The 133,567-nt window shown below is 40.4% G+C and overlaps 6 protein-coding genes and 1 long non-coding RNA gene across 18 annotated transcripts; 4 read left to right on the top strand and 3 right to left on the bottom strand.

Moving 5' to 3' along the window:
- Positions 1 to 6,245: 6,245 nt before the first annotated feature.
- mcf2lb (mcf.2 cell line derived transforming sequence-like b) lies at positions 6,246 to 37,888 on the top strand. 2 transcript variants are annotated; one of them, XM_055032095.1, is made up of 33 exons: positions 10,351 to 10,818; positions 16,913 to 16,996; positions 18,945 to 19,059; positions 21,809 to 21,899; positions 26,105 to 26,224; positions 26,945 to 27,061; positions 27,307 to 27,456; positions 27,539 to 27,663; positions 28,511 to 28,625; positions 28,710 to 28,829; positions 29,298 to 29,489; positions 29,575 to 29,766; positions 30,001 to 30,160; positions 31,012 to 31,064; positions 31,151 to 31,236; positions 31,373 to 31,439; positions 31,530 to 31,645; positions 31,743 to 31,812; positions 31,909 to 32,001; positions 32,085 to 32,177; positions 32,259 to 32,384; positions 32,628 to 32,849; positions 32,933 to 33,025; positions 33,109 to 33,187; positions 33,298 to 33,370; positions 33,826 to 33,929; positions 34,190 to 34,282; positions 35,011 to 35,070; positions 35,444 to 35,509; positions 36,011 to 36,111; positions 36,310 to 36,422; positions 36,854 to 36,957; positions 37,048 to 37,888. In XM_055032095.1, the coding sequence occupies exons 1-33, from the start codon at positions 10,368 to 10,370 to the stop codon at positions 37,092 to 37,094; spliced, it is 3,891 nt and encodes a 1,296-aa protein (XP_054888070.1). In that variant the 5' UTR covers positions 10,351 to 10,367; the 3' UTR covers positions 37,095 to 37,888. The 2 variants fall into 2 exon arrangements, with proteins under 2 accessions (XP_054888071.1, XP_054888070.1); XM_055032096.1 differs by lacking the exons at positions 10,351 to 10,818; positions 35,011 to 35,070 and adding an exon at positions 6,246 to 6,769.
- Positions 37,889 to 59,877: 21,989 nt separating this feature from the next.
- Positions 59,878 to 67,280, top strand: phf11 (PHD finger protein 11). 4 transcript variants are annotated; one of them, XM_055031640.1, is made up of 18 exons: positions 59,878 to 60,053; positions 61,117 to 61,221; positions 61,303 to 61,436; positions 61,522 to 61,550; positions 62,171 to 62,229; positions 62,379 to 62,449; positions 62,532 to 62,581; positions 62,704 to 62,768; positions 62,869 to 62,891; positions 63,334 to 63,407; positions 63,487 to 63,557; positions 63,639 to 63,661; positions 63,805 to 63,836; positions 63,914 to 63,978; positions 64,096 to 64,228; positions 65,016 to 65,588; positions 66,055 to 66,126; positions 66,775 to 67,280. In XM_055031640.1, the coding sequence occupies exons 1-18, from the start codon at positions 59,949 to 59,951 to the stop codon at positions 66,849 to 66,851; spliced, it is 1,761 nt and encodes a 586-aa protein (XP_054887615.1). In that variant the 5' UTR covers positions 59,878 to 59,948; the 3' UTR covers positions 66,852 to 67,280. The 4 variants fall into 4 exon arrangements, with proteins under 4 accessions (XP_054887615.1, XP_054887616.1, XP_054887614.1 ...); XM_055031641.1 differs by having other exon boundaries at positions 63,802 to 63,836; positions 65,064 to 65,588; XM_055031639.1 differs by having other exon boundaries at positions 63,802 to 63,836.
- Positions 67,281 to 68,284: 1,004 nt separating this feature from the next.
- LOC129361030 (RCC1 and BTB domain-containing protein 1-like) lies at positions 68,285 to 82,241 on the bottom strand. 2 transcript variants are annotated; one of them, XM_055031636.1, is made up of 12 exons: positions 82,059 to 82,241; positions 80,140 to 80,304; positions 79,492 to 79,642; positions 79,246 to 79,412; positions 78,524 to 78,682; positions 78,337 to 78,444; positions 77,129 to 77,271; positions 76,855 to 77,045; positions 76,305 to 76,431; positions 76,073 to 76,224; positions 75,831 to 75,961; positions 68,285 to 69,336 (listed from the first exon to the last, which is right to left on the bottom strand). In XM_055031636.1, the coding sequence occupies exons 2-12, from the start codon at positions 80,263 to 80,265 to the stop codon at positions 69,196 to 69,198; spliced, it is 1,596 nt and encodes a 531-aa protein (XP_054887611.1). In that variant the 5' UTR covers positions 80,266 to 80,304; positions 82,059 to 82,241; the 3' UTR covers positions 68,285 to 69,195. The 2 variants fall into 2 exon arrangements, with proteins under 2 accessions (XP_054887611.1, XP_054887610.1); XM_055031635.1 differs by lacking the exon at positions 82,059 to 82,241 and adding an exon at positions 81,237 to 81,330.
- A 2,870-nt stretch (positions 82,242 to 85,111) lies between these two features.
- Positions 85,112 to 103,636, bottom strand: kpna3 (karyopherin alpha 3 (importin alpha 4)). Of its 2 annotated transcripts, XM_055031637.1 has the most exons (17): positions 103,454 to 103,632; positions 100,000 to 100,044; positions 96,270 to 96,359; positions 94,362 to 94,391; positions 94,194 to 94,246; positions 94,013 to 94,108; positions 92,999 to 93,084; positions 91,463 to 91,549; positions 91,216 to 91,385; positions 90,594 to 90,638; positions 90,362 to 90,493; positions 90,156 to 90,284; positions 89,800 to 89,904; positions 89,501 to 89,572; positions 89,068 to 89,230; positions 88,013 to 88,107; positions 85,112 to 87,918 (listed from the first exon to the last, which is right to left on the bottom strand). In XM_055031637.1, exons 1-17 carry the CDS (start codon positions 103,520 to 103,522, stop codon positions 87,820 to 87,822), a joined length of 1,566 nt encoding a protein of 521 aa, XP_054887612.1. In that variant the 5' UTR covers positions 103,523 to 103,632; the 3' UTR covers positions 85,112 to 87,819. The 2 variants fall into 2 exon arrangements, with proteins under 2 accessions (XP_054887612.1, XP_054887613.1); XM_055031638.1 differs by lacking the exons at positions 85,112 to 87,918; positions 88,013 to 88,107 and having other exon boundaries at positions 89,097 to 89,264; positions 103,454 to 103,636.
- Positions 103,637 to 105,454: 1,818 nt separating this feature from the next.
- Positions 105,455 to 112,340, bottom strand: spryd7b (SPRY domain containing 7b). Its single transcript, XM_055031506.1, has 6 exons — positions 112,185 to 112,340; positions 111,976 to 112,096; positions 109,863 to 109,979; positions 109,387 to 109,553; positions 108,399 to 108,501; positions 105,455 to 106,521 (listed from the first exon to the last, which is right to left on the bottom strand). The coding sequence occupies exons 2-6, from the start codon at positions 112,079 to 112,081 to the stop codon at positions 106,424 to 106,426; spliced, it is 591 nt and encodes a 196-aa protein (XP_054887481.1). The 5' UTR covers positions 112,082 to 112,096; positions 112,185 to 112,340; the 3' UTR covers positions 105,455 to 106,423.
- trim13 (tripartite motif containing 13) lies at positions 112,244 to 121,723 on the top strand. Of its 6 annotated transcripts, none has more exons than XR_008606112.1 (4): positions 112,550 to 112,951; positions 113,680 to 114,814; positions 115,145 to 115,310; positions 121,242 to 121,723. XR_008606112.1 is itself a non-coding variant. In XM_055031504.1 (3 exons), the coding sequence occupies exons 1-3, from the start codon at positions 112,640 to 112,642 to the stop codon at positions 115,174 to 115,176; spliced, it is 1,479 nt and encodes a 492-aa protein (XP_054887479.1). In that variant the 5' UTR covers positions 112,550 to 112,639; the 3' UTR covers positions 115,177 to 121,723. The 6 variants fall into 6 exon arrangements, 3 of the variants coding, with proteins under 3 accessions (XP_054887480.1, XP_054887479.1, XP_054887478.1); XR_008606110.1 differs by having other exon boundaries at positions 117,678 to 121,723; XR_008606111.1 differs by having other exon boundaries at positions 115,145 to 121,130.
- Positions 121,724 to 126,035: 4,312 nt separating this feature from the next.
- Positions 126,036 to 129,818, top strand: LOC129360963 (uncharacterized). Its single transcript, XR_008606113.1, has 4 exons — positions 126,036 to 128,695; positions 128,840 to 128,911; positions 129,001 to 129,063; positions 129,295 to 129,818. It is a non-coding gene; the product is annotated as an uncharacterized LOC129360963 (long non-coding RNA).
- The last annotated feature ends 3,749 nt before the right edge of the window (positions 129,819 to 133,567 follow it).

Raw genomic sequence — 133,567 nt, 5'->3', positions numbered from 1 at the left:
ACCTGACTAGGAATGAACTGTCTGTAGGTGCCAGCCTCTGTCTCAGCGGGTTTATCACACCAGCCTTCTATTGCAGATCAGAATGTCAAACTGCTTTTTCTAAGTCCATCAGCACAACAGCGGGTGCTCATCCAGTCACTCCTGAGCTTGGCAAAAGTCTGAAACATCAACTGCTCTGCTCCGAGGAGCACACTTCATATCATTGTACCTTTAGTATGCCACTGTTTGTATTACTAAACAGGTTTTTGACAAATTACTTGTTTTTTGTTTTGTTTTTGGATAAAGATTTTAAGAGTTCACGTGTTGACTTTTTGCCAGCCTGTCTGTAGCAAATGAGGACAAAGCACTGTATTGTCATTCTGCTTGTAATAAAGAAGAGAAACGAATGGCCGCCTTGCAGATTTTTTGATTCTTTCTGTTCTTACGATGATGTGTAATTCCATCTCTGTCCAGCAGGAGTTCTACTTAACTGACATGACGCCGATTCCGCCTTCATGCGGAAGTAGAGCAAACCTACAAACAAACAGTCTGATAATGGCGGAAGTAGTGAAACTCAGTGCCTTGTATGTGCATTTAAATAGTATGAATCTTATAATCAAGAACCACACTCCATACCAGTAGGTGGTGCTAATGCTACTAAAAGTTTTTTTTTTGTGTTGTTGCCAACTTTTAGTAGAAATAAAAAGCAAGAAGAAGAACAACTCAAAGCATTGCCCAAGACATTTTTTAAGACATGTTTGTTTTATCAGCAAACACTGAGGAAAAGACGACAGGCAAAAAAAACTCTCTAAAGAGTCATACATCAGGTCTGTAAGGTTATTTGTGGGAAACCAGGGAGAAATCAGCCTTAGCTTCAGTTCCTCCTGATAAGGGGCTGGACTTCCGGACAAATGGCGGCCAGCGATTGTCAATTACAACTCAATCGTTTTTATTGCTTATCTGTTTTTAATTTCTGAAAATTTCTTAAATGGTAAAAGAGACATCGTGTATTTTTTTAAATCATTGTCAAAATGTGTCCATTATTGACAATAGAACAAATAACTGAATTTAGTTTAGCCACAAAAATGTTAGCTTGAACATTAGGTAGCTAAAATGCTAGGAAATGCTAATATGAAGGAGACTACTGGGGTCAGATGAACAAATATCCTTCTTGACACCGATTATGTATTTACTTTGAGATAGACCACTTTGTAGTGGTTTGTTTGTTTGTTTGTTTGTTTTAACCGATGGCCTAACATTTCGCTCAAGCATCCTCTGATACATGGAAGAGGTCATGATGGATTGATGGCAAACTGGTGAAGCTAAGGATTCCCAAATTACTTACTGCTCTATGCTGTAGGGGTCATGGGGTAAGATTATTATTGGGTTTTCTGATTGTAAAGGCTCTGTAGTAAGAGAGTACTGTATATTTTTTGACAACATTTATTTTCTCTTGCAAATTTCTCTTGCTGTCAAAAGAAAAACATAACCTAATTGTTAGAAAGAAAGTGAGGGATGATGCATCATATCTGAAATATTAACTCATCCACCATTGTTCTACAGCCCAGAAGCTTGGTATGACGTGCTTGCAGCCATCCCAGAGCTCGGTGTTCATGGCTATGTGTGAAACTCGTTGCTGATTTAAGCTGCAAATACTAAAGAGGCGTAACTACAAGCCAGTAAAAGACAGTGATGTTCCCATGTACTTATAAAGTGCTATGCAGGCATTGTGTAAGTCACTGAGGTTGCTTTTCTTAAGAGATACTCATGAAAGTAAACATCAGCTAACATTATTAGCAGCTCTATAACCCCAGTTTTATTCAGTGGGGATACCATTGGTCATCACCTGATGGCAATGCAGCATATCTGAAGCTGCATGGCCTGTGATATTTCTGTTCAGATCATGACGCACATGATGTCGCTGTTGCATTAGCTGTTTGTGTGAACCTGCAGTGCTGGCCATCACTTCCCCTCCCCCCGATCTGTCTGTCTGGGTCCTCACAGGTTTGCACCATCATGTGTGCTGGGGCTGAAACATGCATGTGTGAATGAGGCTGTCTCCTGCTACAAGTCCTCCCCGTCTTCACCGCAGCCCCCCTCTGCTTCGCATCCCTCCGCGGACAACTCGCCGTCATTCCTGGGGCTGTCACAGCAGCTTCAGCATCCATCCACCCTCCGTTTAAGCAGCATCTTCTCCATCCGCGAAAGCATTCATTTTTCACACTCAGCATCCATCTGACCTCTCCTTCCCTCTGTCTCTGAAATTGCGAACCAGAATCGAAAGCAGCCAGGCTTCCACATCCTCAGTGACTCTACCACGCGCATCCCCCTCTCTTCCCTTCTGCTTGCCTGGGCTCATCATCGTAGAGTCTCGACTTCCCATCATCTTCACCATCATCCACTCTCTAAAGCTGCCAAGCTGTCTCTTCTTCCCAGGAAAGTGTATTTTGGCTGGACAGCTGGGTTGCCACTGTCCCTCTGGAAAATGCTTCTGTGGATGAAGACAGAGGAAATGGCTCTTGGGGAGCTGCTGGAGAGACTAAGGAGCGTCACCCATACCATAGGTGGGTAACGACGACAGTCAGCACGAGCTTCAGAGCCTGTATGATGCCATTTTTACTGCTTAGCATTGCGCCTATTTTTGTATTTCTGGAATTGCATGTAATTATGTGCATGTGGGTAGTGAAATTTGCTTCTTTTAATGTTGCTCTCTCAAAATAGAGAGATGTTTTACCAGCTCCTTTTTCTTCTTTGCTAGCAGTTTATTCCTTTGGAAAATGAGCTCTTCGTCCTCATTTTGAGTGTGACAAAGTTATTAGACAAAAGTGTCAACTGTTCATGTTGAACATTTCATTTTTACATCATTTCATTATTATATCTGACTTTCTGTCAAACACTGCAGAGAGTGATGAGGGAACCATGCCCATCCTCTCTGACCTCTAACTCTGGAAATCAAGTGCTATTCAATTCAAAAATAGTTTATCAATCCGAGATTCATTTATTTATTCACTCTTCCAGTGGGTCATCCCTTTATCCACCTTTTTATCATCCTTTTGTCCAGCCATTTGTTTTGCAGGTCCCATATTCAAAGCCAGATCACTGTAAAGTAATCCACCAACATTAAGCTTTTGCTTTCTTTATTGCAAGCTTCTTCACAACCATTTAAGATTCTTTGGGAACTTAAACCCTTTCCACATGTACAGTATCACTGCATATGTTTATTATGTTCCTTTTTCCAAAAAGACAGCCAGGAATATGTTTTTATAACTCTGCCTGCCATCTCCTCTGATCCATTTATAGAAATCTGCCTTAATTTACCCAGAATAAGCATAGCATCCCTGTCACTTGTACAAACACTCTTACATTTTCAGCCAGATACATGAATTGTGAAATGCTATTTTGAAATCTGGGACTTTAAAGTCTAACATGAAACCTCTTGCAAACCTTCAAGGGTTTGTAAGATTTGAGTCCATCCATTCCTTTCCACCACCAAAGATGGTGAAATCATGGCAGTGAGTGGGTGGACTTGAGGAAGGAGGGGAAAAAAATGGTAATATACGTCCAAGCAACAGTGATGAAAATACAGAAATATCTGCCTTTACAGCATTTTTTGCGTTGCAAGCTGGATAATATTGACATATCTCATTTTGTTTACACTGATAGGCATTGAATTAGGGGCATCAAATCTATCAGCTCTCTATACCAGCTCCCTGAAGAAAATGTGACATGGATGTGGTGTGGCAGGAGGATGAGAGCAATAATCAGCTTAGAGAGGAGAGCCTGACACTGACTGCAGAAGACAAAGAGGAAGGGAGAGTGATGAAGAGAGATTCACAAGAAGGAGAAAAAAAAACTGATACTGGAACGATTTTGTTTTTCTCAAACATGTAATGCGGAGATGCATTTTGTTTGGAGAAAACAGAGACAGACAAATTTAATCTGTCTATTTCCCAGAGAAACTGTATCCACCGTGTAGTTATCTGTTTCTGCTTGTGGTTTCCGGCAGTTGTTCGTTTTGTTAGATGAGAATATATTCGATATTTGCAAACTCAGACAAATGGGGTGATCATATTGCCTCCCAACCTGCAACTGACTTGAGATTGAATCATTTTTAAATTAATTTAAATTACACACAGTTTATATTTGATTCATCTAATATGAAGCATTGGGGGGAAAGTCAAAGTTTTTTGTTTTATTTTAAGCTTAGGTCATAAATATGGTTGTTGGTCTACACCCCTGACCTGATTTTTAAATACCTTGCTAATACTAAATGTCTATGTTTGAGTTTTCTTCCTTCAGTAACAGCGTCTGCACTGAAAAGTGCAACAACTTTGTGTGGTGTTTTCACACAAAGTATCAGGTTTTTACATTTTCAGCCTGTGGCTCTCTGATCAGGGCAGGTAAAGCTGAAAATTGGCTGAGTCTAGTCATCAATTACTTTCTCTGCACATCTCTAGTTTCATATCACAGCTGAAATTGCTCTATTAACAAGAATAGTGACCACAGTGGGTGAGATGAATTTCATTGTAACTATTTTGCAGCCATGGACACAGGCAGCTTTTCAAGTGGACAGTAGATCCACTTCTAGCATAAATATGTACATTTACACTGGGTCACTTACAATCAGGTCGTTTTGTCCATTCAGATGTAAATAGCATATGTTATTTGGCCTTATTCAGCTGATACTCTACAATTATAATGAGCTTATGCCTCTTTGTGTGCATAGAGATATTTCACTAGCGATTGTGGAATAGGAAAGTCAGGTCGGTTGTTGAGACTTAGAAAGTGTCTGAGCTTAGTTTCACGCTGCCCAGCTGACTCTCGGGTAAAAACAAGTTGTTTTTCTGATTCTTCTCTTTGGTATTTTCTGAACAGGAAGCTCAGTGAGGAAGTTTATAGATCAGACGCGAATGTCGCTCTGTTTTTGGCACCATATTGTGAGGTTCTGTTTTCTATTTTTGTTGGAGGTCAGCTCAGCTGCACGATCATCCTCTAAAGGCGGAGCAGGTGTAGAGCCAGATGGATCCAGCAGGCTGCTTTTAGTCCCCAGCTTGTTAGTCAATACCTTAAAGACAAGAGGAGCAGTAACACTTCACATATTTTATAAAAAAGACCGAAGATATTAGCTTCTGTGGTATTGTTTAAACTGAGCGTATTGATGTGTGTTAAGGTACATTTGGTGTTGGAGTTGTTGAAATAGGATGTTATTAGAAGGCAAGTATTCAAGGGTTCTAGCTCTTTAAAGGTGACTGTGGTCTCTAACACTCACCAGGGGTCTATTGAATCCATGAAAACACTCAAATATTTTGCACAGCATGAAGAAGGATATGACTTTTAAAAGGTGGTTTGCCAGAGGTGACTGCAGAGTCACTGGGGATGTGACTGACAAATATCATTTATTAACTAGAGGGACAAGAAGCTGGGTCTAGTCTAGGACTTCAACATGCCTGGATCAGGACCATGAGGCAATACATGCAATTGTATTGGAAAAAAAATTATCTTGATTACCACCACCAGATGTGCTAATGTAATTTTGGATACTTTAAAAGTTGTACATGTTTACTTTTTACCTGATGTTAACATTAAAGTGTTGAGATGCCAGCGTTTATATTGAAGAAGAGTTGGGTGGACGTTTAAGTAGGTATGCATTGTGAAGAAAAACATGCAGAATGGGCTGTAGGTGACATGTTTGTTAAAACAGCGCTGATGTTGTGTGCAGTTGCCTCATCAACATGCAGGAGTGTTTCTCTTTACTGAGCCTGTAAACACTGAGCTGCCTTTTATTTGCCAGCTTTAACTATCAGCCTGGGCCAAACACTGACACAAAACACACATAAACTTAAAAGCTTTCCAGACAGCGTCCTCTGAGCTGAAGGAGCACCCCCTGCGTTTGCTCTTTGACTTCAGTTACTCACAACATGTTGGTTCTGAAAGATGAAAACGTACAGTACAAAGTTTTCAGACTGTTATGGTAGTTTTTTTTGTGGTGTTGTTGTTTTGGGGTTTTTTTCACGCAATGCGTTTCAGCAGTTTCCAGTCCTTTATGTGATTCTGTTGTTCATCAGGCGTTGGTTGTGTGAAAGAATTTACAATTGAAAAGCAGATTAGTTGAGGAGTGGAGGAGTATAATTAGCCTGAGAAGCAGAAGGGGATTTGCCTTCCACCGGCTGCCCTCCGCTTCTGTTGCACTCAACCTTCTTTCCCTCTTGTCTTACTTGCCGCTGCGGCAAGTAAGACAGTCAGTCGTTGCATTTGCGTGGAGGTATGAGTGTCAGTGTGTGAGTGTGCCCTCCCGTTCTCACCTCCAGAGTGAACCGTTTTGGTTTCAGAGGTTGTGCAGAGAGTGACTCAGCTCTTTCTAATTCTGCTGGCTTTGCACAGCGCCGTTTCCTCGAGTCCCCAATGTGGCACTGCTGCGGACGCTGGACTGGTGTACCCAGTGCAGAGATGTTCTCATTGAATGCATGTGAGATCCTTTGGTTGTGATCCTGTCTTACTTGGCACAAAAATAGCCAGGTTTCTGTCCATGTCTGGATTTGGGCAGTGCGTCTTGGAGTCTGGTAGAGTGTGCAGCTGAGAGGTCTCCTTGGATGCCAGTTTCTGTTTGAGCGTGAAGTTCGGCGGCCTGCTGTCATGTCCCTGCCTGAGTTTCTCCGAGAGGGTGGAGAGGCATCCTGCCGGCTCATGAACCGCCTTAGTCATCTGATCCAGAACTTGGACATCTCAGGACTGGGTTCTTCTTTCCCATTCAGCCCTGCCAGTCGCAAGAACTCCTGGAGGGACTGGGATGGTAAGAGGAGGAAAGCTTCTCTTGTTTGAGCATGTTTGTGTTAAAGCCCTATCTTCCCATGACTGCAACTCTGCAGTGCTGCAGATTTGTAGGCAAAGCGTGGACGCAGACACTCTGTGTGTCTGTGTTGTGCATAACATATTCATCTGGCCAACAGTTCTGCAGGGCAACATGCCCAGAGCCCCACAAAGTGTTTCCTGTGGGCTTCCCTTGTTTTCCACTGGGTCTGTTTTGTGTCTTTGTGTGTATCACATTTTGTGTGTGTAAGAGTGCATGACTGCGCAGCTTAAATAGCCTCCTCATTTTCTAGCTCACCGATCTCTGCAGCTGCACTGACATTTTTCCGTAGGAGAAAAGGATTTCTCAGCAAATGCGGCATTTGCAGCATGCAGCACCTTGCTGGCAGAAGGGCTGCTGCACTGGAAAAGGAACTGGGGTTTCAGATTGGCATCCTGTTAGGTCGTTCCCACTTTGAGACATTGTTTTTTGGGACTATTTTAAAAAGGAGGTCTAGTGCACAGCAATAAAAAGAATGGTAAGGAAAACGAGGAAAAGTTCTTCTGAATCAGAGAGAGGGATACCAATGGTACCACTTAAGTCAAGTGAGTTGATGATATTTGTTCTTTTACAGACATTCTTGCATTTGAGAGCTTTTTGTTTCTTATAGGTTGCAGCATTTTGAAGCTAAAGCTTATATTATTTAAATACCTTCAGCTGCTTCCTTATTTTTCACAAAGATTGCTCTTGGACATTTTGCCTTGGTCAGTGTAAGCTACAATTATAGTTTATGCATATAGATTTTACAAGCCTAACTAATTTTGGAGGATCGACTCGACGTAACAGCATGTCCTCCATAAATAGTGTGATCATGCTGGAACTGCATGGTTTCCTGTGAAGGTTTTTATTTCCTTTCAGCTCTGGAAAAGTCATTATCCTTACTGAAAGCACAAGAATTTGAAAGGCAAATCACTGGTTCTTATGTCTTCATAGACTGTGCAGCTTAAAAAAAAAAAAAAAAAAAACTTATAATCTGAACATTGTGAGATAAAAGATTACACGAGTTTGAATTTAGTATGGATTTTCTCTACTCTACACAGGCTCTATTTATACATACACAGCACAGTAATGTTTTCAACTTTTTATTTGAGGTGAATTTGAAGGAGGTCTTCCTTCTTCATTTTTCCACTCACTTTGTACACTATCACAACCGAACCGCGAACCGTGTAACAGGTTGATGCTCCCACCACAGTGTATGATGTGGCGTTCTTCTTCTGTTGGAGGAAGTTGGAAGTTCCTGGTTTGTTCTGAAACTTCTTGAACATTTAGCATTTATTTTAGGGTGAGAGTTTGGCGAAGGTGGTTCAACCTATTGGCTCTTTCGACAGGACGATGTTGCATCCGTAATGACTGCACTCACAATCTTTTTTATTATTATTTCTGTCACTCACACATGAACATAACCAGCAGACTTTTGGCAGTCGTCATGCTCTTCTGACCTCACAGCTGACAGCGTGGCCGTATGCTACAGACGTAGCATAAGGCCACGTATGCTATGTCTGCACACATCAAAAGTAGTTCTAAGTGGCTAATGTCAGACTCTCTGAATAGCATACCCAAACCTCTGACCTGCTGAAAACCAATGGCCTATACGAAAAAGCCACATCTGTAAAAGGAAACCAACCACTTTAGATGAACTCTAACAACTCTGTCATCCAGATTTAAGGTAGATTTGAAGACTTCAGAGAGAATATGGTTGAGTAATGTGCTAACGGGCTTTAAAGCCATTCTTTTGACCTGCTATATATTAGATCATCCATGGACTATAGAAAAATTCAGTTATAATTGTGCACCCCGGCCTTTCAATGCTCTTGAAGTTTTATGTTAAATAATTCTGAAAAAAATGTCACTTCAAATAAATAATTAAAAGCCCAACATTTCAATAATATTAATGCACATCACTGCACGATACTGTCTGACTAGGACTGCTTATGGTATTTACTGTATATATATATCTGATCTGTTTCAAAGCTCACCAGAATTTCAGATTGAGTAAAACAAAGTTTGTTGAGGTTAAAGAGGCATGTGTTTGATCACTTGATCCATGGATGCACCTCTGTTTGTTTTTAACAAACGCAAACCCAGTCCAGTCACATGTTCAGATACATGACATATGCCTCATTGTTCCCCTGAGCACATTGTAAATATTTGCTCCTTCGGTCTCTTCATCTTATAATGTGTGATTTTAAAAAAAGAAGGGCCCATAAACACAACGTGTATTTCCCTCAGAGACCGGCCGGCTGCTTCTTCGTTCATCCTCTTAGTTGTTTTTAAAGATTGACCCTCTGTGGTTTTAAACAACTGCTGTAGTCTGACCTCAGCTCTTTATACAGCGATCTATATGTCCACAATTTAATTAATGTGCCTCAATTGGTCTTCTATTTTTATGAGAAAAATTTGAGAAGGAATAGAAACAGAAGCAAATGAAATTGCCTTGCGTAGATTTTCACAATGTTTCAACTCAATATAAAATATGATGTGTTTGTGCCTCTTGTATGTTTTAAGTTTGTTAGACACTGCTCTCTAAGACTTTTAAAGCCATGGTTTTGACACTGATAGCCTCCTTTATGACTCTGGTCAAAGTAAACACTCATGTAAATTATCCTGCCATCCCGACACCACCTTTAAAAAAAAAAATATATATATATATATATATATATATATATATATATATATATATATATATATATATAAATGCAAATTCAAGCTTACATAACAAACTCCCGCAAGAAAAACATAACTTTCTCTCAGATTTCAGCACCACTGACTGACTGACTTAAAGTAGTTAATGACGGGGTAGAAAGACTGATATTAGTGTCCATTACCTTGCTTTGATTGAAATCTTTTTTGTGGATTTTGTTGAAATTGAATCTTAATTGCCATATTCTGCCAAGAAACAGCGTCTTTCTTCAAACGAGGTCTCCTCAGAATTGGCTCTCAGTGAGTTTGTAAGAATGGGGTCATTTGAGTGGAGTAAACTAGAATAGAAGCGTTCAGTCGACAGGCCGTGAATGGTTAAATGGGGTTGCAGGCAGTATTTGAAAGGGCTGGGCAGAATGGGAGCTTTGTACTTCTGGTGCACATTTCCAGAGATAAGCTAATCGGCTATTGCGGGTTTGGCTGCCCTAGGTAAATGAGCACAGAGAGCTACAGTATTTATAACATGTTTTAGCATATCTTTCCTGGGATAGCTAAATCATTATCCTGTGTCTCAGTAGCTGCTAGCAGTGGGTGTATTCTACAAGGTCGGATGCATTGTTCTTTTAGGCGATAGAGGAAACTAGTTGGGTTATCACTGAGGGCTGGGGAGGGCACTACACTGTAGCTTTTGTATACAGGGGAGGTAACCTGAGGTTGAAAAAGGAAGTCCTTTCAGTGAGTGATGTCTGCAGGCAGTGGAGCACCTGCACAGGCTGCATGCACTTTTTTGGGGAAAGGTGGAGTCAGCATGGGAGAGAAGCTGTGTGTGTGACACTCCTGCACAGCTTCATGGAGCAAATGTTGCAGAAGAGTTGCGAGCCTGGAGTAGACTACACAACAGATGGCAAATTCAAGCTTCCTCATGGAGGATGTGGACCTCGGGTTAGACTGTGGATTTAGCACGAAGGCCAACTCAGAGCTAACTCTGACAGAACATGTGATTGTTGATTCTGATGAAAGCCGAGAAAAGCAAGTCTTGGATTTGTTTGTGACTGCAGGATGGTCAGAGTTTCTGTCTCCTGGTAAGGAGCAAAGAGAGGGGGGTCCAGGAGGAGATGGAACAAGACAAGCAGACGGAGAGGAGACCCAGGCTGATAGAGTTTTAGTGGAGAGTGGAGAGAATGAACGAATGATGGAAGAAAAGGCGGATTATCGCACTGAGGAAGAGATGGATGAAGATCTGTATACACGTTGGGATCCTAAAGACGAGTGTGGATGTCATCATGTTCGAATTTCTCTTGAAGAGGTGGAGAGATTCTACAAATTTTCCTGTCGTTGCCACTGGCTCTGTGGTAGGTGTTGCACAGCTCTTATGAATGTGACTCAAAACCATCTTAATTTTTATTTAAATCTAGAGGTGCACCAATCAGAAATTTGGTAAGGTTTGACCCACTAATATGCTGTATTCAGTTTCTTCTTAAAACCTCTAACAAACAATAGAATATTAGTTTTAGTTTTACTTTTTTCTTGCCTTCCTGTTGTGTGTGATCAATAATCATTCACATTACGATAATGAAGATGATCATTGTAAAACAGCATTATTTTCACATTTAAAAATGAAAGCAAAATAGACACAAACACTCACAAAAATTATTATTTGTGAGTGTGGATTGTGCTGTTAGCATGACAAAAAACGTCAATCTTCAAGTGTTGTACTTAGAGAATGTAAATCCTCACTTTAACTCTGGGACTTTTTCCACAATTTCCAAATCAAAAAAGTTTCATGACACACATAAGCTGAAACCTCAAAAGGATTCAAACGCAGCACTTTTACTCTTCTGAGCCTTCCTGTTTTCTGTTGGAAGACTTGCCCTCTCTCACTCTTTCCTAAATAAAGTAAAGATTGAGGAAGAGATGGATGAAGGTCTGTATACACGGTTGGATCCTAAAGACAATCGTCATGTTTTAATTTCTTTTGAAGAGGTGGTTTCTTTTTAAATATCTTTTGACATCTGTGTGTTTAATCTGACATAAAATTTGAAAACTTCACTAAAACTAAAACTGAAAACAGCTAACGCCAAGTCTTGTTTTTCTTTACGTGAACTTTTGCATTCAGTGATCTGAAAAAGATTGGATTTCAGTCAGACCAGCTCAAGATCAAAAGTATCCAAACTCTGTTGCCAGCCAATTTTTTTTCAAAGCATCTCTTATTTATTCATCCTACAAGTTTAATAAAGATTCAGCTACAAAAGCTGAGAGTTTAATTCACTAGGTGTAGATTTTTTCTTTTTGTTCCCAGTTCTGCAAACATTTTTTCCCCATCATAACATTTCGATAAGGAAAACTACAGCCGCTTCTTGCTCCATCCCTGTTTTTGACGCAGAGGTCGTTTTATTCTTGTGACCTTTGCTATGAATGAAGAAACACCTTGGAACTGGTTTGTTTTGCACTGTTTCTAAAACTGTGTGGTCTCACATTTTAATTATTTGATTATCAGATGAGCTCTGATAATCATCACCATCACCTTAGACACCAAACGTTTTAATGTCATCTGAGCCGTCTCACCCTTTGTGTTCCTTCATATTGCATGACCTGTCATGACTTTGCAGACAGCACTTCGCTTTAACTGTGCCTCTCCTCTTCTTCACGGCCATCGCTGTAGTCTTACTTGTGACTATCTGTTGCATCTCCCCCATTTTTCTGATGATATTCACACAATTACCTTGAAAAATCGAGCCACTCATGATGTGGAAATTCACTGAAAGGCTGAATCATATTTCAAGCTAATTGTTAGCAGTATTTCTTTAAGTGTTACTGTAACCAATATTTTGTTTTGTTCGAGAAGTTTGATGGTGTTTTTATTTCAAAAACAGAGAACCAACATTTCAGTCCCGCGTTCTGGTCCTGTTTAATCTGTGTCAGTAGTGGCAGGCCGTCCAGGTGTTGTCACTGTGACCCACTAATATTTGACTCGTCAGCCATGAACGTGAGCCCGAGCGGACACTAATCCCAAACCCTGAGCCTTATTAAGAACGTTAACGCTTGAATCGGCAGCTGAGCTGTGCGTGCGTGTGTGTGTGTGTGGGTGTGGGTGTGGGTGTGTGTGTGCGTGCATGCGTGTGTGTTTGTTTGGTTGGGTTGGGGGTCGTAAAGGAATTCTCTCATCACTAAAGACCAGAAAGGTTTCCTTAGTTGCAGAAAGTTAACATTTTTAATAAGTTATTTAATAAGATATTCTTATCTCAATACTGACCTCTGAAAATACACCATGCTTCTATCTTATTTGACAGATTTGTGATATTGTTTTATATCTAAATTTCATTTAGGACATTTGGATGGTTTCAAACAGGCTTCGTTAGTTTTCTTGGAACAAAAGTGCAATAAGGGATAGGTTTTTTTTTCTTGTGTGGAATAAAGACAGACTCCATTAAAACTTCAGAATCAGCACATCCCATCTGAAGATTGTATTTGAAGTCCTCCAACAAACATAGTCGTTTCATCAAATGTTTAGAGCTGACAGAGCTGTAGGGAAAACAGAGCTCTATTTCTGTAATTTCCACAATATCTCCACAATATGCAGACAGCTCTTCTTTATCCTCAGTTGTGCTGTCCACATAATGATGTTCATTATCCACGAATGAAGAAAACATGGAACAGTGGGGAACATTTCCTGGAGGGAGCAGCCTACCAAAACTAATCCAAGAATTCAACGACAGCCAGGAGATTATGAAAGGTCACGGGATCCACATCTAAACCTCTCCAGGCCTCACTTGCCTTTAGTCTTCACGATTCAACAAAAACACAAGATTGAGCCAAAATGACGTTCATGAGAGTCCATGGAGGAAAATGACGACTTACCAATAAGAAAGACCAGCCGCACATTTACCTACAATGTCACTAACTTTCAACAGTTCAGTAAAAGAACATTTAGCAGTAAAACATGGTGGTGGTAGGGTGATGGTCTGGGTTTGCTTTGCTGACTCAGAACCTCTGGGTTTGCTTTGCTGACTCAGAACCTCATCTTGTGATCATTAAAACGGTTGTACAAAGAAAAGTGGGCCATAAATCTACCACACCTGTTATCACCATTGTTTTATGGCAGATGCTGCTGTCAGATATAGTCGTTAGGTTTTATAGGTAATTGTTCTTTTACACAGGGCTAAGTTTATTTGGACATCTTTTTGCTTAGTAAATAAATTCTTTGTTTGAAAACTTTATGTATTTACTTTGGTTAACTCAAGTAAATACTTGTTTAATTACCTAAGCAAACACTTTTTCACAGCACTTCATTTTTTTTATCTTCCACTATATCCATCAATAAATACTGTTCCAGTAGATTAGTTTGCAATCTTGGTTATTCGAAGAACGACCAAGCTTCATAGTGTTGGTTTTATTTGCTGTACAGATGTGCAGGATTTTCAGTTCTCTAAGTTTTATTGTGAGATCACCCTCCGATACCGGCTCTTGTTTCACAGAAACGCCCCTAGGGACTTTTCCAGGTGAGCAAGAAATGTTGTGAAAGAATATTTGGATACATTGATGAAGGAAATGTCCACAAAAAAATGGGCTGAAGCTAGAACTGGACATTAAGGAGGGGATTTTTTCAGAAACAGAATAGCCTCTTTCTAGCCTGATGGAGGGGCTGGTTTTGATGTGATACGTGTGGGAGTTTCTGGGGGTAAGGTGTGGCTGGTGGAGAAAGTGATATCAGGTCAGAGAGAGGAAACTGATGGGGGTCTCTTTGTGAGCTTCAGGGCATGTGGAGCAAGAGAGAGGCTGCAGCTTTGTGTCCGAACACCCAAGGCCATGCTGACCATTGTTAATCACGGTTACATCGCTTTACAAAGTCACCATCCTCACAGAGGTAGACGTATATTTGCTTTGATTCATATTCGTCTGTGACGTATGGAGAACAATCAGTGAGCAGTTCCTGATCTAGTCATGCTAACCAGAAAACGCTGAAAAGTTCAAATTAGGTCTGATACAGAAACAATGAATAACCTCTTGGAAATTTTTCTAATTAATTCTGCACATATTAATTTAAGGGGAATCTTTGCTTAAAAACACAACCAAGTCAGTCATCCATACCTATTTCTCTTGAAAATGGGTTATAAAGAAATGGATCTTGGCTCTGTTTTATTTAGTGATTGGATAATTGATGACTTAACCTATTCATCCTATTTTTCCAATTCCCTTCTTCATTTTGTGTATTTTTATAAGGGAACAGTGTGTATTTACTCCTTGCTGTGTAAGATTAGTGTGACCTGGGTGTCAACATCAGTGAACTCTGGCCGTCTTTTAAGATTTGAAACCATCTGTTTCAGAGGTTGTGCTGGATAAAGCCTCAGCGGTGCCACAACATTGGCTCCGGGTCAGTTCTGATTCCCATTTTGAACCACATGCTGCCATATTGATCCAACTTGTTTCCATTTTGTCTCGGTCCGTTTTTTACCCATGCACATGACTAGCACATCAGCAGAATTCTCTTCTTAGTTGATCAAGATTTAACCTGAAACCAAAAAAATTTATATAAACTGCAAATTATCAATTGTGTCAAAGGTCTCCAAGGTGACAAATTATTGGAAGGTTATTACAAAACAGCTCATTTTCATGACCAGGTCCAAATAAAAATAAAAGTCAAACATTAAAATGACCCATATTCCAAGTGTTGCATTCTTTAATTTTTTTCTTTTATTTATTTTTAAAAGTCTCATAAATATGGCTTTAAATGTAATTTCTGCCAGTTTTGTCTACTATTATCTATATTTTCTTTATATACATATATACATGTGCATGCCTGTTGTGTTAAATTAGTAGTTTTCTAATCTGTTAGTGGATGATGCTGTTTGTTTCTCTCATTGGTTGGTATCTCACTGTTGTCACTTCCTACGACCCTAAAGTGTTTTTACATTTCATAAATATAATCTTGTTGTTATTTAGGTTATTTTGTTACTTAGACTCAGGTAGAAAAAATATCCATCTCTCTATGTGACAAGTTTTGCATAACTAAATAGTGTGCTTGTTTTGCTATTCTACCCGGGATTAGATTATTTATTGTTTAGGTGCGAGAGAAATGTTTTAACCTGAGGAAAAAAAACTATATATATCAACAAAATGTAGTTTGTAGCATTTTCTCTCTTTCAAAAACAGTTTATTGACTCTGGTTGTATGGTTTTGATCAGATCAGAAGAGAAGATCAAATTGTCAGAACAATAATAGTTTGAAGCTTGTCCTTTATTTAAATACATAGTTCTCTGTTCAGATTTGTTTAGGAAGAGTTTACATCTCTCATATTTGTTTCAGGGTACTCCCTGGCATTCCTGTAACTGTTTTGTTGTGCTTAACTTCCTATTTTGCTTGACATTTAGCTCTTTCTATTAGAGCTTGTATACAGCTCTGGAAAAAATTTAAAGCAAACTGCACTGAATCGCATTGAAAACACTGGGATTCCTTAAACCAATTAGTCATTTTGATTCGTTTAAATCTGAATAAAAGAAGTTTTTAAAGAACTGTATCTGTTGGACGATAGTTACAGTTTCTTCAATGGTACAACTCAGTGATATTTGGATGGAGTAATTTGGTGGGGTCGACACCAAAGGAGAGATCTGTTATCTTACTCTAACTACAATTATCTCATCAATCGCACGAAGACAAGCAACGTGGTGGAGACTGTCTTGGCCTTTACTGTCAATAACAATAGACTTAGGTAAATTTCACTTCAGTCAAATGTGTTTGTATGACACCAATATATACAAGCATTGAGAAAGCATTGGCCCAATTCATGTCCAGGTGAACAAAAGGCATTTCGGCCTATAGCCAAATTCAGTTTAATCATAATATACAAAGAGATGTCACCTGCTGACATGCATCTGACAGTGTGGTGAAATGTGCATTGAGTTAACAAGCATGTAACAACAGTGGATAAGAACTTCTTCCTTTTAACCGCTAGCAGAAAAAGGCTCCGTAGGATTGGTCGTCTATTTTGACTGGCTTGAGATTTGCGTTGCAAGGAGGTAGATGCACAAAAAGACCAAAAGACCTGAAGCAGTGGTCGTTTGACCAGGGGCTTAAATTGGACGGACTGCAGAGGAGAGTGTCGTGTTAATCAATAACTTCACCTGTGAGCTCTGTCCATGGAAGGAAAGTCGCAAAAACCCCAAGGAGACTTAAATGAAACTTTATTGAGCGTCTGTACGTTTTACCCCAGTGAATCAAGATTTTTCATCAATATTCAGAATTCTGATCATTTGTAACCTGTTTAGCTGCTTAACTCTAAATTGTCATAAGTTTTGCATTTGTAGCTATAATTTAAAAAAAAAGAAAAGAAAAAGGATGCCTATTCAAAATGTATATTTATCTGTCAAGATTATTTGCAGATTTTTTTAAGGTTTGATTGATGGATGGAGGGTTGATGGATAAATATTTGAATTTGCTCCTTTTTTCCAGATGAGATCATGCAGCTGGACACCAATCCCCCCCGCGCCTCTGACATCACGCCTGATCTCAGAAAACAGTTTGCCTTCCTTTCAGGTGACGGTTTTATGTTTCTATCCACTCTCTGTGGTTACGTTTATGCTTGTTTTATTTGACAGTAACCAATGTCACTTCTGTTTGCTTTCCTTCAGTAATTATTTGTGCTTAAACTGTGTCCAATTCATATAGTTCACATTGTTTTATATCTGGAGAATTGATATTTGCCATTCAAATGTCATGCCTGTCCCTCTCCTCTTTACTTCGTCTGTGGCCACAGCAGCAAATACCTCCTGCTTAGTCGCTTCTGTCCTGGATCTATTTTTGACCAAAACTTTCACAGTATGCTTCTTTTTTTTTTTTTTTGTTTTTTTTTTTTTTTTGGATGGAGCTACTCCATTATCTCTTAGGATAAAAAAAAACCAAACTCTCCTCTGTTTTTATTTTCGCGACCTTGCGGACGCAGCAGACACTGGGAACAGTTTGAAAAACCCAAAGCAGACGCTGAAAGCATGACCATGGTATGGGAGAAGAAAAGGCGGCGGATTGATATTTCAGTCACATGTGCTGACAGAGCAGCTGTTGCTTGGAGGGAGGTGTGTGTGTGTGTGTGTGTGTGTGCGTGCGTGCGTGCGTGCGTGTGTGTGTGTGTGCGTGTGTGTGTGTAGGTGTGAGAGAGACAGACAGAGATTGATAGAGTTTGTCGAGGTCGTCAACATCAAGCGAAGTGTTGCAGCATCTCTTTCATTTTTTAACATTTTATTATTTTTATTCTTTCTTCACTTGTGTGATTCTGCTAAAAATATGATCAGGTGTTTTCTATCTTAACCTGCTGATTTCATTCATGTTCCCTTTTGGTTTCCTGTTAATTTTATTCATTTATGTATTTATTTAAAGAGTGCTTTAAAAACCAAAGTGATCTGCGGGGCAATCAAATAATACGCAGCTTGAAAAATAAGCAGTAAAATTATCAATTACTCAGGACTTACCTGGTAAAATAAGGGTTAAAAATGGCTACAGTTTTGTTGACAGGAAGTTTTTTATTTTAATCATTTTTCCTGAATCTTGAGCCTCAGGTATGATGAACATTTCTCCACTATTGGCTTTTGCTCATATACTCACCAAGCAGTCCAGCTCTACCTCCCACTGCTTAGCAGGATGTGAAATTAGGTCAAAGTCTCATCACTTTTCCCTGTTGTCTTTCCTTATTGTTAATTCATAACCACATTTCTGTTTGGCTGTTTATCATTGATTATTTTAGGTTCAGTACAATCATAGCTGTATTTTATAAATATAGGAGCACAGAAAAAAAACATTAGGGCTGCCATGTCTGATCCAGGGGAACTATAACGCACCCTAGCTACAGCGGTGTAGTCACCACTTCTAATCTTAATTTTTTATCTGAGGAATCAGTTTTAAAGTAATAAAAAAAACATTAAAAATAGTTTGACCAATCTCAAATAAAGATACCAGTTTTACAGTATCTTTTTTACACAAGGGTTTAACTCAAACATGACCATCTAATTAATTTTATTTTAAGCAATAACAGCTTAATAAGTGTTACTGTCAGAGTGAGTAACTTCCTCCCTCTGACTCTCTTTATCGATGGAAATATTTCTAGAATTCAGAATTTCTTGTAAGTAAAGTAAAAGCCTAATAACATTCTTTCAGCCAGCTGACAAGCAGTAAATATTAGTCTTCTACATTAGTGTCTTAATACAGAAGGCAAACAAACTACAGGACATCATTTGACATTTCATTAAAATAATTTAGACTGATTTAAGCTGAAAAACGTTGCTCTTTTAACTCTTTTAATCTCATGGAACCGTTTCATCAGCTCGCTGCAGCCTTTGATTCTTCTGTTTCTTTCCAAATTTGAAAAGGATTTTTCTTCTCAGACTGATAATAATGATGATTTCAGTTTCATCCCTTTTCATACAGTGTTTGTACAAAATTCCTTTAAATTCAAAAATGAAATGCTCAACGTTTCTCTTCCTCTGTCTTCCAGGCGGTAGAGGAGATAATGGCAGTCCCATCATTGTGTTTCCAGAGTTTCCTGCATTTGGGGAAATCACGGACAGAGAGTTTCACAACGTCCTAACCTATCTAACAAGTGTGCCTAGGTAAGGTCTGTTTCTGACTAACTGCAGCAGATGGAGACAGAGGATGAAAATCCTACCTGTTTTCCTTATTTCCTCTATCACAACTTGTTTTTCATGTTATCTGTTTTTACGCTCATGACTTCATCTTCTCTTTCTCTTCATCCTGCTGCACTTTTGAGGCTTTTGGAAAATTATTAATGCATGGATAGGATGCTTGAAGTGAAAGCAAAACTGAAAGTGATGATGAATCTTAGTAGACACTCATTAAATGTTATTTGTGTGAGTATAAAACCTACCACTAGGTGGCAGTGGATCACAGTACAGGTCTCTGGTTATTAATCAAGAAGCTTTAGTGGTTTCTGTAAGATTTCAAAAATGGAAATCGGGATTCCTGTTTAAGATAATGAAATGCTTTATCTTAAATGCATTTCGCAAGAAATGCATTTAAAGGGAAAAGGGATGAGAGCCTCAGATAGAAGACATTTTTACCTCCAAATATACCCACAAATATCCATTTATTTAAATATACATATAGTTATAACATATATGTACAGTTCAGAATAGTCTCTTAGTTTTTTTTTGTGTTTCTCTCTGCTGTTGTGATCCTGCCTGAAAAGGAAAAAGCGGAGCAAAAAATAGAAACTGCAGTGACTCTTAACTGGTTGAGACTGAATAATGCATACAGACAACTGAGCAGAGCTGCTTTTGACAAACATGCATGAACTCACAGGAACTTTTGCTTCTAAAGATTACATTTGGGTTTACATGGTCTCTGGAGAAAATCCAGACTTAACTGAGCTTCTTAAATAAGTTTTGTTACAAAGTAAAATATAAATTCTCCTTTTCATTTTAGGAAAGATTCACGATCTGGCTGAAGGATGCCCCAAACATTTTATTTCTATTTCATTTCCTTATTTAATACAGATGGGATTACACACAAACTTTAATCTGAGAATATGTAGTTATTTACGCAATTTTTCTGACTTGCTAAGCAATGAAGAAGGACAAGAGGGTAAAATAGAGTTTCTGTTGCTGTGTCTGCAAATGCGTTCATGCAGCAAATGTTCCAAAACTCTGCATTAGACGTTAGAGAAAAGCTTTTTACCAATCGACACACAGCTCAAGGTGCTTCTGTGATCTTTGTTCTGAGAAACTGGATCATGTTTGCAACAGAAGCATCACCTCACAGTTTTGATAAATCTGAAATAGAATCTTATATTTGAGATTATCCCAAATAACCGTGAAATTCAAATCAATGACTAGAAAACCAACATTTTTAGCAACATTTATATAATTTTGTATTTATAAACAGGCAGTTCCTGCAATTTTGAGAAAATATAAAAGTTGGTTTACATCAGTATTGCACTACACAATTTCAAAGAACAGAGAACAACAGGAGTTGTACTGCAACAATCAATCTTTTGAGGCCAATTTATGAAGCCTCTAAATCAGGCTAATTCTGATTTCTCTTTTGGAAATATTATGCAAAATATCAAAATGTTTTTGTGGCATCGAAGTGTCATTAATTTTTTTTATTTAGACAGAGTTTAAGTGTTTAAAAAAAAAAAAAGATTATGAAATTAATATTTTGCTGTGTCTTTAGCATCTCATTTCCCACCATTACCCTGAGTCATTGTTTCAAAAACTGGGTCGGGGTAATGCAACGATAGCTTCTTGAAGTCCTTTTCATAAACCAAGCAAATTAATGAAATTGTTCAAGTTAAAATGCATATTTATACTACAAATGTCAAAACATGTCAAATAGAAAAATCTTGTCCAGGATGAAAACCCAGGCATCCCTTCATACCAACAGGCACTGCATATTAGGATTAAATAATATATTTTGTGACAATAGTTTTTCTTTTGTTTCAATTAATAATTTTCTAATAATGTCAATATTTCTAATATAAAGAGTCTTAACTGAGAGTCAACTGATTGACTGAGGTCTGAGGATTATTTTGTCTCCTACATCTTTCACTCTCCTAACTGGCTACTGTATCTGTCTATTGTTCACTTGCATCACTGATTGGTTTAAGTCTTGCGTCTCCTGATCTCTCATTGGACAGTTCAATAATGCAACATGGGCGGTGCATATGCTTAAATCTTTTATGGTCCAAAGCATTATTCTCCATAAACTACAAACACAGTGGATCTCTTTTACCTGCTGCAGAGAGAAGCCTTTTTGTTTAAACTCTTTCAACCTGGTAGTTTAGACTGTAGGTTCAGATTGATGAATGTAAACAAATAATACAGGAAGCCATGCCTACATGAGGGCTGATGAACGTGCCGGGAGGCTTGTGTGCACTTTTGCTGATGGTGCATCTTGCTTTCAAACCTGCTGTGAGTTGTGCTGCTGGATCTCGCTCGCAGTCGCCTGTGCGGACGCGTTCCTCTCTCTTCGTGGGACGGCTGTGTAGGAGGGAAGGGGTGGGAGGCACGGGGGAAAAAATGCGAACGCTTACGGCTGGTGGCCAAGAGATCTGGAGAAGCTTCAGAGCACCTCTTTTTGTGGACCGCAGCGGCTGTCTGAGGAGATAAGGAGCAGCACAACAAAGCAGCACTGCTGGGAGCAAGCATTTGGATTAGTTTTTTATGCCACACGGGGAAAACAATATGTATGTTTTATTTGTTTTTGCTTCTTTGAGCTGCTGTTTAAAAGGACGTATGACTCAAGTCCAGACAGAGGGCTCCTCCACAACTAACCCTCTATCTGGACTTATCTGATCGCCGCTGCTTTGTGTTGAACATTGTTCTTTGTTTTTTGTGGCAGCTTGCCATCGACAGATGTAGGTTTCATCTTGGTCATCGATCGCAGGCAGGACCGATGGGCGGCTGTCAAGGGGACTCTGCTTCGTATTGCAGTGAGTTTGTCTTTATGCTTGAACGTCTGCAAAAACTCTAGAGATGGACATTCAACCGTCTGAGAAAGAAATCCACACAATGACACATTTCACTCCCAGGGGTGGAAGATATCTGTTATGTCATAGAGAGTTGCAGGAGACTGATCAAGTTGCCGTCACAGTTTCACCTAAGATATCACTTCCACCCTCAAGGGTCAGTGGGAGTGTGATCACTTCCTTTAATGTGCTCCTGCTGCAGCCATAAAGTGCTTCCAAAGCTGCAGGTTAAATTCATCATCATGGTTTCAACTTTATGCATTTTTAGTATTGAAGAGAATTGCAATATTCAGATGGACACTGGAAAGTGTAACTTTTAAGTATTTTCAGATCTGGATAGTTTTAAATAAAAACAAAGCCATCTGATAATATTAGTTGTTATTGATATTTGTCCATTTGTATCCATCCACTCTGAGCTTTTTCTCTAAATGAGAAAACCTTAGCAACCGTAAACTAAATATATAAATTACTCTGAATATTGTGCAACTTTTCCTTCAGCATCATAACCAATCGCTGGATGTTTCTACTGAAAAACAAAAAAATTCACACAGTTCACTATTTTGGCTTTGTTCTCACACATCAACTTCTTATAAAGCCAGCATTTGTTTTGGTATAAACAATGAACTGTTGATTAGCAGTGTGGTTTTAAACTCTTAATGACAGGGGGCAGCTTTACTTTTATGAACACAGTGAAGCTTTTATTACTCCCCCAACCTATTAAATACCCGTCCTGCTAAAAAGCAGCATAGGAAAAAGGATTAAAACCTGTGCTAATTTCATTTTAAAAAGCTGCTTTCTTCATGCTTCATGCTGAGCTGACCTTCAGATCAGTCATCCAAACTGAATGTCACATAGGTTTTAAAAAATAAAAAGGATTAAATGTGCTATGAGGAGAATCAGAATTGAACGCCACCATCCGTTGTTTATAGACCCGTAGCAGACTCGCTCAGTCATTTTCAATTTAATTAAGCTATATTAATCCCACAGGGCAGACTTATACAGGTTGGAAGACTTTAATAGAGGGCATTCAGTCAGCCCTGCAATAATGTCCTCCTTGAGATAATTCAGCTGAGCAGCTAAATACAAGATGATAAAAGCTGAAGAGGTTCTTCAGCCTCCTTGTGCATGTGAGGATCTGTCTGAGGCAATGAGCTTTGTTCCTGTTGACAAAATTGTCTTTTAAGGTCTTCAGTTTTTCCATCTGCGCATGTAAACATGTTTGTGTATACTCTTGTACTCTGGGTTGTGGCTATGTTTGCAGCATGATTTCATATAGACCTCAGTAATGTATTTATGGACTGGTTTCAATTAGGCCTTTCGTTGCGTTGCTGGTCCCCGATGTTCATCATTAAGCTAGCTCTTCTTTGAGATTTGTTTGTGTCTTGTTTTTTGTCTGCCACTGAACAAAGAACCAAGAGCTACTAAGCTGTGACTGTCAGAGCGTGCAGCAATCAGACCCAAACAGCAAAGCTCCATGCTTCAGAAGAAGACCAAGCATGTTTATAGTTTTATTGCAGATCCATGAAGAAAAAGTCCTGTATTTCTTAGATTGTTAAACATCAACATGTTTGATATGATGTACATTTTTCTGTTCATCATATTGGAGATGCACCGATTCACTGGCTGGTACTTTTTGTAAAGCTCTACACTGGTGACACCGATTGAAACTGATTTAGGTCACTTTCAACATAAGGTATAACGTAAGCAATCATTAACTATTTATTTTGGAATCAGCTATAAACAGTTTTATTCTATTAGTTTACAACAATAAGGGTTAATACTATAAACATAATGTTGTAAACTTAGGTAGATATATAAGTACATGAATTTACCTAAAGGTATTCTGATACTTGCTGCCGTTTGTAGCTTTTTAGTGTATTTCTAAACTGTATATATTTGGGGGCTTATTTAGTTAAATAATTCATCAGAAAATAATAATGTATTTTTTGTTGATGTGAAGGTTCTAGTACAAATATTTCTTTAATTAAAATTTGAAACCTAAAGTAAACATCTAATAAAGATGAACATAGTTGCATGTTAATTACATCTACTAAAGATGTGATTATTTTGCTAAATAGATTTCATTAAAAAAAAAAACAGACTTACTTGACATGCCTATTATTCAGTAAAATGTTTGACATTAATCATAAACACTCTGAGAAAGAGGTTATTCTTTGTTCTGCTGCAAAGTAATTTGAAAACATCTGCATATCCCACAGACTGTACTCTTCATCCGTGAACATCCGCTTCATCCTCCTCCTTCCAGCCCCCAGCAAGGGCAAACCCTGAGTTGATTTTCTAATTCAGCTACAAGAGGTTTTCCCATGAGATTTATATCAACAACATATTTACTATCACATCTGCTTAGGCCAGCGTTTCCAGACCAGTCAAGTACAGTGGCCAATCAGCCGAGCCGTGCATTTAGGTCATTGGCTAATTAGGTCCACTTTAACAAAAGCACAGCCTCAGGAAGGGAGATGAGCGTCTACCCGTAGCTGTCATCCAGTCGCTTCCACAGCAGTCTGTCACTGGGAGTCAGTCATGACATTTTAATTGGTGTTTTACTTGGTTCACTGGCTCAGCTGAGTGGAAACACAGCATGATGAATATGTGTTATTTGAATGTGCTGAAAACATTTAAAAAAAAAACATACAGTTACGTTTATAATTAAAATGTTAGGAAGCATTTTTGAATTTTACAAATCATAACGAAAAGTATAAAAAAAGTAGAGAAAGAAGAAAACAAAGACTGGACGAAAAACATTAAACAGCTGTAACGTCAAAGTCACATGTGTCAAACTCAAGGCGCAGGGCCCAAATCTGGCCCGCCCCAGCTTTTTATCTGGCCCTCTAGACTCCAAATTACATCAGTAAAACCTTCCAGTTTTTCACACATCTGCAAAATTTACACAAATCAGCAAGGCTCCACATTTTTTGTTCTGATTTTACTGCACATTGAGTTTAAGTGACAGCTGCCTCACCTTTACTTGATGTCAAGTTATAGTCCGTAATTGAAATGATGAGTGATTAAAAAGTCACATTTAACATCATACATTAGCGCAAATATTGTAAACATTTCTAAACTGGCACTACAAAAAAAAAACACTAAAACAATCTCACAATCCTGGAGGAAAACCTATATATTGATATTTTTAACAATTTCATTGGTTTCATCAATATATTCTGGCATAACCGGCCCTTTAAGAACATTCAGATTTCTGCTATGGCCCATTTCTGGTCTAGGTATTTGCTGAAACGCAGATATTAAAAGACACTTAAGTTGCATTCCTCATTCCTCCCCCCGTCATATCACTCTCCGTTGAAGCTTTGAGAAACGGTTTCAAATAGGAGCTAAAACAGAGACAGGAAGAAAGTGATTGCAGAGGCGGCAGCGTCTTGTCTGAAAATAAATGTGTTGGTGGAGGTGGATTATGTCTGCACTGTTATATAAGTACAGTATCTTCTACATAATCTTAAATAACTATTGAGTTTCGACTTGTCCATTATTTAGCCAAGATAAATATATGAAAATAATATACTGTTTCTATACTGTACTCCATAATCCACAGTCAAAAAAGAAAGAACAAAAACAAATGTATGAAGATAAAAGGATGTTTTGTATTGTTTTACATTTCGAACATGTTCTGTATCTTTAATTTGCCACATTTTTTCAACTCATGAAGAAATAAATGCACATCTAACATAGTTAGCTGGCTCAAGTTTCTTAAGCAGGATCTGATTCTGATTGCATAGCACAGAACTGACAATCATGATTTTTTTAGTTTAGTTTTTTTTTTTTGTAAACAACATAAGTGTCACAGATTATAGCCAATTCTTTAAAAGCATTGATTTTGGTGTACAAAAGCTCTGTCCTCATAACTCTTACGTAATTAATGATTTATGAGGTTTTTATTGTCTATAAGAACTAGTTTTTAATAGCTTAGCTGGTTCAAAAATGGAATCTAATTTAATCTTGAAGTCAGAAAAGCATTACTGGAAACAAAATTAAGCCTTTTTTTGTGATTTGTGAAATTTACAACATAATAAACGTTTGCACATACTCATTGCTAACGATATCGAAAAAACTGCTGAAAATACCCTGAAATTTCAGTAGATTTCTCTGTAAATAACATTTTGTAATCTGATTTCGATCTGACATTGTAACTTCAGGGCTCCTTCCCCGGGAACCTCCAGCTGGTCCTGGTTCTGCGGCCCACCACCCTGCTGCAGAGGACGCTCTCAGACATCCTCTTTAAGTTCAACAAGGATGAGTTCAAGATGAAGGTGCCGGTGGGTGTAACCAGTTTTTCCAGTCAGCAAACACTCTGTGTACTTATTCTTTCCTACTTGGCTTTTAACAGTACAACCACAAACGAGAGCTAACATTTGATTAATGCAGACTTTTGAAAAAGTCTTTACTGTCCAAAAGAAAAACAGAAGTAAATGTATCAATATTCTGGAAAAAACCTTTAAAATTATCTGTAATGAGTAATAAAACTTAATTTCTGGTGAGGAATAAAGGAGGGCATTTATTTCTACTTCAGTCAGCTAAAACCACACACCGTTATCCAGCATTTTAAAGAAAACCATGGAAAATCACGGTTAGATGTCTGATTGAAAACGAGCTGTCTGACGCCTTCACAAAAAACACTTTAGACAATTTCTAAATCAGTCACTCCACTATAAAATTATAATCAATTCAAAACAACAGCTTAGTCTTACCATCCAAGGAGATTGGACCAGAAAAAGTCCAGGATTTCTGGATGAGTTGATGAGTTTAAAATGGACGACTGGAGCAGAAACAAAGACATGTTTTACATAAAAATGAATACAGCTGAAATAATCTCATACAAACTTTGATTTGGGGGATGCTGTGTTCTACTTTTCATTTTGAGCTGTAATTAAATCACTTCCTATTCCAGATGTGGAATAGAGTTGACATAGATATTTGTGAGCCACGATGAGGCCTGTATTTTCACATCGGTGTGTGGCGGGATGCTTTCTCCTCAGGTGATCATGCTGAGCTCCGTGAGTGAGCTGCACTCCTATATCGACCGCACCCAGCTGACACGGGAACTCGGAGGAACGCAGGACTACTGCCACGAGAAGTGGATCTCACACAGAACTGTATGAAAACACTTAGAAGTATATCCTGAACGCTCTCGATGTCCATAACAAACAAAAGGATAGTTTGCTGCATATGAGTATGTATAAACACAAAGAGGCTTTTTTACATGGTGATGACATGCTACTGAGTTGATTTTCTAATAGGCTGAAGGAAGTAAAAGGGTTATCTTCAGTAAAATAATTTAAAAAATTTTTTTAAAAAGATGATGAGAATCGATGCTGAAAATCCCGATTCCTTGCTTCAGGCCATTGAGGGATTTGCACTGATGGTGAAGAGAACAGCGCAGACACTGCAGTCATTTGGGACGGAGCTGGCAGAAACTGAACTCCCGAATGAAATTAAGACGACAACCATCCTGCTAAGCACACACACCAGCAAAAGGGACAAAATGAAGGTGCCCCCCTTTCTAACACATGTTGTCTCCTGCTCCCCCCCTCTGCTCTGGCTGATAAATGCTGTCCCATGTGTTTATCCAGGAGGACATACTGGTTGCTCTGGGTCAAGGCAGCAGGCTGCTGGAGAGCATCAATGAACCTGTAATAAGAGACCCTGACCACAACATGAACCAGGACGAACTGGAAAACCTGGCAACAGTTCAAAGGTCAGTCACACTCCCAGCTCAGCCACCAAAATACAAACCCAATTTGGACAGACGCCTACAAAAAGACTTAAACAAATAGAAAATGAAGTAAAAGTTCAAATGCAACGATTCATGCTACTCGTGTTCGTAAAAATCAATTGAGAAGAGTTGTAACATAAACATGTCATTGTGATGTAATGTTTCATACTGAAATGTCAACAATTGCTTTTAGTTAAAGATTTGACTGACCCCATTTTGGTGAAACTAGTTGTTAAAAGTGCTGGACCCAAACCACAGAAAGCAGACCCAATCATTAAATTAACTTTAAAAAATTATTTTATTCCAATCATTTTTTAAGAGAGTCAAATATGTTGCAGATTTGTTACTTGCATAGTGATAAACATTTAATTATGTTAATTTAAATGACTAGGGTCTACATCTAATGGGAACCTAAAATGTAGTTTCTAAGCTACAGTCTGCCTCAGTGAGGCCCTCTGGTGGTCAGTCTTAAGAATGCAAGATATAAACACAAACATCTTGAATCTCAAATCGGCTGTCTGTCTTTCATACTACATTTGTCCTATTTTGGTGTTAAAAATTGTTTTCACTGATTAAATATGTTATGTCAGTTAATTTTATGAAGCGACTAATTTACTAAAATTCAGATTAAAGTCAGTAGAGTAAATATTTATTTTTTTATATCAAATTTTCTCTGTGTGCTTTTATCACACAGAGAAAATTATCAGTTCTTATATCAGCAGGTTTGATCTCTTCACTGCATATTCAGATACAGACAAGGACTGTCACCCCTTTCACACAACAATATGCAAGCCCATTATATTTCTATTTAATATTTTTTATTATTCAGACTGCTGTCTCAGCTGGACGAGACAGAAAGGGCTTTTGACGAGTTCTGGTTGAGGCATCAGACCAAACTGGAGCAGTGTTTGCAACTGCGACACTTTGAGCACAACTACAGAGAGGTGAGCTGACCGAGCTCTTTTAGTAAACCTAATCCTTTTATTTGTTTTGAAATGATTACTGAAAGTGACGGCGCTTTGTTGCAGGTCAGAGGTTTGCTGGACAGCCTGTCGGAGAAGCTGGTAACCTTCTCCGAGGTTGGGATCAGCCCCGCTCACGCTGACCACATCTTCTGTGAGCTCACCTCCTTTGAAGAGCGAGTCTCTGTGAGTCACTAAATGTCAAAACATTTGTTTATCCAGTGCGGGTGGAAACCTATGTAATATGTCTTTGTTGTGTTACATTTTTTATTGACTCTGACTGCTTAATGTTGTCCAATTATGGTTTTTTAAGCTCACTGTCTATTATTGCTGACAAGACATTTATGCCCTTTATTGGGAACACAAAATTAACAAATTACATTTAGCCTCTCAAATCAGTTTAACAGGACTATTTTATGTGATGTCTTTATTAGGCATGCCCGACAGTGTGCCAAAATCAACATATGGTCTAACAGTTCATCTGACTGGCCATATATGCCATTGACATGCAGACAGCAAATATTATATCTTATTTTGCATCCAAGTTCTCCTTTGTTGTTTCTGTTTTTCACACCTGGAAATTGCAGTGCTGATTGCAATTTATATATATATATATATTTACTAATATATATATACTAATTTGCTGTCCTGCAGGAGGTTTTGGAGAGAGCCTCGGCGCTGTCTCGTGAGGGCGATGAACTCATCCAGAAGACCCACTATGCCGAGGACTCCATCCAGCCCAAATGCAGCGAGCTGAGAGCCGTCAGCGAGAGCCTGAGCTGCAAAATCAGGACCAAGAAGGACTACCTGCTGAGAGCCATGGAGCTGCACCATCGGCTGGAGAGGGTGAGAAAACACAAACACCTAAATCAGAGCGCCTTCGGTCTGTTACCACTCTATAGTTTCTCCCCTGCTCTTCTGCCCCGTCCAGGCATCTAAATGGGTCGACGATGGCATCTATCTGCTGGCCTCTCAGCCAGTGGACAAGTGCCAGTCCCATGAGGGGGCCGAGCTGGCCTTGCAGGAGTTGGAGCGTTACCTAGACAACGCTGGTCAGAATCAACTGACTGACCTCGGCGCCATCTGGAGGGAGTACGAAGAAGTGCTGAACCAGCAGTTCAGGGTTAGAAAACCAGCATTTAAATGTCACAGGAGTTATGACAACTAGATGCAGTTATGGTAAACAATGTGACTCGATTGTCATCATATGTCTGACATCAGGGAGCGGTAAGGTCGCACTTTATGGGCTCACAGCTGCAGCGCTGCTTATGTGCTGAATGCCAACCAGCAGATGAAAACTCCACCTTTCAATTGAAATGTTCTCAATCCATCTCCCGATGGCTTTTTTGCATGGCAGGAGCAAGTGGAGAAAGTTTACCAAAAGCAAGCGTCCATGCAGGAGATGTTTGACAAGCGGAAGATCAGCCTCAAGAAGCTAGCAGCCAAACAAACCAGGCCAGTGCAGCCAGTGGCTCCGAGACCAGAAGCCTTCATCAAATCACCACTCAACTCTCCTGGTGAGCCGTCACACTGCGTCAGTGTCAGCTCTCTGAGTATGACTTCACTCTTCAGTGCTGAATTAACTATTTCATTTCTGCAGGAATTAAAAAGTGCATTTTAAAAAAAAAATTAAAACTCTCCATTCTGGACTTTAATTTTCTGCTTTTTTGTTGTACTTGTAAACCTTTATTTAACCAGGAAAAAAAAAACTAGTTGGGATTAATAATCTTATGTACAGATGTACACTAAGTTATCAAAAATAGCAACTACATAAATGCGTATAAAATGAATCAATCAACCGGTCAACGTGGTATATAAATAGTATGTGAGATAGCGCTGAAAAGGTAAAAGGCATTGAGATCAAATTAAAATCTCAATAAAATGAGGTAAATGAAAAAAATAAGTTAGAAACGTTCACAAAGAAATTACACAATAAAAATATTGTTAAGAGACCTCAGTACTTTAACAAACAAACAAAAACAAAAAAAAAAGTGGGTAGATAAGTGTTCATACCCATGTTTAAGTAGAAATCACAGCCTCCAGGCTTGGCAGACATGTTTTTATGTACTTTCCTCTTAGGATTAGTCAGGTTGGATAACCAGCGCTGGTAGATTTTCCCAGATATTTTAATTTAAATTTATGTCAACAAAATAATCTGCACAACCTCCCGAGTTTAGTGAAATATAGTTTAGTAGCTTTTCTGCTGTTTGTAGTCAATGCTGAATTTTTAATGGTTTGACATTTTCAAATAAGTGTCGCACCAGATCTTGCACCAAATTGTGCCATCCAATAAAATGTCAATTTTTATAAACTGATTTTTTCACACATTTATTTCTATAAATGTTAACACTTTCTTTTTCTCACACAGCTCACAAAGCACAGCTGGAAAAAAATTCGGAGTCCAACCTCAGCTGTGAAAAAGTAAGCGACCCTGTGCTGCTGACGTGTGAAACGTTCCCAGGTCTTCTGAACGCGCCCTGACCCGTTCCATCGCTTTTGCTTTTCAGAGAAACGGCCAACTGCAGAACGAAGACGGCGGCAGCCGACACGCGTCTCAGTCAGAGGAGGAGGAGAACCTGGCGGTGCTCCGGCGGTGAGAGTTCAGATTGCTCATCTTTCATCAAATTACGCAGCAGATGTCCTGCATGAAAAACCATCATCTCTTTATCTGATATCAGTTCAGTCGCTTTCATTTGAGCTCTGTTTCCGCTTGTTCATCCTGTCTGCAGACATGTAATGAACGAGCTGCTGGAAACCGAGAGGGCCTATGTGGAGGAGCTGCTCTGTGTGCTGCAGGTGTTTGTCTAAACCATGGGAAACTTCCTCGTTTTTTATTGTTGTTGTAGGATTTTTGGCATGCTTTATTTATTTTTGTTGTGATTACAGGGTTATGCCTCTGAGATGGACAATCCAGCCATGTCTCATCTCATCCCCACGCCTTTGCAGAACAAAAAGGAGGTTCTGTTTGGTAACATGCCAGAGATTTACCATTTTCACAAAAGGTAAATGTGCACCACCTGTCTGCAACACTATGTTATATTTTTTTGTATTTGTGTCTTCTGTGCATTTAATAAGTTATAAACAAATGCTGTGCTGTAGAACCTTCCTGAGAGAGTTGGAGCTTTACACAGACTGCCCAGAGTTGGTGGGAAGATGCTTTTTAGAGAGGGTAAATTAAATGCAAAATTATCTGAATGCCTTAAGGAGCAATTCTTTCTCTTTTTTTATCGTACACATTTAATTCTGTTTTTTTTTATTTCCTCAGATGACTGACTTGCAGATCTACGAGAAGTACTGTCACAATAAACCTCGGTCTGAGAGCCTCTGGAGGCAGTGTTCAGACTGCGCCTTCTTTCAGGTAAATTTAACCTCCTCCTGCTGCACAAATCAGTACCACTCATGACATATTCAATAAACTTTTTGCATTTTTCCTGCTTTCAGGAATGTCAGAAGAAACTTGAACACAAGCTGGGTTTAGATTCATATCTGCTGAAGCCAGTTCAGAGAATAACCAAATATCAGCTGCTGCTGAAAGTAAGACTGTGTTTTTGTCTCTTTGGAAATAGACGCATGTCTCTGCGTCGCAGCTCTGAGATGGTGTGTTTCTGACTGCAGGAAATGCTTAAGTACAGTAAGGGCTGCGATGGAACGGATGACCTGCAGGAGGCGCTGTCCTCCATCTTGGGCATCCTCAAGGCTGTCAACGACTCCATGCACCTCATCGCCATCACAGGATTTGAGGTGAAATACTTAGAGGCTCTAAAAGTGACATATGAAAAACTATTCTGAGTGGTTTTACATCTCTAGATGCTTTTAATCGTGTAAAATTAGTTCTTCAGTTGTTTGCTTAAACAGCTTAACAGCGTGTTAAGTTGTTTAGGGCCCCCAGGCCGCCCTTTGGTCACCCTTGAATTACATGATAATCTCTAAGGATATGCTATGGGCATTGTAGATCATTTGTGTCTTTCTTTGTTTCTTTCTCAGGGTAATATGAGTGATCTAGGAAAGCTCCTCATGCAGGGCTCATTCAGCGTTTGGACTGAGCACAAAAAAGGTCATGCCAAAGTTAAAGACCTGGCTCGTTTCAAGCCCATGCAGAGACACCTGTTCCTCCACGAGAAGGCTCTGCTCTTCTGCAAGAGGAGGGAGGAGAACGGAGAGGGCTACGAGAAGGCTCCTTCATACAGCTTCAAACAGTCCCTTAGTGTGAGTGGCTCCTCCAAATAGTAGCTGTGTCTCATCTGGTTCAGTCATTGACTATTATTGGTTTATATGAACCTTCTAAACAGATGAACGCAGTGGGGTTCACTGAGAATGCAAAGGGAGACAACAAGAAGTTTGAAATCTGGTCCAGCTCCAGAGAAGAGGTTTATATCGTTCAGGTGAATAAATGAATCCTTCGTTGAGATCTGCTTGCATGAAGCCGTTTCTAGTTCAATTCAATTTGTGGAGTCTTCTTTTTCAGGCACCAACTGCTGAAGTAAAAACCACATGGGTGAATGAGATCAGGAAGGTTCTCACAACTCAGCTGGAGGCCTGCAGAGGTGCAGAGAGAACACTATTACAACATTCTATATATATATGAAACACAAGCACTCGAACCTATGAAGCTCCTGAACTGCTGCTCTTTTTATGCCTTTGTGTTGTCTTTCAGAAGCCAGCCAGCAGAGGGCACCAGACCAAGTGTTTCAGTTTCCCCCGGTGCCAACAGGAACAGTGAGTCTCAGGTAAGTTTTGTTCAACTCCATCGCATTGGTTCTCTTTCTTAATTTAATGCACACTAAATAAATGGACTGAAATGTTCAGTTTCTCTAGTAGATTTTTATATTTATCCAGCTTTGTGTTACTGGGTCTAGTCTGCTCAATCTCTGAAAGCTTCTCTGGTATTTTGAAGCTTCATTGAGACTTTTCTTTATAAATTACGGTGGTTCATTCAAGAAATCAAATTTACTTCAAGAAAATCAGCTTAAATATAGTCTAAAACATCTGAATCCACAAATACATGTATAATCTAAAAGACTCCCTCTACATGTATTTAAAGTTCCCGAAGGCAATTTCCTTTCAGAAAAAATATGACAGAGATAATAGTGGATTTTCTTTCCTTTAACTTGATGTTGTCAAACAAATATTTCTAATGAATGTCAAAGGTCAACTCTGAGACTTTCCTTCTTTCTACCTTCAGCCCTTTTAAGACGAGTCAGAAGGTCAAAAAGGGAGAGGAGAAGAAGGCTGAGCCATGCAGCCCTGATGTCATCTCTACTTGTTCACCAAAGCTCACAGCGAAAGGTGAGTCAGGAAACCAAAGAAATACAATTCCTGTTTAGAATATTCTGTCCTAACAGAGCTGCATTTGTATGGCATGTATTATAGAAACTAAGTATTTGTCTTCCTTTCAATGTCCTTTTTCTGACTGATTCCTGTTATAACTACTTGTTTTCCAATCATTTCTTCCCGCTACGATAATTTTCTCCCTTACTCAACTTACCTTCTTCCTTCCTTCCCTCCTTCTGGATTTCCCTCTTGTTGATTTTTCCTCGGGGGGTCAGACGAAGCAGTGACAAGCCCGACCTCAGACAGAGCTGCTGTGGCTAAAAAGCGTTTTACTTTACAGGGCTTCAGTAACCTCAAAGCTCAGAAAGGTAACTTTCAGCCGCTTTTCAACAATCGTATGATTATCAATGCAAGATATTACTTTTGGTTGAATCTAAAACCGATTAGTTGATGAAAACGTGTGATCATGTTAAAAGTCCTGACGAGCCTCTGATAGGCAAATAGTCCTCAACATGAGTCACCAAAGCCGCCTTTACACTGGATTAAGACCAAGACTTCTGACACCACAGCTGCAATGTGCATTGGTGCAAAGTGTTTCATGCATTGTGCATGGAACAAATCATCCATCAACGTTTTCATTTCCCAAACTATCTATTCACAACAGGTGAAAGGTGCTCACTTATACAAATTGCACACATTTACAGGTTTTTCAGAGTCTGAGGGAAGTTGAGACTCCTATTGGCAAAATGTTAAAGAGCTGCCCTTTCATCATATAACAGTGGCAGGAGAAAGGGTAGCTTATTGGGTTATGAAAATAATTTCTGCTGATAAGATGATGGGATTACTGATGGTATTTCTTCCTCCTCAGAGGAGCTGACACTGATCTAGGAGGCACAGACACCTCGCGAATTAAATTAACATTAAATGAAGGTTTTTCAAATCATCATCCAGTGACCTTCAAACTTGACATCACATGGCGGTCTTGATCCAGTGTGAAGGCAGTCTAAGAGACACTTTTGATTCTTCTGTGGACTAATTAAGCAAAAGGGAAAATCCTCGTCACAGATGCCTGTTAAAGGTGCGTTTCTGTCCACAGAGCCCACAAGCACTGATGACAAATGTTATACATTCCCCATGATAATCTGCCCGTCTTCAGGTATCAAGCAGCTCTAGATCCCATTTCCTCTTTAGCTGTGATGCCTTTTTCACAGTAGATAGTTTCACCTGATAAGTAAAGCAATTTAATGCTCATTAATGTACAGTTAATGTACTACCCTATATCCTCTATGAAAAAGGTATGTGTAGATGAAACGCTTGTTTGTGCAAACCTGAGCTTCTGCTGTCCTCAGTAAAGGTAGTGATGTTTTTGGGGGTTTTTTTACCTTTACCTGCCTGTTTTTATGTTCTCTTTGGGTTGGATTAGAGTTGTGCTGTTTGCTGTCCTACCTCGCAATGACTAATATTTTGCTGCTGATCTCTTTCATGCCTCACCATCTGTGCTTTTTTTCCCTCTGTTTGCTTGACGGTAGGATCCCCCACCAGCCCAGATCACAACACAAAACGGCAGAGTGATCCCACGCCATTTGGCTTCAAAGGTACTCTATTCTTCTTCTTGGCCTATGACATTTGGTGCTTTAGGACAGCCATGGTTTAAAGCTACGTACACCTAACTCAGGCTGCGTGACCAGCTTTGCCTCGTGTCCCTCAGGTCCTCCCCCCCTCCACCTGACCAGGGCCAGGTGGTTCAGCACCTCTAGTCTCTTACAGACAAAGTGGAGAGGTATTCTGGCACTGGCTTGCTCACGCTGGTTGTGTCTTGGCCCTCTCTTTCACCTTCACATGGAGCCTTTCTTTCCTTTTAGACTTAGGGAATAAAAAACACATCACGGGAATGGTCACTCGACACTTTTTCCCCATTTGCATGCCGGCATCTGGAGTTTCCAGACTTTTTTTTGGTTGTGGCTGAGGATATAATGAAGTCGTAGTTGGATTACTGGGTCTAGCTGCGTTTTTCTTTTCCGACTGAAGATCAGAGATGTGGAACAGTGGCTTTAGCTTTTGAACTAAAAGAGATTTTTTTGCGTCTTTCTGATCAGGATGGAATAAGACCTCCCTCTCACTGGACGAACACGACGGCTACTCCAGCGCCGAGGAGCCTCTTAACTCTGATCCAGAAGAAGAAAACCACAAGAAGCTGGTGGGTCACTCTTTGTGGATCATCTCAGCCATTTAATATTTTTGCTTTTTGTATTTTGTTATTCTTCTTAAGATGTGGGATTTTTTTAACCATTCATTGAAATATTCCTCCTGTTATACCCAATTACTCTTGAGCTCATGAGGGTTGCTGATTTTTTTTTTTTTCTATTATTTCTCTCTTGTGTTTAACTGTGAGCAGTGTGCTGGGAAATTCACCGTGATGGCAGACTACGAGAACGGAGCTGCAGAAGAACTTTTAATGAAGAGTGGAGATGTGGTGCAGCTGGTGAAGGAGGGGGACGACGGACAGTGGTGAGAGCACACCATTTCTAGTCTCTGAGATAGAGCATACATTGAGAAACATCTTCTGTTTTCAGCACAAAATATTCAGAGAACTAAATAAATCAGAATCAGCGTTTGGTTCTGTTACTGCATCAGAACCACTTTTAGGATTTGGAATATCCTAAAAGAATATCAAAATATTCAGAAAACTGAATATTTTGATTACGCAAGATATAAAACGTTGGGTGTTGTCTTCTGACCACTTGTGATCAAATCAAAGATCTCAAAAATTTGAGCAAAGTTAAAAATGTCTTTTTTTAGTGATTTTCATTAAAAAGTTAAAATTACACAGACAGATGATTTTATTGTTTTCTTTGCAACCAGTAAAATCAGCACAACTGATTCCCAAACTTTACACAGAGAATAAAAGCTGTAGATGCTTCATTGGTTGGTTTTCACAGGTTTGTGCGCAACCTCAACACATCGAAGGAGGGCTGGATGGCTGCTGCTATTCTCATGACCCTCATGGAGAAGTCCAAGTCTTGTCAGTCTCTCAGCAGCTCAGGTACTTAAACACACTTTATCGCCTAAAAGTCAGACGGCGTGCTCCTTCGGAGAGCGAGCGCTCTTCAGGTTTTTATTGCGTTTCCAACAGAAGGCAGTGGGAACCTCAGCACATCCTCCAGCTGCAGCGAGACCTAAGCAAACTCATCGAGCGTCAAACCCTGAACTCCTCTGCACTTCTGCGGTCAAGGAACTGCCCTCCTGAATGCAAGCATCACGTGGCTGCATCTGTGTTGTAATGCCAACATCAGTACTCCTGGATTTTGCACAAAAAGTTGTATGTTTGTCATTGTTTTTATTAAACCCGTACGCCATGTGGTCTCATAACGTCGTTACCATTATACTGTTGAAGTGTAAACATTAGAGAAACAACTCCACTGTGTAGTAAAGTGATCTGGCAGCAGACATTTTTCTGATCAGTTTTAGATGTATGAGTGGACCAGCAGGACTGAGATCTGTTGATGCATCTTTTTTATCACTTCACAAGCAAGGAAAAGTTACGAAAAAAATATTTCACATTCATCGGCTCTAAAAAGGGGATGGAGGGGGAGAAATGTGTTTACCTTTTGTCAGCTCAGTATTTATTTAAATATAACACACACCCATTTGTATTCATGAATTCTCCTGTCTGCTGTTTGTTTAGTGTCAGCCTGTCTGTAGAAACCGGTTCAGATGTCCAAACTTTGTGAACGTCCATCTATTTGTGAATTTTATTAATGCAACAAATGTTTCTCAGTGTAAAAACCCAGAGTCCACTGTACTAACTTATTCCATGTGCAGGGGGTCATTTTCTGAATGTAGATAATATGTAATAATAACTGTCTGTCATGAGATATTTGTTAATGAAATCGCTATATTGTACACTAAGTATGGTGACGTCACTACCTGGTGACTTGTCTAATTTTTTTACATAAACAAATTGTTACAAACCAGTGATCGTGTTTCTTTTTAGGCCCGAGCAGCTAAGCGCTGCGAAGGCCTATTGTTTTCCTATTGTTTATTATTAGGCCCGAGCTAAGCGCTGCGAAGGCCTATTGTTTTCCTATTGTTTATTATTATTATTATTATTCTTCCACCCAAATGAATTGGCTTTTTGGGGCTTTATCATATTCAAAAACTCACCAAACTTGGCGGAGGCCTTAAGCCTGTTTAAAATTTACGTATTTTAAAGTCGTAGCAAAAATTGCAACAGAAATGTCTCTACGGCGCCACCTAGAAATTGGAAAAACACCCTTTTTTACCCTCTGCTATTCACTTACTTTATCGTAGACACATGAAATTTGGTACACTTGTAGAACTCCCCAAGACGCTCAAAATTTACAATTAATGTCATAGTGCAAGTATCACAGGAAGTCAGCCATTTTTGATTTGAAGTTCCCATTTTGACCCATTTTTGCTGATTTTTGACGTTTACAGTTTGTATTTCTATCTCCTCCTAGGGATTTTGATTGATCGACTTCAACTCAGGTCAGTCATAAGGCATGTCCCATCTAAAGTTATCTAAACGGTGAGTTTTTGAGTATGCTGAAGGGGGGTTAGCAGGGGTCAAAGTTCACCTACTCGTCATAAAAAAATAAACTGCTATATCTCCTACACAGAAACTCACAGAAGCATCAAAGTTTCTGTGATTGATCATCATCGGGTGTCCTACAATACCCTATGGTCGAATGATGACATCACTTAGGCCACGCCCCCTGAGAACAGGAAGTGTAATGTTTTACTGTGAACTGTCGCTATCTGACCCTTTGACCTCATCAACATGAAACTGTGCCCAGACACAGAGAACATGTTGGTGTATTGAGGATTCCAACCCCGACCAGCTTCGATGGAGCAGGTGGGCGTGGTGGCGTGGCGAAGTCACCTGTAACGCCATCGCCATACGTTTGGCTCTCAATTCCACATTTTCGGGCCCAGCTGCTGCAAACTCACAAGGATGGATCCTCATCCACTCCCCAACAGGAATCCATCACAATATTTGGTGGGCGTAGCCTAATTTCTCTATAGCGCCCTCTAGAAAACTTTAAATGATCAGCCCAAGCCATGCTTTAACCTACAAATACGAAACTTTGTACACATGTGTATCTTGTCAGGACGTAAAAAAAGTCTCTTGGAGCCATGGTCTAAACCCCACAGGAAGTCGGCCATTTTGGATTCAATTTCGGTTTTTGACCCCATTTTTGCCGTTTACAGCCTTCATATTTGATCTATCTCCTCCTAGGGATTTCGATTGATCGGCTTCAAACTCGGTCAGTATGTTCATAAGGCATGTCTCATCTAAAGTTATCTAAACGGTGAGTTTTTTGAGTATGCTGAAGGGGGGTTAGCAGGGGTCAAAGTTCACCTACTCGCCATAAAAACATAAACTGCTATATCTCCTACACAGAAACTCACAGAGGCACCAAAGTTTCTGTGATTGATCATCATCGGGTCTCCTACATTACGCTATGGTCGAATGATGACATCACTTAGGCCACGCCCCCTGAGAACAGGAAGTGTAATGTTTTACTGTGAACGTTCGCTATCCGACCCCTTTGACCTCATTAACATGAAACTGTGCCCAGACACCGAAGACATGTTGGTGTATTGAGGATTCCAACCCCGACCAGCTACGATAGAGCAGGTGGGCATGGCGGCGTGGCGAAGTTACCTGTAACGCCATCGCCATACGTTTGGCTCTCAATACCACATTTTCGGGCTCAGCTGCTGCAAACTCACAAGGATGAATATTTATCCACTCCCCGACTGGAATCCATCACAATATTTGTAGGGCGTGGCCTAATTTCTCTATAGCGCCCCCTAGAAAACAGCAGCCCATAGGTTATGTTGTTATTAATTATTTAAATATACATTATTATAACTTTTTATATATATATAAGTTTATTTTGTGGGTTAAAGTAAAAACATTCATTCATTTTTGCTAGAAATAATACAAACAAAGTCATTCAGCAAAACTTATGACACAGCGAAGTAAGAACACACTGGGGTCAGTGTTGATGGAGTACCACTGGCACCTTGTGGAGAAATACTGGTACTGCTAGTGCAATACCAGTATTGCGACAGCAGGAGGCAGTGGTACTCCATCAATGAGAAAACAGATCGACGCTACGTAATAACAGTCAGCCGGCGACAGCTGGAGCTGCAAAGTTTTCCTGAACATTTTGCTTGCTTTTTGGAGCGACAGAACTGGATTACGCTCAACATTTTGCTTGGATTTTGGAGTTGCAAATACGAACCACGCTTTGGAGCAAGAAGGCTCTGTTGGACCGGAGTTGGAGAAGTTTAATGGGCTCTTTGCACCTCAGCTTACACGTTCGGGAAACACGGCTGAAATGTTTTTCCAAGGTAACAATTAATAATGTACATCGATCCGAAACCCCAACAAGTAAGGCAAAGAAAGGTTTTAAGATGTTCGCCTCGTTATACATTCACAGATATGAAGGTGAGTTTTATTTTCTTTAAAACTGCTAGCACAAGCCTGCTAGCTTTCTAGTAAAAATCTGCTATTTAATTATCTAAAGATTTCTCAGCCATTCTAACGGACACTGTTTGTGCCTTATTTTCAAGCATATTACGTGTGTTTATTGTTAACTGGAGAGGGGTGGGGGGCAGATTACAGTTCAGACTTTTTGCTTGAAGTATGACGAAGAAAAACGAGCACAGAGCTTACTCTGGTATCGGAGTTCTAGTTCAGCTGACTGTTCAGATTCAGAGTTATTACTTTTAGAAAAATATGGCCGTGTTGCTTAAGATTTCTGTGTTATTTCGTTTTATTACTTTTGCATGCTTGTTTGTGAATGGCTCATTAAGACAGTGTTTAGAGCGGTGTGTACGGCGTTAGCTTCAAGTGGTAGCTTTAACTTGTAGCAACGAATATTTACAAGCTGTCTTAATTGAGGATGGCTTGGAAATCCATGAAAACTTAAACAAAGTACATAGTATTGTTTTATTTGTGTCTTAAGTACGACTTTGTCTTTTATAGCAGTCATAGTTTCTGAAAGTGGAAAAAGAGCCGCATTCGGGTATACAGTTGTGACGTCAGCGCGGCAGGTGCAAAGAGCCCAATGCTGTTCGTTTAAACAGTCGTAACTCGCGGTGCGGTGAGTAATTTATTCCTTCCTGCTGGTTCTGGAAGCCGTCATGTTTGGAACAGTTATTCTGAGGAGGATGCTAACCCAATGCCCTGAGGCCTGCAACGTTTTTAATGCTAACGAAGCGCTTGACTAATTCAATAAACTGAATAGTGTGTTTGATACATCCAGTTTCATACATTCAGAGTTGTTTGTTATTATGTATAGAAGATGTTTAAAATGTCGTTTCAAAGAGCTCTGAGAAAATGCTAAGTATCTTTTTACAGATCCATTGGGGTTGTAATATTTAGTTGCAGCACTTCCTGTGATTAATACCTAATTAATGGATGGGATTCTGCCTGTGCTATTGTTCTAAAGTGCTGAAAGTTAACTGTGCTCTGTTATTGTGCATTGCCCTTGGTTTATTACTGAACAGTGCGGTTTATTAAACTGATACAAACCTTTACCATTTTCCTGACTCATTTCACGATAACGTTAAAGTTGCACTGCATTTACATCTCAGTTGTAGTTAACATCAAGCATGTGGGTGTGGCTTAGTGTAAAACTTTCACTATTTACCATGAAACATCAACATTAAATGACTTCCAAATGCAAGATCACAGCTGCATCATCACACTTCCTCTGTCTTTCTAGAGAACAGCCCTGAACACATTTCCATGGTCACTTGATGACCTCACTGTAGCCCCGCCCACTTTTAAGAGGCAGTCACATGTTTTTTCTGCTGTATGTTTTACTGTTATTCTATAATTTATATGGGTTTCATCATGTGAATACTGACTAAAAACGATAACATGATGAACTCTATGAATGCTGGCTGCTGACCGAACCGCATTGGGGTGTAGAAATGACGAAATGCATTACTTCGCCACGTGCATATGATCGGCTCTAAATGACACGTGGATCATCGGACTGGCGCCAAATTGAAAACGTATGACCTTTGTTGACCTCTAAAGAGCAAAACAGCATTGAAATGTATTTTGACTCCACTGCGCCCCTACATTAATCCGCCAGCTGTATTTCCTCGCTAAACCAATGAATCTATACCACATTTTTTTGCATCTTGAAGGATAGCCGCGAACGCATAGATGCGTACCGCCTGGTGGACGGGCGCGGAAACTGCGCAACAACTTCTGTCTTAGCACGTGCGCAGCGTTGATGGAAACTGAGCAACAGCTTCCGCGGTGCGGGCGGAGGCGCTGAAAACTGCGTGAGAGCTTCTGTGGTGGCTGGCGTGAGGCGGCGGTTGCTCGTACCCCGCGGTGGCAATAGGCCGGAGCGGCGCTTGGCTGCGAGGGCCGTTCGAGGCTGCTTGCAGCTTTAATTATTATTATTATTCTTCCACCCAAATGAATTGGCTTTTTGGGGGCTTTATCATATTCAAAAACTCACCAAACTTGGCGGAGGCCTTAAGCCTGTTTAAAATTTACGTATTTTAAAGTCGTCGCAAAATTGCAACAGAAATGTCTCTACGGCGCCACCTAGAAATTGGAAAAACACCCTTTTTTACCCTCTGCTATTCACTTACTTTATCGTAGACACATGAATTGGTACACTTGTAGAGCTCCCCAAGACGCTCAAAATTTACAATTAATGTCATAGTGCAAGTATCACAGGAAGTCAGCCATTTTTGATTGAAGTTCCCATTTTGACCCCATTTTTGCCGATTTTTGCCGTTTACAGCCTTTGTATTTGATCTATCTCCTCCTAGGGATTTTGATTGATCGACTTCAAACTCGGTCAGTCTGTTCATAAGGCATGTCCCATCTAAAGTTATCTAAACGGTGAGTTTTTGAGTATGCTGAAGGGGGGTTAGCAGGGGTCAAAGTTCACCTACTCGCCATAAAAAAATAAACTGCTATATCTCTTACACTGAAACTCACAGAAGCATCAAAGTTTCTGTGATTGATCATCATCGGGTCTCCTACATTACCCTATGGTCGAATGATGACATCACTTAGGCCACGCCCCCTGAAACAGGAAGTGTAATGTTTTACTGTGGACTGTCGCTATCTGACCCCTTTGACCTCATCAACATGAAACTGTGCCCAGACACAGAGAACATGTTGGTGTATTGAGGATTCCAACCCCGACCAGCTTCGATGGAGCAGGTGGGCGTGGTGGCGTGGCGAAGTCACCTGTAACGCCATCGCCATACGTTTGGCTCTCAATTCCACATTTTCGGGCCCAGCTGCTGCAAACTCATAAGGATGGACCCTCATCCAGTCCCCAACAGGAATCCATCACAATATTTGGTGGGCGTAGCCTAATTTCTCTATAGCGCCCCCTAGAAAACTTTAAATGATCAGCCCCAAGCCATGCTTTAACCTACAAATACGAAACTTTGTACACATATGTACCTTGTCAGGACGTACAAAAAAGTCTCTTGGAGCCATGGTCTAAACCCCACAGGAAGTCAGCCATTTTGGATTCAAGTTCGGTTTTTGACCCATTTTTGCCATTTACAGCCTTCATATTTGATCTATCTCCTCCTAGGGATTTCGATTGATCGGCTTCAAACTCGGTCAGTCTGTTCATAAGGCATGTCTCATCTAAAGTTATCTAAACGGTGAGTTTTTGAGTATGCTGAAGGGGGGTTAGCAGGGGTCAAAGTTCACCTACTCGCCATAAAAACATAAACTGCTATATCTCCTACACAGAAACTCACAGAGGCACCAAAGTTTCTGTGATTCATCATCATCGGGTCTCCTACATTACCCTATGGTCGAATGATGACATCACTTAGGCCACGCCCCCTGAGAACAGGAAGTGTAATGTTTTACTGTGAACGTTCGCTATCCGACCCCTTTGACCTCATCAACATGAAACTGTGCCCAGACACCGAAGACATGTTGGTGTATTGAGGATTCCAACCCCGACCAGCTACGATAGAGCAGGTGGGCATGGCGGCGTGGCGAAGTTACCTGTAACGCCATCGCCATACGTTTGGCTCTCAATACCACATTTTCGGGCTCAGCTGCTGCAAACTCACAAGGATGAATATTTATCCACTCCCCGACTAGAATCCATCACAATATTTGTAGGGCGTGGCCTAATTTCTCTATAGCGCCCCCTAGAAAACGGCAGCCCATAGGTTATGTTGTTATGAATTATTTAAATATACATTATTATAACTTTTTATATATATATAAGTTTATTTTGTGGGTTAAAGTACAAACATTCATTCATTTTTGCTAGAATACAAACAAAGTCATTCAGCAAAACTTATGACACAGCGAAGTAAGAACACACTGGGGTCAGTGTTGATGGAGTACCACTGGCACCTTGTGGCGATATACTGGTACTGCTAGTGCAATACCAGTATTGCGACAGCAGGAGGCAGTGGTACTCCATCAATGAGAAAACAGATCGACGCTACGTAATAACAGTCAGCCGGCGACAGCTGGAGCTGCAAAGTTTTCCTGAACATTTTGTTTGCTTTTTGGAGCCACAGAACTGGACTACGCTCAACATTTTGCTTGGATTTTGGAGTTGCAAATCCGAACCACGCTTTTGAGCAAGAAGGCTCTGTTGGACCGGAGTTTGAGAAGTTTAATGGGCTCTTTGCACCTCAGCTTACACGTTCGGGAAACACGGCTGAAATGTTTTTCCAAGGTAACAATTAATAATGTACATCGATCCGAACCCCAACAAGTAAGGCAAAGAAAGGTTTTAAGATGTTCGCCTCGTTATACATTCACAGATATGAAGGTGAGTTTTATTTTCTTTAAACTGCTAGCACAAGCCTGCTAGCTTTCTAGTAAAAATCTGCTATTTAATTATCTAAAGATTTCTCAGCCATTCTAACGGACACTGTTTGTGCCTTATTTTCAAGCATATTACGTGTGTTTATTGTTAACGACAATAAAGCAGCGGGGAGGGGGAGAGCAGATTACAGTTCAGACTTTTTGCTTGAAGTATGACGAAGAAAAACGAGCACAGAGCTTACTCTGGTATCGGAGTTCTAGTTCAGCTGACTGTTCAGATTCAGTTATTACTTTTAGAAAAATATGGCCGTGTTGCTTAAGGTTTCTGTGTTATTTCGTTTTATTACTTTTGCATGCTTGTTGTGAATGGCTCATTAAGACGATGTTTAGAGCGGTGTGTACGGCGTTAGCTTCAAGTGGTAGCTTTAACTTGTAGCAACGAATATTTACAAGCTGTCTTAATTGAGGATGGCTTGGAAATCCATGAAAACTTAAACAAAGTACATAGTATTGTTTTATTTGTGTCTTAAGTACGACTTTGTCTTTTATAGCAGTCATAGTTTCTGAAAGTGGAAAAAAGAGCCGCATTCGGGTATACAGTTGTGACGTCAGCGCGGCAGGTGCAAAGAGCCCATTGCTGTTCGTTTAAACAGTCGTAACTCGCGGTGCGGTGAGTAATTTATTCCTTCCTGCTGGTTCTGGAAGCCGTCATGTTTGGAACAGTTATTCTGAGGAGGATGCTAACCCAATGCCTGAGGCCTGCAACGTTTTTAATGCTAACGAAGCGCTTTACTAATTCAATAAACTGAATAGTGTGTTTGATACATCCAGTTTCATACATTCAGAGTTGTTTGTTATTATGTATAGAAGATGTTTAAAATGTCGTTTGAAAGAGCTCTGAGAAAATGCTAAGTATCTTTTTACAGATCCATTGGGGTTGTAATATTTAGTTGCAGCACTTCCTGTGATTAATACCTAATTAATGGATGGGATTCAGTCTGTGCTATTGTTCTAAAGTGCTGAAAGTTAACTGTGCTCTGTTAATGTGTATTGCCCTTGGTTTATTACTGAACAGTGCGGTTTATTAAACTGATACATCTTAACCTTCACCATTTTCCTGACTCATTTCACGATAACGTCAAAGTTGCACTGCATTTACATCTCAGTTGTAGTTAACATCAAGCATGTGGGTGTGGCTTAGTGTAAAACTTTCACTATTTACCATGAAACATCAACATTAAATGACTTCCAAATGCAAGATCACAGCTGCATCATCACACTTCCTCTGTCTTTCTAGAGAACAGCCCTGAACACATTTCCATGGTCACTTGATGACCTCACTGTAGCCCCGCCCACTTTTAAGAGGCAGTCACATGTTTTTTCTGCTGTATGTTTTACTGTTATTCTATAATTTATATGGGTTTCATCATGTGAATACTGACTAAAAACGATAACATGATGAACTCTATGAATGCTGGCTGCTGACCGAACCGCATTGGGGTGTAGAAATGACGAAATGCATTACTTCGCCACGTGCATATGATCGGCTCTAAATGACACGTGGATCATCGGACTGGCGCCAAATTGAAAACGTATGACCTTTGTTGACCTCTAAAGAGCAAAACAGCATTGAAATGTATTTTGACTCCACTGCGCCCCTACATTAATCCGCCAGCTGTATTTCCTCGCTAAACCAATGAATCTATACCACATTTTTTTGCATCTTGAAGGATAGCCGCCGAACGCATAGATGCGTACCGCCTGGAGGACGGGCGCGGAAACTGCGCAACAACTTCTGTCTTAGCACGTGCGCAGCGTTGATGGAAACTGAGCAACTGCTTCCGTGGTGCGGGCGGAGGCGCTGAAAACTGCGTGAGAGCTTCTGTGGTGGCTGGCGTGAGGCGGCGGTTGCTCGTACCCCGCGGTGGCAATAGGCCGGAGCGGCGCTTGGCTGCGAGGGCCGTTCGAGGCTGCTTGCAGCTTTAATTAGGCCCGAGCAGCTAAGCGCTGCGAAGGCCTATTGTTTTCCTACTGTTTCTTATTATTATTAGGCCCGAGCAGCTAAGCGCTGCGAAGGCCTATTGTTTTCCTATTGTTTATTATTATTAGGCCCGAGCAGCTAAGCGCTGCGAAGGCCTATTGTATCTGTACTGTTTATTATTATTATTATTATTATTATTATTATTATTATTTTTCTTCCCACCTCTTTGGGGGGCTTTTTGGGGGCCTTATCATATTGGAAAACTCACCAAACTTGGCGGAGGCCTTAAGCCTGTTTAAAAATTTTGATTTTTAAGGTCATCACAAAAATCCCACAAGAAATGGCTCAATAGCGCCACCTAGAAATTTTCAAAGGACCCTTTGCTATTCACTTACTTTATCCTAGAGACATGAAATTTGGTACACTTGTAGAGCTCCCCAGGACGCTCAAAATTTACAATTAATGTCATAGTGCAAGTATCACAGGAAGTCGGCCATTTTGGATTGAAGGTCCAATTTTGAGGCCATTTTTGCCGTTTACAGCCTCCGTATTTGATCGAACTCCTCCTAGGGATTTCGATTGATCGGCTTCAAACTCGGTCAGTCTGTTCATAAGGCATGTCCCATCTAAAGTTATCAAAACTGTGAGTTTTTGAGTATGCTGAAGGGGGGTTAGCAGGGGTCAAAGTTCACCTACTCGCCATAAAAACATAAACTGCTATATCTCCTACACAGAAACTCACAGAGGAACCAGAGTTACTGTGATTAATCATCATTGGCTGCCCTACAATACCCTATGGTCGAATGATGACATCACTTAGACCACGCCCCCTGAGAACAGGAAGTGTCATGTTTTACTGAGAACGGTCGCTATCTGACCCCTTTGACCTCATCAACATGAAACTGTGCCCAGACACAGAGAACATGTTGGTGTGTTGAGGATTCCAACCCCGACCAGCTTCGATAGAGCAGGTGGGCATGGGGGCGTGGCGAAGTGACCTGTAACGCCATCGCCATACGTTTGGCTCTCAATTCCACAGTTTTGTGCCCAGCTGCTCCAAACTCACAAGGATGGTCCCTCATCAACTCCCCTACAGGAATCCATCACAATATTTGGTGGGCGTGGCCTAATTTCTCTATAGCGCCCCCTAGAAATTTTAAATGATCAGCCCCAAGCCATGCTTTGACCTACAATTACGAAACTTTGTACACATTTGTATCATGTCAGGACTTAAAAGAAAGTCTCTTGGAGCCATGGTCTAAACCCCACAGGAAGTCGGCCATTTTGGATTGAAGTTCAGATTTTGACCCCATTTTTGCCGTTTACAGCCTTCCTATTTGATCGAACTCCTCCTAGAGATTTCGATTGATCGGCTTCAAACTCGGTCAGTCTGCTCATAAGGCATGTCCCATCTAAAGTTATCAAAACGGTGAGTTTTTGAATGCTGAAGGGGGGTTAGCAGGGGTCAAAGTTCACCTACTCGCCGTAAAAAATAAACTGCTATATCTCCTACACAGAAACTCACAGAGGCACCAAAGTTTCTGGAATTGATCATCATGGGGTGTCCTACAATACCCTATGGTGGAATGATGACATCACTTAGGCCACGCCCCCTGAGAAAAGGTGTCATGTTTTACTCTGAACGGTCGCTATCTGACCCCTTTGACCTCATCAACATGAAACTGTGCACAGACACAGAAGACATGTTGGTGTGTTGAGGATTCCAACCCCGACCAGCTTCGATTGAGCAGCTGGGCGTGGCGGCGTGGCGAAGTGACCTGTAACGCCATCGCCATACGTTTGGCTCTCAATTCCACATTTTTGGCCACAGCTGCTCCAAACTCACAAGGATGGATCTTCATCCACTCCCCGACAGGAATCCATCACAATATTTGTAGGGTGTGGCCTAATTTATCTATAGCGCCCCCTAGAAAATTTTAAAAGATCAGCCCCAAGCCATGCTTTAACCTACAATTACGAAACTTTGTACACGTGTGTACCATGTCAGGACTTACAAAAAAGTCTCTTGGAGCCATGGTCTAAACCCCAGAGGAAGTCGGCCATTTTAGATTGAAGTTCAGATTTTGATCCCATTTTTGGCGTTTATAAACCATTTCAGTAATTCGCCACTTGGGGTCAGTATTGCTCCACAAATGAAACAGCAGATAAACAGGATGAAGAACAATATCAGTATTTCGCCAGTAGGTGTCAGTGTTCCTCCACCAATGACAAACAGATCCACGGGCGGATGGGCGTGAAAACTTTGTGAGAGCGTTGCCATGAAATTTCTAAAAGGATAGAAATGTCTCAGATAATTTTTGTTGAATTAAATCATGCAGTAAATGTAGCGTTTTCTTACTTCTTACAAACCATTTCAGTAATTCGCCACTCTGAGTAAGTATTACTCCAACAATGAAATAGAGTGCTTTAGAAACACAGCTGAAGATGATGAAAAATGACGAACTGTAGTACTTCGCCATGTGCATATGATTGGCTGTAAATGACACGTGGATCATCCGACTGACGCCAAATTGGATACGTATGACCTTTGTTGACCTCTAAAGAGAACAACAGCATTGAAATATATTTTGACTCCACTGCGCGTCCTACATTAATCCGCCAGCTATATTTACTCGCTAAACCAATGAATCTGCACCACATTTTTTGCATCGTCAAGGAGCGCCTCCGAACGCATCAGTGCGTACCGCATGGTGGACATGCGCGGAAACTGCGCAACAACTTCTGTGTTAGCACGTGGCCAGCGTTGATGGAAACTGAGCAACAGCTTCCGCGGTGCGGGCGGAGGAGCTGAAAACTGCGTGAGAGCTTCTGTGGTGGCTGACGTGAGGCGACGGTTGCTAGTACCCCGCGGTGGCAATAGGCCGGAGCGGCGCTTGGCTGCGAGGGCCGTTCGAGGCTGCTTGCAGCTTTAATTATTATTATGATTCTCCCTCCAAATGAATTGGCTTTTTGGGGGCTTTATCATATTCAAAAACTCACCAAACTTGGCGGAGGCCTTAAGCCTGTTTAAAATTTACGTATTTAAAGTCATCGCAAAAATTCCACAAGAAATGGCTCAATAGCGCCACCTAGAAATTTTCAAAGGACCCTTTGGTATTCACCTACTTCATTGTAGAGACATGAAATTTGGTACACTTGTAGAGCTTCCCAAGATGCTCAAAATTTACAATTAATGTCATAGTGCAAGTATCACAGGAAGTCGGCCATTTTGGATTGAAGGTCCAATTTTGAGGCCATTTTCCGTTTACAGCCTTGGTATTTGATCGAACTCCTCCTAGGGATTTTGATTGATCGGCTTCAAACTCGGTCAGTCTGTTCATAAGGCATGTCCCATCTAAAGTTATCAAAACGGTGAGTTTTTGAGTATGCTGAAGGGGGTTAGCAGGGGTCAAAGTTCACCTACTCGCCATAAAAAAAAAACTGCTATATCTCCTACACAGAAACTCACAGAGGCACCAAAGTTTCTGTGATTGATCATCATCGGGTGTCCTACAAAACCCTATGGTCCAAGGATGACATCACTTAGGCCACGCCCCATGAGAACAGGAAGTGTAATGTTTTACTGTGGAAGGTCGCTATCTGACCCCTTTGACCTCATCAACATGAAACTGTGCCCAGACACAGAAGACATGTTGGTGTATTGAGGATTCCAACCCCGACCAGATTCGATGGAGGAGGTGGGCGTGGCGGCGTGGCGAAGTGACCTCTAACGCCATCGCCATACGTTTGGCTCTCAATTCCACATTTTCGGGCCCAGCTGCTGCAAACTCACAAGGATGGATCCTCATCCACTCCCCGACAGGAATCCATCACAATATTTGGTGGGCGTGGCCTAATTTCTCTATAGCGCCCCCTAGAAAACTTTAAATGATCAGCCCCAAGCCATGCTTTAACCTACAAATACGAAACTTTGGACACATGTGTATCATGTCAGGACTTACAAAAAAGTCTCTTGGAGCCATGGTCTAAACCCCACAGGAAGTCGGCCATTTTAGATTGAAGTTCAGATTTTGACCCCATTTTTGCCGTTTACAGCCTCCGTATTTGATCGAACTCCTCCTAGGGATTTCGATTGATCGGCTTCAAACTCGGTCAGTCTGCTCATAAGGCATGTCCCATAAAGTTATCAAAACGGTGAGTTTTTGAGAATGCTGAAGGGGGGTTAGGAGGGGTCAAAGTTCACCTACTCGCCGTAAAAAAATAAACTGCTATATCTCCTACACAGAAACTCACAGAGGCACCAAAGTTTCTGTGATTGATCATCATCGGGTGTCCTACAATACCTATGGTCGAATGATGACATCACTTAGGCCACGCCCCCTGAGAAAAGGAAGTGTCATGTTTTACTTTGAATGGTCGCTATCTGACCCCTTTGACCTCATCAATATGAAACTGTGCCCAGACACAGAAGACATGTTGGTGTGTTGAGGATTCCAACCCCGACCAGCTTCGATGGAGCAGCTGGGCGTGGCGGCGTGGCGAAGTGACCTGTAACGCCATCGCCATACGTTTGGCTCTCAATTCCACATTTTTCGGCGCAGCTGCTCCAAACTCACAAGGATGGATCTTCATCCACTCCCCGACAGGAATCCATCACAATATTTGTAGGGTGTGGCCTAATTTCTCTATAGCGCCCCCTAGAAAATTTTAAATGATCAGCCCCAAGCCATGCTTTAACCTACAATTACGAAACTTTGTACACATGTGTACCATGTCAGGACTTACAAAAAAGTCTCTTGGAGCCATGGTCTAAACCCCAGAGGAAGTCGGCCATTTTAGATTGAAGTTCAGATTTTGATCCCATTTTTGCCGTTTATAAACCATTTCAGTAATTCGCCCACTTGGGGTCAGTATTGCTCCACAAATGAAACAGCAGATAAACAGGATGAAGAACAATATCAGTATTTCGCCAGTAGGTGTCAGTGTTCCTCCACCAATGACAAACAGATCCACGGGCGGATGGGCGCGAAAACTTTGTGAGAGCCTTGCCATGAAATTTCTAAAAGGATAGAAATGTCTCAGATAATTTTTGTTGAATTAAATCATGTAGTAAATGTAGCGTTTTCTTACTTCTTACAAACCATTTCAGTAATTCGCCAATCTGAGTAAGAATTACTCCAACAATGAAATAGAGTGCTTTAGAAACACAGCTGAAAATGATGAAAAATGACGAACTGTAGTACTTCGCCATGTGCATATGATCGGCTGTAAATTACACGTGGATCTTCCGACTGACGCCAAATTGGATACGTATGACCTTTGTTGACCTCTAAAGAGCAAAACAGCATTGAAACGTAGTTTGACTCCACTGCGCCCCTACATTAATCCGCCAGCTATATTTCCTCGCTAAACCAATGAATCTGCACCACATTTTTTTGGCATCGTCAAGGAGCGCAGCCGAACGCATCGATGCGTACCACCTGGTGGACGGGCGCAGAAACTGCGCAACAACTTCTGTTTAGCACGTGGGCAGCGATGGAAAACTGAGCAACAGCTTCCGCGGTGCGGGCGGAGGCGCAGAAAACTGCGTGAGAGCTTCTGTGGTGGCTGGCGTGAGGCGATGGTTGCTAATACCCCGCGGTGGCAATAGGCCGGAGCGGCGCTTGGCTGCGAGGGCCGTTCGAGGCTGCTTGCAGCTTTAATTATTATTATTATTCTCCCTCCAAATGAATTGGCTTTTTGGGGGCTTTATCATATTCAAACTCACCAAACTTGGCGGAGGCCTTAAGCCTGTTTCAAATTTACGTATTTTAAAGTCGTCGCAAAAATTCCACAAGAAATGGCTCAATAGCGCCACCTACAAATTTTCAAAGGACCCTTTGCTATTCACTTACTTCATCGTAGAGACATGAAATTTGGTACACTTGTAGAGCTCCCCAAGATGCTCAAAATTTACAATTAATGTCATAGTGCAAGTATCACAGGAAGTCGGCCATTTTGGATTGAAGGTCCAATTTTGAGCCCATTTTTGCCGTTTACAGCCTCCGTATTTGATCGAACTCCTCCTAGGGATTTACATTGACCGGCTTCAAACTCGGTCAGTCTGTTCATAACGCATGTCCCATCTAAAGTTATCAAAACGGTGAGTTTTTGAGTCTGCTGAAGGGGGTTAGCAGTGGTCAAAGTTCACCTACTCGCCGTAAAAAAATAAACTGCTATATCTCCTACACAGAAACTCACAGAGGCACCAAAGTTACTGTGATTGATCATCATCGGCTGCCCTACAATACCATATGGTCAAATGATGACATCACTTAGGCCACGCCCCCTGAGAACAGGAAGTGTCATGTTTTACTGTGAACTGTCGCTATCTGACCCCTTTGACCTCATCAACATGAAACTGTGCCCAGACACAGAAAACATGTTGGTGTATTGAGGATTCCAACCCGACCAGCTTCCATGGAGTAGGTGGGCGTGGCGGCGTGGCGAAGTGACCTGTAACGCCATCGCAATACGTTTGGCTCTCAATTCCACATTTTTGTGCCCAGCTGCTCCAAACTCACAAGGATGGATTCCCATCAACTCCCTGACAGGAATCCATCACAATATTTGGTGGGTGTGGCCTAATTTCTCTATAGCGCCCCCTAGAACACTTTAAATGATCAGCCCCAAGCCATGCTTTAACCTACAATTACGAAACTTTGTACACGTGTGTACCTTGTCAGGACTTACAAAAAAGTCTCTTGGAGCCATTGTCTAAACCCCACAGGAAGTCAGCCATTTTGGATTGAAGTTTTGGATTTTGACCCATTTTTGCCGTTTACAGCCTTCGTATTTGATCGAACTCCTCCTAGGGATTTCGATTGATCGGCTTCAAACTCCGTCAGTCTGTTCATAAGGCATGTCCCATCTAAAGTTATCAAAACGGTGAGTTTTTGAGTATGCTGAAGGGGGGTTAGCAGGGGTCAAAGTTCACTACTCCCAAAAAAATAAACTGCTATATCTCCTACACAGAAACTCACAGAGGCACCAAAGTTTCTGTGATTGATCATCATCGGGTGTCCTACAATACCGTATGGTCGAATGATGACATCACTTAGGCCACGCCCCCTGAGAACAGGAAGTGTAATGTTTTACTGTGAACTGTCGCTATCTGACCCTTTGACCTCATCTACATGAAACTGTGCCCAGACACAGAAAACATGTTGGTGTGTTGAGGATTCCAACCCCGACCAGCTTCGATGGAGCAGGTGGGCGTGGTGGCGTGGCGAAGTGACCTGTAACGCCATCGCCATACGTTTGGCTCTCAATTCCACATTTTTGGGCGCAGCTGCTCCAAACTCACAATGATGGACCCTCATCCACTCCTCGACAGGAATCCATCACAATATTTGGTGGGCGTGGCCTAATTTCTCTATAGCGCCCCCTAGAAAATTTTAAATGATCAGCCCCAAGCCATGCTTTAACCTACAATTACGAAACTTTGTACACATGTGTACCTTGTCAGGACTTACAAAAAAGTCTCTTGGAGCCATGGTCTAAACCCCACAGGAAGTCGGCCATTTTAGACTGAAGTTCAGATTTTGACCCCATTTTTGGCGTTTATAAACCATTCAGTAATTCGCCACTTGGGATCAGTATTGCTCCACAAATGAAACATCAGATAAACAGGATGAAGAACAATATCAGTATTTCGCCAGTAGGTGTCAGTGTTCCTCCACCCAATGACAGATCCACGGGCGGATGGGCGCGAAAACTTTATGAGAGCGTTGCCATGAAATTTCTAAAAGGATAGAAATGTCTCAGATAATTTTTGTTGAATTAAATCATGCAGTAAATGTAGCGTTTTCTTACTTCTTCCAAACCATTTCAGTAATTCGCCACTCTTGAGTAAGTTTTACTCTAACAATGAAATAGAGTGCTTTAGAAACACAGCTGAAGATGATGAAAAATGACGAACTGTAGTACTTCGCCATGTGCATATGATCGGCTGTAAATTACACGTGGATCTTCCGACTGACGCCAAATTGGATACGTATGACCTTTGTTGACCTCTAAAGAGAACAACAGCATTGAAATATATTTTGACTCCACTGCGCGTCCTACATTAATCCGCCAGCTATATTTCCTCGCTAAACCAATGAATCTGCACCACATTTTTTGCATCGTCAAGGAGCGACTCCGAACGCATAGATGCGTACCGCCTGGTGGACGGGCGCGGAAACTGCGCAACAACTTCTGTCTTAGCACGTGGCCAGCGTTGATGGAAACTGAGCAACAGCTTCTGCGGTGCGGGCAGAGGAGCTGAAAACTGCGTGAGAGCTTCTGTGGTGGCTGGCGTGAGGTGGCGGTTGCTCGTACCCCACGGTGGACAATCGGCCGGAGCGGCGCTTGGCTGCGAGGGCCGTTCGAGGCTGCTTGCAGCTTTAATTATTATTATTATTATTCTTCCACCCAAATGAATTGGCTTTTTGGGGGCTTTATCATATTCAAAAACTCACCAAACTTGGCGGAGGCCTTAAGCCTGTTTAAAATTTACGTATTTTAAAGTCGTAGAAAAAATTGCAACAGAAATGTCTCTACGGCGCCACCTAGAAATTGGAAAAAACCCTTTTTTACCCTCTGCTATTCACTTACTTTATCGTAGACACATGAAATTTGGTACACTTGTAGAACTCCCCAAGACGCTCAAAATTTACAATTAATGTCATAGTGCAAGTATCACAGGAAGTCAGCCATTTTTGATGAAGTTCCCATTTTGACCCCATTTTTGCTGATTTTTGCCGTTTACAGCCTTTGTATTTGATCTATCTCCTCCTAGGGATTTTGATTGATCGACTTCAAACTTGGTCAGTCTGTTCATAAGGCATGTCCCATCTAAAGTTATCTAAACGGTGAGTTTTTGAGTATGCTGAAGGGGGGTTAGCAGGGGTCAAAGTTCACCTACTCGTCATAAAAAATAAACTGCTATATCTCTTACACAGAAACTCACAGAAGCATCAAAGTTTCTGTGATTGATCATCATCGGGTCTTCTACAATACCCTATGGTCGAATGATGACATCACTTAGGCCACGCCCCCTGAGAACAGGAAGTGTAATGTTTTACTGTGAACTGTCGCTATCTGACCCCTTTGACCTCATCAACATGAAACTGTGCCCAGACACAGAGAACATGTTGGTGTATTGAGGATTCCAACCCCGACCAGCTTCGATGGAGCAGGTGGGCGTGGTGGCGTGGCGAAGTCACCTGTAACGCCATCGCCATACGTTTGGCTCTCAATTCCACATTTTCGGGCCCAGCTGCTGCAAACTCATAAGGATGGATCCTCATCCACTCCCCAACAGGAATCCATCACAATATTTGGTGGGCGTAGCCTAATTTCTCTATAGCGCCCTCTAGAAAACTTTAAATGATCAGCCCCAAGCCATGCTTTAACCTACAAATACGAAACTTTGTACACATGTGTATCTTGTCAGGACGTAGAAAAAAGTCTCTTGGAGCCATGGTCTAAACCCCACAGGAAGTCGGCCATTTTGGATTCAATTTCGGTTTTTGACCCCATTTTTGCCGTTTACAGCCTTCATATTTGATCTATCTCCTCCTAGGGATTTCGATTGATCGGCTTCAAACTCGGTCAGTATGTTCATAAGGCATGTCTCATCTAAAGTTATCTAAACGGTGAGTTTTTGAGTATGCTGAAGGGGGGTTAGCAGGGGTCAAAGTTCACCTACTCGCCATAAAAACATAAACTGCTATATCTCCTACACAGAAACTCACAGAGGCACCAAAGTTTCTGTGATTGATCATCATCGGGTCTCCTACATTACCCTATGGTCGAATGATGACATCACTTAGGCCACGCCCCCTGAGAACAGGAAGTGTAATGTTTTACTGTGAACGTTCGCTATCTGACCCCTTTGACCTCATTAACATGAAACTGTGCCCAGACACCGAAGAAATGTTGGTGTATTGAGGATTCCAACCCCGACCAGCTACGATAGAGCAGGTGGGCATGGCGGCGTGGCGAAGTTACCTGTAACGCCATCGCCATACGTTTGGCTCTCAATACCACATTTTCGGGCTCAGCTGCTGCAAACTCACAAGGATGAATATTTATCCACTCCCCGACTGGAATCCATCACAATATTTGTAGGGCGTGGCCTAATTTCTCTATAGCGCCCCCTAGAAAACAGCAGCCCATAGGTTATGTTGTTATTAATTATTTAAATATACATTATTATAAATTTTTATATATATATAAGTTTATTTTGTGGGTTAAAGTACAAACATTCATTCATTTTTGCTAGAAATAATACAAACAAAGTCATTCAGCAAAACTTATGACACAGCGAAGTAAGAACACACTGGGGTCAGTGTTCATGGAGTACCACTGGCACCTTGTGGAGAAATACTGGTACTGCTAGTGCAATACCAGTATTGCGACAGCAGGAGGCAGTGGTACTCCATCAATGAGAAAACAGATCGACGCTACGTAATAACAGTCAGCTGGCGACAGCTGGAGCTGCAAAGTTTTCCTGAACATTTTGCTTGCTTTTTGGAGCGACAGAACTGGATTACGCTCAACATTTTGCTTGGATTTTGGAGTTGCAAATACGAACCACGCTTTGGAGCAAGAAGGCTCTGTTGGACCGGAGTTGGAGAAGTTTAATGGGCTCTTTGCACCTCAGCTTACACGTTCGGGAAACACGGCTGAAATGTTTTTCCAAGGTAACAATTAATAATGTACATCGATCCGAAACCCCAACAAGTAAGGCAAAGAAAGGTTTTAAGATGTTCGCCTCGTTATACATTCACAGATATGAAGGTGAGTTTTATTTTCTTTAAACTGCTAGCACAAGCCTGCTAGCTTTCTAGTAAGAATCTGCTATTTAATTATCTAAAGATTTCTCAGCCATTCTAACGGACACTGTTTGTGCCTTATTTTCAAGCATATTACGTGTGTTTATTGTTAACTGGAGAGGGGGTGGGGGGGCAGATTACAGTTCAGACTTTTTGCTTGAAGTATGACGAAGAAAAACGAGCACAGAGCTTACTCTGGTATCGGAGTTCTAGTTCAGCTGACTGTTCAGATTCAGAGTTATTACTTTTAGAAAAATATGGCCGTGTTGCTTAAGATTTCTGTGTTATTTCGTTTTATTACTTTTGCATGCTTGTTGTGAATGGCTCATTAAGACAGTGTTTAGAGCGGTGTGTACGGCGTTAGCTTCAAATGGTAGCTTTAACTTGTAGCAACGAATATTTACAAGCTGTCTTAATTGAGGATGGCTTGGAAATCCATGAAAACTTAAACAAAGTACATAGTATTGTTTTATTTGTGTCTTAAGTACGACTTTGTCTTTTATAGCAGTCATAGTTTCTGAAAGTGGAAAAAAGAGCCGCATTCGGGTATACAGTTGTGACGTCAGCGCGGCAGGTGCAAAGAGCCCATTGCTGTTCGTTTAAACAGTCGTAACTCGCGGTGCGGTGAGTAATTTATTCCTTCCTGCTGGTTCTGGAAGCCGTCATGTTTGGAACAGTTATTCTGAGGAGGATGCTAACCCAATGCCTGAGGCCTGCAACGTTTTTAATGCTAACGAAGCGCTTGACTAATTCAATAAACTGAATAGTGTGTTTGATACATCCAGTTTCATACATTCAGAGTTGTTTGTTATTATGTATAGAAGATGTTTAAAATGTCGTTTGAAAGAGCTCTGAGAAAATGCTAAGTATCTTTTTACAGATCCATTGGGGTTGTAATATTTAGTTGCAGCACTTCCTGTGATTAATACCTAATTAATGGATGGGATTCAGCCTGTGCTATTGTTCTAAAGTGCTGAAAGTTAACTGTGCTCTGTTATTGTGCATTGCCCTTGGTTTATTACTGAACAGTGCGGTTTATTAAACTGATACATCTTAACCTTCACCATTTTCCTGACTCATTTCACGATAACGTTAAAGTTGCACTGCATTTACATCTCAGTTGTAGTTAACATCAAGCATGTGGGTGTGGCTTAGTGTAAAACTTTCACTATTTACCATGAAACATCAACATTAAATGACTTCCAAATGCAAGATCACAGCTGCATCATCACACTTCCTCTGTCTTTCTAGAGAACAGCCCTGAACACATTTCCATGGTCACTTGATGACCTCACTGTAGCCCCGCCCACTTTTAAGAGGCAGTCACATGTTTTTTCTGCTGTATGTTTTACTGTTATTCTATAATTTATATGGGTTTCATCATGTGAATACTGACTAAAAACGATAACATGATGAACTCTATGAATGCTGGCTGCTGACCGAACCGCATTGGGGTGTAGAAATGACGAAATGCATTACTTCGCCACGTGCATATGATCGGCTCTAAATGACACGTGGATCATCGGACTGGCGCCAAATTGAAAACGTATGACCTTTGTTGACCTCTAAAGAGCAAAACAGCATTGAAATGTATTTTGACTCCACTGCGCCCCTACATTAATCCGCCAGCTGTATTTCCTCGCTAAACCAATGAATCTATACCACATTTTTTTGCATCTTGAAGGATAGCCGCCGAACGCATAGATGCGTACCGCCTGGTGGACGGGCGCGAAACTGCGCAACAACTTCTGTCTTAGCACGTGCGCAGCGTTGATGGAAACTGAGCAACAGCTTCCGCGGTGCGGGCGGAGGCGCTGAAAACTGCGTGAGAGCTTCTGTGGTGGCTGGCGTGAGGCGGCGGTTGCTCGTACCCCGCGGTGGCAATAGGCCGGAGCGGCGCTTGGCTGCGAGGGCCGTTCGAGGCTGCTTGCAGCTTTAATTTTTTTTTTTTTTTTTTTTTGCCAAAGCAGCAAAATTCATTGGAATTGAAACTGAAAGTGTCCTGCACTGGGTTGCCACATTCTTATTTAAAACATAAACCAGACAATAATTCAACTGTTTTCACTATGGGGAGAAAGATCCCAAGATAGAAAGATACAGTGACAAGTTGAACCCTTTTGTCAAGACAGTTATCATGTCAATGTATAAAAAAAAATACATGTTTAGGTAACTTGCAAATTAGTTTCAGGCTTATTGTTTTCTGATGTTCATGTTTCTCCCCGCAATGATCTCGCGAGGACTGGGGAACCGTTCGGGGGCCTGTGAGGAAAACCTGGCAACCCCGGAGGGAAGTCTCGTGTAGTTTGAAAAGCTTTACAGAGAATATTGGCTAACGGCCGAGAGGCAGTAGTTGTTCGCTCGGGGTTTATTTTGATATATTGAGTCGCGTGAAGACTATGAACCACAGCCGCAAGTGCGTCCTCTGCCACGGGCTCGATGAGACGCCGACCACCGGACCTTTATCGAAGAAAGAGCAGGTCACTGCCCACCAGAACTGCCTGGTAAATACAACAGTTTCTGTCACTGCAAACCGCCTTCAAAACAAAACACTGAAGACCACCGGAAGTAGAGAGGGGTTTAAAAAAATGGCGGTATGAATGATTTAATAACAGTGAGCTGGTGTTTAGTTTGTTGTTGTTTTTTTAAAGGTGGAGGTGCGCTTTTTAAAGTGCAGCATGTTGCTGTAATTTTAAAATAAACGCGCCTGTTTTGTATGACATTTTACACATTGTACTAAAAATGCAAATAAGGCAGAAATGAGAGTAAGAGGCTGATCTGGTGATGAGATTCAGCCATGATCTCTCTCTCTCTCTATATATATATATATATATTTATTGATATAAAACATATGAAGCTAATGCAGTTGGTAATATATTTGTGTATTAGAAAAGGGTAAAAAGCTTCAGTGGTAATAGATGGTTTATTTTATTGATCTACAAGTGGATCTGTAGGCATAGAAAAAGACATTAGAATAATAAAACCTTTGTAAAAACAATAATTTTCACTAACACACCATTGGTGAGTGTGTCTGGTGTGATTTTAGCAAAAAACAAAAAAAAAACCAAATCATTCAGTTAAGTTAGTATCCAGATATTTCACTCAAGTAAGATTAGAGGTACTTCTTAATAATATTAATCAAGTAAAAGTAAAATATACAGCATGGTAAAATTTAAACGCACATTAAAAAAAAAAGTTAGACAAGTAAACTTATCAAAGTCTCAAATACAGCACACAGTAAGTAGTATCTTTTGTGACTTGAGAGGTGAGTCAGGTTGTCATCCCACCAGTTAAACTAATAAATACATGAAATAATCCCTGTACATTGTATTCCTTAACAATATCAATTTTAAATAAAGTGCATCACCCGATACAATATACGACTATGTAAGGAGCATGTAACGCTAGCAGGTTAACCGTGAATAAAAACATACTTTGACATTTGTGGATGCAATGTGACAAAATGTGACAAAGCTCATGAATACCTGTCCAATATAATAAGCCTTAAATAAGTTACATCTTATCGCGTGAGCTTGATCCCAGAGACTTGCTTTGTTTGTTTTCTAGCTCTATTCGTCTGGCATTTTTTGCACCAACACGCCGCAGTTCGACGACCTGTTCGGCTTCTCTGTTGATGACGTGCTGAAGGAGGTGAAACGAGGACGCAAACTGGTGAGGACCGTCCCGACGTGAACAGATTCCTCCTGTTTGCTGCCGTCTCTTTTACTTCACCCGTCATCCTCTCCGTCTTAGCTGTGCACACGCTGCAAGAAGAAGGGCGCCACGGCGGGGTGTGAGGTGAAGCGCTGTAAGAAGAACTTCCACTACCCGTGTGCCGTGGAAGAGGGAGCCAAGACATTTGAGGATAACGAGAACGGGAAATTTGGGTACCAGGAAAATGGGATCACATTCTAGAGAAATGTCTTTTTTTCTTTATGTATTTTTTTTCACTTTATCTTTGTTGTGCGACAGACTGCACTGCCGAATGCACAGTGATCCGGGTAAGTGTTCGGATCTGCATGGCTTCATGCTTTTGATCTTCCAGTAAATAAGTCGGAAGCAATTAATCGGATTAGTTGTGATGTAACATTGAAATCGAATAGTTGACAATAGTCGATAAAAGCAAAATGGAAACTTGCTGATTAAGCAAGACGCTCAGAGCAGTTACTGAGCCAAATCTGTACAAAAAAATATATACATTTTGTACATAAGAGAAAAAATGATTTGTCTGTAAATAAGGTCAGTCACAGTTTTAGCTTCACTTGGTTCAAATTCTGTAAAAAACAAATCTTTATTAAGCTATTCAATTATTAATGTTGATGTTTGAGCTATGTTTTCAGCTGTAGATGCATCCTTTGCTATAAATGATCAAGCATTCACTAAAAGGAATGCTGTTATTGAATTGAAGTATTTATTTTCTTATTTATAAAAAGAAAAGGAATTGATTAATTATCTGCGTCTTTTAATTCGTTTTTTAATTTTGTATAAAAAGGCTTAAGATGTTATGGAAAACCTGCAGAAAGTGCCAAATTTTCTTATCCGATTAATGGTCACGAAAATCGATTACTAAAATGATTGTCACTTTTAATGTTTGATTTTTTTGAACTATTCCTTTTCGCAGAAAATCGCAAATACAAAACGTCCCGATCCAAGAACCCCAATAAAGCCGGATCATCAAAGGTTTGTATTCACATTTATTAACGGGACACATTTGTTATTGATATGAAAGGTAATTTTCCCTGAATTATTTATTATAAGTACATGCAAATCCTTTTTTAGAGTTCTGTCCCTTGTATAAAATCACGATACCCATGTTTTGTTCTTATGAGACTTACTGCATCACCTGTGAGAGGAAAGAAGGAAATATCAGCTTGGACAGTTTATCCAACAGCATTGTTATGTGAGTATCTCACAATCATCCGCTTTCATTTCCACTTCCATTATTACAGTTCACATCAACTCAGAGGTTTGTGTTTTTTTAGGATGTTCTGTGCCCAGCATGCTCCTTCATCACTTCAGACGAAAGCCAACGGTAAGAGCTGCTCAAGCGCTTCGTGCTCGCTCGTTTTTTTTTTGTGTTTGTTTTTGTTTGCTTGTTTTGTTTTGCTTTTATTTTCATACATTTTTAGCTAAATCTCGTAAACCTTCTTGCAGGCGATGCTTCAGCTGCCCTGTGGTCTTCCTCATGCAGTGACTCATCAAGTGTATCACTTACCAAGGTTTTTATACATTTTCATTATTTTTTTGTTTGTTTGTTTTTAATCGCATTGATTTCTACCCAAATTTTGACTGTGGTTGTTTGTTTGTTTTGCTTTTTAGAGACAGCTAAATTTTGATGAACAGTAAGTAACAATTTATTTTTTATTACATTTTCCCGCCTTATGATATATGTGAAACAACACTGCGTTGGGAAAAATTGTCCTCATGAAATGTCTTTTATTTACTTTAAAAGTAATCATACTTTTTTTTATGATGCCAGAAACGCCCTGGGAAGTTACAGTGATGCAAATAAAGCATCAGATGGTCACATAATTTAAAAAACTGGCATCTCCTTCCAAAAAATGTGTATTAAAACCGTGGGGAAGATACAAATTGGTAAAAACATCTACATCAACAAAATCATCAAATGTCCAAAAGCTTAAAAACTCATATTATTTAAAGAACAGTGGATTATGTGGTGATAGCCCCAAAAGTAAAAATGAATAATTAATATTTCTTCTTTGAATCGTTCTTTCGGGTGAGTCAGTGGAAGCTGCAGTGATACCTTGAACCTCTTCCTCACAGGGACGAAGACGGTGCGTTCAGAAGGAAATCGGTAAAAAGGAGCAGGATCCTGTCCGATGATTCTTCAAACGCAGGTTAAAACTCGTCCAGTCATAAAACAGAAACTATTTTTGTTGGTATTTTTTGTATTTACACTTTCCTTGTTTCCTGCAGATGAGGAGGGACTCATTGCGCCTTTAGAGTCAGACTTTGAGGAAAGTGCGACCTTTGTGCAGGAGCATGAAGTAGGCTGGATGTTTTTTGTTTTTTTCCCACATCTTTGAGCCTGAAGGTGATTTAATAATCTCATGTTTTGTGCCTTTCAGTCAGCTCTCCCTCCACTCATCAGGTACCACATCATGCATTTTTTTACTTTCTGACTATGTCAATGTGGATAAAATTAAACAAAACATCTGAAAAATGTTTTTTTTTTTTCGCCATAAATGTAAATTATTATGCACAACTGTTCCTGATGTTCTCCTCTCACAGCAGGGAGTCAGAAAAGCCTTCATGTTCCTCAGCAGGTGAGCCCTCCCTCCACTTTTACCAGAAATATAATCAAAACGTAAAAAAATTTTCTAACGTCTGTCTGTTTTTTCAGGGCTTCAGGTAGAGAATATGGATTCAGACTTCAATAACAACGACGACGACACAGTCATACACTCTGTGAGTTCTCAGTCCAGCCTTCAATGCAGATCAAGATTCGATTTATGTAACTTCTCTGATTCAGCATCAACAAAACGTGATGGTTTATTGATGCAACGTGTGTCGTTTCCTCTCAAGGATGCGGAGTCCGAGAGTTTGCTGTCCCCGGTGGAGTTTTACCCGGGTCCCTCACCTCCATCCGTAACTAACGAGCGCCTGCGGGTTCAGCTGATGGAGAAAGGGGTGCAGACAATAAAAAAAGAAAATCAAGGTAGGATTTAAATCTACTAGAGAATCTGAGCAGTTCTGTTGGGTGGACAACATGCAGCGCTTCAGTTGCAGATGGATTATTTCAGATTTGTGAAAGAAAAAAAAGTTCCAATTATGTCAAAGTAGCACGTAAGAAAACGAGAAAGTGTGTCTCGTTGTCTGACGTGTCATTGAGAAAATTACATTTAACCAGAGTCTGGATGAGAAGAAATAAGAAATGTATTAAAACCTTGCAAGACGAGAACCGAAACAGTCAGAGGAGTCTGTCAGTCTGATCTGACTTCATTTTATAGGTTTAATTCGGAGCACATGATAAGATTTTCCATTACACCTGTTGATAAACAGTAAGCAGTTTGTCCGTCCTCATTAAATGACTCCACATATTCATGTTTGCAACATGGCTGCAGTTTGAACCTTGTTACCAGAATGGAGCGGGATCTCCCACCGTTTGGTGTGAAACGATTAATCGCGATCAATCGATTGTTTAAAGCGTCGACTAATTTAGAATTTCATTCTTCATTAATTGGAGCAAACAGAAAGAAAAGTAAATTAATGCTGTTATTGCATTTTAGACAATTATACATTTGTCCCATTTAAAAAAAGGAACTTATTTATTTGCATCTTTTGATGTCGCATTTCTTGTTACATTTCTAATATTGTATAAAAAAGGCTTAAGTGGTTAAATGAAAATGTGCCAATTTCCTCTCTGATTGACAGATGAAGATTACTAAAAGGATCATCAGTTGCAGTTGTTTAGATCAAGTCGTCGTTCTAAATCATCATCACAGCTGATCTTGAAATCGGCTGTGATGACGTCGCTCTGTGTCTGTCCTCAGAGTCCAGACTCCAGCAGCACGAAGAACACGTCACCAGATGGGCCGTCCCTCATCAGAGCGCCGTCCCTCATCAGAGCGCCGCCCCTCATCAGAGCGCCGTCCCTCATCAGAGCGCCGTCCCTCATCAGAGCGCCGCCCCTCATCAGAGCGCCGTCCCTCATCAGAGCGCCGCCCCTCATCAGAGCGCCGCCCCTCATCAGAGCGCCGCCGACCCTTACCCAGAGCGCTCCAGCAGCGCTCCGCCGTGCACCAGCTCCAACTTCATCGCAGCTCCACCCAGATCCGACCGCGTGACTGTTATCCCGCCCCCGCCCCGTTCTTCCGCCCAGAGCCTGTTCCCTCCCCACTCTCTTCCTCGCTCGGAGCCCTGCCCCACCCGAGCAGCTCCCTCACCTGTCGTCGACTCGGCCAGCTTCTGGAGGAAGTGCAACACGGCTGGATGTACGCAGGCCATCTTCACTGAGTTTATTAGAGAAATTAACAACATTTCCAGCAGAATCCAGTGTGATGAGGCCAGTCAGGAGGGTGAGGAACAGAGAAAACTTATGTGCTAAACACAACTACAGCGGCAAAGTTTACAGGTCACTCCTGGTAAAGATGGATATAAAAATTCATATAATTTATTTTTATTACCTCAATGATGTGTTTAGAAAAAAAGTACAATTTATATTTGAATAAAAATATTTTTTCAATTTTCAAAATGCACACATTTAGACACGCCGACCAACTTCTATGAAATTGACGTAGTTAAAACTTTTATATTAATGTTATCAGAGTTTCTATCAGTGTTTCATTTATAACCCGTGACTTTCCGTTTCCCCGGTGAATGAATACAATGACATAGATTTCACTAAAAACAGAAAAGACTTAATAAAATATTCAAGGCGTCAATGAATGTTTAAGAACGGTTCTTACTCATCTCTACCAGGAGGGCCAGTGAACGTGGAGCACAGTGTTGGTTTAAGAAGTGAAACTGAGATTTTCTCCACAGACTGTGACCGGGCTCTTTCAATGATGCAGGCTTCTGGAAGACTCACGGACCTCGTTACCAAGCAGGAAGAAGGTAAGTCGTTTTCCTCGCTCCTCATTCATGTTAAATAGTCAAAGAAAACTTTACATTCTGGGGATTATTCCTTCCTTCGGCTGTTGAGAAATAGGCTGAAGTTCTCGTCATTGGGTGAGCCGAGCAGAGAAAACTGCTGGTCAATAAACACTTAAATGTGTCAGCTGCTCTTAGTTTCAGCTCAAGGTTTTCTCACCTGTTGGACCAATCCATCTAGTTTAATGTAAAAAAAAAAAGTTACAGCAAGAATATATGTATCTCTTCTTTCATATGTGAAGATTTCAAATTTGTCCAGCTGGCCTGCGTCTGATCTCTGTTTAAAATGAGCAGAGCTGCAGCTGGACTCATTTGAAATGAAAAAAACAAAACGATAAAGTCCAGTGGTGTTTGGATTTGTAGGGGGTTTATTTGCTCTTAGTATTAATTTCCATAAATAGTCGGCATCAAGCTGCAGCCTCAGCAGTAAGCGCTGCTTTTCTGTTGAGTCTCCAGTAAATGTGTGAATGTTATAAACGAGGGAAACTGTAAACCCCCCTTTTTGCGAATAAATAGGTTATTGAAGTTACAATATATTGTAATAAGCCTGTACCTAAATTGTTTTAGCTTGCAAACAAGTTTAAATTTGAATCTAAAAATGCTGATTTTCAGAGTTGCAAAGGAAACAAGTGGAGCTGCAGCGAGCGTCAGCATCTCTGAAGGAGGTCGTCTCCGCTCTGAGACGATGAGACGTGGCACAGAGGGACGCTACTTTTCATCAGTGATCTTCTAGTTTTAATTTAGTTTTACTCTTTAGTTTTTACATTTTCATGAGGATAAGGAAGTTCAACTAACTGTGGTAATATCCGGCTTCCTGATATGTGAAACCAATATATTTAAATGTTCATTTCTGTAAAGTTCCTTATGTGTTCAGGTTATTGATGTATTTAATGTATTTAAAAATATATATTTTTTTATGTTTCAATGCACTGTTGTTCATTATCATGAGATAAAAATATTAATATTCTGTGTTTAAAACTGATTTGGTTTCTTATTTTAATGACCTGAAAGATTACTGTGCCGTTTACAGTGACATGCTAAGTTTGGTTTTAGAGTCTGCACAGATTTATGCACACGCATTTGGTTACAAGTGTTTTTGATAAAACGCTTTAAATATATATATTTGAAAGTGTAATTTTTGTGCTCTATTTTTATTCATTTCGTGACTTTGTTCTGGAGGCATATCAAGAAAATCCACTCTTACTGAAATATTCCCTTTGTGCACAGAAATACTTTTTAACAAACTTCAATTTAATTCTGCATCACATTTTATTGTGCTAGCGCATGAGTCATCAAAGTGCTGCACACTTTTGAAGTTCCATAATGTTATACACGTTTTATTTAAAACCTCATTGTGGGGATGGTGCATTTGGGGTCAGGCGCAGTGTTTGATCACGGCTGCTTCAGTGAACTATTCAAATTTGCTTTGAAAAGCTACTTATAGAAACAAATGCCTATTTTGTAAGATTAAAGTATGTTAGGTATTACTAATCAGCTCTTAGTAAATTGGTCAAATATGAAAAAGAAAATCTTATCGTTTCAGAAAAGTGTGGAATTTTATTTCAGTATTTTCCAGACTTATTTTCTCCCATCCTATCCTATCAGTGCTGCAGCCTTACTTGCCTTTCATTTTGATATTTTTCTTGTCCTTAAATCCTTTCTTACTTCCAGTTCTCATGCATGTCCTGCCTTTCTGTCCTTGAGAATATGGGAAATGGCTTTTATTGGACTTTATCCAACTTCAGAGTTCAGTCAGTCTTTCTCCCACTGCTGCCTTTTGGCCACCACCAGCCGGCAAAGTGGGGAAAGAATCTTGACCTGGGATGTAGTGGACAAATCACTGAGTAGGGATTTGAACCAGCGACCCGCTGTTTGCAGTAGAACTTCCTAAACCACTTGCCTTCTGTCCTCCCCCTTCCTTTGACCTTCCATCCTTTATTCATTCACTCGCTCATGAAAGTTTCCTCTTAAGTTAGAAAGATGAAACTACAGTTCATAGCACATACATTTGTGTTACATTAAATTTAAAAGGCACCACTCCATGAAAAAATGTCATCTGAGAGAAAAAATGTAACACAAGCCAGTCAAATTCTCTCTGAAGGAACAGCATCAGGAAGATCTGTGGGGGGGTAAATGTCTCTACCTTTAATATGACCAGGGGTAAAACATACTCATAGATAACAACCAGACAAATATTTTTGCTAATCTGTTTTCAGAGGTCAAAGCATTTTACTGACACTTATTCAGCATCAATAGAGAGATAGTTGTTGATTTTCAATGTCCTGCAAAGAATTCCGTAAAAATATAATACTCAAAGAAAACAATGAGATACAATAATACTGTCGAATTTAATTGTCAGTGAGATTCACGGAGGAAAAAAAAAAATACCTAAGCTAGCATCAGCAGATATGAAGCCACCAATAAATGTCACTGACCACGACCTCATTCTGGTGAGTGAAACTACATAAACTTAAAAAAAAAAAAAAAAACACTTTGATGGAAAAAAATCAATAGATAAAATCCACTAAACCTGGAGAACTATTCTTAGGCCTCTTTCCAACTCAAGTTTCTTTGGATCATTTTACCAGAAACACTAAAAGGCACTAATAGCTCCAACAGGGGGTTGACCTACACAGATGAACCATCAGTTTTCAGCCATTTCCTCTCATTAACTACCAGCACAGAGTCTCAATCTCCAAAGCATGAAAGTAAACACTGAACTGATTCATTCACTTAAATGAATACTTAAAAGTCTTTTAAGTTCAGCTAAAACAATACAAACAGCAGCACTCCTCTCTCCAGCCCAACACAATATGTGTAAATTAAAAAGCAAGGCACTGCAGGGAACCAGCTGCTGCTCCCAGTGTGAAACTATATATAACGCTCGCTCATGTTCAGACCCAGCGCCATGCTGAGAAGGGGAAGTTTTCCATTGTGCAAACATTCTAAGACTGGATTTGATGGTTTGCAGTAAAGCTGCTCTGGATCTGGAGTCTCTCTGGATGATTTCCCATCACTTCCTGCAGTCCAGGTTTAGTTTTTGAAGGCTCCACAGCGACTCGCTCGACAGATAAAGTCTTTAAGCAGATTGCCGTCAATCTGCCAGAAAGCAGCCGTCTGGGTCACCTCGGTCAGGTGGTTCACGCAGAACTTGAAGCAGAACTCTTCCAGGTCCTAAAGGGAAAAAGAAAAAGATAACAAGAAGAGCTTATTTTGGTCAAACAGGATGACCAAAATGAGTAATGAATGTCTGTGGTATTAGGGTGTTAAGACAAAACTTTGTTTTATTTCAATCAATCAAGCAGCCAAACAATTTCATCTATAAAGCAGCCTTCCTGTTGGAGGCAGCTTGCTGGAAACACTTAATAAAGGGTATTCCTGGACCGGGTTTGAACCGTCTAGGGTCACAGTCTGTAATACCAGACGTAAACTGAAACGAAGGTTACATATGTAACTACGGTTCTATGAATCCCGGATGACCGCCAGAGGGCGGTGCTGAAAGCACTGAATGTTCCCTTCGCGCATGCGCCGTTCGAGTAATAATGCCAAAAGAGTCACACCTGTGACATATCGGATGATCAATCAGAGGCTATATAGCATGACGTCATCCGATGCTCTGTTCCTACAGAATCTTCTCGCGAAATGCAAGAATTCTGAGTGACAGAGAAGCTCTGGCGGTCATCCGGGATTCATAGAACCGTAGTTACATATGTAACCTTCGTTCTATTTCATCCCTACTGACCGCCAGAGGGCGGTGCTGAAAGCACTGAATGACGAATACCAGCGATGTCACAAGGAATCCGAGCACGCACCTCACTGAGAAGGCCCAGAAGACCCTTGCAAGAGAACCTGGTCCAGAGGATGAGGATGCCACATTCACGTTGTAAAACCTAGTGAATGTGCTCGGAGAAGCCCACGACGCAGCAGCACATATAGCTTCCAGTGGAACTCCTCTCAAGGCGGCCCAGGAGGTGGAAACGCTCCTGGTAGAGTGCGCCGTCACGCCGACTGGCCGGGGATGGTGCCCCGCAGCGTAGGCGTGGCAAATGACATCCACAATCCAATGGGAGAGACGCTGTTTAGACAGAGGACAACCCAATCGAGGGCCCCCATAGCACAAGAACAGCTGGTCTGAACGTCGTAAGGCAGCAGTGGCTGCAAGATAGGCCTCCAGTGCCCTCACTGGGCACAGCAACTCAGGACCATCACCAGCGTCCCCTGAGATGGGCCGGAAACGCGCCAATTTCAACGGCTGGTTACAATAAGAAGGAGAAAACACCTTTGGGGCAAACGCCGGGTTCGGCCACAAGGTGACACCAGAGCCATCCGAACTCCACCTCAGGCACGATGGACTGACAGAAAGAGCATGTAGCTCACTGACCCTCTTAGCTGAGACAATAGCCAACAAAAAGGCAGTTTTACATGACAACCATTTGAGGTCTGCCTGAACCAGAGGCTCAAATGGAGGGTGGCACAGAGCACTGAGGACCAAGGACAGGTCCCAAACTGGTACTCGCGGCCAGTGGAGGGCGCAGCCTACAAGCACCATGCAAAAAAAGAGAAACAAGATTATGGCTCCCCACTGTACAGCCATCAATCTCAGCATGACAAGACGATATAGCTGCCACATAGACCTTAAGTGTCGAAGGGGAGCGGCCCTCATCAAGAAGGGACTGAAGAAACTCCAAAACAGTGGGAACCGCACAGGTGACCGGATCATCATTACGGGCAAAACACCACCGGGAAAACAGACGCCATCTGTTGTCATATTGCTGACGAGTGGAGGATGTCCTCGCACTCAAAATAGTGTGCCTGACAGGAGCTGAATACCCAGTCAGCTGCAGTTCAAGCCTCCCAGTGGCCACACCCACAGCCGGAGGCGGTGAGGATTGGGATGCCATATCTGACCCCCCAACTGAGACAGTAAATCCCTCCTGGGCGGGAGACCACGGGACACCGTGACACAGACTCCGTAGAAGTGGGAACCACGGCCGTGCCGGCCAACACGGAGCTACCAGCAACATCCTGTGGCCCTCCTCGAGCACCCTCCGAAGAGTCGGCCAAATCAGGGAAAGGGTGGGAAGGCATATAGGAGGACCCTGGGCCAAGGATGGGCCAAGGCATCCTGGCCCAGGGCACCGGCGGCCCCTGTAAGGGAAAACCACAGAGGACAATGAGTCGAGGCCTCTGTGGCGAACAGATCGACCTCCGCCTGACCGAAAAGGCCCCAGACCAGGCGGACCACGTCGCTGTGGAGGGACCACTCTCCCGGAGCCGACGCCTGTCGGGAAAGGGAGTCTGCTACCTGATTGCACAACCCCGGTAAGTACACCGCCTGCAGGGTGGACAGGTGAACCGATGCCCATACCAGGAGATCCTGGGACTCCTTCAGAAGCGACGCTGACCTGGTGCCACCTTGGTGGTTGATGTGGTAGACAACAGAGGTGTTGTCCGACCGAACCAGGACATGTCTCCCCTCCAGGCGGGGCAAAAAATGCCTGAGAGCCAAATGTACAGCACGCAGCTCCAACACATTTATATGCCTGGAGCGATCCCGCGGACACCAGCGGCCCCGAACCGCCTGGTGTTGCCACACAGCGCCCCATCCCACAGAGCTGGCATCTGTTGTGACCACCTCTCTGCGACACACAATCATACCCATGGACACACCCCTGGACAAATAGGTCCTGTCTCGCCATGGACTCAGGGCGCGAAGACACAGCCATGTCACCACGAGCCTGCGCCTGTGAAGCCTGGGATCCAGGTTCCAGCTGTTGACCCACCTCTGCAAAGGGCGCAGCGAGAGCAGACCCAAGGACACAACACGAGTAACCGATGTCAGTTTGCCCAGCAGCTGCAAGAAGGCAACGTAAGGAAGGGCCCTGCCCAGCCTGAATCGACTCACCAGCTGGAGAATGTTGTCCACCCTCTGGACAGACGGTAGGCCATCATGGAGGGAGAATCCAAACGCACTCCAAGAAAGTGGTTGTCTGCGATGGAATCAGACAGCTCTTCTCCAAGTTCACCCGGAGGCCCAACCGGGACACATGAGCGAGCAGGCGACTCGTATCGTGAGAAGCCTGCTCTCGAGACGGGGCGCAGAGAAGCCAATCGTCGAGGTATGGCATAACCTTCATGCCACGGGCCTGCAGAGGAGAGAGGGCTGCCTTCACGCATCGAGTGAACACCCTCGGGGAAAGGGAGAGGCCGAACGGGAGCACACGGAACTGCCAGTGGCGACCCCGATAGGCAAACCTCAGAAAACGACGATGATCTGCCGCAACAGGTACATGAAAGTAAGCGTCCGTAAGGTCGATTGAGGTAAACCAGTCCCCCTTCGTCACGGCGCGAAGAACCTCTGCCGTCGTGAGCATGTGGAACGGCAGGACCTTTAAACACTGATTGAGACCCCTGAGGTCCAAAATGGGACGAAATCCACCAGTCTTTTTCGGCACGAGGAAGTAGGTCGAATAGTAGCCTCTGGGTTGCCGCAGAGGATCCACCGCCTCGAGTGCACCCTTGGCCAGGAGGGCGGAAAGCTCCTGGTCCAAGGCCTGAGCTTTCACCGGGTCGGTGATGACGGTCTCCCTGACCCGGCGTGAGATGTGAGGCCGCCGTCGGAACTGTAGCCGGTATCCATGGGTCAGAGTGGCAACCACCCACGGATCCACAGCAAGAGCAGCCCAGTAACTGAGCTGCCGATGAGAAAAACGTCCGACGGCGGCCCGGTGGAGTCACTTTCTCTCCCCAAGGCCCCTAGGGGCTCTGTGGGTGGGGCGGCCAAAGTCTGCGGCCCGGGAGTGCCTGGCTGGTTGACGGACCGGCCCACGAAAATCCCTCCTGGACCTCTGCTGCACCGCATGAGGCCGAAATCCACCAGGCCGATCACAACCCTGAGGTGGCGGCCGAACGCTGGGGCCAGCCGACGGGCGCCTCGGACCATGGAGGGGGCATCCCCCTGCTGAGGCCTGAAAGCTGCTGCCTAGTCTGCCGCGCCTGAACAGAACGTTGCAGTGCATCCAAGGCAGCAGAACCGAATAACTCCCCTGGCACCACGGGAACATCACGGAGGGTCCTACGGCATGGTTCAGTCAACGTGGACTGAGCCAGCCTGACCTGTCGACGAGCCTGGACTAGAAAAGACATCACACGCCCAAGCTCCCTGGTCATCAACGCAAAGGCCTGAAGCGCCGCATCGCTAAAGCCAACAGCTGCATCAGCCCCACTGGCATCCTGAAGGGACCCAGAAAGGGCAAACATGAGGTGCGCCAAGGAATTGCCAAGGCGGCCAGCACGCGCTCCGGCATTATATGCTTTACAGAGGAAGCCATCCGTAATACGACATTGAGCCCGCGGGCACCGAACATCATCACGCAGGGCCTCGTCAGGGGACACGATGAGCGAGGCAACAGCAGGTTCGACTGCCGGCATGCGATCCAAGCCTGCCGTAACCGACTCGTGCATAGCTGCCAACACCCGACCATCGGCGGAGAGACGTGAAAAGGCCCTAGGGTCCCGCCAACAAGCATGCAACTCCCTGAGGTACTCCTCCGATGGAGGGACAGAAAAGGGGGTAGGGGCACGTCCGCGCCTGAAAAAAGCACTGCCAGGAGGGACTCCGTCATCTGCGGGACATCCAGCTGCAACTGCCCCAAGGCCATACGCATGACGTCCTGCATGGAACTGCCACCAGAGCCACTAGCCGCACTCTGAGACGAAGAGCGTGAGCCGGTCTCCGAAGCGCGGGATGACTGTGCTTCTTCCTCCTCATGCCGAAAGTGAGAGGCAGAGGCAGCCAAAGACAGTACATCCTCCTCCACGGCCAACTCCGGCATAGGCGGGGAAGAGAACCCATCCATGGAAACATCCACCTTCTGAGGTGCCTGAAGAAGGGACTTCATCTCTGCCAATTCCGCAGACAAACGCTCAACCATCGTGGAAAGACTCTGGTCAGACTTAGCTCGCCTCTTCTTAGGAGGAGCTACGGAGGCTGCAGCCTCGGTCCTGCGCTTAGAGCGCCTAGCCGTGGCAACCTGCCCAGAAGGTGGAAGGTCACCGTCACGCTCTGGGCGTAACTGGGCCAGACGAGCAACCTTCACAGCATGGGGCATGTAGCTGCAGTTCATGCAGGGATCGCCCGACAGGGCCTCAGCCAGGTGATCATGCCCGAGGCAGGCAGGGCACCGGTCGTGCCCATCATCCGCCTGAAGCACAGCCCCGCAATCCGCACAACAGTGGGAGCTATCCATAGCGCCGCTGTCCCACCACAGGCAGACAGACCGACCACGATTGGGAGAGGGGGCGGAGAACGCAACCGTCACCAATCACAAGAAAAGAGCAACAAAGGGGCTGACACCGTCAGCTATGCCCAGAACAAAGGGCAAGGAAAAAATCAAATCGGGAGAGGGGGCGAAAACGCAGCCGTCACCAACCAAACCCGGAGGGGCAACACGCAGCCCAATCCAGAACAGGAGGCTTGCTAAGATCGGGAGAGGGGGCGAAAACGCAGCCGTCACCAATCAAAGCAGCAAACGAAGTCAGGTGAATCCCACACAAAAACTACAAACACAAGATCGGCTGAAACTGGGAGAGGGAGCGAGACGCTACCGTCACCAGTCACAGAGAGAGTTTTAATAATAACACAGACCAAGAATGGGCGAGGGGGCGTGAACGCCGCCGCGGACCAAAATCCAAAAACTCGGGAGAGGGGGCAAAAAGGGCACCCGTCACAATCAAAGCAAAAAACAAACCGGCCGAAAGGTTCGGCTAAAATTGGGAGAGGGGGCGAGACGCAACCGTCACCAATTAAAGCCAAACGGCAAACTGAGAAAGGCTAACACCGTTAGCGTAGCTCCAACAAACAGTACCGTGAATCGAAGATCCGTCGCAGCCCTAGGAGGGCGACACACCGCTACTCCGGCCAACAGGCAATCGGGCTTCCAACGACGGCGAAAAGATCCAAAAGGCCGATGCCATGCAAAGCGAACCGCACGCGAGAAGAAAAGAGGAACAGAGCATCGGATGACGTCATGCTATATAGCCTCTGATTGATCATCCGATATGTCACAGGTGTGACTCTTTTGGCATTATTACTCGAACGGCGCATGCGCGAAGGGAACATTCAGTGCTTTCAGCACCGCCCTCTGGCGGTCAGTAGGGATGAAATAGAACTCCTTTTTTTCTCCACTCTTCGTAAGAAGGCTGGTAGATACTAGAAGTGATGTACTTTCATCTTTTCTTCACGTCCCTGGAGTAGCCAGGGAAATTTATTGCTTATATTCTTTGCTTAACTTCTTAATAAAACAATTATCAAAATGCATTTTGATTCGTTCTTGATCGACTCGGCGTTTCACCTGGTTAGGTAAGACTTATTTATTTCATTAACAGTTAATGTCAGTAGGAAAATCCGAGAAATGTTTCAATCTCAAAGAAAGAAGGACAGAGAGAGAGAAGGACAAAAGAAATATAGAAAGGATGTATGGCACCAGATTAGAAAGAAACCAGGCAGGAAGGACGCAAAACATGAAACAACAAACCGCTAACTTCACAAGGCTGTGAACGACCAGGATTTTGCATGTTATTTTCAACTCATGCCCACTTTCACACTAATCAACTGTTTGCTATGTGAGGCTTGGTAAAGAATGAATGAACGTGTTTTGAAGACCGACCTCGGCATCGTAGCGCACAGCGGCAGACAGCAGAGAGAAGGCGTTCTCCACTGTGATCCCCCTCTTGATGATGTGCTGACACAGTCGTTTGAGTCGGTTCTCGCAGTAAGATGTGGCCAGATCCAGCAGTCCTGAGGGAGACGCAGACTGGATCAGCGATTGGGATGACATGACAAACACAAGCCAAAATCAGGCTGTGTGCTGGATGTGTGTGCGTGCGTGTGTGTGTGTGTGTGTCTGACCGATGGCGTCTTCAGGAGAGAGCTCCACGTTGTCTGTGTAGAGGAACTGGAGGAAGGCGCGATAGACGGCGTAGGAGAACTGGTCTATCTCAATCACCTCCTTCATGTCCTCGTTCCAGTGGGACTGGAACATCGATCGGAAGTGTTCGCACCTGGACGGCAGAGACGGAGGACGGCTGCACGTGTGAAGGATTTAGGCAGAGATTGAACGCCGAGGCGGAGAGTTTCTGACCTAATTTTGAGGACCGCTTTGTGGACGTAGATGTATTTGCCATCAACGCAGAACTTAAGGTCAGCGGTCTCTGGGTTATCGAACTCCTTCTTAAGAGCCTGAGCCACAGTCAGGAAGTCATCGTGCTCTGATGAGAGAGAAGCACCACAACCAGAAGTTTACACACACCAAGAAAAAGAGGTTGTTTTTTTGTTTTCTCACTCTTTTTTGCTTCTTCTTGGGTTTATGCATTAACTCTGCACCATATTTATGGTGTTCAAACATGGTGTTGCGTGTTTGAACAGTTGAAATGTGTTTATTTCAGGAAATAGGGAATTGAGACAAACCAAAACACTTCAGGGTCCAGCTGGGAAAGCTATCAATAAAGTGTGACGTGTCTCAACAAGTTAAATCAGATGTAATAACTGTAACTGGCTTTGATCAGTAGGAATGCAGGGAGGAAAGGTGGAGATCATAGACGAAAATACATGCGATTGCTGAAATGTGCTCTACAAATAAAATTTCACTTGACTTGGTTCTTCGACTGCTAACCCCAAGTTTCTCATCTCACCCATGGAGAGAGTCCGCCACATTACGGAGGGCGTGGCGAAGCACGCAAAGACGTCATCCGTGCAAGAGAAGTGTGTGAGGTGAGGCAGTACGATGGACTGGCCGCGGCACTGGCCCCACATGTACACGTGCCCGCTCTGGGTCTTGGCGGCCGACGTGTGGGTGGAGTGGCAGGCGGCGACCTCCACGACCCTGTAAGGAAACGGACGGGGCAGTCAGACGGCGCGGCGGCTGCGGGAGTCAAGAGTTTGAGAGCGCGGAGAAGACTCCGTCACCTCTCCTTCTCCGTCAGGATCTGAAGCGGGCTCAGCTGGTTGCTCTTGTTGCCTGTGCCCAGCTGTCCATATGTGTTTGCACCCCACGCGTAGAGCAGACCCTCGTCTGTCAGCGCCAGGGAGTGGGCGTAGCCACAGACGATCTGGGCAGAAAAGAACTTCAGCAACAAACCGAGCCCTGAATTTGTAACCACATCCAACAGAACAGAGAATATGTTCATTGTCTGCGTATGACAAGTGAGTCAGCTGTAGATTACTTTCATTAGTTGGTTTTTGCCCTTTATTATTAAAAAACTAAACAATTATATTCTTTTATTTGTACTGATGTCCAGTGCATCTCTTCATTTTGTGTTTTAAGTACTTACATCATGGTTGTGTTAAAAGTAAAAGGAAGATTTTTGCTTTTTTTTAGACAAAATTTAAGTATCATTTTTGTATTATTGTTCAGACAAATAAACATGTTCACAAATAAACCACTAAAGCCTCCATCCACCTGTGGTCACCCTTCTGCCTCTGTTTCCTTCATCCTTCATTTATTTTGGCTCTTGTTGGACTGGTACATATTGGGATTTGGAATGGGAATTTTTTATAATTACACAAATCACTTCTCAATCATTCCTCAGTCCAGAGCTGCCATGAAGGTGCAAATTAAAATCTCAATTATTACAAAAGTCAAACATTACTTTTTTATAAATCATATTCACAGTGCCATTTATTCATATGATGATTAGAAGACAGATGGAGCTAAACAGAAACATCCTGGAAGAAAACAGGATTAGAAATTAAGAAGTTCTACGAGACCTCAGTGGATAGGTTTAGGTCAAAGGACATTTATGCATTAGAATGGCCCAGTCAAAGTCCAGATCTATATGTAATTGGGAATGTGCTTTAAGTTTTTAAGACTCATGTTCACAAATGCTCTTGATGCAATACACGTGAGGATGAGACTTTTTGTAAAAACGATTAAATCCAACAGATTATATTGACTTGGGAGGGGCAATTATAAATGCATGCCACACTTTTCAGATTTTTACTGATAAAATATTTTTGAAACCAGGCATTATTTTCCTTCTAAATAGTTTATGTTGGTCCGTCACATCAAATTGGATGGTTTATGTGTGAGAAAACGTGAAAAAAAATAAAAATACAGTCAAAGGAAGCGAATATTTTTCGAGGTAGTTTATATTTGACTCAGCATTTTCTCTCACCTGTTGCACACACACACCTTGCAGACCTATGAGTCGACAGGGAGACAGCTGGTTCCCGTTATTCCCGAGCCCGAGTTGCCCGTTCCCGTTGTAGCCCCACCCGTACACCTGCAGTCAAATGAAAGGCATGTGTCACAGCAGGGTGGCACCCAGCACCGGCTCTGCCTATAAAAACCCAAACGGTCACCTCTCCGTTGTCCACCAAGGCCAGAGACGAGGTCTGACCACAAACGATGCTGATGGCCAGCTTGTTCTGCAGGCAGCTGGAAACCCTGCGAGGCGTGGGCTGGTTCGCCGTGGAGCCAGAGCCCACCTGGCCGCAGTTGTTGTAGCCCCACGCGTACACCTGGAGGAGAAGGCGGCCACATCGTCAACTAAAAGTGTGATGACAAATCGCTTTGTCACATGAAATCCCACTTAAATATACTGAAATCTGTAAGATAAGATAATGTTATTAGTCTGCCATAGGAGGAATTCATCTTGGAAATAGGGGCAAAATTGCAATGCAACAATAAAAAGCCAATCCAAAAGAAGAGTAACCATGAATAAATACATTAAAACAGAAAAAAAATATATAAAAGTAAAGTGTCAGCTCGGCAGTACATTCCCATAACCATTTCCATTCACATACAATACATCCTCTACATGCTGTTTAAAGCACAAAGTGTGAAAATTTCTGCTTTTACGCCAAATTGCAGCTTCTACTGTAAATTAGCTTGAAGCACAATAGGCTCCTTTGTCCTGAGCTTGTTTTCCAAACGTCAGCTCACAGTGGATTATCTGTGAATGGACTTTAGTTGCTGCTCAACACTCCAAGCAAAAGCAAATCTGCTTTCTGCAGAAACTCTGGCTACATGCAAAGACCTCTGTTTATGAAAACATGTGTTGAATTCATCCCAGGAAACTCACTTCTCCTGAGTTAGTCAGAGCCATGGAGTGGTGGGAGCCACAAGCCACCTCTATGACCTTCTTGTTGATCAGGTTGGTGGATACGGCCACCGGAGCGACTCCCTGATTAGTCGTCCCGTTTCCAAGCTGGCTGTAGCCGTTATGTCCCCATGCAAAGAGCTCTCCGTCTGCAACGCACAAGCACTTGTCGATCCACTGCAGGCTTTTTGTTTGAGGTAAAATTGGGGACAAGTTTTGTGACGCTACCGTCTGTAGCCAGCAGGATGTGGGGCCCGCTGCCATAGCTCAGGCTCACCACCTTCCTGCCGCTCAGGAAGTCCAGTTTCTTGGGAACGATGGTGCTCTGGCTGTCCCCCGTCCCCAAGCAGTTGCTGCAGTTCAGCCCAAACACAAAGACCTGGGCATGCAGGGACACGGCACAGGAGAAAGAGTAGGGACAAGCTATTACGAGGCTTAAACTGACAGAGTTATTATGAATCTAACACCGCTCTAAACAGGGGCATTATTAGCCTTGATTCAAAGAAACTTAGTTTCCTTTGAATTCAAAGAAACTTAGTTTCCTTTGAATCAAGGCTAATGTCCTCTTGGCAAAACAAACATTTCCAGGCTTGAATTTCACTATTTTTCAGGGCATTTTTGAAAACATTCTCAGTTCTTGAAGACTAAACATGAAACAAAACAAGATCCTGAAGCTATTCCATTGCTTTTTTATTATTTATTTTTTTAATCAATGACCCAACTCATAGTGCTATTTTAAAATCACTTCAAGATTTAAAACTAAAATAAGATCAGCAGTTATGAAAAGTCATGTTCTAGATAACGTCCTAAAACAAAACATCACCCCTTGGGTAATGAACTCCATACCAGAAAAATGTGTTCCTAGTGACCTCTCACCTCGTCGTCATTGGTGATGTAGATGGCCTCATTAGCAGACGAGCCAAACACACAGGCCTTCCTTATTGATGAGAGCTCTTCTGGGGACATAAGGCTGAAAATGGGCCATTTGGTTACATCCACCATGATGTGCTCGCATTGGCTAGTACGCCCCAGCTGCTGTCACTGTTTTGAGTGGATAAGGGTGCATTCACTTAGACATCATCAGAAATAATTTTCCCCTTTGTCAACACACTTAGACAATGACAAAAATATTCAGGAATCTGGATCAGTTTTCACATTCTGATCTAATATGAATTAAAGCCACACACACACACACACACACACACACACACACACACAAACGATAGAGATTAGATATAGGCCGTGTCACAATGTTTCATAATAACTCAGAGGTAAGGCAATGATTTAACAGAGTAAAAATCCTCCTGCTTTAACTTTTAATCTTTAACAAGAATGTTTTGGCTCCAAACTCATTTAAATGACAAGAAGGGGAAAAAAGCTGGGCCTAATATAAAAGCAGAGTTTTTTTTTTAGACCTGGAAGGATCGTAGTATATCCCTTTAGTAATTAGACAAATTTATTATCTTCAAATTTCAGTGTTCAATTCATTAAAAAATAAATAGAAGATATGAAAACATTAATAGATAAAATGTGCAACAAAACATCTTCATAATAGCAGTTTAATGTACCATTAAGCTAATTTGCACAAATTAATTTTCATAAGATGCGTCAACCATTAATCTGTAAATTATGTCGATTGTGTGCATGAAATTAAAATTGTATGCAAATATATATATATTTTTTAATTATTTTTTTACTTTATTTAGATCATGAATGTGAGACTTTACCTGTATCTTTTTTGCTTGCTGTCAATATATAAAAGCTCTATTAAGAGCTGTTGCACAAACACAAAAAGACAGTGGAAGATACAAAACACGCTCTTACAATCGTAATGTTTGAAAACTGAAAACAACGTTCACCACTAACATCAACCGATTCAAAAACTACACCGTATTTGATTACAATAAACCACAAAAAAAACACAATTCCAATGGATCAATATTAGAAGTATCCTGTTCGTAAAATAAACGTACCTTGTGGCGCTAATAAGATACATCTATCACACTGCTGTGTGCCGTATACAATGTATGACTTCCACAGTTGCAACTTATCTCCTGTTATTTCCGTTGCCAAGCTCCCGCTGCGCAACGTAAACAGCGGAAGTTCTCTCATCAAAATAAAAGCATTAAAATCAAAAACCGGAAGTCACTTAACAAAATAAAGGCCATAAGCGCTAAAAAGGAACACAACAAATAAGGAGCTTAACATGGGGTTATTTACACAACTGAATAAAACAGAGCAAAGTAAGGATATTAATTACATAAACATTTTATATGTTGACATATTTAATTAACAGATAATTGAATTAAAATTGTTTCTGTTAAGAAAAAAAATCATTTTAATCAATGACCAATGGATTAATGCATCTCTATTGAACAATAAACCCACTGTCAAAATTAAGTGGTGACCATAATATGGTGCTCTACAATGGAAACTATATCTTTTAAGTATTTTGGGGGTCTGGCAGAGGATTTAAAGCACCTTACAGAAAGGTCTAGCGTGTACCTTTAATTCCCCCCACCACCTCCTCCTCCTTCCGCCACAGCTTTTGCTAAAACATTTGTTTATGAAACAAATGATAATGCTCGGCAGACAACGGGGTTTTGTGTGAACTGTGTGGACTAAATATGAGTTGGCGGTGCAGACATCATCGCTCTGTTGTGTAAATGGTGAAAACTGGACTCAGGCTGTGACCTGCGCGTGTGCTCGTGAAGAGCAAACGGCTCTGAAAAGAAGAGGGGGGGGCGAACAGCAGGAGGAACGTTGAGCGCAAAGAAAAGACATAATTCGCTCACCTGCTTAATGAGTCTTTCTAAGCGGAAGATGTTCCGTCCGACAGCTTCGGCATGGCGCGCGGAAAGGTTTTACTTTCTCTGCTGGAACAGAAACAAAAACAACGGCTCCAACTGGCGTTTGTTTGGGGAAGTGGCGTGAGAGGAGCACGTCACGTGACCACGAGACCAAAGCAATGGAGTTTGGCTTCCCGGAAGTAAGAACAGCGGCGCGCGCGAGAACTCGCTCGAGAGTTTTACATGTGGTTGTCCAGAAAGAACACCGAAATTTCACCATAATTTATATTTTATATGAACAAAATCTATAATTGTATCGGACATTTTTTTATTATTATTAATCGATATCCTCTTAGAAAACAAAATTATGCGTGTTTAATATTTATAAACGTCATACAGAATTGACAGTAAATATGTAGAATGTGTAACAGAGGTCATCTTAAATAAAATGCATTAGAGTATTTTTATTTGTTAAGTGTCTATTTATGTCCTCTTATTAAAAGTGTCACTAAAGCAGTTATCAAGATATGTCATGACAGATTGTCATAAATATATTACATATTTTCTTTTCTTATATAAAGCATACAAGTTTCAATAGACACTTAAAATGTCACATTCCTTACATATTTAAACTTTGTCTAAAATGTGTTATTTATACATTTGATAATTGAATAAATTGTTCATCAAAATAAAATTGGAATAAAAAGAGAAAGTGAATTTAAGACCTGCTGTGATATAAATCTAATGTAAAACATAATTATAAATGCTTTCACATAAAAACATACATTTTATGAATTATTTTAACATTTAGTGATTTTAATTATGTAATAAAGCATTTGTCGAAAAGATTACAGGTATATATTTGCCTTATTGATGTATTGCATGAGTTTGTCCCTCAACAATAGATACGGTTCTTAAAAACACTGAATGCCAACATGTTTGGCACATGAATAGAAAAAAAAAAAATTCTATGTCAAGATTAGTTTGAAGGACGACCGCAGGTGCTTCTTTTAGACATGAGAAACTCTAACATCAGCTATCGCAGACAGAACATTAGCAGAGAACCAGAGGAGGAATTAGATGGCCTCTGTGCACAACAGCTAAACAGATCAACAGTTCGTCTCCATGTTGTCACCCGAAAGAAACCGGCAGCATGACCTGCTGGAGCTGACTGAGGTCATCAGCCGAGTAGTTGCCAAGCTACAAATATCTGCGACACTCTGCAGCTTTTCAGCAGAGTATAAAAGGACTTTTCATCTCTATCTTTTAATTTATGGAGTCGCTTCTCCCTAATTATAGTGTCAACGATGCAATTCTCGCTTTGAGAATGAATCCAGTTTGAGTCAAACATTCGGCTTCAGGAACTAATTTCCCCACTTCAAAATTCCCTTGCGTGTGTCTAGAATGCGATGAAATTGTCTTGCTACAGTACTCGGTCATTACATTTCTGAATTTGTGGATAGCATTGAGTCCTCTATCTAAAATCCAGTTCTATCCACTGTCTACAGAAGTCATAATCGCCATACAGAAGACTTCAGACGGCACAGCAATGAATGGGTAAAAGTCAGTTAGGTTTTCTGCTCAAAGCTTTGAAAATGTTACCACTGTGAAATATGGTAGTGGCAGCATTAGGCTGTGGAAATGCTGGGGAGCAAGTCAGAGTTGATGATAAAGACTGGTTAATATTTTAAACATGTTAGTGGAAGCAAAGGACTCAACACTTTTCTTTCCGCTCGAATAGACTCTAAAGATACTCACACAGCCAGTGAAAAGCTTTTATATATATATATATATATATATATATATATATATATATATATATATATATATATATATATATATATACATGTAATAAAAAAATAAGACAGTAAGTTTATGGCATGGACTGAAAACTGATGTTTTTCCTTTCATCTGACTTGAGGTAGTTTAGAAAAGTGCAAATCTGGTAGACAAACTTTCAGCTATAATTACATTGAAAGGTGGTTTCAAGACAATAGCTTAAAGAGGCCAAGTAGAAACGCACACCACACTTTTCAGAATTTTTGGGGGCATAGAAATAGAGCATTTCCTCTGTTAAAACACCATACTTTCCCAGACTTCACTTTCTTCATAAATCATGAAAGAACATGTGAAGCTTGGTTTCCAATCCCCCTTTGTCAAAGGGCTTTGGTTTACTTTTTTTTTTTTTAAGCCAGTTAAGTAAACTAACTACAACTCAAACTATCAAATCTGGAGTGAATTGTCCTACATTTCAATAAACTTTTCAAAACTGAAAACAATAAATACGATTAGGAGTTTTAGTGATTTAGTCAATGCCTACAGACAAATTTAAAATCCACAAAGTCCAACCTGAAACTTGGATCTGACGGCAAATGCCACAATCTTTTCCTGTCAGCTGATTCTTCTGCTTCCTTACTCAAGTAGGAACCTAAATCCATTTTCTCCTGTTTTCACTCATTTATTGAAAATGTGGTTAGACTTACAAACTATAGAACTGGCAAAAAAAAAAAAAAAAAAAAAAAATCTGTTTCATAGGTATTTTAATTCCAAATCAGAATAGCAAAAATAAACAAAAAAAAATAGTTCTATATGAAATAAGGAAAAAAAAATCCCTATAAACAGGCCATTGAAAGAAATTTTTAAAAAGTAATTTTTTTTTTCCACGGGTCTTTTCTTTTTTGCACACATAGACCTGGAAAATGTTAAAAACCTACTCCATGCTTTCCACTGTGTACAAATGTAGGAATTAACGGTCTATAAAACACTGATTTGTAATGTGAAATATATATATGCGATAAAAGCTCAATATTTAACGCGAATATAGGTCAGGCAGGATTAATGACCCATTTTTTGTAGCCGGTTATCTTATACATCACGTTGTCTGGACCGACTCCACGGGAAACCTCTTTTCAAAGTCTAAGGCTAAGTTAATGATTGCCTTCTTGGTCTTTATCTCTTAACAGTTGGAAACCCTCTCTGCGGAAAACTTCTCGCATTTTAGCCAACCCAAGAAAATCTCCTGGATGTGTGAAACAAACACTTGGAAGCTACAAGGAACAAACGGCTAAACAGCAAGTTTATTTTGGTTCGAATCAGAAACACAGACGACGTCCTGAGGGTGAGATAGGAAAGGAAACCACGGTCTGTTGACTGAAATTATGGCAAACCGGTGAGGTTTGTGGAGTCAGGGAATGGTGTCGTACATTGTTCAGTGGGTAAAAGATATGAAAGAAACTGTTTTTGACAGCAGAGAGCAGCGCTGACCATTCCTCATGGCAAACTCCAACAGTAGGGAGACGACAAATTTACCCTCGTGTGAAGATTCTCCAGTTGCTCCGTTTGTTCAGCAAAATCTATTTGCAGTTGAAATAAAAAAAAACAAAAAAAAACAAAAGGCACAATGATTTCTCAACTCATTATTGTCTTTAATATGCACAAGAGTTGAAAGCATCAATGAGCCACCTTAAAGAGAAGAGTTCAATCTAAAATTTATAAAAAGATACAAACAATCAGAGGCCAAAACGCTGTCTGTTGCTTCTTTTTCTCCTATTATTTCACTTAAAACAGCTTTTTATTAGCAAGTAAAAATCTTGCAAACATAAGCTTGCATCCAATTTGGATACAAGACAACAAAATTGTAAATCTTTAAAGTGGCTCGGTCTAGTCTGCTAGTTCATGACTGTACACCCTCTCAATAGTTTTGTTCAGTAATATTAGCTAATCCAAAAAAAAAAAAAAAAAAAAAAAAAGTTCTGGCTGCTTTTAACAGCCCTACCAGATATTTAAAGCCCCCCACTGTGATCCAGTCGCTGCTCTGAACGCCCACCCCAATAATCTGAAAAGTTAGCAGCCAACCAGCGGATTCATCTACAAGACCGGGGTTCGGGCTCCGACTTCAATTTAGTCGCCTCGGCCCCCGGATCTAAACACCAACTGGAACGTGGGACGGTACATTTTCAAAACAGCCGCCACCGCGATAAGAGGTGAAAACAAGACAAACCAAAAAACCCGGCCTACTCCAATTTATCAGCATGTCATCACAATACATTTGCAAGTCCAAAAAAAATAATAAAATAAAATTTAAAAAAAAATAAAATATTGCTTTCAAAAAAACAAAACCCCCTCCCCAGCCATGTGGGACAGTTATGAACCATCCAATGACCGTCAGCTGCAGCAGCTTTGTACAGGCTTTATGTAAATATATTCATATATTTGTTAGACGGTAAGGAGATACACATCACATTGTTTTGTTTTTTTTACAATTATTCAAATCAAGTGATGACATGTGACCTCTTAATCAAAAAGTAGTTAAGTACTATAAAGATCAGGACCTGCACTCTGTATGAGGCTGGTCTTCAATGAGCATAGGTCCCTTTCTGCAGGCAGACGTCACTGTGCCTCAATTGTGTGCATAAGACTGGAGGAACATAAAAATAAAATTTAAAATATTCCACAGATTATACCAGACCAGGCTGAAATGTGAAATTAATATCTGTTCAAAGTGAGAATTTCTTTTCTTTTAAAATAAACAAAAGCTAAAAATAACCTTATGGTTTGATTTCAGTTTGAAGGTTTTTTTTTTTCCCTCAAACCCCGCCCCCATATCTGAGTTTTCACATTACAGGGGAGTCCAGAGGAAAACAGTTTGCAGGGCGGGGTGAACGGTACGGCTGATGCGTCCCCTCTTTTTGTAAGTCTCTGTGCCTTCATCGTCCGCCTGGTGACAGAAATTTACATATTTTGACGACCCCCCCCCCCTCAAGAAAAAAAAAGAAAGAAGTTGCTGCTCTTCTGAATATGTAGAGGGACGTTAGCTGTTTGTGTTGAGAGAAAAAAAATATATGGCGTTTTCTTCACATTTGATGAATTCCTTTAAGAGTCTAATATTTCGACAGAGGTCACACCAAAAAAAAAAAAAAAAAAAAAAAAAAATAAGAAAATTGAATCAGTAGTCCCATCAGTCAGTTTGCCACGGATTCCTCGATTGTTTTTACCTTTGAGCCCTTTCACACCTCCACCTCCTGGGTGGGCGGAGCGGAGGGGGTCCGTGGTAATCATGGCTTAGCTCGGGGATTATCTCTTTAAAATGGGTTACGGGGTGCGCCTGTTCATCAGAAAATATTGTGACCAAGTGTGTGCAATTGTGTGTGTGTGCAGGGATGAAGTTACAGCGGAGGACAAACCACGGGAGGGAAAGCACAAAAAATAAAACCACAAACCAACAGCAGTATTTCTTCCCCAGCTTTGATATGACGGCTTCTAACAGAAGTATGCACACAAATCCCAAGTGTCAGAAAGTGTGTATACATATATGCATTTCTATACATTTATATATAAATGTGAGTGTGTGCGCGCGTGGTTGGATCTGAAAATGTGCTTGTGTTTCTGTCGTGAAGACTTGACATTTGGCAATTTGGATCTTGCCAAGAAGGCTTTTTTTCCTCCTTCTGGTTTTACCTTTAAGTGATAGAAGCACTGGCAGCACTGACAGTTCTCCTCATGCAGGTTGCCAGCTGAACAACTAGTATGAAGAGTTGCTGCTCTTCATACTACTTGGAACTAAAAATGGAACTAAAAAATAAAAAAACAAGACAAAGAAAAAGCTCCCCACAGTGCAGGTGTGGCTGTGATTTAAATCCTTTAGTGGCGAGATTGGTGTTTTAAAATCCTTCTGTACCGGGTTGCCAGATTGTTGGGAGAGATGGATGAATGTCTGCGGTAATTACAGGACGCCCCTGCAACTAGTGGAATCAAACATCCTGGCTTTTTAGAAATTGAACTCCTTTGTTTGCATGTTGGATGCAGGGTCAAAGTTGAAGGTTCCTCCTTGAGTGGTTTCAGGGATCAAGCTAGGGTCTTCATCAATCTGAAAACAACAGATATCGCCAAACTGATTTTAGAGACAACACAAAGAGGAGAAAAACAAAAACAAAAAGGCAAATTGGTGATTGAGAACTTACATCATCTCCTGAAAAGTACTGATCAATGATCTCAAAGGCTAATTTGTAGATATCTTCATTCTCATGTTGCTGCAAGTTTTCTATTTTCTCCAAACCTTAAAAAGAAGGACAGCAACATTTCAACAGGAGGCCAAGCAAAAACATTTATTCTGTTACCAAAACTGAACATGCTTTGTAGATTTCACTTTCACACACTGAAAAGTCCATTACAATTGTTCCTAAGCACAGATATGAAACTAATAGAGGCCGGATGCATTACCAAATACCTAATCAATCTGATACTGTAATATGGCGAATTAAGCCTGTTGCAAAAAGCAATAAATCAATTAATCACGGAAGTCCTAACCGGCAGTACTTCTTGTTCTACCTATTTGGCCCCAACAATTATTATGTCAAGGGCAATTTTGTTTAGAGACTTCTTAATCCATGATATTTATAATTGATTATTTTATTATGGATATTTAAAATATATTCCTGTTCCAGTGTTCAGCGTTCTTTAGAAATGCTATAGTTTATCGATCTTCGAGAGGATGTGATTATCAATACATTACTTGAAAATGGTCTCAATACAACAATATGATTGTTTATCGCAATAGTTTAAGGACAGTTTACAATCATTATAGGCCTACATGAAAGAAAAAGCAAAATGTATATAGTTCTATCAACTAATGTCATGTTTAGTTTTCTACAAGTTTAGCCATTTTGTTGAAAATAAAATGTAACCTCCTAAAACCCACATACCTCTGATGAAATCACAAAAAGCATGAAGGCAGCAGAGCTCAATGACATCTAATTGCATTTTCTTGTTTTTACCCTTTCATGTTCTACAATTTTCTTCTTCACAAGAATACATTTGACTTCTGTTCATAAAGTTTCCTAACATACGCTGATCACATGGTCATTGTGCTTCTTTTGTCCTCTTGCATTCAGTGAAATCCTCCAGTGGAAATCCATATTTATTATTTTACAATTAGCCAAATATATCTATTCTTCACTTCTCTGTACTAGCAGAGCCATTCCTAATGTTAACCAAAACAAAGTGAATGAACACAGACCTCCACACTCCTCTATGATTTCAGCAATGGTGCTGGCTTCATCTCCAGCCATGATGAGGATGTTCTTGAGGCCGTCCAGGACAACCTGCACCACCTGAGAGTCCTTCACTGACAGCAGGTTACAGAAGGGAGGGATGACATTCTGCTCCACTAAGAACTCCACCTACACAAACCCATACATACACACCACATTCATACTTTATTGCAACACAGGTACACAGTTACAAGTCTGGAAAACAAGCTTGCTCAACGTTCACAGTGATATTTAAAGAACAAAATATTGCCAGGATGCATCCATCAAATGAGACTTCTTTATGTTCTGGCAAAGATTTACTACTGAGGTCAATACCTGAACAGGTAAATTTACAAATTGAAGCAACATAAATGTAAGGAAAATGACTAAAGAAAGATTTCTACGTCAAGTCAGACTCACCTGGTCTTTCCTCCCGCTGATGGTGAGGTTGCTGATAGCCCATGCTGCTTCCTTCTGAGTGCCAAAGTCACCCTGTGGAGAGCCAGTCTGTTAGCAAAAAGTCCTACCACAACATGCTGCCAGGCAGACATTAAATCTAGGCGACAATTTCATTCTACGAGCATGATTCCAAAAAAAAAAAAAACGCAAAAATATTAGATTAGCGCTGAAACAATGTACTTTTCCCAACTGGATTTGTGGCAACCGTGAGAAAGAACCTAAATCTTAAATGTAGAGCAGCTCCTCTACTGTGCACAAACCTTGGCCAGTTGGTGGATGATCATAGGAATTAGCCCGGCCTCAATAACAGCCTGGACCTGCTGCTGGTTCCCAGCTGTGATGTTGGACAAGAACCAGACAGCTTCCTAGAAACAAACCCAATCACAAATGGTCAAAACTATCCCCCAAAAAATATTTAACAACAACCACTCCTGGACTTAAAACCAACTCCATTAATCCTTTGCATTGTTATCAATAGTTTAAATGGCTACGTCACTCTCGTTAAATGCAAAGGCTGGGTTTTGACTAGTATATCTTTACACTATCATGACGATGCGTTTACCCAAATTTACTGACATTTTTAGCAGAACAAAAAGCACCATTGAGTTAGCGATACCTTGTTAATCTTTTCTTTAGGATGAGTGAGCAGATTGGGGAAGTGTGAGAGAACATCGCAGTTAAGAACCACCTGGGTCTGCTCGTCTGTTCCTGTCACAATGTTTCCAACTGCCCTCAGAGCTGCAGTCTGAAGACAAGAGAACAAAAACAATTTACTTAATGATAGAAAACAAACAAAATTCAGCTCAGCAGACAATGTCTTACCTGAACTTTCACCTCCTGATGGCTGAGGAGAGGCACAAGAAATGGAACAACTCCAGAATCAATGACCATCTGGATTTGTTCGTTTCCTCCGTCTGTCAGATAGGACAGAGCCCACACGGTGTCTACGAGTATCTAAACGCAATGAGGTGAACAATGATTCCACAATTTTAAAACAGTCTAAAACTGGCATAGGTTATAAAAACAAAAAAAATGTATTCAGTTTGATGCTTACATTTATATCAGTGTGATATATTAGCACACAGAGAGCAGGCAAAATCTGTGAAAAGGAAAAGGAAAAGTTAGATTTTGGACAAACAGCTTTGCATGTCCCCTTGGTATAAAACTAAAAAAATGATAGCTACATTTGTTTTTTTCCCCCCCCTTTCTATTTATAAACCAAAAGTAAATCTACGCTCCTTCAACAAGCTTCCATGTGCGCCTTTCAGCGGTGACGTCACATAAGGCAACCGATAGCAGCTTGTAAGTGCATCTGTTTGTCTTGATGATTTTCTGTATTTTGTTACATCAAAGAGTGTCTACTTGGATTTCAGTTTCCTATGCCAGCTGATCACTGAAATCCACAGAGCTGAATTATAGCAGGTTTTTTTTAAACATGGTTTTTACAAATGGCAAAAGTGAAATCTTTTAAATGAAGTGTGGACAGCCACACTTTGTTTCAGCTGTTTTTTTTTTTAAACCATCAGTGTACAACTAAAACACAGTAATAAAGGGGGTGGGGAGGTACCAAACTTAAATAATCACAATTTTATACTCCATCCTGTAGTAATTATGAGAACAGAAAATTCTCTGGAAAGGTTGAACTAATGGACAAATTGCTCTCCGGGCACACCCACCTCTTGCACCGTCTCCATGGGCGGAGGCGGATCCTTGTTGCGGCAGAGGTTAACGATGACCCAGGTGACATTGCGGAGGAAGGTGATGGGGATAGATGGGTTGATGAAAGAAAGCAGAGGCTTCACTACGCCCAGCGAAATGACATAATCCCTGCACTGTGGACCGTCGCCTGAGCAGAAAGTGACGAACATCTCAGCTCGGGCTGTTGCTTGCTCATGGACACTTGTGTCAGTGGGCCACACTCACCTATGATGTTTCCTAAAGCCCATACAGCCTGTTCACAGACGTTCTGGTGAGGAGAGTGTAGCAGCCGCAGGAACAAGGGCACTGCGTCTGGATATGCAAACATCAACAAATCAAAATTCTGCCCGAGGTGACAGCTTGTGCAACTCCACAGAAAAACTCGTTTCCCAGAACACTTGAAGCCAAAATAAACATAAATTTACTGTGGCAACTCGGGGCCCCAAACATCCCGTGAAAACTGAAGCGGAGGCGACAACAAAACAATCGTCATAAATAATTTACTGGCCCTGCTCTTAATGATAAAAGCAATGCCAGGGGTAAATGCACACCTCCTCTGGGTCAAAGCCTGAGTGTCTGCCTCTGCCTTGTAAACTTTGGCACAGACAAAACACTTCCAAATTATCTTGCATGTCAATAACACCCAATAATCACAATTTAAATTAAACTTCATTTGCATAAACAAAAAAATCTGAATTTTGGAAATTTCAGTTTTATCTTTGGAATAAGTTTGAATAAATAATTTGGGACACATTTTAATCAAAATCTGACCAATAATTTTTTCGACTTTTTTTCCCCCCCCACACTTAATCTGTTCAAAAAGCAAACAAATTCACATCATAAATAGCTTTACTCTCTTCTTGTTAGATATGACTGTCTCACACATGCAGTCCAGACATGAGGCATCAGTTTGTATTGCATGTTGGGAAATTTATCGTTGTTACAATTTGATTCTAAACAATACGAATATGACAAGAACTTCTTGGATTACAGTAATAAACCACAAAGCAATCATCTTTATACTTTCAATGTATTTGTTGATGTTTGTTTACTGCGATAAGCAATTTATCGCACGATAATTTAAAATGAGCCTTACGAATTCTGATGGTTAAACGTTATAATTCATTTTATTTATGTTTCGGTTGTGTGTGGTTTCCATTTCTGTTATATTTAGTTTGAGGTTGTTGTTTTCTTTTGGATATTTGAAACATGTTTAGTTCCCTTGTGAAGAGTTCATTACAAAATTGAAGTTTATCGGTCTGTGAAAGGATGAACTTGAACTATTAGGCCATTATCGACATATTACTTAAAAATTATCTCAATACAACAATGTTATTGCTGATCGCAATAATTTCTGGGACAAATCTTTCAGTAAAATGTTATTGTGACAGGCCTAAACATTAAGATCCTCTGATAAAGTTGCTCCATCAGCTGTAGGCAGAGGCACCATTTTCAGTGAAAATATGTCGAAAGAGAGAAACTAATGAGTCCCTCATTATGACATTCACCATCATTATCACACTTTGCATGTATTCCTAAAGTGCATTTTCTAACTTCAAGGGAAAGCTTCAGTCGGATTCTCATTCTCTGTCCCACTAGTGAGTCAAATTGTCCATTTTGAAATGCGACCAATTTTCTAAACTTAAAAAAAAAAAAAAAAAAACATTTATACAAAAATGCTAGCTCCTCAGACTGCAGACAGTACATAAACACAGACTGACGGGGTAACACCGGGGAAGACAGAATGCCGGGTCAACATACTTGATTTAACCACAGCCTGAGTCTGTGCTGACGTCCCAGAGGCGATGTTGGTCAGAGCCCAAGCTGCCTCGAACTGAAGTGAAGGACTGCAGGATTAAGAGCACATTTAAATCAGTTAATAATAAGCAAGAAGTTTGAAGATATTAAAAAAAGTAGAGGGAAAAAAATTTAAAAAAAAAAAAAATCAACTGGCCCCATTTATAATCGACATTTAAGTTGTTAGTAAAATATTAAATGCAAATAATTAGTTATAAACAGATTTAGAGTTCAGACTCTAGCAGAATAAGGTTGAGTTTATTCTAGAGGACTATAATTAACTGTCAGATAAACAGATGGATCACAAGAAAATAAATCAACATATTGTGGTCAAGTGATTAATCCATCTGCCACAATAAATATCTAACTGGCTCCAATAATTATCTGGAATCTCTGAGGGTTTGATTTACTCCTCCTCAGCACAGATGTCAAATAAACAACATTGCTTTGGCATGATGAGCCTTCTGTGAGTTAGTAGAGAGAAATCAGAGACCCAATTTAAAGAGCTTTAAATGACTTTTTTTTTAAGTGGTTGTAGATGTCATTTAAGCATACCTTCTTCTCATAACAGTCAAAACTATATATTCTTTTAATGCATTATAAATATGTTTCAATCTCTTGCTATCATTTGATTCCACTATAACCTTCTATACCGCTTCTTCCTTAAGGATCTTACAACCAAGCTATTCAATCTGTCCCCTGAGTGAGCACAAGGTCCTGGGAATTGGGGAACTCTTAGAGACAGGAATGTCGATATATTTGGCTTGGCCTGAGCTGAGAGAGCCAGCCAGCTGCCCTGCATGCCTCCACACACACTCTCACGTGTGATCAGTGGGGAACAACAAGCCCAGTGCACTGTTGCAACAAAAACCTGCTACAGTAGCATCAGATTTTGAAAATGATACAGAAATATGCACTTTTTTAAGAAATAAAAAGAAATATGACATGTTGCATAAAAAGACATCTGAACAAACTTACTTGTCATCCCTTTCCAGGCATTTGACTAAAATGGGCAGGATCCCAGACTTTATCAAGTCATCAATAGGAGGGTTTCTGTCACTGGAGAGAAGTTTTCTGAAAAAAACAAAACATCAGGATTATTATGAATGAAAACCCCATTTCATTTTAGCATACACTCTTTGGTTTCAGAGCAACTTACCTGGCTGCTTGCACTGCACTGAGCTGTATAACAGCATTGTCACTGGTTGCGTTCTGAGTTTAAAAAAAAAAAAAAAGGATTATATGATAATATAGAATCAATGTTGCACAGATTATGTGCAACATGCAGAATATTTGAGATTTATCATAGGATAAATTTAATTCTTACTTGTAAGATTGCATCAAGTGTAACATTTTGCTGCAAAACAAGAAGAAAGGGGTTATTAAAAATCTAGTGCATATTATTTTATATGTGTTGCAGGCATTTGTTGCAATAACTTCACTTTTTTTCCCCTCCACTGAAAGACTCTCCAACAGGCTGAATAAATTACTGGTTTGCAAAATCTGACATCTTGATATTAGGAGCATATACTGTGAGAATATAGTTGCAGAATATTGCGCAGTTCTACTAGAATATTACAAAATGGATGTTTTACCAATTCTGTCTAGTATGCAATACTTAAATTGGTCTCTATTCACTTGAAGAGCAAAAACAACTTTGAAATAGAACAATTCACAAGCAAAGTGAATCTTTTTTTAAATCCACAAAAAACTGCATTTGTACATCAGTATGTCTTTTTACCAAGTTATACAATTTTAAGACTGAAATTCCTCAAATATGATCTTGTTAATATTCATTTCTTTACACCAAATCTCTGGTTTCAGACCATATTATGTCATTGGGGATTTTCTGGCAAAAGGGCAATGATTAGAAAATAAACAAAATAAATACAAGCTAGAAAAGTGGTCTGAAGGATCTCACTTTCATGTAAACGTGTATGAGTAGCAAAGACTTCAGTACCATTTGATTGCATATGAAGAGATTTTTGTGGAGCTTTTATTATTTAAGCTCCACATAACATAAGGAATAATAATAATTGTAAATAATTAGGGACAAAATTTGTAATGATAGTACATTTTTAAATGAGCCAATCATATGTAAAAATACATGCAGCTGCAATCACTGCAGGTGAGATAATATCAAAAATACAGAAAAGTATTTCAACCATCTGCCAAAATAGTTTCTGTCCATCAACAATTTTATTTTTATTTGATCCGTCTTTAGTTTCATTAACTAGTTTTGAATATTATTGTGTGATGTTGAATGATTTTAAAGGGGGGAAAACAGTTTGTATTGAGCCCAGTAAGCCTCAACCCAGAGTATTTGAAATCCTACACACATCAACACAGCTGATGTTCATTGCATTTTAAACAAACTGATCAGACTGGAAGACAAAATTTATTCAAATCTGTTCAGTGACATTTTTTTGGCATAAATTATATTTATCCATCAAAACACTGATTAAACAGAACTAGTCTTTTTCCAGTCATTTTCACAAGTGCTGAATTTCAAACAAAAGATACAATCTTGAGAATCAAACTCTTCTCAGGCGTTTCTTGCCTGGGTCTTCACAGTTAAGAGTTTCTGTGTCAACACATGGTAGGTTTCTCTAGTCTCACCCAGACCCCCCACACACACACAGGCAGCAGTTCTGGATCTTAAGAAGTACATGGGTGTTCACTGCTGCCTGACCCTGCTGTTGTTTTGCCCATCAAGCATGAAATACAGCACAGCTTAAACTATGAAGCACCATTCAATTCAGTTCATCCCCCCACCCCAACAAGACAAAAACAGTTATGACTCAAATATTGCAGTTTTACCTTCACAATAAATTACAGGCTCCCAGTTTGACATTTCTGTGTCAAAACAAACAGGATGTTTCGTGGTGAGGAACGCAACATCCTCCCATCATAATCTGAGTCCACACAATCAGCACGACTTTGAAAAAATCCTCACCACATCAGCACTGGGGCAGAATTTCTTCATAAATGCCTTTAAGCACAACTGATTTTCTGTTTTCTGAATAATGGCCAGCTCTATGTAATGCATCTGATTTTGAAGTGGTAAATGTTTTACTGTACAAATATATACATTTTCCCCAGAACTTCTTATTTCTTCATTTATTTTTTTTAAAAACATTTAAATATGTGCAAAAGCTGTTTGTTTTATTTTGTCTCCCTATGAGCCGTTATCTTAACAAGCCGGTCTCTCAGTCCAACATACTCCCACACTTACCCCTTTAAAGTCTGAGTCCACATCAGAGTCCTCCAGACTCTCCTCTTGTGGGACATTTCTCTTCTTCAGTAAATGTTCGTCTCGTTTATTCTGATCAAAGGAGAAAAGACAGGAGGGCAGCGAGGAGTGTTAATATATTCACAGTGTTTAAATTGAATGTTAAAACAAGCACAACAGAAAGTCTAATCTTTTGGAACCCAGATAAATACTTTAACTGGAGTCTCGCTTGAAAGCCAGCAAGCATCAAGTGGTCAGTTTGAAAGAGAAGGTTAAAAAAGCCTGCGCGAATTAATCTTTGCTAGTCACTGAATCCTGAGTCTAAATACCAACACGCTGCAACTCTGACAAGCTCATATTCACAGCATGCGTCTGCAAGGCATGTGAGTCAGTGGTAGGAGGAGATTCCCTTGCCCTACATTCCTGTGCATCATGCTGACGTGCGTCACTGATGACTAATCAGCTAGTGCAGTGCTTCTTGTTGCTCTGATCCAGCTGAAAAGGAATGTGCTAGACTCTGAACCGCTTTAGTACTTCACATAGAAAACGTTCAGTACTGTTGCTTCAGCCAGTATTCCTGACTGCTGAGTTGCTCTCAGCAACAGCTGGTCTGCACACCTGAATCTCTTCAACCGTTCAGTTAAAGGATTTGAATTATGTTTAAATGCTGACCAGAAAGCTAAGTGGGAACAAATTTCTGCCCGACATCAGATGTCTATTTAAAAGTTTTGTTTTTCTGGAAAAAAAAAAAGATGAGGATTATCTGATTTACATTTTCTAAAACTAAATACTTTTAGGATATGTAATCCTGCTTGGGAGTAAGCACTCCACATACGTCAGCCTTGATACCACAGTAGTTATACGTTTCTTGGGGACAGTTATTGTGGTCGCACAACATCAAGATAAATCAAGAAAGGCAGGATAGTAAGAAGAAAATCTGAGAAATAAATTTCTGGATGTCAAAACTTTTGCAAGACAGAGCAAAAATACTCTGTTATAAACACAATTAGCTTAGCATAAAAGAGCAATGTCAGCAATTATTTTACATTTACAGAATTTTAGGTTATTATTTCTCCATACATTTGTTCAAACTGGAGCACTTTAAGATAAATTAAAGCCTGAAATTTTGAAGCAGACATCCTGACAAGTAATCTCTGGACCAAGGTGACTTGGCATGTTTTATGAAAAACATTACTACATTTTTTGTCCTTTTGGCTAGTGTCTAAATGCTGACTAGTTCAAAAACTAAGAACAGTAAAATAAACTCCAGATAGCCAGTCATAACATATATACGTGACAACTCTGATAAAGGAATTACCCAGAAGCTAAAATGTTATAGATGCAGCTCTGTTTTTCTTGTTTTAACAGCACAGACTTCCTCACAAAGTCTCACCCCAGAAACACTGCAGCTGTGAAAAAAATCACTGCGCATGTGTGACACCTCAGTAATGCCAAAGCACAATGGCAAGAAGACCTTTGTTCACTTTGCTCATAAAGCTATTCTTTATAATAAAAGAAAACTTGATACACAGAAAAAAAAAATAGAGTTGGTGATGATAATCAGTCTATTATAATCTGAATAGGGCCTGATGAGTGACCAGGCAGTCAGAAGCTAAAAAAATAAATCAGATTTTTTTCTGATCTCTTGTCCCAAGTGCTATCAAAACATGCTAAATACAACACTGTTCGGTGAGGATGTAGTTACAGCTGGAAGAATATTCCAAGTTAGTCATTTCTAGCTTTTGACCAGACGTTGCATTTGAAGTTACAATCAAATACACGTTCCTGGCCCCGTCATGTTTGTGCTTAGGCTCTCAATAATAAAGGCTGTCCTTTGCTTATAAAATTTACTACACATTTTTTAACGAAGTACTCTTCATTACAGAGCATAAATGATGTAAGCTCTACAACTGTATTGAAATATGTAAGCAATTTCAGTTTTTGATTGATGCCAGGAAGTGATTTTCAATTATTTTTTTATTTTAAAATACATATTCTTTTACCCAAAGCTTTGAATTTAATAAAATATTAGATTTTAAGCATTGTTAAGTCTTTGTTTGTCTTTTTATGTCTAGTAAAGCACATAAGATTGCCTTGTCTAGCATTTCTTGCTTTAATCTTTTCTTAGAAATAACTAGAGAGTCTAAAAAAGTAATAAAAAATTGAAACAAAAGTTCTGAGAATAATATTTTAAAATATATCTAACTATTTAGTTTGCTCATAAATTTAGACAGTAGGGTTACAGATACCTCAAATACATGTGCCAGATGTTTCTAAAAGATTTCTGCTAATTTGGCAACACAAAGATCTATTAGACAAATCATGCAATCATTTAGATGTAGTAGTCACTAATAAAAAAATCATTTAGCACTACTTGTTTAAGGCCTCAATGTGTGCGACTTAGGCAGGCTGTGGTGGCGCAGTGGTTTAGTACAACCCGCATATGGAGGCTTTCGTCCTCGACGCGGCTGTTGCGGGTTCGACTCCCGGCGACATGTGCAACTTCTCACATAACCTTTTAATTGTCAGGATTTTTTTGCTACTGTTGTAGCTTAAATTTTAATTAGTCTCGGTATGAAAAAAAAAAAGGTATAAACAATGTATGGTAACTATCCTGTATGATAAGAGTCGATAAATCAACCAAAGTTCCTCCAATTGTGACCCTGGCCTATACAGAGGCTGTGCTAAACAAATCCTGACAGTCTCAAGAGAATAAAGACAGTATAATTATAAAAGCATTGAAAGGGAGCTTATTTATGACGGTGTTAACTTTTGCTGTGAATGTTTTTGTAATCTGTGTACTGCTGACAGTCTTGGCCAGGATTCTCCTGCAAAAGAGAGCTTTAATCTTAATGGGGCTTCCCTGGTGAAATAAAGGTTAAATTAAAAAAATAAAACATCCCTTGTAGAACAGATTTCTCAGACAACAACTCAGAAATGCAACCGTCCCAAGATAAGATCACTTTGAAAGGGAAAAAGCTACAAACAACTAAGCTATATGAAGACAAAACAAGAAAAACTCCACAAAATTCTTCACACTAATCTTGTGTTAAAGAACCTCAGCCATTTTTAAATTGGGGAAAGAACACTGAAGAACACTTGATCAAAATGCAACATTACATGAAATAAAATCTACCACCTTCTACCTTCATATACACCGAAAAACAGGAGCTACTTCATCAGTAAGTGAAAGTGGGCTCATGGAGGAAAAAAAACAAAATGTTCACAGTACCATGTTTACAAGCTCATTCAGGGTTTCCCTCAATGTATTATAAGCCTGGTGGGTCACCAGGATTTATTTGCCCCCCCCCCCCCCCCACCAGGCTCAGCATCTTTTGATTGTTTTAAATGATTTTAAAATGATATTAAGACAGATTAAGCAAGGTGTACAGTTGATGTATTAAACTGGCCTCAAAGGGGTGCGCATCAATTGCGCCGTCCATGCACCTGTCGTTGGTCTCACACTATTACTTCAACATTATGGTACCAGCTCATGGACCTTCAAATCTTTGTAAATTGTAAAAATTTTTAAACACAACCACTGTGGGTCGCTGATGGATTGCTTTGCCACTGGGCTTGGCAGGTTTTCCTGCTTTTAGAAACAACAGCCGGCTAAAACACAGGTCATGGTTAAAAACTGCAAAAACTGAAACCGCTTTGACGGAAAAATCTTGTTTGGTTCTCAGATTAGTCTAAAATAGTATTAAAGTGTTTAGTATATGTCGTTTCTCACCTTTCTCAACTCAACCGTCACCTCATTTCGATGTCTTCTCATAGTCTGCAAAGGAGAAAAATGTGAATTAGAAGCCATTTTATTAATGAACTGCAAAGGTAAAATATACATTGGAAGATTTACACTTTTCAAAGAATAACAGTATATTGATTATAATCAAAAGATATAAGCAAAAGAAAAGTTAAACCATTTTCTTCTCATTGGATAACAAAAACATTTCAATGTTCAGGGACAGACGAAAACATGGAAGGCAAGACATCTGTAAATCAACCGAAACCCAATGAAAGATAGTGATGAAAGACAGTTTAAGGGTTCAGCTAATTGCTGCATTTGTACGTCTGCTTGGGTTCCAGATCATCCATTGGAGTTGGAAATGGTCTATGATCTTGTGACTGTTTAAAAAGGTTCATGTTGCCTTCCTAAATAGACTCTTACGTAATTTGGGCCAGTCGAAACTCTGGAGGCAGGGAATAAGAGAGGCATCTCCCAACCACTGCAAACCAATGGCAATGCTCGTACATCCACCCAAATCAGAAATTATTACAGTACATTTAGCATGCGATGGTCTAATCTGAACATTAACTAGAACAAATAATTGTAAAGTTAAATGTATTAATATCCAACTATGTGAAGTGTAATTCTATTTGCTCAAATTTCTACTTCTGGTATTACAGTAAACTCACAACAAGAACTGTATTTTAAATATATTGTGAAAATAAGTCGTGGCTTTCACAGTATGTTTGGCGTTACTCTTGTAATTCAATAAAGTTGCCTGAGATGACACCAAATCTATGAAAAACCAAGATAAACTTTTTTCTTTTGCTGTATCCCAAGTCATCCATGTTTAAAAACTCAATTTCATGCTAAGATTCTAAGAAGGCCTGGGTCAGACATCCCAGATGCCTTGAATAGCATCAGGAATGCACTTGGCAGAAACTACATCGTGGTAGCCACGTGCTGCTCAACCAGACTCCTGGTTTCAAAACAACTACCAACATGGGAAGCTAAGCTGCGTTTTGGAAAGTTTACAGTGAAACTCAAATCGCCACCACAGCAGATTTTGAAGAACCATTTTCAGACATACCTTTGTTTGGGGATTATCTCAGGATTAACATTAAACCAGAATGACCAGGCACAAGCATGTTTTTGTTTGGCAATCCCATGACTGAGATATGCCGCCTGAGAAATATCTTAAATGTCAAGCATAAATAGAATAAATTCAAATATTTGCAATTCTGTCTCCCAGATTTAATAAGCTTTCGCACATTTTTATGTTTAAAGACATAATCATCAAGCAGTATTTCTTCCCCAAAGAAAAATGAACACAAACTATAAAGAATTTGGATGCTGAATACAAATTAGAGCTGTAGGATCTCACAAATGTTTTTATTTAAAGCTGACCAAAGAAAATAAAGCCTGTTCTGCTTCATGTCACATTACCAAACACTGTTGATAGATTTTGAAACAAGATCCAGAGGCACTCAAGTTCCACTCTAGTACACTTCCATGCGTTTTATTATGGCCAAATAATACCCCCCCCAAAAAAATAAATTCAGTTTTCTCAAATGAGGCTACATTGTTTCTCTGCAGCGATACAGAATACAACTCAAAACATTTGAAGCAGAACTTTGATACAAAACAAAAGAATAAATAGGGCAAATCACAAAAAAAAAAAAAAAAAACTAGCAATAGACTTGATATTTGTTACCATTATGGACTGCAAAGTTCCAAGTCAAAATTACAACAAAAAGAAAGTGTGAACTGAAGTCAGAAGTTTGACTGGTAAAGTCAGAGGTGTGCAAGCAGACATGAGTTCAGCATCCAATATGGCTGCCACACATATGAAACTGTGCAAGTTGCAGATGTAAACTATACTTTGTGATTATTATCTCAAACCAAAGGCTTCGATAAGATTGTACCATCACAATTTGTCACCACATTCTTGTTGTAGTCAATCAGCTTGTATTGAAAGTAGTTGTGAACTCAACAGTAATTAGCAAATCCCACTGGTTTCCCCACGAGTTTGAACAAGTTCATTCCAAGATCTGAGTTTCAACTTCCAAGACAAATCAAATACACCCAAACTCAAAAGCATCTTGAGTTGCTTTAGGCCATATGTGATGTCACTACAAGCATCTGTGCTTTGAAGTATGCTTTAGGGAGGCTAGACTTTTACCTGCAGTGATAACTATTTGAAAGAAAAACTAGAAAACCGTCTGCTTTTCTTATTTATGTAGGCCAGTGGTTGTCGATGCTGGTCTTCAGGGGCTACTGTCCTCCATGTTTTAGAAGTGTCTCTGCTCCTAAGCACCTGATTAGAAATGGCACTACAGAAATCTGTTAATCAACTAGTTACTTAAATGAGGCGAGTGGCTGCTGTGAAGCATCTAAAAAATGAAGGACACGAGGCCTTGAGAACCAGCAAACGTGTCAAACTATCCAAGTACGGCCAATTCAACAGAGATACCTGTCTGGTAGTTTAAAATCACAGGTCGTATTTGTCTGAATGGCTTATGGCATATTCACCGAATAAAGTCACCAATTTAAATTTAGACATACCGGCTACATTATGCGTTTGCTAATGCAGATTTGCAAAATCGGATACTCGCCAAAACCTCGTTACTTTCAAAAATAGGAGGCTCAAAGTGCACTTAGTGTACTTCTGTAATCTCCATGTTTGGCGCATTACCCCTCAAGCATGTAATATTTCAATGCTGGCTTTCACCAACACCGCTAGCTTCAGTTAATATCGTCCGTGTTGTTTATTCCCTCAAAGGTAAAGCTCCCTTAAGAACTAGTAATTGTTTTTACCTGTATGGAAAACTGTAAGGTCAAAATATCGTTCTTATTCAGCTAAGACTTTGGTGGCTTAGCTTGGTTTAGCAGCCTCACGACGTTAGCTAGCTACCAAGAAGGGGTGGGTACTGTGGGCAAGTCGTGTAAATTACCATAAAATATCACTTCCTCGATACTAACGTTGTGGTGTGACCTTGGCGGCTTTTTTCTTGGCGTCCATAAACGCGAACTGGCTGTGAAACACCAGAAACGACGCGGTTGTGAAGCCGGGAAGGCCCAGCCTCGCTTGTGACCCGGTGTCCATCCATCCAACCAGCATGCTAACGTGACAGCTACACCGCTTGTCCTCAAATCTAACAGCGGACCAACTGCCGCGTAGCTTCCTCTGAAAAACAGCCGTCGCTAAGGTTCAGTGAATTTGTCGACCGCCGTAGCATTCGTGTTTACAAGGTCAAATATCTGTATCGTGTTTAAGTAGGACATCTGATGGCGAACTCCTTATGGTCGCTGAAATTAGCTAGCTAGCTAGGTAGCCGACTGGCAGGCAGGCAGCTTCAGTTGGGGCCAGACTGTCTAACGAGGCCCGCAGACAGTCATTTATCGCGCTGAAACATACTCATTAAAGACCACTAACACTTGTACTCCCGAGGGAACTCACCTCGACATCGCGCCCCTTGTTTTTAAAGCTCTTGATGCGGTGGTTTTCCAAGCCGGCGTTGTCTGCCATGGCTATGTGGGGTGTAGCTCTGACTCCGGCTTACTGTATCTGCTCAGTCAAAGGCACAACAGCTCCTCTGCTGCTTCCAAAGGAGGGGGAGGTGACAGATCGCAGAGTGAGGGGAGGAGTTCCTCCTGCCTGCTGGGCTGCCCTGGTTTCACACAAGCAGGAGCTACTAAATTCACCTGCCAGCAAGGCTGTGGCTGACTTTGAAAGGGAATCCTTCGCATATGTGGACGTAACCTGCAGGTGCAGCTCACTAAATGAGAATGTAATCGAAAAGTTAATTACTTTCAGGAGTTCAATTTAAAAAGTTAAACCTGCACGGAGAGACGAATTTGAGCCGTTCTCTCTATTTGAATGGACTAATGGCTTACAGCAAACAAGAACCGCTGAGAAAATTACAGACCGAGGACAAATTAAAAATGTGAAATAGAAATGTTATTTCCACGTTGTGATCCTCACGATCCTGATGAAGATGGCTGACTCATCAGTTTCAATTAAACTCAGTTCAGTTCAAAGATACTTAAGTTATCCCTAAGGGAGAGTAAATGTAGTACCTCATCTCATCCAAGTATTTTCAAAGAGTTTGCTAGTGATGAAGATATGGATCTCCAGAAGCAGTCTTGCAGGGAATCTTAAGAAGCCTCTGATTGAAGACTCTGTTGCTGATTGAGTCATGCTTCCACCCTCATTTCCAGGCCTCAGAGGCAATATGACACAGCAGCATGTCCTGGGTGATAGATAGTTGTTTTTCAAGCCCTGCTAATCCTCCTCATTTGTTTTTGACACTCCTCTTTCAAACTCTGTCTGATCATGTCAGACAATCAAATAATAGACAATTAAATCATTTTTTTAGAAAGGAAAAATCACAGAGGTGCAATAAAAGTGGAGAAACTCTTAAATTAATACTTTGTTGAAACATTTAAAACCCTTGTGTTGGCTTGCGGGGCAAAAGTGACCCACTTGCATGTTTAGCTGTAGAAAAAATACCCTAAACTATCTTTTTCCTACTTGAAATTTTATGACTTTTGTTGAATTGACCCCATCATTAGAAAAGTGATATTTTGTTTTTGTTTACGTTTCCATTTGGGCTGTACACCACTACGGTACGAGAATTGTCTTAAGGGTCATTTCTGACCTGTGAATTCTAAAACCATTCAAACAGTAGAAAAAGTTCCAAGGTCACAAACTTTCTCTCATACATACACACACACACACACCTACACGTGTGCATATGCACCCACACACACACGTCAAATAAACTGGGTTGAACTATGAATTGAACTTGCATTTGACCTGCACCTGCAGCTCACCTCTCACATCACACGAGCGGTTCATATTTTTAATTGCCTTAATTTCTCAAATTGTTCAAGGATCTTTTAGGAATCGTTGTAACCTCTCTGAAAATAAATGGCTGCAGCGAAAAGATGCATTTTAGTAAATGTGAAGAAAGTCCTACAAAGATGGTTGTCCTGTTTTCACAATCAGATTCACTGGATCTGATGTTGGTTAAAATTGAATCAAATAGTGATTCAGGAAAGTTTCAACTGAAGGGTGCATAAACTTTTCTAATCAGGTAATTGCATTTATATCAGTGTATTATATATATATGTCTCTTTTTTCAAATGTGTTTTCAAGTTGAATTGTAGACTAGTTGTTCCTTTTAATTTATCATAATCTTATTTTACATGGCAAATACCTGGTATTTCAGCAGGCATGAACCCAATTGTAACAAGTCTTGTATTTTAACTATGCTAGCTTTAGAAGTTTCCTGGCCATTTAAGCTCTTTTATTGTAGTTCATTTGCAGAAAGGAAATCATTTTTCAGTTTAAGAAAGTCTGTGTCGTACAGAGATCAAATTATCAGCATAATGCCACTTAAAACGTCATCACGTATAAATTATACACCACCTTTCAATAAACACAGGACGCAAGATGTCACCTCCAAAAACACAAGTTCAATGAATTAACAATATTTGGATTTGTACAGCGTTATTAGTACAAAGACAAGCAACTGAAATATTTTACTGTCACATCAGCAGCTGGTATGCTTTGCCAGCACAGGTTTACTTGATATATTTGTAGATACATCTCTAAATGGAGACGACCAGCACCAGCTCTCGTAATAATCTCTTTGAATAAACAGACCGAGAAAGAAAAGGATTATCAAGAAAAGTGATTTGTAAAGTAATCCGACCATATAGTTGTCCACGTAAATCAATTTCCGGCACCAACAGACAACCAAGCGCTGGATGTCATCTGTATGTGAACTGCTCTGCGAGTGTCAGTCTTTTTAAAACGTTGCTCTCACAACAAAAATTTAAACAACCAAATCCTTCTTCTTTTGGAGATAAAATTACATTTTGTGATTCAGCAAAAAAACCAAAACAATAACAACAACAAAATAAACATGTCGCTTTGATATGAAAGTAAAATAAATAGAAATAAATATGTGATGCAATTTGAGACGTCAGTAGATCCTTCGGAAGGTTAAAAACAGAAAAAGAAAGGAAGAAAGCAATTTAAAAACATGGCTTCTGATCTTGAAACCGGGAACATTTCACTGTTACAACATTTGATCGGTAACTACACATCGTGGACGTAAGCAGCAAGTGAAAGTTGTTCTGTTTACATAGGTTGATCACCAGCGAAACAAGGCAATTATTTTTATTCCTACCTGCACAGACTGCAGCAGCCCACAACAGCAGAGTAATATCAGACATCCCCACTTCTTTAAAACACAAGGACAATCCGAAGCAGCGGAAAAAGACAAGGTAATCAACACAAACGACATGAGATGCAGTCAAGTTACACATCAAAATAATAGCCAAAGTCAAACTGTAGTGTCACAGATGGTGCTGTAGGATTTAGAGGAGGGCAGCAACACAGAGAGGCCCAGGCGCTCGTTTAGAAGATCTGTTGTTCAAAGAGGATCTTCTCAAATCCTTGCGGAGCAGTGTGATAGAAGTCGCTAAACTGGCAGTCTAAGATGGCGCTGTCGTCCACTGAAACCACACAAGAAAAATCGAGGGTTAGCTTCTGGACGCACTCACCTTTTGAGAGAAAATTCTCTGACATCTTTCTTGGTCCTCAAAAACTTGGAATCATTACATTCAAACCAAGAATGCAAGACATTTTATAAATAAAAGGCTTGGAATCTTTGTATTCTACACGTTCAATTGCTTTAATGACTGTGGGGAAGATATGTTGATATGATCCTCAGAGCAGGCCATCAAATTTTGCACTGTTTGAGAAGTTTTAATGCCCCAAACAGAAAACAAAATGGAGAATATGGCCCACAATTTGAACAACTTGTCACTTTAAAACCACAAAACTAAATCCATTTCACTGGGATTTTATGCATCACATCAACACAACGCAGTGCATACTTGTAAGGTGGAAAGGAAAAGACGTGTGGCTTGCAAAGCTTTGAAAAACAAAAAACTTTCTCACCGAGAAAATACTTAGAGAACCATTTTTCATTTTAATTACAGCTACAAGTTAATGTAGGGTGTGTCTCTACTAGCTTTGCACATCCAGAGATTCAACTTTTTGACCACTCCTCTTTGCAACGTATCAGTCCGATTAGATGGAACAGAACAATGACAATTTGTTTTCAAGTTGCACATTCTATTTGGTTTTAGGTCTGGCTTTTGATTGGTCCATTTTATTACAGGAATATGCTTTGATCTAAACATTTCCAATGCATCACTAGCAGTCTGTTGAGGGTTGTTCTGCTGGAAAGTGAACCTCTGCTCCAGTCTCAAGCCTCCAGCAGGCTTTATCATTCAAGGCTAGAGATACTGTATCCCTGTACGACTTAATCTCTGACCTGGCTAAAATACCAATAAAATAAGACAACTTGAAGTCATAATGTGACACAATATAGAAAAGGGGTATACTTTTTTTGCAAGGCGTCATTTTATTTTTATGTTGCAATCATACACTAAGCTACATAACATGTGATTATTGTAATTATTGTTTGCCATAAAATCTGTGCTTTTTCTTTCAATAACGACAAAAACATCTGCTGGATTAAACACTTTTCTGCACTGCTCTGCAGCTTCGCAAATCTCTTGGCGTAGCAACTGACATTTTGTGCAAATAACCTTTCAGAGTGCCGAGGAGACGCCACGTTTTTCTCCAGCTCAAAATCATGCCAAAGTTCAGACAGAGAGATAATCAGTTATCGGTCTGTGCTGTGGTGGACGCAGGAGGGATGCCCGAAGATAACAGTGGAGCAAACTTCTTAAAAATCAACTTGTTTACCGTTAGAGAGCTTTTGTGCCTGAAGCACAGCTTTACAAATAGGAAACTAATTACAGCGAGTCTTCTAATTGCTGTTGGTTAAGATCACAAAAGCATTCAAAATACAGTAATATGATTATGTAATGCAACTCAACCAAAGCATAAATGCTCTTAAACTGTGTTTTAAAATAAAATTTTAATGGATCCTTGATGAGATTGCGTCTTGGAGCACTATTTTCAGTTTGTGGCGAAAACAAAGCCGTTAACCCAGCTTCTTGTTACAGCTGAACAATCAATTAGCTTTCCAAAGAAACCATGATTTTGCTTAATAGTTAAATAAAAATAATTGTATTCAAACAGCGAGATTGAGGGAATAAAAAAAAAGTGCATATACAGCCCTCTTGTGGAATTCTAATGTAACTGCAATTTAAAGACAACATATTCACTGGCTTTGGACAAAAACAATGCAATTCAAAATCCTAAACTTCCTCCTTTTCATTTGGGCCTAAATCTTCCAATTGTGCAAAAATATTCAGAAACATTTATAGAAACCAAGTCACCTCCCTGGCAGAGGAAATCCATTGAAATACTTGTGTTTGTCTACCTCAACAATGGACTTGGCACTTCAACTTACCATAAACAACTGGGTAAACAGTGCCCCGGATCCCTGAGGCAGGACAATGCATGTTCTTTCCATTAAGATACAGGTTCATCTCCACGTGGTCGTACGTGATGCCCTGAGGAACAAAGATGCATGCAAATTTATCTTCATTTATTAAAAGGACAGATCCAGAGATTTAAAATAATGCATTGCGAAATTATTCATATCCTTTGAGTTTGTCCACATTAATACTGTCGAAATAACAGAGCGTTGCAAAACAGCACATTTTTGTGAAGCAGACGGAAAAAGGGTTTTCAACAAAAATCTAAAAAGTGTGATTTGTATTTATATTCATTCCTTTCACTCTGATGCTTCTAAATAAAATAAATCCCTTCTGAATTTTTTATCTCTAAACATCAATTGAACTACCCATCGTCTTCCCTCCACTTCCCAATCATCCACTAGTTAGTGTTGGTTTGTTCCCTCTAATCCCAGTAAAATAGCTTAAGTGCAACTTAACTAAATATGAAAAGGTCCACTGGGTCTAAATACTTTCGGAACGCACTGTGCAATGTTTGAAGCATTTATATGTAAATGTATACACTGCTATGGGAAAATTTGTGATTCCTGACACGAAAAATGTAACATTGTGCAGGATTCATCTGTGAATAGCACCTCTTGATGCCTCCGAATCCTTGAGCGGATTTGCTTGACAATCCCGTTAAGACTGTGGTTACCCCTCCCACTGTTGCAGCTTTTCCAACCACACTTCCTCCTTTCACTCAACTTTCTATGAATATGCTGAAACTTTTCTACAATATTCAAATCTTCTGATTAACTAATTTTTTTAAGGGTGACAACAGATAAGTCATAATCTCAATATTCTTGTCCTTCTATGCACGCACAGCTATGTTGAAGTATGTTTTTTTTGCATATTTCTTAATGCTACACTGATTAATTCACAACCCAGAAATCTTCAAATGCAAACACACACTAAAAGGAAGTGTGTTTCTGCTCTTACAACAATGTCGCCCTCCTGAGGAAGGCTGTTTGCAGGCAAACGGTTCTTCTCTTCGTCGTTGTGGTACACCGAGCCATCATGCCGTAGGACTAGGCTGTTTGTGTCTCTGCCCAAAGGCACTTGGTTAAGATTGACTTTCTGAGTGGCCACTCCAATTCCCCACACACCTAAAAAAAAAAAAAAAAAAAAAACTTAAATATTTACAAATTTAGACTGATTTTTTTAAAGACAAATTCTGATACTTTGCATTAATGGTAAAATGTACTTAAAATAATAACCACAGAATGTAGCTAAAATTGGGTACAATTTTAAGTAAATATAATGCTGCATTTAAAATATTATGAAATGAACATGAAGTTTTATAAAGCATAGGCAAGAACAACTACAAAAGGCCCCTAAAAAGTCTATTTAAAACAGGAAGAGAAGGTGGAAGAACAGGATAAGAGTCCAGTAAAAAACTAAAATCCAGGACTTACCACTGGACTGGATCTTAAATTCAAAGTAGCTTTTGTTCTGATGCAGAGGAGCATTGGCAAGGCAGCCTCCAGTCCCGCATATTCTCCGACCGCTCTTTACAATGACGACGTCTGTGCCTGCAACGCAAAAATATTAACAATAAATTGCAAGACAATGCACTACTCTCCTATGCATTGATATAGCAATAAATCCTCCAACTCTTCTCTGCTCTGGTGTCATCATCTCTGTAAACCTTGCCAGACTCCAGGGAGGAATTAATGGACATCCTCGATCTCTCTGTAACCCCGTCACATAATTTCCATTTGCTGTATATTATACACAAGAGGCTCAAACACATCTCTTCATTCAGATACTTGAGAGTAGAGGCTTTACACCATCCCTGTTGAAGAATAAACTCCTGAAACATAAATATTTCTCCATGTACACACTGTATAATCTGGCCTCCAAGGGTTTAAATGAAGCATTTGATTCATGACCTTTTCTAAACATTGCAGAAGACAGTTTTTCATAGTTCACATTTGTCCAAAATACATATTTTCCTTCATAATATTCTCTTCTTCAGACATATCCTGATGGTCAGCGATCTTGGCACCTCTTTGAATTAGTATTTGTGGCCACCCTTGACTCTGGATTAATGAATGTGAAACTAATAAACACAACCTGTGTGTGCCCTACTAATTTTTTATTTATTTTGTTTTAGTTTGTTTAATTACAAAGAGATGAACAGTCTGGCACCACATTATGTTTCACTAAAATTAAATCTTGTGGGCTCCTGTAACACTAAACCATTATACAGCAACTGTTTTCAGTTTGCCAAGGAAAATCTACATGTTTCAGAAAAATTTTGGGAGAAAGTGCACAGATCGAGTGAAACCAAAAAATCTTCAGCATCAATTTGAAAACCTGACAGAGACATGCTAAGCATGCCATAAATAACATGATCCTGACAGTCAAGCGCAGAGGTAGAACCATTATGCTTGGGGATGATTTCCCTGCTAAAGGAACTCCCATACTGAGTTTTACTTGAGTGTTTGCATCAAACACATGCGGAGATAAACTGAAACAACACTGATGATTCGGTTCAAGACGAGAAACCAAAAGAGGCAAAGTTTTTTTTATTTTTTATTTAACTGGTAATAATTAGCTACCTAGAGAAAATGATGAGCATCTATGATTCAGAAGGCAGTGTAGGGCTGTGAAGGATCCCTGATTTAACAATGACTGGTTGACATTTTGTCTGAACTGGATCTGGTCCTTTATCTATTGACTGCACAAGTATCCGTCACCGTCCAAAGTTCAATAAATGTCAACTTTGACCTGGGCACAGCAATCTCCAAGGCGATGGACGCCGAAGAAGAAGCTGCGCTCCGCATGCGCTGTTTGGTTGTTCGGTCCATGTGTAATCTGTTTGGCCAAAGAAGGCCAACACCAATGTCCCTTGAGGCCTATTGTGTACATAAGGTAGATTCACCACTCCTCCAGTCGGAAGAAGTCCGATCGGTTGGCCTGGGCATCTGATCTTGATGCATTTTCAACTGGGGAACAAATTGTGTGGAGTGTTTGGTTTGCTTAAAATGAGCCGGAGACTACCAGAGGGTATCCAATCTGGACCTCCTCTTACTTCTGCTACTTGAAGTCAGATAAATTGAGATTTTTCCCAATACTTCTTGTTCACATCTTTTCTGGTGCTTTCTGTCCTCAAAAGCAACAATACTAAAAATGAGAGACGATACTACTTGGTCGTGTTTCAAAATTACAAAATCATCAGCGAATTATGCATCTCTCCTTAATTCCGTTTTTGAAGAATATATTTTTAAACAGCATTCTTGTACATATATTCAAGTCAGTTACTTCTTCTTAATTGGAAAGGAAAAATGGCCAGCAGTCAGCCTCAGACAAACAATTACCGTTTATTAATAATTAGCATACACTATTCAGATCAAACAATTAAAAACACGCAATTCGAGCTATAAAACAAACACAAGTAGTAAAACACGAGGAAACAAAAATCTACAATTGTTCAGGAAGCTAAAAGCTAACTAGCTTCGATTGTATATAAATATTTTTCGCCAGAAAACAAGTTTTAGCAGTTTTTCATGTAAACCCACTCACCCATGTGATGAGTGTCTAACTGGACAGTGGGCATCTCCTTGAGGGGTATGTGACCCGAGCCGCCCTCTCCGCAGCAGCCGAAACAACACGTAAACATAGCGGCCATTCTTTCCTCCCGAGCCTAACCAAACATCCGGAAAGGAGAGGCTGTCAAAGCCAAAGAGCGCTGCTGCGTCAGAAAATCAAAAAGTGCAGCCCCCTGGACGCACCAGTGACACCTAGCGGCAGAGGGGCGGAGCTGCAACAGCGGCTGCTCCCCGTACTGTATCCAATCACAGCGGCAAAGACAAGGCAGTTGCTCCTGATGGCATGGAAACAAGGGAAGAAAATCAAGGTCAACATTGCTCCACGTGATTCAGTAACTGCTGGGTGTCGATGTTACATAACCCCGAGTAAACAGAAAGTGGATTGGGGTTTAATGTCAGCGTTCAATCGGTAACATGGGAGCTGATCAGAGCAGAGCCTGGACCCAGGTCTGCTGAAACGGCCTGGATGTACTGAGGGTGGCACAACTCCGGGTCAGCTAATATGCAGCTGCGGTTGCACTTTCACAACTGCCAAAAGTTACAGCAGCTGCCCGAGTCAGTTCGTGCCAACGCGAACTACTAAATTAGTTCAGAGTTCAAGATGCTAAAAGTCCTACTTGACAGTTTTTCACGCTGTAATGTTTTGCATAGCAACAGCCCCTCCCCCAACCGACGGCTCGGGGGTCGTCTGCCAATTTCTCCGCCGCGACGAAACCGTACAATCAAAGAAAAAACCCCAGTCGAAGCCGTTCCATCGTCCTAAACACGTTCGGGTCACGCGTAGTCGCGGTTCGGCACGAAATCGGATTCATGCGTGTACAAATGAGGACGAGTCGTCCGACTGTTTGTGTCTGCTTGGCGCCGAAGCGGTTAACTCCACACCCGGAAAGGGCGAAGTCTGCACAGCAACAAGCGCCATGATTGCGTCGCAAAGAGCGCCTCAGCAGCTGGTGAGTGATTCTTTTGGTCCAGTAGTTGCATGTTACTATGCGCTTGCAAAAATCTGTCACAGCCCTCCTTTCCGTACCCTGCCAACAGCAGCGAGCAGAGCGAGCGAGCCCCGCTTCTGTCGATAATCTGTCGCATTGGACTGGCGGAGGGGGAATCGCTGTGATTTAGAGCGCAGCTGTCAGCTAACCGCGGTCCCGCTGACAAGGAATGCAAGACGAGCGAAGAATAGTTTTGTTGCTGGAGTTAATGCCCAAGTTATTTGGGGGGGGGGGGGGTTATTTTTTTGACTAGTCTTGTGTTGCTGGTTATGTCGGGAGGGGGGGGGGGGGAAAGCCTCAGGATGTGGCACAGACTTGGATGCGCAAACGGAACTCCGGTGGCAGATTTTATTTTTACGCGGGCACAAGACCGAACCAAGACGGTTTCACTTTCAAGACGGGAATGCATCAGAAACAGCTGGAACGTGACTTGACCCCAAAAAAAAAAAAAAATCTGTATCCTTTTGGGAACGTGATCTCGTTTGTAGTTCGTTTTTGTAACGAACTACAATATATATATATATATATATATATATATATATATATATATATATATATATATATATATATATATCAGCAACCCCTCTGGGTGTGGGTGCGTGTTGTGATAAGTCTGTATTATTGAGTGATTTTATTGGTTTTCCCCTGCATGTGTGTGTTTTGACGCCTGGGTGATGATGTGTTCGCAGGGCATGATGGAGCAGCTGGAAGAGGAGCTTACGTGCCCAGTCTGCTGCTGTCTCTTCGAGGACCCGCGGGTGCTGCTGTGCTCGCACAGCTTTTGCAAGAAGTGCTTGGAGGGGCTGCTGGAGGGCAACCGGGCTCCGGCTTTCAGGGCGCCTTTGAAATGCCCCACGTGCCGCAAGGAGACCCCCCATAACGGCGCGAGCAGCCTGCAGGTCAACTACTCTTTGCGCGGCATCGTCGACAAGTTCAGCAAAATCAAAGTGATGCCCAGAATGTTCGCGTGCAAGCGACACTGCGGGCAGCCGCTCAACATATTCTGCGCCACCGACCTGAGGCTCATTTGCGGAATCTGCGCGACGACCGACGAGCACAGAGGCCACGGCTTCAGCTCCCTGGAGGACGCGTACGAGCAGGAGAAGGGGGCGTTCGGAGACCTGCTCCAGGAGGCGGAGAGCTGGCAGAGCGCGGAAACCCTGTCCTGTCTGGAGACGCTGCAAGCCAGCAAGAAAAAGGCGCTCCAGTCGGTGGGCAGGGACGCGGAGAAGGTGGCCGACTACTTCGACAAGCTCGTCGGGTCCCTCGAGTGCAAGAAGAGCGAGATCCTCTCCGACTTCGAGACGCTGAAGCTGGTGGTGATGCAGGCGTACGACCCGGAGATCTCCAAGCTGAGCGCCGCGCTGGAGGAGCAGAGTCGCGCGCTCGGCCTGGCGGAGTCCGTCAGAGGCGTCACCGACCCGCTCTGCTTCCTGCAGCACATGCAGGAGTTCCGTGAGAAGGTCAAGGTCCTGAGGGAGACCACCCTGCCCTCTCGGAAAGACATGGACGTGGGGCCCCTCGTGCGCAACTTCGATGTGAAAAAGTGGGACTCCCTCCGGCTCCGAGAAATAGACAAGATCTCAGTCCCGCACGAGAGTGGCGCCTACCAAACAGGTGGCTCTCGGATGTCGTCGTGGTACAAATGGAGCGCTTTGTCCCTTGTCCTCTTCCTGTCAACACTGCCCATCTTTTTCCTGTCTCCGCCGCACACTGCAATCGACGTGACCTCAAGAGTCCGAGCGCTGATCACTGAACGCGGCCCCTCCGCTCCTCAGTACCTGCAGGAAATCAGTGACATGTGCGCAGGACTGATCGAAGCAGGTCAGGAACATGTGATGAGCATCATGTCAGATCTGTCCACCACCTTCACTCACTACTTATCCTAATTCGTGCAGAAGAGTAGCGAATAAATGGGAACACCGATATTTGTCTATATTATGTTTTTACTTAAATTTGTTCAACCTTTGATACTTAATGAAGCCTGAAAATCAAACAATCCTCTTCTAAATCCGGTCTAAACCTAATTATTTTTTATTAGTAGTAGTATTTTTTATTTAAATTTGTACACTAACGACATTAAAAAAAACAACTTGATTTTTGGAAAATAAATTTGGAGAATCCCGAGTCACTGCTATGGTTGTTTTCCTTCAGAGCGACAGGGTGAGATCAGGCTGCCGCCGTAACCATGGGAGAAACTCCAGCGCGTCACAGCAGTGATGCTGCAACCTCCTCAAGGTTACGCGCGTTACGTAACGAGGGCCCGCGCGAAACTGCAGAGGAAGGTCCGAAGACATGCTCCACGTGCAGCAGCAGTCAGGTGCTCAATCTCAGCACTTAATCAATGCTGATCCGCCACTTTTTTTTTTCTTTAAAAAATAAAATAAAACAAAACATCATCAGATCTGAGCTTCTGCGGCTCTTTCGTCAGCAAGGACATTAATTCACGTCACCCAGGTCTGTGCATAAGCCCATAACATATATAGCTCACTGTTGCCAGGCAAATATAGGATGAGGCATTAATATTTCAAATCCCATGCCAGCTTTTTATATAACTCATGTATAAGACTTATACTCATGTATAAGTCTTTACATATATAGGCTATATGTAAAGACTAAATGGTGAAGTTATAGTCGTGGCATAACAAAGCGCAAAGTCCTCCAGTTAATAAATACGCGCATATGGTTAGAATTAATTATATATATATGTATATATAAACAGGTTATGAAAACAGAGTATCGAGATCTGTTCTTGAAAAATAATAATAATAAAAACTATTGTCAGGATGAGTCGTGCACCAAATTACATATTAGAAAAGTAAAAAAAAAAAAAAAAAAAAAAAACTAAAAAGAAAAACAGCCGTATTTATAACTAAATGGCGCAACGCGAAGAGGAATTGTATTTACGGGAAAACATGTTATTTCAATCACGCCAAAGAATATTTTTAAAGGTTTCATGAACTATGAAAACAGGCGATTTTTAAATCATAATAATAAAATCAGTGTAAAGGAAAACTACAGCTCCCAAATTAAGAATTTGTACATTTTCATGTGGACAGATTTAGTTTGGCCACATTACGATGATCAGTCGGTATTTCAGAGTGTATGGAGAAATATAAAGGGAAATAAAAAATAATAATAATAATACAGGCAATTCAAAGTAAAAATATGTAGGCCACATTTTCAGCACGGTGACTTCAAGGTGAAACGGGCTTTTTACATAAAACCGCAAATATTGCCGCATTAAAATGAGTCTCGGAGTTTCTTTTTTTTCCCCCTTTTAAAATAAGTAACATTTACTTAAATGATTATGAAGTTCAATAGCCTATTTTATTTTTAATACACACACACACACACACACAAAAAAAAATATATATATAGATGAAAAGGCCCGAAAAGGCCGGAGTGAATATAAACGCTATAATGCAGACAAAATATGGGCCCCGCACGCAAGACTGCGTTAATAAAACCCTGTTTATTAATGAAAATGTAATGATTTAATTAACGAGCGGAAAAAGGTCACTTTTTAATTTAGATATCAAAGACAAGTTTAATATTTGCGAAGCGGATGTTAGACTGAATATCTTCCATTTCAGATAAGTGTGTATGTTTTAAGGAAAAAGAAGAAAGAGGGGAAAGGGCGCCATTTTCGCAAGTCACAGGGCAAAAAATAAATAAAAGTATTGGTGAATCAAATTTGAGATGATCGCCTGTAATATTCTGAGCGCAAAACAGAGGCTTGAAACACCCTCGCGTCCAAACTGCGCTTAAAATGGAGTCTGGTTGCGGGCCTGGGGGGGGGGGATGAGGAGTTACAAAACCGCTGGACTTCACGTAACCGCAGACTGTCCTCCGCATTAGCGTATTTACAGCGGCCACAAACTCTTAAAAGTGCAGGATCACTTAAAAATGCAGAAAAGTCGCGATAGAAATCACGTTTTTATTCTGAAAAATTGGGGAAGAAAACCTCTAACGTACTCAATGTTTGAATCAGACACTTGTAGTGTTTGTATAAAGTGATCGGGAGACCATCAGAGGCCATGCGGGCCCGGGCAGCGCCTCTGCTCAGCGGCTGTAACTCTGGGACAACTGCGGGAAAAATATGAAGTCAGCACTTGTAAAGTGTTTAGTGTTACTTTGACAAAGAAAAAAAAACAAAACAATAGTGAACATAAAATGAAAGCATGTCGTTATTATTAGGGAAAGGAAACGCAAACGAGATCAGTTCATGTTTTTATTTCTCAAAAATATTCACATATAACAAGATAGGCTTAAAATCTTCAAACAAAATAGCTGATTGAAAAAAAAAACATGAATAAATTCAATTCCATGTAATGAAAGCCATCATCACCTGCAGAGGGTTTCAGAGCATTCAGAGTGTGTGAGTGGTCAGCTTTGCTTCAGCAGCACGATCAATACTGGAGACTTCAGCTAGTCTTAACTCCAATATTTACGTGCTGCTACAGTAAGGCGACCAGAGAGAGAGTCAGAATGATAAATGCCCTGGAATCGTTTTCGTCATTAGCAACACAATCATCTGGATAACATGAGCTCAGGCAGCCAGTGGTCATCAAAGACATCTGGAGGGGCTTAAAGCTTTGCGTGTTGTGTTATTCGGGCTTTATTGCGGCAGCACGGTATGGCCTGCATCTCAGAGTAACCCACAAACCATTCTGTGCTGCTACAGCATCGCCAGAAACATCTGCTCCTCCTCTTCGGCACTCTGCACTTGCCTTGTTGCCCGAGCTTCAAATCCGCATGATGGATTCATCTAAGAGGGCGGAGACGATCAGCATCCACGTTTTCCGTCTCCATCTGAAACAGAGAACAGGACAGTTCAGGCTGTGACTTCTGCAAAAGAAATGTTTTCTACACAGGAAAAAAACAAAACAAAACAAAAAACTTTCACATTTCAGAGACTGACTGCAGCAGTTTAGGCACAACGAGACGGCTTTGAAGTCGGATGACAAAGTTCTTGGCTTACTGTCTCTGAGCTGCTGGATGAGGACGAGGTCCAGCCTCTCCACAGAACGGCACTGTTCGGCCTGTCTAAAATTCAAAAACTGTTTCTACACGCACATTGCTCAATGCACGAAGGCGTCGTCATGTTGAAATGTTGAGAGAAGGGGGCCTGTCCCAGACTGTTGCCACAGCCCTGGAAGTAGTGTTGACAAAGATCAGCTTTATGCCATGTAGTACGAGGATTCCCAAAACGCTTGGAGACGTTTTCCACTGGCCACATGGTGCAACAGAGGCATTTTATATTGTGAGGTCAAATATTTAAGTAAATTGAGTGGTTTAATTAGAGATGTACCGATCAGTTTTCCTGACCAATGCCGATTTCCGATCTGTCATTCTGATTAATAGAAAATTGCAATGTAACATGCAGAGGAAAACATGTATTGCAGGTTCTTTGACAGAGGTTGTAGTTTTGAACTAACAGGAATTTATATTTACTTATAACAGGCAAAAAAAGAAGAGTAAAAACAGAAGAAAAAAAAAATCATGCTAACCAACATGTAATTTTATATAATTTGTTCAAAAAGGAGCATGTAAAAGATTAACAAATTACTTTTGGAGTGTTTAACAATTGGAAATGCTGAGAGTTTGCAGTTTTGATGCTTTAATGAATAGAAAGCGTCATATCAATGGAAAATAGGCCCGTTCTAATCTCTTGGGATTACTGGTTGGTGCACCTCTTATTTTTAAAACACAGCAGCAAAACTGCATCCAAAGCTCTGTAAAACCCAGGGAGCGCGAAAAAAAGCTGAACATAATCAGTTACTAATCTTACAAACAGGAAAGACACGCTGCTTTGTGTCCAGTTTGCTGCATTAACTATTCCAAACGCAGCAGAAAATGTATTTCCAAACACTAAAAAAAGCACCATAAGCAAAATAATCACAAGATACATGTAGGATATATGTGGTGTGTCTGCAGCTTGATAGTAACTTCCCTGTATCCTGACTTGCATATTTAACTCTTATGAGAAGGGTGAAGGTTGTATTTCCATATTTAATATATAATAAATAAATAAAAAAAAATCAAATGAACAACCATGGGAGAAGGTGAGATAAACAGATTGGTTGAGTTTGAATAAATAACCCTAACCAGGATGAAATTGACTGCTCAAAAACTAACCAGCAACCGAAGAAAAACACATAACTTCTATATTCAAAGCAAGAAAGAACTATTATAGATTTTTTATATATATAATGAAACGCGTGTCAAACTTTCTTGAGAATTATGACATTCAAGTTAGTAATTATAATCTATTTGAAGCTTATTTGATCTTGATAGAAGTCCCAGTGGAATTGGGATGTGGTGATTGTGTTGCCACTAGAGGTCTCAATGGACCTGTGATTATAACTTCACTCTGAAATGGACTCAATAGCCAGAATCTAATAAGATCACATTCAACTTCTCTTTATGTCACAGGGAACTAATGCAGGTCAGTCTGTCAGCACAAGCTCCACGGCGTTGCTGTCTGATAAACAAAGGTTCTAAAATAAATGTAATTGTGTAAAGAGAGAACACACTCTGTTATGAAAACTAGCCTTTTAGATGGTACATGTTCCTGATACTAAAATACAAAGAGGCTGCATGCATAATTTAATTTACAAGTCAACACAGGATGGCTATTAATAGTTTAATGTGGACTTAATATTTGGTGGTAAAGAAGAGGAAAAACAGGAAGACTTAAGTGAACTTCTGACATGAAAGCAAAATTTGAAAATGCTGACTAATGCCTTCACTTGACTATTGTAAGAAGTTAACAAATAGGCTATATTAAGCATTTTTAGATTAATAACACTTTAATAAGAGCATTCATAAAAGTCTCTTTTCCTGTGTGTATTAAGCTTCTTTTGCCTGACTAACTTTAGTTATAGTTAAAGATATGGGGCTTGTGACTCTCTTTCTACCTTTAGGTATAAATGCTTTCTCAAACAATGACACGCATCAGAAATTTATTAGGTGACAGAATGTCAGACCAGACTGGTTCAGCAGCTGTATTAACACCCTGGCACTACAGACAGTAGCACAGTGTGTGGAAGACGCTGAGGGCCAATGAGTTCAGCATGTTACCCCCCCAGGGTTTTAATGTGGATACCTAAAGCAGAACATTTAAAATAACATTTTAGCCACTCACTGGCAATTAAGTAAAAAAAAAAAAAAAAAAAAAAATCTCTCAATACCTACAAGACAATTTTTTGAATACCAATTTTAAAAGCAGAAAAAAAGTGGTATTTGTGAGTCTTTTATATGTACGAAGTAAAGAAGAAAAATAAGATTTAGAGATTATATTATAAGTATGCTGATGAGCATCATGGTACCATCCTAAAAGAATAGAAAACTTAAGCACAAAGGATATTTGACTTTTGGCATAGTGTAGCTCCATTAAAGTGTTGATTCAGGAATTAGAAAATTTTTTATATGAATGGGACATGCGGTGTAGTTCAAAGCGCAAAACTACACCTCCTCTCAAAACTTGCAATGGCTGCCAAGTCAAACAATTTCAGATTCCAAAATAAAAAAAAATAAAATTAAATTAAAACAAGGTATATAACCTTGTAACTGAAGAAAACACACTAGGGAAAAAATGCTTTCCCTTAAAATAGTGCTAATTATTAAAATAGTTCCAGGAAAAATAAATAAATAAAAAATGGAGAAGTTGTTTTAAGATATTCTGCATTACCAGCATACACAGATGTAGACAAGTTAGTACCAGGATAAAAGACACCACATCCCCTGTCAAAAAGCACATGGACAGTTAAGTCACAGTAGAGAGAAATATTTAAATACGAGCATCTGTAACACTGCATGGACAAAATATGTACATCCAAGCACAATTGATGCAAGATTCATTTACTGTGCTGGGGTTTAGAAAAAAAAAATTGAACCAGCTCCTTTTAAAAATAGAAAAAGATTAAAAAAAAATCTCCCCGATCAAGTGAATTTTGTTTTTTGTTTTCTAGACAAATACAAAATAAAAACATATTTCATATGTTACAAAACTGCATGTGGAAAAAAGTGTGTGTGTGTGTGTGTGTAACAGTAAAAATGAAAGGTGCAGGCTTGTAAATTTTAAACTGAAGTTCCAGCAACAAACACTTCACCTTGCTCATCAGGCACAAATCAGGTAAGCCAACACATTTTCTTAGATACGAGTAATTACTTTACAAGTCTGGTTGAAAAACCTTCTCATCAATGACTAGCCCTACCCTTTTCTTCTTCCTCTTTCTCATTTAAGGAAGCATGCTCGGACAAGTCACCTTCAAACCTCAGCCTTTTTAACCCATTCCTGACACTTGCTCCCTGCACAATGACCTCAAAGAGTCACCTGACCCTGAGGCTGAAAGGTCAAGCATAACCTCCTCCTCCCTGCTGGGCTCAGGGACATTGACATGACAACCCATCAGCACCCGAGATCAAGTATCTGGCCTGGCCTCTTCTGGCCGCAGACTAAGAAATGGCATCATGTGGGAATATACTCCTAATCTATCTGCATAAAAAGATAAAAGTTTGGGGGGGGGGAATCTGATACATGTTGGGGGAAAAAAACAGGTACTTTCAAAAAAAAAAAAAAAAAAAAAAAAAAGGAAAAAGAGGGCGGCAGATTAACACCAGCTGTTTCCTCAGCTGAATTAACATTTTACAAGTTTGGGCAACAATTAAAAAAAAAAAAAAAAAAAGCAACAGAGGCAAGTAACTTTGTTCTGTTTCATGCAGAAATTGGAAGTCTTAATCCCAGGAAAGGCAGTGATTTTTGCACATCCAGTGAAGCATTAAAATGAAGGGCTTGGCAGGCGAGGGCCACATGCCGACTAATTTATTTATTTTTTAATCATGGGACAATAGCAGAGGGTTCTTCCTCTTCAGGTACACACTTACCTCTCCATGTACTGTTGAAGTGCAACTCTGATAGCTGACACTCTAAATTTCTTAAGAAGTGTAGATTCACAAAGACAAATCTGAAATAAATAAATAATATATATATATATCCTTACTGTCTCACTTGTCGTGTCACCATTTATTTGACTGCAACTGTCCGCTTGATTTGCTAACAAAGTTATGTCCTACATTATTTACAGAACATCTCTGTTAAGGTTTACCACTTAAGTGTAACTAAATATTTTTTAGCAGATCCAGTGTAAATCCGGGCTGCAAATGTAAAGCTTCCCCAAGGACTCGCAACACTGTTTCCTTTAAATACATCAGTTCGCCCACAATGAGACGGGTGAAATATTTAATCCAAATTCAACAAGTCCACCTATTCCCACAATGTAAGGACCAACTTCGCAGGGGCTTAGTCCTCAGCAAATACATTTAGATTTCATTTGAATCATCCGAGGGCTCAGTTTACTCTTTACATAAAACAAAGAAGCAAAAACAGACCTCACAATAATTGATTCACCAGGGAACTCAGCTTACACTTAAGTCATCAAAAAGTATCTAAAAAAATAAATAAATAAATAAAAAAAGAAGAGAACCTTTCCTGTTCCCTCTTTCTTTTCTGTTATCCTTGTAAAGCACTGCATGCAAAGGAACAGCAATGTTTAAACCGGGTATGCTGCATTTGCAGACTCCCATGTGCAAGTGGGGCAAAAGAGGAAGCAAGGCAAAAGTGTGAGAGCAGGCTCACAAGCCTATTCACTTGTGGAGCAATTACTGAAACACGACCTAAAGTGTTATTTTAAAAAAATATTTAAAAATACACAAATATTTAGATGCCACAAACTGAAGTGTAAGGAAGTGTAAGTAAGGAAGTATTCCCCTAACCTCCACTTGTGCTTCATCATCTTTTATGCTAAAAGAATGAAACCTTGCAGTGACATTAAATTTGTTGACCTTTGTATATTACTTCAAGTATATATTATTTTTGAAAAGAAAATTATGTGACGGTATAATTACAAAAATTCCTAGCAGCTCCATATTTGGCCCAACAACATGTTCAGCTCTGTGCTGACAAATACACATAAGCAGATCAACATGAAATACAAAAGTGATGGCAGAAGGACATGTAATGCAGAACTTAGTGAAAAGAAATTATGATAAACATTATTATGAAATTATATTTATTTATATGTCTAAATGTATGTAAAGTGACATCATGTGTATCAATAGTAGCAAGCAAAAAAAATAAATTAATTAATTAAAAATGAACATAAGCATTCTTAATTATTTAAAGGTTAAAAGAAAAATTGCACTGATTTGCAATTTTTAAATTACAAATATAGGGTCCAAAACTAAGTCAATGAAACACCATGTGTGTTTTGCTGCAAGTGTTTTTACAAATTATAATTTTACCACCTAAAACTGAATAATGATTTGATCTTCAGTTCGAAAAAAGTCAACAAAATAAAACATTTAAAGTTATTGCCTAAATACAGTGTTTACAGTACATAAACAGTGTCCCACATTGTCCCCCTAACTGTGGGTCTGTGGATTTTCACATGTTCAGTTCATGACATATTAAATCTTCACCTACACATGTCACAGTAGCACATATTGCTACAAAACAAAAAAAGGAAAAAAGGGCAACATTTTAAATGAGAAGTAAGCCTTCGCTTTAAAGTCATTTTAAAAATAACAGTAGAAAAAGCTAGTGAAAAACCTTTGCATACAGAACTTATGAAAGGACTTTCTTTAATTACATGCAGTGTTGCTACTACTGATATGAACCTAAACCAACATCATGCAAAAATAAAAACGCTTTCCTTCCCTGGAGACTGTATCTTAACTTTTTTTTTTTTTTTCCCCGTCCAGTTTCGGTAAAATCCTTGACTAAAAAGACAACCGTTTCACTGATTACAGAACTTGAATTATGTCTGGAGAAAAACTGACTCACAATGTGATAGCTTCTGTTTTATGCAAATCAGATGCAGAACTGAAACCATGGCCAATACCTGGAAATGAACCAACAGGACCCATGAAAACGGTTCCTGTCAAAACAAATTTGAATACTATAAAGTTTATGCTGAGTAGTGCAGAAAGAAGGCAGAGAAAGAGGAGGGTGGGTTCTGCAGTTTGGTTACAAACACATGTGAGCAAATGCAAGAGAGGAACAGTTTTACCAGGAAATGGGGGGTGGGAGCCCATTTTGCCAGAGGGGTCTGAGGAGACAGAATGATGAGTCACACAATGTCAAGCTAGCAGTCTGAAACAGCACAACAGTGCACTAGAAAGAGGGTGAAAAGGTAAATACCAGAGTGTGGAGGGGAGACATAAACCTGTAGCATTTAAAGCAGATTATCACTACAGGGTGGAATATATCATGTGCCAACACAAGCAGCTGATTCTTCACAAAAAGTGTTCATCTAACATGTCTGAGTACGTCAGACACCTCATGGAAAAATATGTTACCAAAGGTGAAAAAAGTACAATTCATGACTCCTGATCGGAAAAAAAAAAAATTAGAAATTTCACTTTGATATCTATTATGTAACAAACAGGGAAATATACTTAAAACTATGTAAGGGGAAATATTGGAGGATTATTTGAGCAGATTCAATTTAATTTCAGTAATGCTGCCTTGCCTGAAAAATAAAGGCACCCCTTCAAATTCACCCGATTGGATTTCAAAGATCTGACTCTTATGGCTGCAAGATGTCTAATGTATTTTTTTTGTATGCACATGACACGCTCCATGTAGGTCGGCACTCCCCCCCCTTCATTCTTTTTTTAGATGTCTATGCCGTGTCAGCAATTTGTTTTCTAATATATATATAAAAATATCAAGAAGCCCTTGCAGAACATTTTGACAGCTCAATGCAATACTGTCCCATCAAGCTTGTTGACTGCTTATCTACATCCATGCTGCTCATCAATTTCATGAACAATAAATATTCATTATTGTTTTTCTTTATATCAGCATAGTAGTTAACAAAATTTTACAATAAGAGTAAAATGGAAACTTGGAGCAAATTCAAGGTATTTACACATTTTACTCCATATTCTGAATCACACAATCACATATTGAAACCTAAAACATAAAAACAATATTTAAAGTGGTCTTTATCCTGACCCTGACATTTAGGTTCTATAGACGTTCAATAATTTTCTTTCCGTGTGTTCATAACAATTTTCCGTCACAGCAGATTAGCCAGTTTCTTTCTAAACAAAATGCCCACAAAGATAACCAAAATCTTACTAGATGAGCAGAGCGGTTTCACAATGAATATGCTGCCCCAATTCAGAAACACATAGTATATTAAAGTGCCACAAGAAAATACTAATGATAACAGAGCTGCTTAGCTACATTTCCATTCAACTCCTGTGTGTCATGTATTTAAAAAGACAGCACACAGTAAAACAATAAGTAAGCACACTTCCAGATGTAAGGAGACTTGGCGAGGGGAAAAAAAAAAGAAAGAAAAAAAGAAGGCAGTTCAAGTTTACAGAGGTGACTGCCCTGTCTCATTTCCGAGCATTTGAGCCATTTCTTTACATCATCTATAAATCTATTTAGCTGTGTTCACACAAATTTCTCTGAATAAGTTCAAACTATAAAACTGAAAAAGGCCTCACGTTATGTAACACATCAAACCGATCTGTACTTGCAAGGAAGTAAAAGGGGCGGGTTCACACGATCAAATACATAGAGCTCCCATTTTTCCTCTTATTTTCAGAAAAAAAAAACATGCAATATATAGCTGCACAATATAATCGCATTTAAGGGCGTTGTGATGATGAATGACTCTGGTCTGTAAACCTTCACTCTACGATCAAACCACGAGGTATTCCGCCTTCACTTAAAATAAATCAGTCATCAGGATATAGAAAAAGTGCAGCGATGCCTAAACGGGTGGAAAAAAGGGCAAATGGAAGCAGAAAGCGACGCCCGAAAGTCAAACTACGATAAACCAAAACTCCAGGCATCAAAGTAAGGCGGGAGAAGCACCGAATATATATATATATATATATATATATATATATATATATATATATATATATATATATATATATATATATATATATATATATATATATATATATATTACATTCATTAATTTAAATTCATAACATGGTTTCTAATCGGGACAACTCTTCGTGACATTAAGGACTGCTACAGTTCCAGTGAAATGATCTGAAGTTGCAGTCTTAGTTTGCTGTCACTTGGCTTGGAGCCACACAGATCATCTAACGCTCACTGGAAGGTATTCGCATCTTTTAACAGGAAAAGAAAAAGAAAAAAAAAAGCGAATGCGAGGAGTTTGACAGGATAAAATCATATTAAGATACACATTTTCACTTGTCATTTACAGTCATTTTTCTAGCTCAAGGAGACATCCAGCTTCACCATTTCTTTCTTTTTTTTAATTATTGTCATTATCAGTTTTGAGGTCACAGAGCGATATAATGACAAACTCACCAGGTGTCCTCTGTCAAACAACCTCGGAAGTCCACATATCGCAGTTCGCAAGGCCGAACAAAATGTCTGCCTTTGCTAACAAGATCGTTAAATTTAAGTTACTACAAAAAGCACAGTGTCCGTCCCGGTCTTTCATTTTGATTTTTTCCCCCCCCTCCCAGGGCAATGCAAGTGCCGTGTGCATTTGTTGACACTACCGACTCTGCTGCCTCAAACCTGGCAGCTTCTGCGCCTCCCGCTCAAAACCGGTCAATGTAGAAAAAACAATATCCGATACAGCTCAACTTTCACCAATAACACTGAGGTTAACTATCATCTTGTTGTGTCAAAAAAAAGGGGGAAAAAATTCTGTGTATTTTTTTTTTTTAAGTGGTCTCCATCACCCTTTGGATAAAATAATCCACTGTATGAGAGCATTTTCCCTCTACCGTTACAGCGCAGCAAAGTCAGAAATCCCTCTCTGTGAGGTAGCACGCTAAGCTAGCCTGCTAACCGCTCGGAATAGTATAGGCTGCCAACACTGGCCAAACAGCTAACGTCTCCCAGCCACGGTCGGTCTCCCTCCTGTTTTCCACGCATTTCCTCTCCTTAAATCCGCTCGAATTACCAGAATAAGACCATACGCTCACGTCTGTGGCTGTAAATACCTGTGTTCCAGCTGAAATAAAGGCTTTTCTTCTCTAAAAACGCAGTTTGGGTTTTAACCACTTGGCTTCTTCTCGCCCCCCCCACCTCTCTCCGTCTCAGCGACAGCTCTCTATATTCGCAGCAGCATCCTCTTCCCGCAGCTGTTGAAGCGATCGCTGCTCACTCGAAAATGGCGCCGAAAGATACACTGCTCATTCAAATTCGATAGAGCCTCCCATTCTCCCTATTGGCTGGATGCGAAGCGGATTCGGCGCAGCTGATTGGTCGCTGAAAATGCACTCTGTGCTGATGTCACAGCTTTCCGCAGTGGTAGGCTGAAAGAGACAGCTTTAACTCTTTGTGTCCTAGGCTGGCTATTTGCAGCAAAAAATGTATAGGGAATCACGTTAAACTTTTTAAAAAGCAAAATGTTGTTTCAAAACGAATGCAACAACATCTGAGTTTATTAAAAAATTACAACTGAAAGGCTGGAAAAGTCTTAAACTGCAATTAAAGCAACAGAAAAGACCCTATTAGGACACGTCAAGTCATGAACAGGCCAGACTACTGCATTTGTTCTAGATGTATCAACATTGCACCAAATGCTTGACATAATGGAACATCAAGTGCTGTACTCTGTCAAGTATCTTAGCACCTAAATCTCATCTTGTTTGTATAGTGAGCTTGTTGAAAGTCTTTGGTGTCAACTGAGTGACCCACATCAAAACAACTAAGTTCTATTTATCCTCAGGGTTACACTACTCTGCACTTTACCAGGAAGACACAAATTAGTCATCTGCCTGCAATAACCCTTGAGTTCCACTCAAGGGTTATTCGTACCTTATATTTGTTTTGCAAGTGTGTGGAAGAAGTTTTCAGAATATGTAAACATAAAAAAGCTACATTGAACTAATACATATAACCAACATACACTATTTAGGACTATTTTAGAACACTTAAAGTTGGGTTATGTTAAAAGTCATTAAGCTGTATCATACCTGCTATAAATAACTTTTACACTAGCTAAAACTTCTGCAAGCATTAGTTTGGCTTTTAGGTTCTATAAATATCAGTGGTTTCCATCATTATTTTTATTATTTATATTATAGTTGAATCATTACATTTCCACTTAGTGTAATGTTACGACATATCTTTTAATTTAATCACAGTTTTGTGTTTATGTTTTAATTCTCAAGCACCTTTAGGCATGCAGTTTTGCTATGAACTTGGATGTTCCCTGCATTTATCCCTGATGAATAAACAAAATATACCCAAATTGGTGTCTTCATTTAGCATAAATCCAGAATAGAAATAAATCCAAATAGAAGCAAGATTGAGATTGGCCAGAATATAAGTGAACTTAAAACAATGCAATGTCAAATACTTTGCATTGTTTTAGCAATGCAATGCATCATTGCATTGCAGTGCAATCATGTTGATGCTATAGGATAGCTATTTATCCTAATAGTTATTTATCCTAAATGCTATTAGGATAAATAGTGTAACCCACATAAAGTGGGGATAGCCTTTTGGGAAATAGAGATTGGGTAGGCGGGGTAGTCTGCCTGGCCAATGGGAAGTTTGATTCCCATGAATGTTTAGACCAATCAGAGAGCGGAATGCCACAGAGGCTCCACCTTCTTTCCCGTGTTGGCAGCGTTGATTGTGAGCGGGAGATCTGACCCTGATCAGACAGCTGAGCCATAGTGAGAGTCTTTTGGTTTCTTTCTAATATCATTTATTGACTTTGAAGGATTTTTTTTTGTAAATAGTTATTGTTTAAATCCAACTTATAAGTTAGAAAGAGTGATAAGTTTCAGAAAACTGAACTTCAGTTTTTCTGCTGTTAGAACCACTAAGATCAGTTGGAACTGTTGCACTTTCTGGCAGTTGATTGGCAGTTGTTTTCAGTTCAACTGAAGGTAAAGCCTATATAATAATGTATTTTTATTTTACTTAATTCATTTTCTTTAAGTTAAAACTTAAAAAATATGCATTTTACACTGTCTAGTGCCCTCCGTGTCTGGAATGAGAGTCCCTGTCTAGTTGTTTTGAACGTGCCGCACTAAGATCGGTGAGCATATTTTGTACCTTTCATTTGGTTTTTGTTCTTTTATCTTGTTGTCAAATAATGATCTTTATTTGACCTACTTAGTTATTAAAACGTGAACCTTTGCTGAGTTTGTGTAAAATGTAATGTTTATTATTGTTCTTGGAAAAGGATTTTTCGAACAGTTATGAAACATAATAAGCTAGAATGGTTTAATAATAATTCTATGTTTCTGCTGGTCTTGTCTGTTGACAGATCAGGTTTTTTTTTGTTGTTGTGTTGTTTTTGTTTTTTTTGCTTTTTCTTCTCTTCTCCTGGATTGTTCCTGGAGTGGATTCCCCTACTGACTTTGATGGCGAGCCTTCCCACCTGGACTTAGAAAGATCTGGATTTCCTCCCATGTTGAGTGAGACCTGAACCAGGATTTAATTTGATTCATTTGTCATCTAAAAGAGATTAAAGCGCAAACTACCAGGGTGCACCCAATAGATTTAAATTTGATATTTAGCACTTGGCCAAGTATTGTTGTTTTATTTCATGTATTTTATTGTGTGTAATTTTATTTTCTTAATTGTATGTCTTGTCCACTTGTGAGTTTATGATTCATGTTACTAAAGCTAATTGTTTTTTAAATTCACTCAACTGTGTATGTGTGTCATTTAAACACCCCTCGTGCTCTGACAGCCGAACCTATTGGCCCATCTACCTAAAACATATTGTACCCTTCTCAACTGTGTTACAATAGCATTCATCCTAATTCTATTTTATAAAAATTTTTAGAACAAACTATTTTTATGTCTGTATTGAGAAGATATTTACAAAAAAAAAACCTTACGTAAATGATTATTTACATGAAAAATATATGAAATAGTTTGTGTGTTTCCACTGGGTACTGGGGACAGAACATATAAACTTTTCTTTGGTCAGAGTACCTGTTTGACAATAAAGTAAAGCAGGGTAAAAATCAATAAAATACCATTAACTTAAACTCCTAAAATCCTTTTGCTTTTTAGATCACTTCAGTTTTATTTCAGGCAGTTTCTCTTACAAAAATTGCTTTGTAAGTTCCTTTCTCAGTACATTTTAAACAGGAGGACCTCTGGTGGCAAACTGCTTCCTCCTTCTATTTTTTATTTTTATTTTTGCATTAAATAACAGTAGGTTTCTGCGTAAATAACAGCTCTAAGCCAATATAATGACAAGTAGAAAGTTCATAAATTAATGTTAGCATAAACCGCTGTGACAATGTGGTTCCTTTAGCACAGCAGAAGCTTGTTTTGGTCTTGGCATCTCTCAAACTGGCTTTTTGCTTAAATTTCCAGAGCCAACTCTGGATCGTACTCAATAAAAACACCAAGAGAGTTATCTTAAAATAAAAGTTCAGATTCCTGTATTTTTTTATATATGTATATTTTTTTAAATTGTTCTGTTTAAGCAGTTTATATCTTACCTGCAGAAGACAATTCTCTTGGCATCTTTACTTTGTATCCAGAAAAAGTGGAACAGGAGGCTGAAGCTAATAGTTAATCTGAAAGGAGCCGAAGCCAAAGTGTAGTTATTTCGAATCACTTTGAAGAATTTCTATCTCAAAAACTTAATGCTGGTTTGTGTGAATGCTTCTATTTTTTTGGGGGGGGGGGATATCAGCAGAGAAGCTGGTGATTTCTTAGAGGTTGGTGCACCACCGGTAATCTACCTGAATGAAACACATTCCTGGAATAGAACATTAAATGTTTCCAGTCATTTTAACTGTCTGATGTAAAAGTGTAAAAAGAAAAACATATAATATCAGTTGTCATGATAAATCTTTAACAAAACCTTATTCAAAAATTTTGATCTAGCCTATAACAAAAACAAATAGTTATAATTATATTAGACACATTTTTTAAAGAGGCGAATGAATAGCAATGTTTTGGATACAAGCCCTCTTAATGTGCACTTAACATGTGTTACACACCCTCCTCCCCCACACACACACACAGACACGGTGCGCGTGTGCACACACACACACACACACACACACACACACACACACACACACACACACACACACACACATACACAGAGAGAGAGACAGATAGAGAGAGGGAGAGAGTTGGTCCCTATAGTGAGCATCTTGCTTGTCTACCAAACCTATCAGGTCAACATATAAATTAGTGACTAATATTTCAGGGATTAAAAACCTCTAGAGGGTTCATAGGAGCAGCAGTGAGTAGTAAGCACAGACATTCATGATGCAGTTCTTCCTCTCAGTCATAATTTGGAGTTGGCTTATTTTCTCCCTCAGTCTGAATGAGAACATTTCTTCATTATCTGAAATTGCGCTGACATCACATTGCCTGCTCTAGTTTTAATTAAGTTTCAATTTCGGTGGCATCATTAAAAAAAAAAAAAAAATAGATAAATCCTTTACGGATTTTTCGTCTGACCAAATATCCATTATAAATGGGAATTGGATTGAACTCATTTGATGTGAAAAAATTATGACATAACTATTTCTGTCAGTTCAGGATCACACTGGCAACACTGTTTATGTTAGCTGACCATTGTGGTGTGGTGTACACACATGACTCTTCGACAGCAACCCTGCTGCTGTCATGTCTATTTTTGCACACTGCAAAAATGCTAAATCTTACCAAGTATTTTTTTTCTGTCTAGTTTGTAGTGCAAATATCTTAGTACACATGGAATAAGACAAAACTAACTTAAAAGTAACCTATCAGCAAGATATAGGCGCTTGTTTTAAATAATTCCTCAATATTGATGAAAAAGTTCCAGTAACGTTGGCAGATTATTTCACAAATTGTTTGCCAGTGGACCAAAAATGTTTTGATGTACTTTAAGCAAAATGTACACACAATGCAAAGGGTGCTTAAAATCCAAACTTTTCACTTTTTTGTCAGTCAAGGTAATAGCGTCTTTAAAGTGTTAAATCTTTCTAGATCCTATCAAACAAGAACAATATTTCATTGCACAACTGTGTGTTTTCATAAAAAATATATATAAATAAATAAAAAAACAAGACGCTTTCTACGTTTAGAGCACAAAAGCCAACTGGGAGAGAGAGAGAGAGAGAGAGAAAGAAAGAGAAAGAGAGGTCGCCCACTGTATATGCATTCTGGTGTAGTGTGGACAATAGGGCGGAGAGGAAAAAAACACACTTGTTTACAGATAAACTGGTTTGGACAGGAAGCCAGTAAGGAGGAGCTCTGTGTTGTTAAACAGGCATGTGGAGAGGCAGGGATGAGCCAGCAAAAAAACACAACCATGACCATGGGACAGATATCACGCTGTACTCCTAGACACACACACACACACATATACCATAGTACTGAACATCCTCCGCAGACTTATGCTATGTTTCTAGCTTGGCAAATGATACAGGAAGAACGATTTTCTTTAGAAATAATGCCTTGTTCTGCAATCTGAACCATAGTTGAAGTTGGTTTGGTTTCAAAATCAAAAAATTAGAAATGCACTCATTGGCCTGAATTTGTAGTGCCAAAACAGTAGCAAAGCGGAGCTGTGGAGAATACTACACAGTTCACCCTGCATTGTGTCAGCGTCACATGAGTGCACACTGCCTTCCATTAGGCAGGAGATCCTTATGACTCACGAAAACACAAGTCACATGTTACTACACAAATGAACCATGCTACTCAGGCGCTGCTAACCACAGCAGCTTCTTTTTTTTTTCTTTTTCTTTTTTTTTCGTGCAAGCCCAAATGAAATCACATCATAATGCATCTCTTCATTAGCTGGACTGAGACAGAGATGGCCTCTCCCTTGTCTTCTGATAGGCCAGCTAAACAAGAGCCACAGTGTCATGTATCATGGTGTTTGGCCACAGCAGGCAAACCTGGCCTGCAGAGTTGCCAGCCTGGGGTGGCTTTAGTTCAGTGTAATTTGATTTCATGTTGAGACATCTAATGTGCATGGGTGTCTGTTGAATGCACATACCTTCTCTTTGGTGACTTTTACACATCTTGGTTGCTCTTCTCTGTGAGCACAGGGAGTGCTCACAGAGAAGCAAGACAACAACGTAAAAGGCGGCAAGCAGATTGTCCTCTATTGCTGAGGTTCAGAAAATGCAATGTTTTCGAGCAGATCAGCACAAAGAAGTGCACGGCTGTGACGTGAAAGGAAAATCACACATGGCTTTTCCAAATAAAAATTTGAAGATTTTTTTGCCGCTCTATCATTGTCGATAAAGTGTTACTTTTCTTTCACATATATTGTTTTGCATGTAGGCAGAGTTGTTGTGTCCATACATGGCTTGTTCTTCTGATGAGCTTTCTTTCAACAATGAATTTCTCCTTGCCACAATCTTTCAGAAAGGGCAGATTTGTGTGACTGTATAACTATTATCTGCCCTGTCAACAGATTCTTTCACCTGAGAAGTGAATGTTTGCAGATCCTCCACAGTCCCCATTGTCCTCTTATTGACTTTTCTCACTCATATATAGTGTTGCCTCTCCTATCTGTTTAGGTGAACAGCGACATATTAGTATTTTTGCAATGGTAAAAT

Source organism: Poeciliopsis prolifica, unplaced genomic scaffold, assembly GCF_027474105.1.
Source record: "Poeciliopsis prolifica strain line A6 unplaced genomic scaffold, Auburn_PproV2 SCAFFOLD007, whole genome shotgun sequence".
Classification (NCBI taxonomy): domain Eukaryota; kingdom Metazoa; phylum Chordata; class Actinopteri; order Cyprinodontiformes; family Poeciliidae; genus Poeciliopsis; species Poeciliopsis prolifica.
Note: the sequence above shows the minus strand (reverse complement) of the source record. Positions and strands in the feature narration are given on the sequence as shown.

What these genes read in the sequence shown, in the direction of transcription:
- trim13 (XM_055031503.1), top strand. Translation starts at nt 112,640, where the DNA reads ATGTTTTGCATAGCAACAGCCCCTCCCCCAACCGACGGCTCGGGGGTC. An exon ending in AAAGAGCGCCTCAGCAGCTG is followed by an intron (nt 112,952 to 113,679) that starts GTGAGTGATTCT and finishes ATGTGTTCGCAG; the next exon opens with GGCATGATGGAGCAGCTGGA.
- LOC129361030 (XM_055031636.1), bottom strand. Translation starts at nt 80,265, where the DNA reads ATGGTGGATGTAACCAAATGGCCCATTTTCAGCCTTATGTCCCCAGAA. An exon ending in CTCTGACTAACTCAGGAGAA is followed by an intron (nt 78,683 to 79,245) that starts GTGAGTTTCCTG and finishes CTTCTCCTCCAG; the next exon opens with GTGTACGCGTGGGGCTACAA. An exon ending in CTGTGCGCTACGATGCCGAG is followed by an intron (nt 69,337 to 75,830) that starts GTCGGTCTTCAA and finishes TTTTCCCTTTAG; the next exon opens with GACCTGGAAGAGTTCTGCTT.
- spryd7b (XM_055031506.1), bottom strand. Translation starts at nt 112,081, where the DNA reads ATGGCCGCTATGTTTACGTGTTGTTTCGGCTGCTGCGGAGAGGGCGGC. An exon ending in GTTAGACACTCATCACATGG is followed by an intron (nt 109,980 to 111,975) that starts GTGAGTGGGTTT and finishes TTTGCGTTGCAG; the next exon opens with GCACAGACGTCGTCATTGTA. An exon ending in ATTTAAGATCCAGTCCAGTG is followed by an intron (nt 109,554 to 109,862) that starts GTAAGTCCTGGA and finishes TTTTTTTTTTAG; the next exon opens with GTGTGTGGGGAATTGGAGTG.
- phf11 (XM_055031639.1), top strand. Translation starts at nt 59,949, where the DNA reads ATGAACCACAGCCGCAAGTGCGTCCTCTGCCACGGGCTCGATGAGACG. An exon ending in CGATGATTCTTCAAACGCAG is followed by an intron (nt 63,408 to 63,486) that starts GTTAAAACTCGT and finishes TGTTTCCTGCAG; the next exon opens with ATGAGGAGGGACTCATTGCG. An exon ending in TGATGAGGCCAGTCAGGAGG is followed by an intron (nt 65,589 to 66,054) that starts GTGAGGAACAGA and finishes TTTTCTCCACAG; the next exon opens with ACTGTGACCGGGCTCTTTCA.
- mcf2lb (XM_055032095.1), top strand. Translation starts at nt 10,368, where the DNA reads ATGGCAAATTCAAGCTTCCTCATGGAGGATGTGGACCTCGGGTTAGAC. An exon ending in GAAGATGCTTTTTAGAGAGG is followed by an intron (nt 31,813 to 31,908) that starts GTAAATTAAATG and finishes TTATTTCCTCAG; the next exon opens with ATGACTGACTTGCAGATCTA. An exon ending in ACCAAAGCTCACAGCGAAAG is followed by an intron (nt 33,930 to 34,189) that starts GTGAGTCAGGAA and finishes TCGGGGGGTCAG; the next exon opens with ACGAAGCAGTGACAAGCCCG.
- kpna3 (XM_055031637.1), bottom strand. Translation starts at nt 103,522, where the DNA reads ATGGCAGACAACGCCGGCTTGGAAAACCACCGCATCAAGAGCTTTAAA. An exon ending in TGCCTGGAAAGGGATGACAA is followed by an intron (nt 93,085 to 94,012) that starts GTAAGTTTGTTC and finishes TTAATCCTGCAG; the next exon opens with TCCTTCACTTCAGTTCGAGG. An exon ending in TCAGGCTGTGGTTAAATCAA is followed by an intron (nt 91,550 to 92,998) that starts GTATGTTGACCC and finishes TTGCATATCCAG; the next exon opens with ACGCAGTGCCCTTGTTCCTG.